Genomic DNA, 144,179 nt, shown 5'->3' with positions numbered 1-144,179 from the left:
TATTCTGGAGAAAAGGAGGCTGAGACTTTATCACTTTATACAACTACCTGAAAGAAGGCTGTAGCAAGGTGCTGATTTGTCTTTTCTTCCAAGTAACAAGTGATAGGATAAGAAGAAATGTGCTCAAATTGCACCAGGGGAAGTTTAAATTAGATATTAAGAAAAATTTCACCACTGAAAGAGTTTTCAGACACTGGAACAAGCTGGCCAGGGATGTGGTGGAGTCACCTTCCCTAAAGGTGTTTAACAGATGTATAGATGTGGTGCTTGGAGACATGGTTTAGTGATAGATTTTACAGTGTTGGATCTGATAGTCTTAAAAGTCTTCAAACCAAAATGATCCTATTATCCTATTTCTATCGTACACTGTCCTGTAACAGAAAGACAGAACAAATTATTCCATTTCAATAGCTTTTTAAACCATATGAATTAGAGGTAGCAGAGCTAAGAACTACTTTAACAGTTCTTGAGGTCTGCTTTAGCTCCCTAAATGTTCAGAAAAGTCCGCTCCTAGCCAGACAGCATACTGAGCCTGCCTTTATCGACTGTGGGTGGCTGTGAGTTCCTTCATTTGTGGAGGCAACCAGATATTAAAAGCAATTTCTAAATGGGCTAAATCCATGGTGGTTAATGAAAAATGTTCGAATAGCAACCGGCTGGGGTACCAAGTGGCTACTTTCTTGTCTTTAGGGCTGGAGGGAATTAAGTGTAACAGTATCTCCTCTGAATGGGCCAGAACATATAGATTGAAAAATAAGTTACACGCATATGTGTGCATACACAAGCATACACACTCACTCAGAAATTCAAACCAAACCTTGATGAGTTTTGATAAGTTCCCTGCTACACTTTGCTTCAGTGTAAATCTGTGCTCCTGTCTGATGCTTCTGGCTCCATTTAGAGCTCTCAAGAAAAAAAAAAACACAAACCCAAAACCTAAAATCTCAAACCCAAAACAAAGGCCGTTTTTGTTGCATTTTTGGCATAAAAGGGAACAGAAATGAATGGAAATCTAACTAAAATGTCTGTTCTCAAGAGGCCCATGTCTGCATTCTTGAGGGTTCAGATCGTTTGGATAAACTCTGTACTAGTATCTGAACTTTTTGGTAGGTTTCCAGATTGAACCTCTGAACCTTCTGAGACTCGGAGGCGGATAGCTGCTTTTGTACTGCTGCAGGCTTGGGCTCAGTTTGCTTGATACTGAAAATATTTACTAGGTAGTTATTTGAATCCAGTGAGAGAAGTCTCTCTGAGGCTCTCTGAGCCTGTCTTTTGGGTTTCATTGGCCACTAGAAGGGAGAAGTTTCTGCTAATGAATTAGTCATCAAGGGATGAAATTGGAGTTGTTTTGTGGTTCAGATACAAGTTCAGGGCTAAGAAGATCTAACTTCTGTTTTGGGTCCTGGTGCTGACTTCTTATGGGATTTAAACAAGCCCCTCTGAACATCAGTGATTTATTTGCTAAAGGGGTTATTACAAGAATAAACTTGTTATTTGTCATATAGTATGGAAATAAGCACATCAGAAAACCTAGAAGCCTACTAAGTAATTCCAGAAGGAAGAGTAGACTAATGTGGTTTTATTTGGCTGGTCCCAGGTACAATCCAAGAAGGAAATTCTTAGGAAGTCTAATGGACTTCAGTTACTAATTTGTTTGGTGCTCAGTAATATTTAAAACAGCTTGGATTTTAAACCACATGAAAAAATATGCCACCCTGCTGTTCCCACAGGCGTGAGCCAACAACTCGAGAAACTACGTCTAATTCCTGTGCCAGTAACACATTTATTATTTATGTTTTCAATTACATTTCCATACCAACCTCCATGTGTAAAACTGAAAAATTTAAGCTTACACCCCCCAAAAAATTATTCATGTTTTTGTTACAGTAGGCACTGAATCTTTGAGAAGGACAAGGTTCTCCTTGACCTAAGTGGCATAATTACCACTGAAATGTGTGGGAGTCCTTATTCCCTCATCCAAATGAGCCTGCTACAGAAAGACCTTATAAATCTGTATGAAGTCAGAGGTGCAGCTGGTGTTGCAGTCATTACTGAGCAGCTTGGGGCAGGTGAGAACAAGAGCATTGGAGCCAGTGTGATACCCTGGAAATGAACTAAATGTAACTGTTTAGATGAGAAAGGAAGAGACTCTTAGATTATAGGCATTTGTGAAAATTTTCCTTGTCTTGGTAGCACCAAGTTAGACAACCAGTTTGTTTGTGAATAAGACACCATCAAAACCATCTAAATCTAAAACCTTCAATTCGCTGTCCTACTTGATCATATGTCAGGTGTTTTCTAAGGAAGCTGGGACAAAGGCACAGTGGAAGAACCTGTCTTTCTATATAAGGCCCTAAAATATTTGTGAAGCATTATGACAAATATCAGAATATTTCAGGCTTCTCATTTGGACCTCAGGATGAGTGAAGCTCCAATACTGTAGTTTTGGAGGTCAGATCTACCTATTATAAATAGGCAGTGTTTTGATGTATTATTTAGATTTCAACCACTGAATGCAGCAAAACCTGTCATTCACCACCTATCCTTTTTCTCTGAAAGTAACATAAATTCCACATATTAAACATAAGAATACATCTGTTGCACATATGCTAAGCTACACGTGGCATTATGCAGATGCATTTAAAACAATGTAAATTTTTTTTTCTGTTGCATTTTAAAGTATTCCATGGCACTGTGTAGAATATAAGACATAAAAATATATCACAATCCTAGTGTTGTGCTGCACATAGTAAGCAGCAGGAACAATGATAACTTTTGTAGTACTTTACGTGTGTACTCCAGCTGATCACAGCTTTTCCATTTGTTGCCTCTCTAGTACCCTACAAAATAGATGAGTCATATATATCTTTCTTTTTATACTACTTACTGATAATCTAATACTATGTTTCTGTGCTATGATACATTAACACTGAAAAATAATTTCAGTATAGAAAATAAAAATATCCTCAAACCCATGTGAGGCTGATAATGCAAAAAGACAGGAGAAAGGAGAAATTCCTTTTCACACTTATCTGGAACATGAATGCATGAAAATTTCTTTTGAAGAATCTGCAATGTTCACAGAGCCCTAGGCATTTGTTACGTGTTTAATTTCTTGCTTAAGCATAGTTCTACAAGCAGAGGCATTGTACAGTCACAGGATTCCAAGCATCAGTTAAATAACTTAAAAATCTGCTAAAATAATTCACAAAGTTTTACTTGATGATATGAATTAGATTGTTTTGGTAATTGCATTACTAAAAAGAGGAGTGTGTAGAAACTGAGATATGGAGAGCTTCTATTACAATTTTGAGACAGATACTTTCAACAGCATGTAGCTACTATGAATGAAACTGGCCCTGTGTTCTTTTAAGTCATCAGCTTGAAATTACTGTCTCTAAAAAAAGATCCACAATATACCTATTAATTATTTGAGCTGAACTGAACTGCCAAGTTCTGGACTAACGTGAAGCATTTGATCAATGGGCCAAATCCAGTGCTCCAGTGCAGCTTCTTGCTGCTTATACATCAACCTATTGTATCTTTCATCTCTCAAGAATGGTCTTCATTGGTTCAGTTGACTAAATATAGTTTTCTGGTGCTATTTAAGATATTCTAGTAAATGCAAGAAATTCACAGATGGCAGAAGCATCACAGGAGCTTTGGGATTTGCATTCCCCCTGAAGATGCACATGGAGGTCAGGTGTGGTAAACTGGGCATCTCAAAGGGCAGAAGAAATAAATCTGTATTTAGACAACTGAATCAAACATGCAAACAGTGTTTAGGTCTCCCAAAGGCGCTGTGTCTCATGCTAAATTTATTGAAAATAAAAATAAAATTTGGCCTTCTGGAAGGCAATTTCTTTTGAAACTTCCTCATGCAATATTAACACTCACCCTAAAGTAGACTTCTATTTTTCATCAGTTGAAAACTTCTCAAGATTTCTTTGCACTTAAACTTGTGTTAAATTTGTCTTGTGCCACCTAAAATGCCTTATAGTAACCGAAACACCTGTGTAAGACTGGCAGAGATGTCAGAGGACTCCCACCCTAATGGAGACCTATACACTACTGGAATTGCAACTGGAGTGTAGATAGACAGGGATACCCTGTGCAAGTTCAAAACAACCATAACAAAGGGAATTTGGTGAGCAATGTATTGAGAATCATTGATTGTACTGATAATCTCATTTGAGTGCAATGTGAATGCACGTATCAACCTAGGGAAGCCTGAATTTAAATACCTGTTTAAATTAGACACAATCCTGAAGCCTGAATTTAAATACCTGTTTAAATCAGACACAATCCTGTGCCAGCTTCCCACAGCTGTCATGGGTTTCTTTCCCGGAACAAGAATTTTCTGGTCTTCATGTTGCTACCAAAGATTTCCCACAAGATTTCCTCCTGAGGCTCTGCTAAGGCAAGCAGATTACAAAGGGGTGATTGGTGACAGCCAACATGGCTTCACTAAGGGCAAGTCTGCCTGACTATTTTGGTGGCCTTTTGCAATGGGATCACAACTGTGGTGGACAAAGGCAGAGCAACAGATGTCATCTGCCTGGACTTGTGCAAAGCATTCAATACTGTCCCACACGACATTCTGATCTCTGAACTGGACTGATATGGATTCAATGGTAAGGACCACTCATTGGATAAGGAACTGGCTGAATGGTCACACCCAAAAAGTTGTTATTGGTGGCTGTGTCCAAATGGAGATGTGTGATGAGTGGTGTTCCTCAAAGTACTTGGACCAGTGCTGTTTAACATCTTTGTTGGTGACATCGGCAGTGGAGTTGAATGCACCCTTAGCAAATTTGCTGACGACACTGAACTGTGGTGAAGTCATCACATTTGAGGGAGGGGATGCCATTCAGACTGACCTTGAGAGGCTTGAGAAGTGGACTCATGCAAACAGCATGAAATTCAACAAGGCCAAGTGCAAGGTTCTGCACCGGGCTCAAGGCAATCCCATACATGAATAGGTTGGGAGGAGAAAGGATTGAGGACAGCCCTGAGGAGAAGGAGGTGGTGGGGGACCAGAAGCTTAACATGAGCTGTCGATGTGTGCTTGCAGCCCAGAAAGCCAACCAGGTCCTGGGCTGCATCAAAAGAAGCACAGCCAGATGTTTGAGGGGAGTGATTCTCCCACTTTACTCTGCTCTTGTGAGACCCCACCCAGAGTCCTGTGTCCAGTTCTGGATTCTCCAACATAAGAAGGACATAGAGCTCCCATATGAAGATAGGCTAAAGAAGTTGGGATTGTTCAGCCTAGAGAAGAGGAGGCTCCAAGGTGACTGTAATAGTGACTTTACGGTATCTGAAGATGACCTACAAGAAAGCTGGAGTAGGGCTTTTCACACGGGTGTGCAGTGAGAGGACAAAGGGAAATGGTTCAAAACTTGAAGAGGGGAGATTTAGGTCAGACATTAGGAAGAAGTTCTTTAATTTGAGAGTGGTGGGACACGGGAACAGGTTGCCTGGGGAAGTTGTGGCTGCTCCTTCCCTGGAAGTGTTCAAGGCCAGGTTGGATGGGGCCCTGAGCTACCTGTCTAGTGGAAGGTGTCCCTGACATGCAGGGGGTTTGGAACTAGATGATCTTTAAATTCCCTCCCAATCCTAGCCATTCTATGATTCTATGAAAAACTTGCTTGTCAAAAATTTAGTAACTGAAGGAGGAGTTTCTAATAGTCTGAGGCAAACCATTACTAAATTTCCTAAATATAACTCCATTGTTCATCTCTTTATACATTAAACTTTCAGTGCTATTTTATGTTTCAATGGTACAGAACAATACTCTTTTGTGTGATGACTTTTTTCCCCTCCCTGCTCATTCAGTAGCAACTGTCCTTCATACAGATTGTTGTATCATATTTATATATGTTTCCATGGACCCATTTACTATTGATTTCACATTCGGACCATATGTAATAACTCATTTATTAGCTCTAGACTCTCCTTATTTGCATGGACTACTTGTATTGATATCATTAACCTTCATCAACCCAGTAGTCCTGTTCAGGACCATATGCTTTTAAGTTATAAGCTCAGCTCTTATCAATGTTCAACTGTCAAGTTTTCAGTTGGTTCTAATAAGTCTCAGGGAAAAAAAAAAAGACAACAACAAAGAAAGCCCAACAATAACGACACATTCTTAGAGGCCGTGTTTTTTAATTTGTCATACACTCAGACGAACATTTTTTTTGTCATCAGTACTTGAGCATTTTGCAATGTCGGAAATGCTTCTAAGCCTGAATTACATATCTGAAAATTATTAATGACATTCTTGGCATTCCAATAATGTTATTTATTATTTATCATGTGTGAGACGGAACTGCCTAGAGGCCTTTGCAAAGGATCAGGGACCCGTTGAGATAATCTCTTGCAAGGCAGATCAGTCCAGATGGATGAGCAAATGCAGGAGCACATGGCAGACAGCAAAGCCTGTTTGTCAGATCAGTTTTCCAACCTGCACAATGCCATGGTAGCACAGAGGAAATGGCGCTGTTCGAACTAACTGGCACCATCACTGTCACAGCTGAAAGTGCACAGACTGAACAAAGTCAAGCTAGTTTTAGACTTACTGACTATGAATTGCCTCATCTGTTCTTTGTCCTGAATCATCATGCTTTCTAAAGCAGGCTTTGAAGGTAGGAGGAAGTATATGGTTCATTTTTGAGCCTGGGGTATGGGGTCGGATTGTGACTGAGGAGCACAAACATACTGGGAATTGGGAATGTAATCCTTTGTACTGTATTATGAACCATCATCCTGCAGATCTCCTAACTCTGGAGAATAAGCAAACTAATCCTAGTGTTGCGTTATGCTTATTTTTTAGTATCAAGTGGACTCTTTCTGAAAGAGGTGGCTTTAAATAAACTCTTCATGTTTCCACCGTCAGAAACTCCTTCCACCTGCCATTAATGATGTGCTTACCAATATTTCTACTCTCTAACCTTCCTCCTCCACTTCCTCCCCAGGAGGAAAAGGACTCAACTGTTCAGGCCTACACTGCGACCAGGAAGAACTGAGGTAAATGATTTGTTCTGTTGCAGGTCTCTGCAATGAGCCTGGATCACCCATATGGCTTTCTCAGCATTTTTTGCTTGTGTATTTTATGGAGGATGATCTTGCCTTCCTGTGGGGCTGTGAAGACTCCTGAATTTGTTACTGATAGTTGGTCTCTGCTTTTCACCCCTTGGTCAACCCCCATATAACTTTTCGAGCTACCTTTGCTTCATGATGTCAAGAGAAAGAAGGATTGGGAGGCTGATGATGAAAGATTCCAGGAATTCAAGGGTGACAGCAGGGCTGCTGCAGGAGGCTCATTCTAACAGCCACAGTCCCTTTTTAACCACCACAGTTTCCTCTTAAAGACTGCTCATGCTCAAAAACCTCTGAAAGCAGACTAGAAAACACAACTGAAATCAGGAAATTTCCAAACAGCAACTGGGCCCAACAGCCAAATAAAATAAATGAGCTGGCCTAGAAAATCCTTGTAACTTGCCACCCAACGACAATAAACCAACCCTACAACACACAAACTAGAAAGGAAACAAAGAAGCCTTTTAATTATTTACAGTAGGCTTATTGTGGCTAAATAAACATTGGCCAAGGACTTATAAAGTTAGCCTCTGTAAAGTAGGCTTATGCAGTTGTATATAGTCTGTACATTTCATGCAGCAGCTTTTTTAACTGGTTCCAGCCTAATGTAAATAAAATCTATCTCCCAGCAGAAGGGCTGTTAACCTGTGTGGTGGTTTTCCACTTAGCGTTTTCATGGACTTCAGCAATTTTATGGTTTTATATATATATATATATATATATATGGTTAAATACACTTATTATAAATTTTAAAAATAATTTTATAAATTATAAATTTTTGTCTTAAAATAGGTAATCATGGAGTTTTTAGAACAGAGGTCTAATCATGGAGTCTAATCATGGAGTTTTTAGACAGAAAAGAGTGTTCTGGCAAAAGAAAGCCTCCTGTTTTGGGGATGAAGTAGTCCCACTGCACCCAGATATTGCTCTTAACTTCCTGGTCTATGCTCCAAGGTGGCTGATCATACCTCCTGGGCACACTTTGAGTCTCTGTTCTGGTATAATGTGTGAAGGTGAGAAAGGCAGGGAACTAGAGCCTGGTGGAACTGGGCAGGAGGGAGACAACAAGCAATCCAGAAGTTCTGACAACAAATCGTATCTAGCGAACAAGCAAGTGAAGAAAATAGGAATTAGAAATGTAAGTACTTATTATAATAAAGAAAATCCTTAACCACAGTGAAACAACTCTCAGACATGGGGGATTTATGTGTGATGGGATTAATGAAATAAGAAATATTTTTCCTGTCGATTTCTTTAGGAAAGCCCAGGCAAACCCTCAGTATCATGTATGGCTTCACAGCATTCCTCCTTTCTTTCCTATTACCTTCCCCTTGGCACCAGCTCCCCCAGTTCCCTCTTGCCTTCCTCATCTCCCGTCCAGCACAGATGTGTCCCCTCACCATCCACACATTGTTCTGTGGCAAAAGCACCACATAACAGATAGTGGCTGAGTTCCCTTTAATGTCTTTCCTTCAGATCTCCTTCCTTTGCACAGTCCCCAGGGTTTTTGCCAGGATTTTGCTACCCCTGAGATCTCCACTTGCTTCTTGAACTTGGTTAAAGTTGGCAGCAAGTTACAAAGGGTGTTAGGAGGAGACCAGCAGAAAGAAAGGCATAAAATTTCAGGAAATCAGGCTGTAACTGGAAGGAAGCTCACAAATAAAATGTATGCACTGTACTGGTAAATGAGATTACAGTCAGGTAAAGTACTTTTAGTCAACTAAGTACTTTTGAAATTAACACATCAGCCAACAAAACCATCAGCAAATCTCACCTCACTTTTAGGCAAAGTCCTTTCCATCAGTACCAGCAGATGATTTTTATGAGAAAGGCTAAGATTTTTTGAGCTATTTTCTTGTCCATGAAGGGCAAGAAATTTCAGAGCAGATGTCAAACAAGTACCAGAAAATGGTTGGCCAAGGTCTGATCCTCTCAGTTCTTGGGCGAAATGAAGCTGTGATTATAATTCCAAATATTTGGATTTGGCTTTGGACAGACTTTTAGCAGGGAGTAAAAGTGTTACCACTCAACAAACTCCTTGTTATTTTAATGCACTAGGCAGAGGAGTGCCCCTGGTTCTGCCTACAAAAAGATTTATTTTTACTTTACATAAAGGAGTATATTTTGATGTTTTCATTAGAAATAGCATATTGTTCTGACCACACTAACCTTTCCCAAGATTGTTTTAATAGAATGAGCCTTGTTTTGCATCAAAATCTTCATTCTTCACTTTAAATCTCTTTTTTTCACGTTCTGTTCTCAGATGCTCATTGGTCTCCCCTTTAGCCTGCCACTTGACCAGGTTGCCTTCTAGTTGCATCTTCAGTGCTCCCTAAACAGCTGCAGGCTCCTCCAGTGACTCCAGGTGAGATGTATAAACAAGTGTTCCCCCAAAGTTTGATCCAGCTATCTTTGACTCACAGAACATCACTTTCTGCAGACATAGTCCTGATTTCTTGTCTCCTAGGTTTAAAGTTATGGTCTGCAATATAACAGGGTGAAACAGCAGTGCATGTTTCCTTCGCTCCCAGCTGAACAGTTAAAAAAGCTATGCAAAAAGGGAGGAAAAAATAAGAAGTGCTGCTTTACCTTGCTACTCATGGCTCTTGTAGGCAGCATCTGGCCTGTTAATCTGACAGAGTTATCACAGGAGACAGGACATCATGCACTGCCAATCAGGAACCAGCTATTATGTAACAGCCTAACAAAATATGCAAGTACAGTGTGAAGGAAATACAACTGCTGAGCTACCAAGCAGATAGGCAGCCAGGAAAGTAATTACAAATACAGATAGAAAAAGAAAAAAAAAAAAAAGCCATGCACTAGGGAAATGTCTTACAATATTTTCTGGTAATCAGTCAGTAGTTTGTTGTCCCTAACATGGGTTAGGAAAAAAAAATCATAGAGGTTAAATTCTGTTGGGCTTTATAATAAAATAATTTATTCAAAGACCCACAGGAAAAAAATCAACAGCATAGTTACCTTTCAAATATTCAAATGATAATTGTTATTTGGAGCATAGGATATGCCAGATTGTATCACTTCAGTAGTTTATCTAGTTTCCAGTAACAGCCTATGTAAGATACTGATCACAGAGAGTTTTTCCAACACCCAGCTGAGAGTTTATCATAAACACTTCTAGCTCTCTTAATAACCTCTCACTAAACTATGGTGTCATTTTCATTTGGTTTATTAAGGATGACTGTGGTTTTGGCAAGAAGGAGAGGAACAATATTTTAAAAAAAGAACAAACAGTCAGAGACAGGGAAGAATTTCAAGTAATTCTTTGCAGAAATAATTGACTTTGTTGCTAGGAAATCTAATGTAGAAATACACTTTTGATCAAATAAATCGTGTTTTGACAGTCTTAATGAAGTCCAAACAAGGCCCAAGATTATTTCAAGAAGAAAATGGTCAAAGTAGAATAATCTTGTTGAGGTAGCATTTTAATTTTAATTTCAATGGAATTTACTAATTTTCTTCTGAAAGTTTATGTTCCTCAAACATAACAAAAAAAGATATTTTTTCCAACCTATTCAAACTACTTTGTTCAGTGTTTTCTCAGTATGGTAGCAAAAGTTGATTATGTGGAAAGGAACTTTAAAGTAATAAACAAGCAAATAAACATTGCATTCATCCATACTCTTATTATTCAGTATGGCACATATTTTGTTTTTCATTAGTTTAATATACGTTTTATGTGACTCGGGACAAAAAAATACGCTAATAATCTTGAAATATTTGAATCTGGCAGTCACAACTGAGCGTTGGCTGTAAAGATGGATCTCCACCTTTAGTCTGACTCTGCATGCTTCCTGTTCCAGACAGAGGCTGGGAATTCAGATCCTCATTTTGCAGAAACAAGAAGTTTGGAGGATAAGGATAAAGTTTGAAGTCAAAACTATTCCTCGTTCCTTGGCATTTCTTGCTGACTGGATTAGTTGTTCCATCTCACTCCTGCTGCCTGTGAGTCTTGCTCACAGGTGCTGAGAGATACCAAGACAGTCTGGGTGGCAGAAGAAGAGGGCGATGTTATGAATTCTGATCTCAGAGAGGGAGCTCGAAAGGGTAGGTCAGTGGTCAGCATTGTTGATCTGGGTTGTGTTGTGCATGTGTGTGGCTATGCTACCATCACTGCCCAAACCAAATGAAGCTTGGAAAAACAGATCTTTTTTCTCGAGAGGTAAGACTCTTCTCTCTTTCCCTCTCTTCATCTTGCCCTTTGTATGCTCTACTCAGAAAGCTCTGTAACCAAATAAAAATTAAACACTAAAAATGGTATATAACTTACCCTATGGACAGATTTTATTTCTGCTACTTTGCAGTAGTGTCTGAGGCATATGGCAATAGACTCTCTTCTAGTGATTTAGAGGTAGCATTGGATCACTCACATATTTTTATTTCCCTCCTTCACTCTGTGCTGGTGTCAATGTGTAAAGTTTTATTTCCTTTTCATGCTTTTGGCAATGGGAGTTAAAAAAGCTGGAGGTTTACATCTTAGGACCAGAATTGTATGGACAACTCTCTTCTCTGTCTTAAGTTCTATTTGTACTACATGAGAAAAAGCAAAAAGCAAAGGGAAGGGAAATATAATTTCACACTGGCCAGTTATTTTAGCTAAGCTTATGCATTTTAAGTGGTAATTCATCCTAAATGTCCAAACACTAGTTGTTGTACTCATGGCTATTTTCATCCTTGCATGCTTTTCATTTAATTTCATCATTATAGAAGAACCATCACAGTCTGAAGTACAGCATGAATTTCTGAAGGCTTCCAGTTGGCTCTGATTGCAGTTCCTTACTGGTATTATTTTAGATAGCTTCTGGATCTTAGGCAAACATTTAAGTTTTGCTTTAGGTTTATGCCAGAAAAAGTATTGGCCCAAATATCAAATTTAAAGACACATCACTTTCCTTCTTCTTCTTTTCTCTTTCTAATACCAAAACCAATAAACTCCTGATAAAATGGGGTGTTATATTAGTTCTTAAAAAAAAAAAAATTCTAGGAGGAAAAACTGTTTGCAGATGGGTATTAAATTTGGTTGTAAAGAAGACCGCTCACTCCTAAATCTGCTACCAGTATCTAAATGAAGAGAGGGCAGATAACACAGAGAAAATGATAGTAATAAAGCCTCATATTCCCATATGATTTAAGAGTTATTTGTTCTCTTGGCAGGATCTTTACTGTTTGTTGAGATTTTCTGAGGTCAGTATTACCACGAATATTACAGCATCTGGAAATCACCAAATATATTTTTCCTGAATACTGACTGCAGTCAAGTCCCACCTTCCATGCTCAGACCAGGCCTTTACTGGATTCAGTAGTCAATTGCTGACATTGCAGTTTTTAAGAGAATTTTCTGCATTATTTATTACAAAAAGCACAATTTTAAAGCTACGATAAAAAAAAAAAACAAAAAACTTGACTTAATATAATGAAAATCAGTGCTCTGTACAGTGGTCAGTATTAAAAGAGAAATTCAACCTCTCATATGTCTTCCATTCTGTGGTGTCTATCTACCATACAATGAAAATTCAACTCAGAAACTGTGTTTGACCAATTCCTAAAGATGAATATTTCTTGTTTTTATTTACACTTTCCCACAGGATCAAATAAATTTTCAGTGGATGACATGTTGAATATCAAAGAGTGCAAAGATATTGTCCTTCTATACAATTATAGATGTTCGTTTTGCAAAAGGGAATATAAAATTGTGAGATCTGGAATAATCCTTTTGTTTTCTTCAGTGACGTTTGCCTGAGCAAGTTCCCCCCTTCCTATTCTGTCTTGAAACACGAATCCCTTCAGCTGTACAGCCAGTAGTGAATATTTAGTATGATCTGGATTTACCTTTGAATATGTTAAATCAATTTCCTTTCCCAGAGATAATTTTAATATTGTAATTGTAATTGTAATGTCTTAGTGCAGTTTCTTCATGACTATATTCACGACTGCCAGCAAAACAAGGTAGGTGACATTGAAAGCTCTTCCTAGGAGGCAACCTTGCCATTTTTCTGTACTTTTTCCTTGATTTCCTGAAAGCTGTGAATATGATTTTACTTTGACAATAATTCTGGGTGCTCTGGCATTAAGGATTCCAGCCACCATTTTGCAGATGTCTGGAAGGTCATAACACTCTATTTGTTATTGTTATGACAGTTATTTCAAGCTCAGTTCCTTATGTGCTGTGACTGCCTTTGGGAATTAGATTAAATAATTATTGTTCTGAACTACTATCAGAATTTTTACTTTTTTTTCTTTTGTGTGTGTATCTTTGGTAATCTTGGATCCTTCATTCTGAAATTACAATAGAATTAAAGTCCAATCAAAAAGTCCAACTGACTTCTTACACCATGAGGACATTTGGATGAAAGGGGTAAACAGTTTTATTGGTCATGCAAAAAATAAAAAACATGCTGCTAAAGTTTCTATTTAAAATTTCTATTAAAGAAATTTGTGATCTTCTGTTAGATCTGCCAAAATTTTCAGTACCAGAAAAAAGGCATTATTGCTATGGTACAAAGCTTTGGAAGATCTCACCTAGAATGCCAGACTACTGCTTATTGTTCAAGAAATATATTCAGCTTGAAGAGGGTTATGATCAGAAAAGGAAGAGCTTAGCAGAAGAGAAACTACAGCTTGCAGAGCTTAGTAGTGAAGAGATGTAAAAAGGACATGGTTAGTCCAAACAATAGAAATGAAAGTGTGCATGTGGAAATACAGCAGAGAAGGAGAAGAATTCTTTAGGACTCATGAATAACACAAAGTAAAAGAAAATCTTGATACCAAAGTGAAGTTCTAATATACCTTTGAAAGGTTATTCCAGTAGAAAGGACAGAATATCCTAATTAGACAACTGGGGAGCAGACTTGATGACCCATAAAATCCCCTTTGGAGCTCCATTCTGATATTTTTTGAAAGCTTTCTCTCTAAAATACAAGCATTTTTTTTTCCCTGTGTATTCAGCTTTACCTAGTATTGACCTACTATGGCCAACATAAGAAAATTGCTTGACACATGATGTTTGACCTTTGTTTCATCCCCATGTAGTAAAACTATGTTTTATTCCAGATCAATAATATTGTCTTCATCACATCAAAGATGAAATAAATCACAGCAAGGGAAAGGTCTATTTTTTTTACATCTTGCTAGAAATCAGTGCCTGTCAATACATATACTGCTTGAGGTTTTACAAAAAGTTTTACATACTTTCATTACTTCCCCCTGAGTTGGATGCTGTTTAAAATTCCTTGAAATATCCACCCAGTGAGTAGGAGATAATTTCCAGCAAGGAGTTTAAGTTTCATTGGTACTGTCCTGCTGTTTTAAAACAGTGAACCAGGAGAATACTCAGCTAAATCTAGGGTCATAATGACAGCTTAATGTTGATAAATTCTGTCTTTCCTTCTTTTCTTTTAATTAGGCAAACTAACATTGTTTCTCACTGTTTTGAAGAGAAAGGTTGTCTATGGTTCTTATCTTGGTTTTGGGTTTGTTTTTTTGTTGTTTTTTTTTTTCTTTCTGATCATACCTGATATTGTGACAGCCTTTACATGTGTTTGAATGTGGACTAGAACTTATTTTTTATTTTGCCCATTTAGGTGTCTAGATCTCCAGGGAAGACTAGTAGGTTTTAGGTACAACACTAATTACAAAAAAATCCTCATAGTTCATTTGAGAGCCACAATGATGTAAACTGTAATACTGCCTGAGATTTATCCCAGAACTTTCACATTACTAAAGTCTTTTCATTAAATGCATAGATGACTTCTTAAATTTTCAGTACAAAAGGAAACACTGAGCTCTCGAACTTTCTCTGCGGCTTAATGCTATCAGTACGTATAAATTTAAACTAAAACCAAATTTTATCTCAATATTTATTTTATCACTAGTTGATGGGTCCATGGGCTGAAGTGCCATTCACAGCACAGGGGTGCTTCATAATAGACTAATTTGCATAAGTACTAAATAATTTACATATATAAATTATATATCAAAATGTTCTCTAGAATCTATTCAATTCAATGATATTGTTGTTTTGTAGCCTTTAATACTGTTGAGTCTTTAATATTTAAATCCAGCACCTCTTCCAAAGCAAACCCACAGGCTTTTTTTTTTTTTTAACTGTACTGACTTTGTTATTAAGAGAATAACTTGAACTTGATTTGCTGCACTGAGACTGATGCCTCCATGTGAATTTTGGACACACAAAATAGCTTTACATGAAGGTTACCCAAATATTCCAAAGGAACCAATTTATCTTCTAGAAAATCGTAGTTGTTCAGAAAAGTAATTAGGTGGGAATGAACTGCCACAGTGATTCGAAGAACCTTCTCTGTTCACCAAACAATGGAAGCTTTACACTTAGAAATGTAAGCAAGGAAAGAAAAGAAGGTAGAGAAAAGATGGCACAGAATATTATCCCATCTAGGTTTGCAAAACTTCTAAACTACCAGAACAAAATCAAGTACAGCTGAACGGATCTCCTAAGAGTTCCCCAGTGGCTCTTGGAGTTAAGCTTGAGTGGGTCTCCATAATACATGGTATGAAGCTTTCACTTGCTAACATAAACTGCCAAATAAGAAGTATTTCTACCAGGTGATTAGGTACATTGCACATTAATGATGTTTTCAACTTATAAAGCAAATCCTGCTTTTAAAGCAATCTGTAAAATTTTTCTACAGATACAGGCAGAACTTTTTTTAGCCTTCACAGTTAATCTGGTGAGACGTTTGACTAGACCTATCACAATGTCATCAGCAAATCTATTTGTTAATATGTAAATCAAGACTAGACTAAAAGAGTTGCATTTTTTTTTAAATGTGAAATTATAGGGATTCATGTAACCATATGTAGCCTTCACTGTCAATGTCCTCGTATCCATTAGTCACTTTCGACTTGTCCTATAGTTAGTGAAGGAAACATGTATGATTTATCTTGATATAATCATAGATTCATAGAATGATTTGAGTTGGAAGAGACCTTTAAAATAATCCCGTTCCAATCCACCTACATGGGCAGGAACACCTCCCACCAGACCAGGTTGCTCCAAACCCCATCCAACCTGGCCTTGAACACTTCCAGGGAGGGAGTAGCCACAGCTTCCTGGGGCAACCTGTGCCAGTGTCTCACCATCCTCACAGGAAAGAATTTCTTCCTAAAATTTACCCTAATATCTACACCTCCCTTCAAGTTTTAAACAATTGCCCCTCATCCTCTCACTACAAAGTGCATGTCTAGTACATCTGATGAACTGAATTGTGAAAATTCTTGCTTTCTTCCACTGAATTTAGGGGAATACAAGGGTGATTAACAGATATACAGTGATTTAGTGCAGTTGACTAAAAATGTTGTCTAATGATTTTTAAGATGACTAAACTACCTAAACTGACTTACAACCATGAACCAATATTAAGTTCTGTGTTGTGCCTTCCAGCCCTTGTGGATGTCTGAGACACAACAGGACATTGAAAATATTACTGGATTCCTGTGAGCTATACCAGCCTTCAGTGCCCTCTTCAGGATCAGCACATAGTTCCCTAGACTCTCTACAATGTTGACTAGACATCTTATGATTGCCTAAACAAAAGTATCTATTCCAGTCAGGGGTGGATTAAAATGTGTGAGATATTGCCCATCAGATGTAATATGGCTCTGCAGAAGATCTGCACCCTTTAGTAGGAAGTGTATTTAGGTATTTCGTGCTAGGTGTAAATTGGCCTGTAGATTCCATTCACTACTCAGAGAGCTTTCCCACCTGTCTCAGATGTGAACAACTACTCACATTTTGTTCTTAGATATCTACAGTTTGGTACTGAAGCCTTTTTCTGAAATTAGGACGAATTAATTCCACTTCGAGCAAACTTGTAAATAAAATCCATCATTTTATCAAGCTTATGTATTTACAGTGGTAGTGGATCAAAGGTTGGACTTGATGATCTCAGAGGTCCTTTCCAACCTGGCTGATTCTATGATTCTATGATTCTATTCTATGACTCTACAGATGAGGGTCTGCTCTGGGTTTAGAAAGCTGAGCTACCATTTTGCTTTATTTTTGACCTACAGAACAGCATAATATTTAATATTTTGCATAAACCAGCACTGGCAAAACATTGCAAAAAACCCCAAACCCTTTGTTTTAGAAATCTGTCTTATTAGGAATACTACTAAATTCAAGTCTGGTAACAAAGGTTCTTTGAAACAGTAGAAGAATCAGACAACAAATCAAAAGGAGCTGTTCAATACAAATTATTCTGGATATCCTTGCAGACTGAGAGGGATTCAGTAGCTTGAACACAAGTGTCTAGTACCATTTGATATGCCCCAGGACACCCAAGACACATGCATGGATCTGACAGGTACATCACGGGGCTTACAAGAGACCTGTGTCCTACTAGACAGGCAGCTTGAGACCAGGTGGGGGCACCTGAGATGTCTCAAGTGGCAACTGATGCTAATGTTTAGGCAATTGAATCCTGTTCTTAGTGTACAATAGAAGCTGGACCACTGTATGGGTTGCCTTGTCAGACAGAATGCAGCTAACATGAAAGCTTTTTCTCTTAGAGGAATCACCATCAATGATTTGTCTTTTAAACCCCGCTTAATAAATTATTAAGAAATAAAGCCACATGCATTAAAGAAGCTTAGGGTTGGGTTCTGAGCTAATATAAATTATTGCAGCTGCACTGACTTCTGTGAACTTACTCCTTTCTTCTGATCAGCTGAGGATCCAAATCCTAATAGAGCTTATGCACGTCTTTTACATTTCATGTGTGATTTCCTGGAGTCAAAAGCATGTGCTACTTGGCCCAGTATGGGGGGACTGCTGCTGGCTTCAGATAGTGTTTCTTTCTTGGGCATCATTAGTGTGACTTGCAGATGTTCTTTCCAGTCACAAAATCAATCAATAAAAAAATTGCTTTTTTTCTTTAACTGTGCCTGAGAGCACAAGTCCTTCAGATATTGCATCTTTTTTTTTGTGGCAATTCGGTCAGATTCCTGGGTACCTGATCCTTCAGAAGGATGCAGGTGTTGGCTATGAGTGACTCCTAGAACACCCAGAGGAAAAGGTGCCTGACTTTGATCCAGGGAACATCCCATCATGCAGCCTTCATTGTGAAAATTAATTTGTTCTCTAGGATATGTGGCTTGTATCCATCTTATCCAGTTTGCAATTTCATATTGGCAAATTTTTGAGTTAAAAATAAACACCTATTACAAAAATATTAATTCTCTTATTTCTAACAGCAAGATGAGTAGGATGTTGAAACTGCAGGGGGTTTTTCCAGCTGCTTGATTTTAGATTTTTGTTAAAATAATGAAGTATTACTTGATTTTATAATTATTAAATAATTCCCCAAACATGGCCTAGATTGCTTGCAAGATCAGAGAAGACCAGTTCAGAGTTCTCCTTCTGGTGCAGCTCTAGAGAGCTTGGACATCAGCAGTGGGCATCAGGACAAACAGTGTGGGCATATTTTAGTTGCTAACTTTAGTTTCAGTCTATTCCACACTAACTTTCTAAAAACTTTAAGCATCTGCTGTATTTCTTGCTAGGAGAAGTTGCCTGTGAGTGACTGGTTTCTTTATTTTTTTCTGTATAAATTGTCAGCAGAGTTTTGTAAAAAACCTCACATTTTGTAATAAGAACCATAAGGAGTATCTTGTTTCTTTTATCTTCTTCTCTGTCAGCAAGGTATTAGTATTTTTCCTCCTGCCCTTTTTAAATATAGGGAACATATCTTCAAGTGGTTTATGCTTTTAATATATGGAAATGGAAAAGGAAATGTATATATTGTAAATTTAAAACATTATTGTTACTCATAGGTGAAAATAATAACCGTGTTTACTGAAATGACTGTCATGCAATGGCAGCTGTCAGACAAAGCATGACAGTAGAGCAGAGATATCACATGAATTTGCCAAAAAACTGTTCACATCAGCACTTAGGATTACAATTTTCTGCAATATTTAGCTGTTGGTGAATTATTTTAGGCTGAATAGAAATTTCAGGTTTGACCTGTTACAGCTACTTTCTTTTCTGCTCCCCAGAAAGGGAGAACTGATTTAGCATAATATTTAGTTACTTCTGTGCAGGGAATTTTGTCTGAGTAGTTGCTTCTTGCTGATGAATGAGGGCTCAGACATGAGCTCCCTGAAATTCTTATGTGAGCTGCAGCTCAAGATGAGCTAAGTGCCACTTGTCCATAGAAAATTTAGGTCTTCTGCTGTCACCAGGTCTCTAATACAAGCTGCAATGACATTCCATGCTGGTGGAATCCCACCTTGTTTCATGCATGTAGAGGGGTGGATCCTGATATGTGGCTCTGATGTTCATCAAAGTTTTTGATATGCCTCATATTGTTGCGATTTTAGACAGCAAGGGAAAAGCAAGGGTTGGCTTGTTGGTTATACTATGGTCTGGTAGCCTGGAGAAGGTACAAATGTGTCTGCATACCCTGTGTAGACTTATGCCAAAACCTCTGGATGCACTGTGTTTCACTCCTTTGGTGTACTACAAAGGACTGGGGCCATCAGATCTCCAAGAGGTATCTCACAGGTAGAAGATGCTTTCCTCACTGCACAGTGTACATATACTTCAGATCACAAAGTAAAAAAGGAAAACAGAGTCATGTCTAGCCAGTATTTCCATTTCTGTGAAGGTAGTAAAACACTGACACAACTACATCTGAAGTACAGCATTCAGAGTCCAGGAATTGTTTTAAAAATTAATCCAATTATTTTGTTCAATTTAAGAACAGGAAAAAAAAAAAAAAAAAAAAATAAAAAAAAGAGAGGGTCAATAGTAGGAAATTAGTCTTGTTGATGTATTAAATTAGTCTTGTTGATGTATTAGTAAAGTTATATACTTTCAGTCTATTAAAACAGTGCCTCATCCTAAAGATTCTAAGTTTGCCATTAACTGTTGAGAGAAAAAGCCCAATCACTAGTTTTCTTGTCATGCAAAAGGACGTTTGGATTTGATTCACCAAAAACCACTCAAAGTTTATTGAGTAAAGTAGTTATTATTTTTGGCATTGTGCTTCTGTGAAAAAATATGGTCTCATGAAAGGGAAGCCAGATGGAAATATCCCTGGTTCTAACAACTTATCCTTCCTTGCTTGACTTCCCACATTGAATTATTTATCATCAAAAAAGGAAGTTATATTGTATTTGGATATGATTAGATTATGATTTACTCAGCCATGGCCTGATTCTACAAGTAAGAATTTTCCTGATTACATCATAAGCTATTCAATGTGATGTAAACATTTCTTTGTCCTGCATGTCAGATATTCTTCATTTCATACTAAAGGATATATAAGAAAGGATAAGTTTACTCAGTGGTAAGTGAAAACGAAAACTTGATGTGAGTTGTTTGTGCATGAATCAGAGAAATAATTTTAACTTTTTTGTCTCTTTTTCTTCAGTACATACTCTAGATTTAATTCTTTTTCTGTTTAAAAGCTCTGTTCCTAGTCTGAAGAGCAATGACTTACATTTACATGCGTTTAGTCTGAGAGAAACAGCTTCATTAAATTCAACTGCAAACTGTGTTTAAATATCTATCATTCATATCAACTGAAAACTGAAAAAATATGAACTAAAAAGAGATTAAAAATACACCAGAGAGTTCTTCAAAAGCTGATTAATACCTAAGAACAGTAAAGAACATGAACTAAATGTCCAAAGATATGATACTAATCTGATTTTAAATTTATCTGATGAATTCCGGAAAAATAAGAAGTTCAAACTTAATTCAGTGTTTACATCCTCAGCTTTATTTTCTAGAGTCTCTGTCATAAGATGACAGTAATGAAACCTAGAAAGACGCTAATGTCTCTCTTAGAATGGTTGACTAAAAAAGAAAATTATTGTATACAAACTCACTTAAAACAGTTTTGAAATGTGTTTGGAATTGTATATACACAACAATACTGATAGAAAATAACTTTAGAAGTTGAATGTGTATTTTCTTTTTGCAGACAAGTGTACTGTCTTCTTTCAAAGCTGGGATTCAATAATCTAAATGAGGTAATTTTTAGAAATATATTTAATTCTGTTGATTTACAGTAGAACTGGAGTTATCATAAGGCTGAACTTGACCTTTTAACACCTTATTGTGGTGACTGATAATTTTGTTCTTCCAGGATAACAATAGTTCTTTCAGTATATTAGAAAAATTATCAGGACTGTATTCATGTCACATTTGGATTTTATTCTCAACTATCAGAAAAAACAAAGAAAATTAAATTATTTTCTTTATAATAATTTGTATAGATCCTTGAATCCTGCAGACCTGTTTTGTTGTACTTTGCATAACTTAGGTACCTCTTTTTTACCCATCAAATTATCAACATCTGCATATTCTGTTATATCAGTTTCAGTGCCAAAAGATAGAATGATAACGCTGAAAACCAACATATAGTATGGTTTGAAATCCTTCCTCTGAAATAGAAATTAAATACATAAATTTTATCCTCACTGGTTTCGACAGAGCTACACAAAGAACTAATTTATCATCAGATACCTAAATGGAGTTATTAGTAGATACATAAAAATTTGTTTATCCATATCAAAGTAAATAAGTCAGTGATAAAAATTTCACACAAAAATTCATGGGCTAAAAGAAGTGATGAAATAAGGGGTTATTTTAGCAGCTTTTTTAACTCATAGAAAACAACATATCAATATAAACAGCTTTTATTTACACAATTTTTTCATGTAATTGAAACGAAAGACTTGAATCTGAAAAGATGAAGAATGTGTGCAGGAAGAAAAGGCAAATACGAAATTAAGTCCACAGTTTTTCAAACTTTCCATCTATAACATTTCCACTGACCTACTTGGTTCTTCAATGCAAGTTTAAATAAGGATAGCTTTTCTGGACAGGCAAGGGTTTTTCCTACAGCACTTGCTGGGTGGTTATTGAAGAGTGTCAAGCAAACCATATTTACAGTAATCCTTCCCTCTGTTTTTTTTTTTCCTGACAATTAGAAATGTAGAGATTTCTGAAGGCAGACATCAGACCATCTCCATGACACTGATAGCCACCAATGAAGATATCTTTCTGCTATCCTACCACGTTTGAACATTATCCATTTGGCCTCACTGGTGTCCTGAGCAAATGCCTTCTCTGTCAGAGTCATGGTGTACATGAAGACAAACTTTGAGCTTCACAGCTCTTCAAACCTGCTGCCAGATCATTGTCAGCCTCCTCAATTGTGCACTGTGGTTCAAATTGCAACACGATGGTGTTTTTAGAGGCAGATCATGGATCCAGTGCAATGTTTACAGGTACCTTATGCAAAGCAGGTAACTGCGTTGTATCAGCTTCTTTCTTACTGAAATGGTCGTATTTACTCACCAAAATACTTTAAGATATATTCAGTAGTAAGCAAGGTGGCACATATTTTTATGCTGCACAAGAACATTTTATAGTTAAATGAAGATTGAATGTATTTCTGCAATTCTGTAATGTCTTTGTTGAAGTGGAAAAGGGCTTAGAATGAATAATAAATAGGATTTTCCAAGATAGCACTGTACAAAATATCAGCAATGAAGTTGAGCAAGTCTCATCAGGAGAAAATAATCTTTAAAACATAAAAAAATGTATGGAATCAGTGCAATGCTGAAAAGCTTTTGTTTCTCATAAATTTTTGCAGTGCTTGTAAATAAAATTTGTTGGCTAAGAGACCAGTTACTGAGCTCTGGCTAGGCATGCATTGAATGTACAAGATGTTGATGTGAGCTCATAAGTGACTTTCATTTACTAAACTGACACATGGTCTTCAGACTTTGGATACTTCTCTGAAATACTGTATAAGATGGATGACTTGCTTTCAGATTCACTTAAGCAAAGATGTTTGGCCACGTTTAATTTGCTAAAGTAATTTCCAGATGAGTAGTTTCCTCCAATTGTCCATTAACATTAAGTGAGATTAAGGGAGCTATTAAATACTCATTCTTTTACTCAGGAGATCTCTATGCCTAGGCAGTTTTCCTGCTGACATTTATGAGAACTCTTCTGATATACTTATACCTCATATGCTAAATATTTTAAATTCCTCCAAAGAAACAAAGCAGGTGGCTTTGTACTCATTACAAGGAAATCTCATTTTGCTGCCCAAATTAGCTGTGGAACAAAACCAACAAAAAATGTATGCACATCTCCCTGATAAATGTTGACAGAACCCTCTTGCCAAAAATACTTCTATTTAAATCCAAAGTATTATAACTAGTTGTGTTCATACAGCTTTACAGTGGGGAATTCTTTGCAATGTTCTCTGACAAGCTATCACACGATGATTACTGATGGGTGAACTTCGAAAATATAGTTCAGGAAGGCAACTAAAACACTGCTTGTTTTTCCAATACTTCACTAAACCTTTTTAGTCAGAACATCTGATCAGATCTGGCATTCTCCTGAGGTGTTCAGTAGTTTCAAATTCTGGCAGAGTATTACATGGAAAATATTAAAGAGGTTTCTCTCATGTAGGCTTGAGTGAAGGAAATTCCAACCAACTTAAGAAACTTGTGCTATATATGATGTGTTTAGATCTTTTCAAAAACCACTGGAAAACAAAATAAACAGTGATAATAATTATTAAGAAAACCAAGAATTAAGAATCTTGACAAAATTATTAAAATATTTTGCAGCTTCTAGGATTTTTTGTAACACCTTTGCACACTGATTTTAGTTAATTACCTCACAATGTTTACTTCTGTCTGTTTTTCACTACATTTCTACCACTATGTGAAAAAATATATTTCCTTTATATTCTTTCTCTGTACCTACCTTTACAATGTATGTGCCTGATATGTAAAGTGCTTAATTTTTCAGCCCAGTGATTCATAGAATTATGGATGATTTGGATTGGAAGGGACCTTAAAGACCATTTAGTTACACAATCCCCCTGGACCATGTTGCTCAAGACCCCATCCAACCTGACCTTGAACACTTCTAAGGAGGGGACAGCCACAACTTCCCTGGGCAACCTGTTCCAGTGTCTCACCATGCTCACAGGCAAATTTTTTTTCCTAATATCTAACCTAAATCTTCCCTCTTCTAGTTTAAATCCACTGGCCCTTGTCTTATCACTAGGGCTACATGACCTTGTAAAAAGTCCTTTCCCAAGCTTTTTGTAGGCCCTCTTTGGTCTTCTTTGGAAAGCTGCTGTAAGGTCTTCTCGGAGCCTTCTGTTCTCCAGGCTGAGCAACCCCAACTCTCTCATTCTTTCACAGAATCATCTGGGTTGGAAGGAATCTTCCAACCCTTGATCCACTATCACTCTGGTTCCCAGACCATGGCACTGAGTGCCACATCCATTCTCTTCTTAAAAACCTCCAGGGATGGAGAATCCACTACTTCCCTGGGCAGCCCATTCCAATGCCTGATCACCCTCGCTGTAAAGAATTTCTTCCTAATATCCAACCTAAACCTCCCCTGGCAGAGCTTAAGTCCATGCCCTCTTGTCTTGCTGACAGCTGTCTGGGAAAAGAGACTGACCCCCCCCTGGCTCCGACCTCCTTTCAGGGAGTTGTAGAGAGTGATGAGGTCTCCCCTGAGCCTCCTCTTCTCCAGGCTGAACACCTCCAGCTCCCTCAGCCCTTCCTCACAGGACTTGTGCTGGATCCCTTTACAGCCTCCTTGCTCTTCTCTGGATCTGCTCGAGCACCTCAATCTCCTTCCTGAACTGAGGGGCCCAGAACTGGACATAACAGGGAGGAGGTACTAGAGAACTCTGGTCATATTCGTGGTTGTGTCATTTTTTGTTTTCTTTTTTTTTTTTTTTGATATTTCAGTCTCACTTGTATCTCAGAACTGGAAGGAAATCTCATTAATTAGACTTTTACTTTCACCTCTTATTTTTTCTTTCACATCTGAGTACTCTGAGTAGTTATTTTATCATACACACTTGTATCTATTACTAATATGTAACAAAAAAACCCCACATCTATTCATAAAATCAAAGAGAAAATGATGTTCTCTTCCCTAAAAATTCCAGAACATTAAGGAATATACTTTTTCCATTCCAAAACTTTTCAAAATGTTTCTATGAGAAATGAGAACAAATCACACCAGAACATCTACACTTTAAGTAGCCCATGTGATTCCTAAGGAGACCTATGGCTGAGTTCTTGCTCCTACTTAACAAGACTTAATCTTTGTGTTAGATTTGCTGTGGTTATCATAAAGCAGAACCTGTAAAACTGTCTTTGAACCCAATTAATCTATATATGTATAGATTAATTAACCCATATGATGGGTGCTTGTTTATTTGGCTTTTGTCTTTATCCGTAGCTTTATCATACTCTATTATTTAATGGATTTCTTCAAGTCCTAATTGCCTCTAGCTTTTCCTATATTCATTGTTCAAGACAATGTGATACCATGACACCATATAGTGAGAAATCTGCTAAACAATAAAAATTTAACAGTAGCTCTAATTAGATGTGCAGAAGATACCAGAAAATGTTGGAGAGCAGAGCGTTGGCATCTGGGGCATAGCTCTGGTCTCTTTTCTGCCAGGGCAAAAGTAATTGCTTTAGGGAGATATACTTGAATATATTGTATCTATATCAGGGTCTTTGTATTTAATTTGTCTTAAGAGAATTCAGCTTTCCTAAGATATAGACTATATCAGATAAATTCAGATTAATTATTACTAACTATTTAAAAGTTTAGGATCAGTAGCTCTTCTGCTCTTCAGACAAAATTTTTAATGTTCCAGAGGATAAGGAGAAACTGAAGGAAAGATAGTCTACAGGATGGTTAATTTGAAAACAAAAGAGCATCAAATGCTAAAGAAAAACTCATTTTGTAGTAGTCATTAGAGCTTTTGAAAGAATTACAGTATCTAAAAGGAAGACCAGATTACTTTTACAATTTATTCAGATAAGCAAACCAAAATTTGGATGGAAATTCAGCTCTAGGGAATGCATAAGAACAGTAAAACTATCAGAGCTATGTTCTCTCATGCTGTGTAGTGAAATGGAGAAGAACAGGCACTCTGAAGTCACTGTTTGTCTGACCTTTTTTGGCCACTGCTTGGGAAAGGATGAGGTGGCTTCTTGCTTCTATTGGATATAACAGGAGACTGGGGTTACTAACTGAGATATAAACATTTATATTATTTTTACTTCGTGATGTAAATCTTCATCATTAAAAATGCTTTAGCTAAGCATTAGTTAACCAGGTTAAAAAATGTTCTTTCACACTTCAGTAGTGTAACAAAATGCAGCAGGTCCATAATTATTCATCTAAAACGATGCTCTGGTTACTATAGAATTTCAGTTATCTTTAAATGTTGTCTTTTCATGTTCAACTTGAACTCATTAAGATTACTTCTGTGAGTTATATTTGTTACTGGTGTGTTAGAAGGGAGCTGTGGAAAGACTTGGATTTTAAAAACCAGCTCTTCTTCAGATGTCTATTGGCCAATCTTCTACTGACTGATGTAAAGCTCCAGGAATCAACAGAATTCCATCCTTGTCAGCTCAGTCAGCAAACACATATCCTGAATCACTATGAAAGTTAACTAAGAAATTTCAACATGGCTGATATGTATTAATAATTTTTTTTCTGGAGAAAATAATGGCTCAAAATTAAATAATTGATCTATTATAGTATTTTTTTAAAAAAAAGGTTGATATTTTCCATTTTGTGATATTAACTACTTTCCCATGTAAAATAATGGTACTAATATTGAGGGAATGAGCTTTCAGAGTGCCTTAGCTCAATCCTGTGAACACTTATGCACATAAACTTGATTGTTCTTGCTGACAGAATTATATAATGAGTAGATGAAAGGAATGCAGCAGAGGTCATATGTTTGGAATTCAACGCAGCATATGTTCTTGTGCCTCATGACATATTACAATGAAAAGTTATTTACAGTTTAGCTATAAAAGAAATTGTCATATGTATGAGTTAGAGACCATTCCTCTAAATAGTCTTTACCCTGCCTCATGAAATTCCCTCTTTCTGTTGTTTTCATTTGTCCATTTGCACGAATTGCCGAGGACTGTTTCTAGAGTTTAGACATCATACTTTGATATATCCCTAATATTATGTTGGGTAGAGAGCAAAGGAACAAAACCTATGTTTTTCTATTGTCTAAGAAGATTTATTAGACTCTCAGGACTCCCAAAACCTAGTCACTTGACAGACTGAAAATGTCAATATTGCCAGGTTTTGTGCAAATACCAAGATGCTGAGGGGAAAGGAATATTTCTGATTTTGCTTTGATTGATCTGCAAGTGCTTCTTTCAGTCTTGGAAATGGCTAGTTTTTTAGAATATGAAAACTCTTTTTAAAATATTCAGTCTGAAAATCTGCTGGTTTCCAACCTATTGGAATTTTTTTTAAAAAAAAAGTTAAAAGAATGTTTATGTTGCCAAATGTACTGTATTTTTTCCTTTCTTGTCTTTAATTTCTTTGGATTTTTTGACAATTTCGTTGAGAAACTAGAGATTTCTTTGAAAATACTATTTCATTACTATTTTTGAGGTTTGACTTTGCTTACAACCTATGATGTCACATGTTTTTCAGTTGTCTGTTGTTGAACACAAGACCACAATTATAAATTCAAACAATCAGATCAAGGTCTACATAGCTGTCCATCCTTATCACTAAGTAGCCTACAACAAATGCCTAGGGATGCATCCGAGAAAAGAAATGATAAATCATTATAGTTTTTCAAAATACCCTCTCATGAAATATATCCTCTCAAGAGATATCTTTCTTCTTAATCTGAGTAAATATTTCTGTTCCCATGTATGGTTATGTCCATGTAATGAAAAGTCTTTCATTGATATGGAAGTGAATATGTGAGCCCTTTATGTAATAAGATGTCACTGCTTTCAAATGTACACCAGCTGACAGTTTGATTTGGTTATTGGTCACCACTCTTTTTGTTTTTAATTACCATATAGATATCTTACTTGGGAATTGTAAGTTTCCCGCATTTTTTTAAATCCTGAGTTACAATAAATACTCAGAAAAAAATTCTCTTACATCAAAAATCAAACAAGTAAATGTAGAATTTGATTAAAACCTCTGTAAGTGTCAGGTAAAATATAAGGGCCTTTCTGATTTTTATTAGACACTGGGCTCTTTTGTCAGCTGGTATAAATCAGTCAGCTTCAATTTATGTTAATAAGAGTAGTCTGACTTGTACCAGTTGAGGAACTGGCTCTTTCAGCTCCAGCATATGAAAGTATCTATGTTAAGTCAATCAAAAATTTTCTATGACAAATGAGGAAAGTATGATAGGAACTAGATGGCAGGGAGTTGTGTTACATAGTGTATTTTAAAATTCAAGATCAAGGGTGTATATCCTGTTCAAATCACTGTGGCTAAGTTCTGAACATCCAGACATTTCCTTTAGAATAGGTAATAAAAAATAGAAAAAAACTGTGATTTTTACTTGTCAAATATTAAAGTAATTTGAAACTGTCTGACCATCTATACACTGCTTGATTGCCTACCCGAACTGTCACATGAATGTGGTATCTCACTGAATTTAAGTGAAAAATTTGTCACATAAAATTGTCTGTCCAATGTCTAGTCCTACCATCACTCCTAATGGAGAGACCAAGGTCTAAATGGTTCACAGAAGCTAAACTGCTTACCTTTGAAACCTATTCTTCCAAGCCAGAGTTAAAATGCATTGGTTACATGAAGGACAGTAGTCTGAAAGATGTTTATTTAAAATAGCTGTTCAGCTACTTGGCATGGGGTTTACTTGACTGTACTCTTCTAACTCCTGGGGTCTTGTACTGAGCATTCAGTAGCATGAACAGGCAATACTTTTTACTACCATTTGTATTTATGATGGGTTTAATCTCCCTCTAGTGGATTTTGTGTTTCTTCTTGAGTAGAGGAAGATTCTAGATGAGTGCCCTCGCTTGCCCACCCACTTCCTGTAGAACTAGTAGTTAAAATCTGGACATAGAGTGGAAGATGAAATTTCTAGGCAGGGCTTATGATGGTAGTGGACAGAAAAACATCTACTTGCCACAAGGGTGTTGTAAACACACAGCCATTTTGGGTAAGAGTCATCACCTTTGCCCTTTTGGACATCAGCCACAGCCCACACGTAAAGGTCAGTGGGCAAAAGGGCACTTGAAACCTCATGGGTAACTTCATATCCAGCCAGGACAAGGACAGTTTGAGGTTTAGGATTGACCTCCTAATCTTGAGAGCACATTCTGTATCAGACTGTGAAAAACAAACCCCTTGGGAAAAACAACACAGCCTCAGATTCTGGCACTGACAGTCCCATGGTTCTACATTTCTGGAAGAGGTTGGAAGAGGATGTGGAACTAGATCCTTTCTGAGCTTCAGGATGCTTCTGGTGCCATTACTTACTGAAGCAAAGGGAACTGGCATATTTCTATTTTACTGGCATAAAAAAAAAAAAGGGAATAAAAAAAAGGAAAAATATTTTTGTAAATATTTTAAAACAGATATCTGTAATTGGAAATAAAAAAGATACAGTGACTGCACTGTGGGAAAAGTGAAGGCGGTTCATTAGCAGCAGTTGTCATGAGGAACATGCAAAAATTTTTTAAATCCTGTTTTCTTCTCCTGGGCAAAAGGATCTACTAGCACCTCCCACGACCTCCCCCTTCTCCATTAGCAGCATTCCAAATGGATTTAATGTTTGTATGGATGGTAATAGTTTATTGCTAGATTCTAAATACGTTACATAAAACATGTGTTCTTATTTTCAGTTGATCATGCTGTACCAGAGGGGAGGAAATGCAATTAAAATAAAAACGACACACTAACTGGTATTTCTGAAGGCAGTTTTTAGAATTTAAATTGTGACCTCAGTGTAGACCATAAATATAAAATTCATATGTGCTCTGCTTCCTGCATATAATTACCTATCAGAAGGTTCATAGTTTAAATGAAATTCTTTATGAAGCAAGAAATAGTATAACAGTGTTTTCTGGCTTAGTGCCCTACAGGATACATCAAGCAAAGATACTTTTTCTAATTTTAAAGAGAAATAAAAACATGTGGAACATATGCACTTTTGATGCTGTAATCCTATCAGAATATGTTTGTTTTTATTAAATTTTCCTCATTGAATGCTTCCTTTTCTCAGTGCATTCAAGGGGTGACAGTACATTCCACATGAGTTTAATAGTCAGAGCAGCCTGAATGATCCTTCAGATTCTTCTCTTTCTCTGTGTTTATAAATACTTGAAGCCTGCAGTGTACCTATTGATATTACTTCCTTTAATCTTGGCACAGAGCCCGAACAAACAGGATTTGGATAGGTGAATTGTGCAAGGATTGAAGGTAGACAGAGAAAAAGGATTAATCCTGCCAGGCTGTAGGCAGGCAACATAATTTGACCTAATGCAACATTTGGCCTCCTTTAGTTTCCCTGTTGCACCACACAGTAGGTTTAAACTGTGCTATGTGTACAGGCATAGATTCATTTCTTCATCCCAAGAGTCATCATCCTTCTGACTGTTCATCTCTGCATTTTTGTGCTTCTGCATCTTTGATAACCATCCTGGGAACATTTTACTGCTTTACTTCTAGTGCAGAATCTCAAAGTTGTCCACATACCAGCTAATAACACCCTTAAGATTCAAAAGGTGTGGCTAAACTCCAGATTTATCTTCCTCTGTCTTTAGTCAAATGAGTTAAGCTCATCAATGTAGTTGATTAGCCACAAGACACTAGATCACTAATGGGCAGGTTGCAAAAATGTCCTTGTTGATCTTGGTCTCTAAGGAAGCTCATTTTTTTTGTTATATTACTTGCTCTTGCTAAATTAGTCCTTGCTTTCAAACTTCCAAAGCTGCTGTCACTTGAGCACAGGGAAGTGCTCTGGTGGCTCCTACAGTCTTCATTCTCAAGGCAGGGGACTTATCTTTAAATTATTTACAAATCATCAGGGGTTCTTCTTTCACATAATTGTTGCATTCTGGCATAGCTTGCTGCTTGAATTGTTCTCACTATATATCTGAACATATAAGAAAAAAATACATGTTACAAAAAAAATTTTCTCTACATCTTTGTGATGAGAGTTTGCCATTCAAATTCTTTAAGTGTGTGTGAAGAAAACTTTAACTAAATTTTGTAAGAATACTGATTTGAATTGATGTGTGCAACTATATGAAAATATTGAAGAATCAGTAAAACAATAGTGTGTTATAATCAACAAAATCCTAGATATATTAAATACGATTTGTGCTCTCATAATGATGATGAAGTTCCACACATATTTTGCTTTAAAATCCCTTCAGTTAATATAGCACCTTGTTCAACATACTCTTATTCATAGGTATTCTAAAGCTATGGTGATCTGTTCTGTGGTGCATGCTCAAGGACATCTGTGGTTATTACATGCACGTGATCACACAAGAAAATGTGGCAGCCAAAGAGAAACGTATGAAACGTGTAGAGATGGAAACCTACAAAGATGGCAGTGACAGATGTTCTTGTTGCAGTAATCTGATCATGGCTTCAGTTAAAAAAAAAAGAAACAAAAAAAAAAGTTTAAGATAGGGTTCAGGGCTCAATTCAGTTGCCTAAATATATTTGTCTAATACCAATGAAGACCACTGCTACTATAGTTCTAGTCAGTAAAGCCAACGGGGTGTGTCCAAAGACGCCTTCAGCTGAGTCTAAAGTAGACACCAGTGGAGGTCAGATACTTAGCTCTCCAGCTTTCCAATAAATCCCCTCCACTGGATCTTCATTGCCTGTCTTCTTTGACGGGAGCTTAGAAATATTCCTTGTATATAGACATCTACATCTGGACACGAATTTCTCAGACTTGTCAGTTTGGACTAGCTTTTTAATTGGGGGTTTTTTTGCTTGTTTCTTTGTTTGGTTGGTTGGTTTAGAAGAAAATAATTAGTTTCTTGTGGTTGTATTGTCTAATATTTGATAAGGTATAGGCCCCTTATCAAATTAAAAATTTCTCCCCGTTTACCACTAATGTGAACATCGTATTATCATCATTCAACTACTATGCAGGGGCATAAGAGTTTTACACTAATGCATGCATGTGTCCATTTGGAAATCTTGTGTGTTTTAGTAACATGTATGATATAATGCTTGATATAATTTAGCAACATGCATGATATAATCCAGAAGCAGATGCAGGCACCATCTTGCTCTTGTATCTAGCATAATGCTTAACAAAAACTGCCAGTCAAAGTTAGAAACACTGTAAATAGATAACTACCAGAAATCAGAACATATTCTGGCCAGAAGAGCAGCATCAGACCACATACTTCTCTCTTTTCATGTTTTTATTGGTAGCCTTTATCATATTTGAACAGAAGAGTTGTGTTTATCTCCTTCAGTGCTGAATGAAATCATGTTGCTTGCTACTTATTGAAGAAGTAAATCTTCCTCTTACCTTTGCTGCTCTGCTTGATGGATTGTTTAAAGAAAAAAGTCTGTTCTCTTCTCTAAAATCATCTTGCCTGAGTCTCAGCTTGTGTTTTCATATATTAGATACGTGTCTTTTTCCTTTCAAATGAGAGAACTAAAGGAGAGCATTGCTTCTGTTATTCTGCTCTAGGGTCCTTTGTAAGTTTTTATTTGGGTTAAGCACATTTGAGATTAATCAGTCCACAGAATATGGGCGGGTATCCTGTCATGTCAAACTGTTGCCATTAGTTTTCATTTCAACCCTTCACATATCTGTATAAACCACCCTGACAAGAAGCAAGCTGAGCTATATAGTGTTGTATTTTTGCTGTGTGCCTCATATTTTTGTCCTGGATCTTTCCATTATTTCCAAGTGTCTGAGTGATGCAAAGTTGCTTACATTTGGGTAACTTCTGTCTGGAGGGGACATTAATAAAGACAAGCATTCTTCATTCAGCAAATGTAATAATGTCTGGAAGTCTCCACGTGTTGTGGAGTGATCCCAGGCTTTCCAGTCATGGAGGTATCAGTTGAAAAATCCCTTATCTCCCCCAGGGAGGAAACCTGGGATCCATTTATGTGTTCTTTGTAGTTGATAAAAAGATTACAAATAGCCAGCTAATATTTCAAGATTATCCTAAATTACTGATTAGCATGGTAAATTTCAAAACATTAAAACAAATGAGGACATGCTTTTTAAATATATTTCTTTTAATACTCAAAGCTTCTAGGGCAGTTAGTTACAGAAGGCCAAAGGTCAACCGATTGATTCCAGTCTGGAAATTTAGACAAGGGAAGTTCTTTAGGGCTCCTGCTTTGGATCAGGAACAATTTGAAAGACCAGCAAGCCTGCACTTTTTTTAATTATTATTTTTTTTAATCCCCTCCCTGGAAATGGATTAATTTCTTACTTGAAGAAGTGATGGTAATAATACCGGAGGTCCTCACTTTCTACCATACGTTAATTTGCATCCACAACTTTTTGATTTGTCTCTTCCTTTTTTTCTCAGAAAAGATGCAATAGCAGGGTGCCATACTGAGATTTGCAATCACCAAGACAGTTCAAAATATACTAAAGCACATTTACAAATATGTGAGGTAATTTCATCATAAGTAATGAAAAACTAAATAACAGCTGTGAAAAATATTTATGTTAATTTAATTTCTTTTAATTATGGGTTTAAAATTTCCAATAACTACAGAGGGATTTATGTGTAATTCTATAACATGGATATGAAATAAATAGTCCTTGTTAACCCCAACAGTAATGTGGAAGTTCTTCCAGTACTGAGCACTCATATCCCAAGTTCACGTATGAATAGATTTCATTCGCATAAGGAATCAAAATTTGTCATGCAACCTGTTGTGGCTTTTCAATTTTGAGTTATTTGTAATTATGCTAAGCAGTTTAGTGTCTATTTAATTCATCAAAATGAGCACTTTAGATGCGAAATGGGATCAAGAAGAAAGACTTTGATCATCCTCCTTAGATGTTCACTTGATGAAGAATTAGCCTATCCTCTGTGCAGCAATTGCTGACCTTTCACCTCCTTTATTCTGCTGCCTCTCCAGCCTTCCAGGACAATATTCCTGCTGACAGGAAAATAACACATCATGTTGCTGAAGCTCCTATTTAATCTCTATCTGTTGACCCTGTTGCCAAGTAATACCACCCGTCTCCACCCTAAATCTAAATTATTTCTAACTAATTGCTCCCTTTGTATCTTCTCTTCATCTCACCAGCTTGCTGGCAAGAGCCTTTGAATGCACTGATCAGCTTGTCTTAGCTGTAGGGTGGAGGGCACGCCACAGGCACTCACTTATTTAACCCCCAGCAACAAGATCACTTAACACCAGGAGGAGACAAGTTCTTCCTCCCCTCTCCTCCTCCTTCCCAAACTCAAACTGAAGTGCAGCAATAGAGATTCTTTGTCTTGATTCTCTACCAATCTCCTGAGCGGCTTTCAAAGGACTTCATTATTGTTACAGTGCTTGTTGTCAGATTCCCTTCTTCTGCCTCTTGAAGTGCCTCCCACGGTCATTGCTGACTCCAGGGCCTCTTCTTGTCAGTTTTTACATTAATGACATTCCCAGTGTACCTGAAATCTAAAATATTTATGTTTGCAGATGACAATGTTCCTCTGTTTGCTGCTAATGTCTCCTTCTCTCCTTTGAAAAGACATATGTGATCAAGAAGCTTAATAATATACAGTACCTCTTTCCTTTCTGCCCCTCTCTCTTGACAGAAATGTGGTTATCCTCTTTTCCTGCTCACAAATTAGTTACCCTCTCATGCTGCACAAACTTTAGAGTTCTAGAAAAGTAGCTTATCTGCTGCCTTAACAAGATACAAATGTTCTGTGTCTACAGGGGTGATCTCTTCAGGTCAGGGCTGAAGGCTATTGGCTCAGCAGTACAGGATAAGATATGTGCTGCTTTGGCTCTCTAGCATGTTTGGCTTTTCAGAATCGGTCTATATATTAGTAGTATGCATGCAAACATATGCAAATCTTTAGGTATGCCTATGTATACACACAGATGTCTTTCTCCCTTCCCCTAGATATCAGTGGAGCAGCCAGCCTCTTCCATGGGTATTGCATTCATTTGGGGAGGTGGGGAGGAAAGGAGAGAAATGTTCTTGTCAAATATTATGACTACTTCAAAGGAATAGAGTCCTAATATATTTCAAATATGAAATACATTTGGATAAGTCATGTAAATTAATGTTAGCTTGGGAAATAGTATGAGTAGACAGCTAGAAGGGCTGAAGATTGTTGAGGAAAATAGAGGATGAAAAGGAAACTGGGAAATTTTTAGGTAGCAACAAATAAGGGAACCATAAACACTAGAATACTTATTTTTTCCTACAAAAATAAGAAAGATGACCAGCCACACTGTTGGACAAAACTGCATCTGTTAAAAATGGGAGTGTAGGATAGCTCGGGGTAATGATAACTCACCTCTTAATCAAATGCAACACAGACAGCAAACATGAGGCACCTTCCCAGCAGTCACTGGAGTTTTGATCAGAGACCTGAAAGGAAGTGAACAGAGTGTTAGTATTTCCAAAGTTCATCTGGTTGCTGCTTCTGGGTAGCTGCAAGGAGACATACACAATAGCCACAAGGTAAACGAGGTCAAAAAGATAAAACAAAGAAATTCATTTTTGATGCTGAGACAAGACTGTTTTTGCTAGCATGTAAATGAAACTTTCCTGAAGACCAACTATGAAATCGGCAGAAGTGAGAAGCCTCACAACACCTTCTTTTTTGTCATTTTGCAACTGCTGGGCTTTTTAGGGTCATGAGAAAAAACTCAGTTAAGTGTTAACCCTATCTGCATGATAGCCTTTTGTTTTCTCTGATATTGTTTCTGTAAAATAATAAGAGCATACATAAAAGCTGTTTGGCTATGTAGAGTGGAAAGAGTTCATAAAGCACCATGGAGGGTCTACCTGGCAGAATTCAATTCTGTGCACAGATACCAAAGATACCTTAAATATCAGCAGCTGTCTCACCACATGAGTGCAGCAGACTCTCAGTGAATACATTCTCCTCCCCTCCTCATCCTGGACAGAGCACTCTGCTGGTGTGAAGATTGTTCCCACTTTGTAGAGGTGCTTGAAGTCAAAGCTGAGGATGCAGCATTAACTCCAGACTAAGAATTCCAGTCCCCAAGCTGACAAGAAATTAAACATTCCTGGAGCAATGGAGAGGTGGTGGATGAACCATCCTTAGAAGCAGGTTGAAAAAGAGTTGGTGTGGCCAATCCTTCTGCCTTTAGAGAATGGTTTCACATATAGAGGCATCTGTCCTCTTCCCAGAGTCTTTTATGGAATTAACTGCCCCCATGCATCGGAGGTCCTCTTGCTGGTTGCTGTGTACAGGAAATCACTAACCAGGCAGACAGAAAATACAGGCTCATGTGCCCAGGCTAGGCAAGTGACTTCTTTATTCATTCTCTTTATGGTGAAAAATTGGTGACAAATTTAGTAAGATAGACCAGATGCAGGAATATATCTACTCTACAATATCCCAGATGACACACGTCTCAGACTTGCAGAGGTGTTTGTTGTTCATGCTGTCCCATAATTTTGGATTCAAATGACTACTAAACAAAAATAAAAAATAAAACATAATAAGATACAATAAAATACAATAAATGAAATACCACAGAATTCCACCTATAGCTCACTAGAAGATTGACCTTCATCCAATTAATCACAGATTGAATCATAGAGGACAATGAGTGCATTTGTGATTTTAAAGAAGGATTGTTGAACTCATCTCAACTTGGATGAGAGAGCCAAACTGCTGAAGTTTAATCCATATTTTTTGGGGGGAGCTGTTGCTCATGGAAACCAGCTCTTCAACCACCTACAGCTTTTGTCTTGGAGAAGCTGGCACATCCCAAAGCAATCAGGGTGCTACCCAAAAAATTAAGTGATTTGAAAGATGAGGATCAGACAACTCTTTCTGAGTAGTTTGATCCTTGGCCCTTTTTTCTTATCAGGATCAGTGCACACAAAGTAATTTTAGTCTTCCATCCTCAACTGACTGAATTATAGAAATTCTGCTGAGTCTGGAACACTAAAGTCATTAGGTTTCTATCAAGCTGAAATAATTCCCATGTCCATTCATGTCTCAGAGGGATTGTTCATATCTAAATATAGGATGAGTCTAATTCAGCTGTGCTATTTTGATGTTTGTAAAGGCAGATTTCCCAAGAATGATGACATGATTTGGGATTGTGATACTGTATAAAGAGGAGAAAAGAAATGGGGAATAAATAATAGAGAGATATTGAATCATTCACAGATTTTTTAAATACTTGCAATCAACAACTTCACATTTCAGCAACAAAGATTCCAAACACTGACTAAAACCAAAAGCTTACCTAAAAATGGTTCATTATTACATATAATATACACTTTCAGACCCTAACTTTGTATAAAGCCTTTGAAATTATGTCGTTCTGTACTGTGCTCATAAAAAGCCCAGTCTGTAACCAGTTTGTCATGACCCTGCATTACAAAAGCTGGATTGTGCCAGCCTTCTGTAAGAACTCATCAGCATTTATTATATAGATATCTAGCTAGATGTAAGCCTAATGAATGACATTCCAGAAGCTTCTGTTTCCATTGAAACTCATACGTAAGTATATACCTGACCATGTAAAGTCAGATGAGATATATTATTTTCTCCATGTATAGATCCATGATACTAATCCATGTGTGTTTCCACAGAAGAGGCATAGACATTGAAAATGTAGGCAGAGTTTGGAGGAACATGTAAAAGCTATCCTCTACCCATTTGTAGATAATTTTGGACACATTGTAGTCTTGAACTTTATTTGGTATTGCTGGCATTTTGGCTAAAAGCCAAATTGCTATAATTGTTAACAGCCTCTGACACACCAGCTAGAGCTTATATAGTTCATCCTCTTTTTTCTTCCTCTCATTTCCTACCCTGTTGAAAAGCATCCTTTTCAATGGTTAAGCAGTGATTGAATTTGAGAAAATGTTTTAGTGGTGGATGTAGGGTATACAGCTTTTTAATCACTTCAAGACAGGCAATATTACTGTGCATCCTCTGTGGAAGAAACTATTAAATAATTTCTAGGCTACCTGCTGCACCTTATCATAATTGTAATTCTTTTTTCCTAAATGTTTGTTTTGAACTAGTTTCAGCCTCTGCTACACAGAATATTTTTAATCTTGGTTCTCACCCATACATATTTACCTGAGGCTGTCAAAGAGTAAGCACATTGGTTTATTAGCTGCTCTGCTAACCCAATCAGGCTGATAAATGTAGTCTTCATACAGCAACCATAAATCAGAAAGCATTTTAGGTAAGATATGACTTTGTCTTGTTCAATGAGGTATGTTTGAAATCATTACATTTGAATATATGCACTGTTGCTGATACAAGAAGCAATGTTTAAAATGAAGCTTTCAAAGACCAAAGGCAGCAGGAGAGGAGAACAGCATATGCTTAGGTCTCGTATTGCTGGAGTTACACTATGGTATAATAAATTAAATGGCAATTTCCCCAAGGAATAAGGAGAAAGGGAAAGCACAACCACCAAATATTCTATATTGTAAGTCTTGAAAGAAAAGAATGAAAAATCTTGAAAACTCCCTTTTCTGTTGAATCTGAGAGAACTGCCTCAAAACACAGAGAATGTTCTACTTTGACCACTGCTTAAACTCATGCTGCAAAGCTTAGTGTCAAAGAGGTATGTGTAATGCATACATCTGGTTTGAATAGGTATTTGCTGTATGGGAGAATATGCTGAAAATGAGCTCTAGAAATGGTGGTGAATTGAACATTACATTCTTAGGATTCCCAACTCAGCTGAAGCATTACCTTATTTACTCAATTAAACAGCTCTAGAACAATGACTATAGGTCTCAGTTTCACCCCCTCCCCCCAGAGTAGAATTTGTATACATCCAGATAAAATCTGGACTGATTATCTTTTTTTATATTAGATTCACAATAAATCTACCTAATCTTTTGCTCACCTTGCTATCTTCTTATGCCCACAGCTGTAGAATAATTACCTCTGAACTGCAGATGGTGTGTGTAAGTTCATATAGTTCACTCACTCAGGAACATTATGTTGTACATGAAAAATATTTAGGACTGTTGAGTTGTCTCTGGTGAACCTGGAGCATGAGAGCAAACTGAATTTATCATGCTGTTGCTCACTTTATACAATAAATAAACATAATTTTGGTTCCAATAGACCTTTATGATCAACAAATCCAACCATCAATGTAGCACTTCCAGATCCATCACTAAACTATATTCCTAAGCACCACATCTACAGGTCTTTTAAATACCTCCAAGGATGGTGACTACACCACTTCCTTGGACAGCCTGTTTCAGTGCCTGACAACCCTTTTAGTAAATAATTTTTTCCTAATAACCAATCTAAGCTTCCCCCTGCACAATTTAAGGCCTTTTTCTCTTGTCCTACTACTTGTTAGTATGGAGAAGAGACTGCCCCTCACCTGGCTGCAACCTCAGGTAGCTGTAGAGTGATAAGGTCTCCCCTCAGCCTCCTCTTCTTCAGACTAAACAACCCAAGTTCCCTCAGCTTCTCCTCATAGGACTTGTTCTCCAGACCCTTCACCACCTTGGTTGCCCTTCTCTGAACTCACTCCAGCAGCTCAATGTCTGTCTTGTAGTGAAGGGCCCAGAACTGAACACAGGAGTCAAGGTGTGGCCTCACAGGTACTGAGTAGAGGGGCACAATCACTTCCCTTCTCCTGCTGGTCACACTTTTCCTAATACAAGGAAGCTAAGGTGTTATTGGCCCTCTTGGCCACCTGGGCACACTGCTGGCTCATATTCAGCCAGCTGTTGACTAACATTCCCTGGTTTCCTCTGGGCAGTTTTCCAGCCACTCTTCCCCAAGCCTGCAGTGTTGCATGGGGTTGTTGTGACCTGAGTGAAGAACCTGACACTTGGCCTTCCTTGTTAAACCTCAAACAATTGGCCTCAACCCACTGATCCAACTCTCAGGCAAATCAGCACTTCTACCCCACTTGGTGTTATCTGAAGACTTATTGAAGGCACACTTAAGCCTTTTGTCCAGATCATTGATAAAAATATTAAAGAGAATTGGCCCCAGTACTGAACCCTAGGAACAACTACTTAACAAAATAGAACTGAGATAAAGAAAAGGAGCAGTGTGGAAGAAGAATGGGAAAGATGCTCAGAGAATGTGTGTGTAGCCAACACAGATAGGTGGCTTGTGAACTTATTTGGTTCAGCTACTGTTTGAACCACTGGGCTGGAAAGAAAAAAGCCTCAGGAAAACAGTGGATCCTGTTAAAGTAAATACAATATTCAATTTAAATTTCTAGACCTGGAAGCATTTAAGATTGTAGGACATATGACATAATTCTTTTAGGCTGGAACACAGTATGAGTTTGTATTTTCCCAAATACCTTCCCACAGAAGGATTTCATATGCACCTCCAATCAAGAAATACACAGTTAGACTTTTTCTGAAAAATGAGATTTCAGGAAACTTGTATTCATAACTTCAAGTAGTGTTAGTTTAACATAAAACATGCTGTTTCCAAGATTAAAACCTTGAGACTTGGCCACAAGAAGATGAAGACTCTAGTGGCATCTGATTAGCTTAGCTAAAGAGGAAAACACAATCCCAAGGAAAGAGCCAGGCAATAAATATACCAAATATTACAGTCTAATCTAACATGGGTTAATCCTTATAACTTTATAATCTTACAAACACATTTATAGATGTACATTTGTGTTGTTTCAAATTATTTCCTGCTTGTTTCTCTGAGAAATGCACAGACACAAATTGTTTCTGAAAGCTCATCTCCAACACCATTTATCTGGTTTCCTTGAGATATCTGATTTGCCAAAACCGAAAGCTTTCTTTACAGTATATGAGATGTTTCCTGACAAAATTCCCATTTAAGGGCTAGAGATGGGGTGTCTCTTGGGCACCAGTAATGAGATACAGATCAGAATTCTGCAGAAGTTCAAAACAAAAGTATCAGCTGTGTGAATCATGCCTGGTTTCATGCCTTGCCGGAGAGAAACATTTCATGTTTCTGTGCAGAAATCAGACAGAGCTTGTCATGTGGTTTGGCTTGGATATAAAATCAGACAAACCCTTGGGTTTAGCAACATTTCCCTTTCAGAATAGAACTGTCCAAAACTCAGACTGTAACGGAAGAGATACCCTATCAATGTGTAAGGAGTATACAATGGGTTGCTGCAGAGCAGATCAATGTATAATAATGTATAAGTGGTTCTACCATGACTTGCAGCATCTCTCAGGTGTAAGAACTAACCCAGGGTACTTCTGCATCTGTAAGGGGAGCAGCATCTCAGGGTCTTCTATGAAAGTCTTGCACTATCTAAAGTAAATTTCATCTCTGATTGACTTGCACAGTTTGAACACACACAGGGGATGCTGTGCAAGGCCTGAATGCATAATCTGAGGACCCAATAGTTCTATACTGGTTCTGACAGGGATTGAGTTAATTTATTTCATAGTGGCTTGTATGGTGTCATGTCACATTTATGTGATTGTGAAAAAAACGAGGTTGATAACACAGGGATGTTTAGCTATTGCTGAGCAGTGCTTGAATGTTATCAAGGCCTTTTCTTCTCACACTGCCTTGCCAACAAGGAGGCTGAGGGTGCACAAAAAACTGGGAGGAGACACAAAGGAGACAGCTAACCTCAATTGTCCAAAGATATATCCCATAGTACATGGTGTTGTGCTCAGCAACAAAAGATGGGGCAAGTAAGAGGAACGAGGCACATCTGGAGCAATGCTATTTGTCTTCCCGATTAGGTGTGATGAAGCCCTGTTTTTGGAAATGGCTAATCATCTACCTGCCAGTGGAAAGTCATGAATGCATTTCTTAATTTGCTTTGCTTACAGACAGAGCTTTTCCTTACTTATTAAAATTACTTTATGTCATTCCATGAGTTTTTGCACTTTCATCCTTCCAATTCTTCCTCCTATCCCATTGGGGAGGAAGAGTGAGCAAAGGTCTCTGTGGTCTCAGCTGCTCACTGAGGTTAAACCACAGGAAAAACAGGAATATAAGAAATGTAGTTTCCAGGATGTATGAGTTGGAGAATGCAATCCTTCTGTAGTAGGACTTCAGGCACCAGTCCTGTCTTCTCCACATTTCCTAGTCTAGTAATCTGGCATTTGTTGTGTTTTGGGCCTCAGACCTTGGTTCACATCCAGCTCAGGTACACCAATACAGAATGCTGGAGGTGACTGTGGACCCTTCAACTGAAATGACTTCACAGTCATGTCCCACTTACTAATCATCACTGTATGGGTTGGTTCTGGCAGCTTTAATAGATGCTTTCGCTGGAAGTGACTCAGATGAGCATCTGAAAGGCGCTGAGAAACATATTTCTTAGGAAAGAAATTAATGAGCGTTCCACAGGTGTTCCTTCATAACCACTCCTCTTCAATGTCATATAGGATACACAACACTTTTCCTGTGCCTTCCTGCAATAAGATATCACAAATGGAAGTCATTTGCTTCCTCAGTTTCACATCCTCAGTTTACTAGATCCTTCTTGCACACCAGAAAATCTAGACAGCCCTCTTTTCATTAGTCTGCTTACAGATTCAATTCAACTTCAACAGAAAAGAAAAAGAGAAAAATTGGGCCTAGGGAAAAGCAAACATATTGAGAATACAGATCTTGTAAGGGAACAACAAAGCAGAAAGTAACATAAAAAAAAATTTCTGCTTCCAAGAGTGAGACAGACTATACAACATATGTAGATAAATGACTAGAAAAAAAAAACCTCACAGCTGGCTTGCTGTCAGACACCTGCTCTAAAATCCATGACTCAGTGGATTGCAGTTCATTAACCTACTCAAACTATTTTCTAATTATTGTCATATTTTATTACTCAAAAACTTGGCCACTCCCAAGAAAAAAAAATCATCCTCAAAAAATGTCCTTGAATTCTACTGAGAGGAAAAGAAAAGAGAACTTGGGGTAAAATCAAATTTAGTTATAGTACTGACAGAAAAATCTTCAAACCTGGACATGTCTATGTTAATTATGAGATTCATCCTGAATATGTAGTTCAGCAGAGATGCTATTGTGACCAGAGAAAAGCAGAAGTCTCCTGACAGTTTTTCTCTCATGTTATTCTTCAAGTATCTTAAGATAATTGAGAAAACTTTTGGTAACCAAAACAAACAGATCAGACTTCTTGCCTTTCTCTAGGAAATTATGGACTTTCTGTAGTCATCCTCATCGTCTGCATTTTTGGCACGAAGCATGATAGATCTAATTGTTAGGATTAGAACACAATAGCTCAAGAATTCCCCCTTCTCTTCCCCTGGTGGAAGAGACCCATTAAATTCCATACAAACTCTAAGATGCAAATGCAATGTCTATGGAGAGAAAAAAACACAAAAATTTCAGACCAGCAGAGACCTATCACTGTCTTTCAATGTTTAAAATGAAATGTCAGAGAAAGCTAAAGCCTTAACCTAGGGGAGTTCTGCTTAGATTTTTCTCTAGAGATATCAAAATTCAGAATGATCCCCTATTTCTAGGCTTTTAACTTCCATATATTGGGCACATTACCTTACCACTAAGTATTTTGACTTGAGTAAGGAAGAATCTCATTGTCTGTAGGGTCTCATCATCTATCAAAACTCTGTAGAAGTCTGAAATTTTGCCCATCTCTGTAGCAGTTTGGTGTGCTCATTGTAGCCCAAGCATCCTGAAGTATTGCCAACAGTGAACCCAGTAAAAAGCATAAGAGAAGGGATTGTTTTTTTCAAAAACACTGCAAAAGGAGGGGCCTCTCTTTTATTCATTGGTCCGTCGTTTTAAACACTCAGCAAGACTTTGGGAGATGTGGGCTCATTTCCTTCTGCTGAAGGTATGAAATGGTTTAGAGGAAGGGAGAAATCACGAGATGAGGAAGGTGAGGAAAAACAAAGCTGATCCTGTAGGTCATGGAAATCAAATGGATAAAACTGGACCCTACTCCATGGGATAGCTATGAATTTTGCTTTATCCAGAAATAACTAATCCAGAGTGTAGGAATCAGATTTGCTCCTGAGCAACTGTCCCTGGGTGGCAAACCTTTTCTCCTTGATCTACTCTTGGACACCCAGTTTTCTCTTTGCATGTTGTGTCATTTGAGGAGGAAGGATGGGAGGCAGGCCGGGTGCTCTATAACTCCATGATAAAGGCTCTATCCAGGGAAAAGAGAAATAGGAGTTTGAAGCCCTGGAGGCGAAGGTAGAAACAAAATTCACATTTCCTGCTTTCTGCATCATGGCTGTAAATGTCAGGTTATTTTTGAGTGGTGCTCAGTGTCCCCAGACTAGTAAGATGCTTGCTCACTGGACATAACCTGTCCTCCCAGACCCTGAGGCAGCAGGAGCACTTTTACTCCAGAGATCAGTAGAAGCTGAGATATGGTAGTGTTCAGCTGTTGGCTTATTCTGAGTAGCCTTGTGCTCACTGTGTGGAACCACAGCAGTGACTGCCTGTGACACTGCTTGATTTAGATGATACAGGTTCCTTGCTGGTGCTAGGAATTCAGTTCTGAGGCAGTGTGATGTCTATATTTGGTGCTCAAAGGAGGTAACTAGGTTCTGGACCTGGCCATTTTCCCATAGGAAAAGAGGTTTTCCTCCAGAGCATGTCCAAGTTTACTAAAATCCATAGCGTGGATTTTACTATCTTTGATCAAACTAAAGAAATACAAGCCCCTTAGAACTAGCACCATCATAAGCTATCTTTCAACACCTTTAAAAATGACCTGATCAGAAACAGTGCATAGTTCACTCATTTTATACTGATAAAGTTAATCTATGCCCAAGTAGCAAAAAATATATTTAACTAGGGCTAAGTCCTCCAGAATAGCTAGTCTTCAGACGCATGAATAATTCCTATGTTAAGAGAAAATATCAGCTTAGTGACAGAAAACTCCTCCCTGCAACTTCTAATTTAAAAAACCAGAGAGCTATGTAATTTTTTGATTGTCTAGTTGTGTCAGCATGCTTCAACAGCTGTTATAATTTCAGACTTTCATGTAGCACAAGGTCTTATTAGTACACCTAAAGGTAACTGTTGAGAATTTCTCAGGATGAAGAAGATAATTGATCAGAAAATTAATTCTTTTTTTTATGGTTTGTTTTTTTTTTAACTACTAGATGTGTTTATATTCTAGGTTAGAATATAATTAATCATTATTGGTCAGAAATAAATCAGTTTGGTAATTTTTCATAGTAGACATAATCTCAAATACAGTTTTTGCTACTCAAAAGGTGAGATACAGTTTATAGGTGTAGGATTGTCTATAAGAGAACAAATAAAGTAGGCTGAATCTCAGTGAGACTTGTATCTGTGAATCCTAGAGGGACGAGAGTGTCTAGCTGTGTGACTAGGCTAGTGTCTAGACTTCTAGAAGAAATCCATTTAGGATTTTCTCCCCTTGTATTTCATGGCAGCTTTCAGCATACTGGCAGACTAACTTTCTTTAATTACCTCCCAGAGAAAATAACACATTCCTCTACTAGTGAAATTAACATCCTTTCTGGAATATCCAGAATCTCCAGCTTTGAGAAAGAAGGATATTTGTAATTATCTTTGTTAAGCCCCAAAAGCAAGGCAGGAAAAAAGTATTCTTACTCCAAGATAAGCGTCCCCTTATATAATATATATAATTTCTCCCCTCAGATATTTTATTCTGTCTCAGAAAGAAAACCCTGGTCTATCAGATTCTGCACAGGAATTCTAGATTTATCAATAAAGGTTTGTAGTGTTTGGAAGGGAAGAACTTAGCAACTGACCTTACTTAGTGTTACTATTTCTGGAGTGTGGTTTACTTTGAGGCAAGACAAATGGAAATGATTAAATTCATATTTTATTGAATTTAGTAGAAGGATGATATGAGGGAAGATAGTATGGAGATGATTAAGTGAAATTCAGTCACGTCATATATCAGAAATGACCGGAATAATAAAAAAATCCACAAAACCTCTCTTACAATATATCTAGAAAGAAAAAAATCTTACCATCAAAGAGCGTTAAGCATTACCTATTAGTAACTTTTACTAGGGCTTTTGGCACAAAAAGATTGTTTCACTGAAGCTGTAGTTGTTGTAGGCTTTTGAAAAAGGACAAAAGAACTCCCAACCAAAATGATCTGAGCCATCAAGGAGACACAAGGTCTCTGGCAAAGCACAACACATTATTACTCATCTTCTCTGATTGTGGATGCAGTGTACAGTTTTTCACCTCTAGAACATCACAGTAAAACTTTTTTATGTCAGTTCTTTGTCCATCCCTGGAGTAGCCAGGCAGGATGGTTCACAAGGGAGGAGGAGGAGGAGTTCACAGAGACTCACAGAAGAACAGGAATAAGCCTTGTGTAGGTTACATAGTGATAATGAAAATAAAACCACAGAGCAATCTCTTTGTGCTAGCAGCACAGGCCAGTTTTCAAACAAAAACAAAGCTGCATCTTGAGACCTAAAAGAAAAAGAGGTTGTTCTCTGAAATGAGTCTAAAAGTCCAACAAACTCCATCTGATTTTTTCAAAGCCACTAACTGTTAATTGTGAATAAATCACTGGATAAGTCATTTCACTGCACCAGATCCTCGTGTTACCTAGCTACTTGTCAAAATTCTAGCTTCTTGGGAAAATATGTATTCAATATGGGTGAGAGTACATAGTCACCTGAAGAATATTTAATTGTAAAGGCAAATGGATGTTGCAAGGAAATCTTTGCATCTTTAGAAAGGTTTTGCTTTTGAAAGTACTAGTACTGTCCCATACTGGATGTATGGTATTTTGCACAAAATCTGCCATTGCACAAAAATATTTTTGATTTTGTAATTTTCAAAGGTTCTGAATTGTGATTCTCCCATTTCAGTGTTTACTTATTCTGTGCAATATGAATTTCTTTGGTCGTTAAAACAAAAAAACTAGCTTTAGGATAAGTCCAGAAAGTGCTGTTTTGGTGTTTTGGTTTTTCTCAGTGATCAAATCCTTTTTATTTTTTTGAGAAGGTAGGCAGAAATACAAGTGATAGTTTCTTTTTTTCCTTTTTTTTATTTGTTGGTTTGATTGTTTTGATTATTTTTTGTTTGTTTAGTTTGGGTTTTTCATTTTTTTGGCTTAATTTTCTTGATTGTGGTTTTGTTGTGTTTCTTTCCTGCTTTGTGGTTGCTTTGTGTGCATGTGTGCACTTTTGTTTCATGTATTTGCTTCTCCTACTCTTTACTTGGAAACTCATACCTTGAAATCACAAGGAATGAAGAGGTTCATTCCTTCAGAGCTCTTACTGGGCACTCATTTTTTATTGAAACTTGCTCAGCTTTACATCAAAACCTGTAAGCAGGACTTCCTGCTGTGAATGCATTAAAATAAACAAATCTAGGAAATTACCATTCCATTCCATTTTGAGCAGGTAAGGTGTAGTCTCTACATTGTTCAGAATACCTTTTGGGAAGAGCTGCAATAGCTAGAAACAATGCAAATACTCAAGATGGGCTTCCATGCCATAGGACACAAAAAGCAACTGATTAATTGTCTCAGTAATTAAAACTTTGCTTTGTTGGTATACCAGGGCTGAGTTGCTCATGTGAACATTTTGCAAAGTTCCTCTCTAGTTTTGTAAGTAGTTTGGGAAATGGGTGGTGGACATGTAGAACAGCTGAAAGAATGTAAGCTTTATGCTTTGGATGATTGATGGATGGCATTGATTCAATTAAATTCTTTTTACATGTGCTGGATGTGAAAATTTTGATTTATTCAACAGATGTGCAGAGCAATTGATAGATGCTTGCCATTGTTGTAAATCAAAGATATAAAATATATAAATAATTATATATTTGAGTTCTAAGAGAGGCTACAATAAAAAAGGAATTTCTTCAAATAAATCGGATCCTGAGGACAATGCATGTCATGAGATCAATAAACAGCATTTGTTAAGCAACTCTACTGCCAAAGAGATTGTTACAGAGTTGCAGCTTCATCAGGCCCTTAGTGGAAGAGCAGGCAAATGGATGAGGTGAAAGAGAATAAATGTTAAACCACTGATGAAGCTAACTGGAAAAATAATGCTAGTGAAGTGTGTCTGCATGAATTATAATTTAATCAAGATGTCATTTGTCCTCAATGACATAAAGATACCTCTAAAAATACTTATGCTATGTCCAGTGCAAGTTTATTACTTTTTAATATGAACCCAATTGGCAGTCACATCCAGTTAAAGGATAAAAAGATGCAAGATGGAAAGTCTTACTGAGAATATTAAGGTGTGCAGATCTGCACTTTTACATTTTTTTACCATTCAAATCACAGTGGAATGCAAGTCTTTGATGCCCACTAGATCCACTTTTTATGAGACAAAATTTTTAATATTAGAAGTTGGATGTAGCAACTACAGCAACTCCTGAAACTAAGTTGGTTAAAAAAAAAAAATTAAAAAAAGAAAAATATTTGAAGAATTTAGTAATGAAAATAATTGGAACATAAATTAAATTCTCATCTCAGCCACAGATGTGTAGACCCATTTCGGAATGTATACATGTGAAGGAAAAATGAATTTGTCTTCAAGGAATGCTCACAGTAGAAGAAAGCTGACAAATGTTTTCCTTATATAAAACTAGTAGCTACGATTGACTGGTGGATATTTCTATGCCATTTTGGCATATCTTTAAAACCAAATTATAAGCATTAGATCTTTTTGTGTGTATTGGCTCCAGGCTGTAAGAGATTCTGTACTGGAAGTTTTGCATTCTTTATTTTGTAATATATGCAAATTGTGAGGAAACTTGAGCTACATGAGTGTCAGAAAAACCACAAGAAGGAATTCAGTTCTGTTACCTAAAGAGACACATCCACACCATTTGCGGGTCCCTGGGATATCAAGGACATTCATGCCTGGCAAGTACAGATATGATATATAGGAGATACCAAGGACATCTCTGGGCATCTGGATGCCATGAAGACACTCTACAGTGTATCCATTTATTATTGTCCAGGCAGCTGAATCTTATACCAAGAACTGAATTTAGATTTTAGATTCAGCAGCCTGAATTTCAGCATCCAAGTCAGTAGCGTGTCTATGCTCCCTCTGGTGTCAATGAAGATTTAATCTCTCTTAAGGGCTATTCAGAGCTGCTAGAAATACACAGTTAGAATTCAATATTTTCAATGACACTCGAGTGTCTGTTGGGTACTTTTTGTAATATCTCATAGCATCCTGACAGGCTTCCAGCTGCCAATTCTAAAAGGCAAGGTTCTGCAATACGTGAAAGAAACCTTGTTGGATCACCCAGAACACTATGACATCTCAAATGATGTTAGATCACCACATGTGGACAGTCAAGTCCTCATATTAAACCAGCTTAATAGCTCTCTGGACTCGTTGCTCTTTTGATCCTCATTGCCTATTTGGGTGTTTAGATACTTGGCTCACATGCTGACACCCTCATATAAATGTTGCATCTGTGATTTGATCCCATTCTAGATTTTTTTTAAACCATCACAGAACTCTGGTGCTCATGGCAGGCTTAGCAGCCAACCAAATAGGGTCTACTTTGCACAATAATATAGTCCAAGTTGTATACATGGGAGTGAATTCCAAACCAGTCATAAAATAGCAGATTTACCATGACCATTTTATCTAACATGTCCTGAGAGCTCAGCTGGATGGGCTTTTTTGCCTAGAACACAGAACAGCATTAAGTGCAGCTATATGGTTTTGAGTTGGAATTAATTTGCATCCACGTAGCCTGAAGTCTAGGAAAAGGAAGTTTGTGTGTGCCAGTAAAAAGTGTATGCAACCTTGGGAGAGCTATATCTGCAGCTCTTCCCTTTGGGATTTTACCAACAGAGTTGAACAAAGCAACAAAAAACTCTTCTTCTGGCAAAATACTGTTTATTCTGCATAATAGCAATGGACTGGAAAATAGTCTATATTGTATTTCTTTACCTCAAGGGTTTCTACCTCCTCTTGAAAAGCTGAAAAGGCCCAATTTTCTCACTAGTCAGGCATCTGTGCCTTCTCGAAGAGTTCCTGAATAACAATTTTTCAGGTGCTTGAAAGAAAGAATTTTTGTCCTGCCTGAATTCTTTATTTTCAGCTCGATGGTTCTGTAGGGTGACCCAATCTCCCCTCGGGGAATGATTCTACCACCTCAGAGAAGACTTCACCTTGACATCATTGTGCTTTCTGCTTCTGCTCTGTCTGTTACCCAGTGATGTGGGCATCTCAAATGAACACCCGCCAAGCCTTCTGCCAACAAAACTGCTCACCTATGTAGTCTTGCTGAAGTTCTACAGAGTAGAAGATATAGACTGTAATTTCCTTCAATGATCACCTTTTTTGTTAGTCCCCACCACACTGATCCTGACTTAAAATTCTGAGCCTTGATGCTAATTACTTGTATTAGTACTATTAAAAGTGTTACTCCTGAGAATTACAACTTCTGCTAAGTGAACTCCATTTTACTGAGCTGAGCTAACTAAAATGTGTTTATGTACAACAAAATCATCTTTATATTGCCAGATATATTAGATAAAAAACTTTTTTTTTTGACTGTATTTTTTTGAAATATGCTCCCCTATTAAGAAAGTCTTTTTCTCTTTTTGAACATTTGAACTGAAATTTTTCATTGGATTTATTATGTATTATCAACAAGAACAGAAGGCATGGTAGATGGTCGCTGCAGAAAACAGAAGTTACTTTTCTCATTCATAGTTCCCAAATAACCTTCTGCATTATCTTTAAGAACTATGTGCACTTCCATGGGTGATGATGAAAAGTATACCTTAGCACACTGAAGCTCACTATAGCTGTACTTAGACTTCGCAATTACTGAGACAAATGCTTAAATATCTAAATAAACTCACATGGAACAAAATGACTACAAAAGGCAGACGCATACAAATGTTCATCTTCATTAACACTGAGGTGAAAATAGGCAACGTGCCAGCTTAGTACATGGGTATTAAGGTCAGATCATAATCTTTTCCAATAATGGCTACAGGTACCTTAATTAATTGTAAAATTACAGTGGGATTCCTACAAGGGTGCATATCACATTTTGATGAATACCACATTAATTTTTGTTGGTTTATCAAAATAATAGCTGCATTAATAAGGACTGGTCATTTGTTTCAAAGTGATCCTGTCATCTAACACATGGAAAATCCTCATTCATTCCTTCCCTCTTCATTGTATTAACATTATTCATGCTGAACCCTGCTGGCATGCATGTGACAGAGTATGGAATTTGAGAATACTTTGGCATTGAGCAGCACCCAATTATCAGGAATTATTAACATTAACAGAAACAGCTCTAATCCTTGCTTTTCCAGCAAATAACACATCACCTCAGCGATAGCTACGCGATCAATCTTTTAGCCTCCCCGTTCCCTTTGTTGATTAAAACCAAAGGACGAGTGGGTGACTTTTTTTTGCATTATTGTTTCTTTTTTTCCTCTCCAGCTCCCACCCCCACCACTGCAGTATCCTGATAGCTGACTAAATTAACACTGCCCTCTCATCACCAGGCGCATGGTCTTTGTGGGACCAAAACACGGGTGATCAAACGGAGCGTCCGCCTGGCTTGACAGGTGTGGAGTTGAGTTGCACGTGTGCCTCTCCCGTGTCTGACATCAGCAGCAGGAGGGGTGGAGCAATCTGGGGAGTTAGTGCATTTACAGTTGTTACCAGGGAAACAAGAAAAATTGCAGACTTTCTGTATTATATTTAGTACGGTCTGAACCTGGCAGGATCACAGAACCATTTGGCTAATATAGCAATAACAGCAAGAATTTCAATAGTTTTATGACTGTAGCAGGGACCCCTTTTGTAAAACATTAGTCATTAGGATTTAAATTAGACTTAAAAGAGAAGATAAATGGAAATACCATGTTCTGCTATATCCTCCGAAAAAAAAAATGTCCTTACACTGAATTTTCATTGCAACTTCACTCATTTTTCCAGCAATGCAGATGGTGTTCTGGTCTCCAACATCTTCTCTTCCACTATAGTTCCACTTTCTACTTACTCTGAAAAGCTTACATTTTTAGTTGGTACACAATTTCTTAGCAATTTAGATTCTCCTCCTTTCTCTAACACAACAGAGAAGAGTAAATAGCATGCAAAAAGAAATTAAAAATATATAAAAATTATGCCATAAAAATATCTGAATGTGAGTTTGAAATTTAATTTAAGACATGGTAGAGTAAAAGCAATGAATTCAAGCTCAGTCCTGCCTTGTGGAGTGTTTCAGTGATACCTGGCATCACGCAGGAAGCAGATAGTAAAGAAGAAAAGGAGCAGATCCTGATGCTAAAGGGCTTAGCTCCATGCTGCTTGAAGTTGGAAAGCTCTAACTTGGACTAAGTCAGTGAACTGACCAGGTCAATCTGGTGAACTGATGTTAACAGACCACATTAGATATGTTCCTGGGCTGTGTCCCTCTGTTTAGTTTTATTTAATGCTCTTTTAGCACTCTGAGGCATTCTATGGTATTAACCAAAGTACAGCAAGTAGACAAACCCTGAAGATTTTTGGTTAAAAGACAAAATCCAGGTCTGATTAAATATGCTAACGCAGATGCACCCAAGGCAGTCCCCAACCTGAGTAATCCAGTGAAAAAGCATAAAAAGATATTCTTCCACTTCTCACATTTATCTGTCCTTTCTGCTGTTCCTTCTCATCAGCAGAAGTGGCATGATGGTCTATTTGCATAGTTCATCTGGTGCTCAGGATAACTAAAGCAACATATTTCTTCTCTCTCCTAACTGCAGAATGTCTCTTCATTTTTAAGCTTTGCTGTACCTTGACTATTTCTTCAATGTTTTGGGTTTGTTTTGTTGGTTTTTTCCTCATCAAATTTCCTTTAGGCTGAAGGAGAAAATTGTTTCCCAGCTGTCTGAATTAGAGATCTGTTTAGATCCATCACATATATCCCTATAGTTTAAAATAAAGCAGTAACTGGTTAAAATAGAAAGCTGTTACTCTTTCTGAGTTATAACTACTTTCTCTGTGCCTTATGCTGAGCCTTTGTTACGTGTCAAAGGAACACAAAATCCCATGAATCTCAGTTTTATTTTTGTAGCCTTCTTCTTGTAGAGAGCAGTCAAGCATGTACACTTATTTGATATGTTCAACCTGAGTGGGATACAGACTCCAAAGTAACTAGCAGGAAAGAGACCCTTGGCAGCTCTGTAGCTGTCCCATTTTGTAGCATATTTTAGGGATGCTCATGGGCTCTGCACTTCATAGGTGAGAAACAACAAAGTGTGTACACTTACCCTTGATCCCTAAGAAAGTAGGGTTGAAGGCAAATCCTACATCCCTTCCCATTTCACTGGTTTTGAAGCAATAAAATGACTGCTCCAGCTATGACCTGTAATTTTTTTTTTTTTTTTTTTTTTTTTTTGAGTGGTTGCTGTGTAGTCAAGTGAAGGCTCAGACACAAGGATTTCAGGCTGGAGCCTGCTCAGTGTGGGTTTAGAGATAAGAAGTCTCTAAAAAGCCCTACTGCAGGTATACAGCTGTAGTATATAAACTGATATAGATCAGCTTTAAAAGCCTATAATCTAATCACATCCAGCTGGTTTTCAAGGTGACAACAGAGGAAAACTTTTTCTACAATATTTATGCTTTCATCTTCCAACCCACACTCTCCAGAAAAAGAAATGGAAAATTATTTTAACACTTACAAAACTATTGGTAATTACTTACCTTTATTCTTATAAATATTTTTCACTTGGTCCTGATGTTCTCAGGTAACTGAACCTTCATGAGATGAAACCATGAAAAGCTGTGACCAGTTACATTTGCAGAATTGTTAGCAAGAGGAAGCAGACAAGAGCTAAAAAGCTGGGATGGGAGCTCCCCACTCCTGACTTCTGTCTCCTTCCCACCAGCCTCCCTTCTGCCTTGATTACAGGCTCAACTCCACTCACAAAGTGCATTAAACATAAACAGCATCCAAATCATCCCCGTTCCCTTTGACTGACAGCAGCACTTTGTCAGCTTCAGCCTCTCCCTATGCTGGCTTCACAGGGAAGGGAGTGATAAAGAGGAAGTGTGGAAAGGTATTTTAATTACAGGCATTTTAACTTGAGGAGAGTAAATAGATGAAAAATGCAGAAGTGTGGCAGATCTACATAATTAATTTGGGCTCCAGAGAGGCTGCCACTAGGTTGCTGGCAGTCACTGGGCTTGGTAGCAATTTGAGGATGAGGAGAAGGGAAAGGAGAAGGCACCCAGAGCATGGAATTTTATGTTGTAATTGAGAGCATATTAAAAACATCTCCACTGTACTTGGTCATCTCACCAAGATGCATGATCAATTAAAAATAAAAATAAAAGTTTAAGAATATTTATTATTTTCTTTCAGAATGAAAGTCATAAAGAACCCCTCTGAAATATTAAATTTTTAATCAGCTTCCAAAAGAAGATTTAGAATAGCTAGCCCCTCCCCTCCCCCTTTTTAAATGGAATTTGTAATCTAACGAGGAAATTATTTATGAAGTATTTGCTCTGCACCTGAAAATACCTTCAGTGAAATTATGTTTGGCAACCTGAAGCACTTTGAAGTCAACAGAGTGGCAATAAAAATTAGGCCTTCATTAAAGAGCAATGCCTTTTCTCCTGAAAACTGGCACCGCCTCAAGAGGTCAAACTCTGGGAAGGCCGCAGATCCCTTCCCAAGCTGTGCCTGAGCACCACACATGGAAACAATTTTGCCCATATTCTCTGCTGCTCTTTATGAATTTCTCCTTCCCCCCCTTCCACACCCTTTTTTCAGGCTTCCTTCTACAGCTTTCATGTTGCATTTAGGAAATTAACAGTAACTGTCAAATTACTCTGCAAATAGGAGAATATAAGTTTGGAAGGAGTAGAACTTGCCTTTTGCCCTAGGGCCAAGTCAGTGAAAAAGCAACAAAGGGATCCTTGAAAAGTGTTTGGATAGACTGTTTTAGTAATCCAGGCTCTTATTTTATCAAGTGCACACAATTTTTCCATTGGCAATTTTTCCCCCCTTCCTGTGAATTATTCTTTCCTCTTGTGTACCCCACTTGCTGCATGGATGGGAAAAGTACTGGGAACGATTATGGCTGCTAAACACTGGCAAGGTGGGAAGAGATGGGGAGAGATGGAAGAGGTTTGGCAGGGGGGGTTCCTTGAGGGATTAGGTACAAAAGGTGCAGTTTGGGTTGGAAAAAAACAACCCACTTCTCACATGTGCCTCTACAAAGATGAGGTAAAGGAGAGAGTACTTACTTTAATTAAATACTGAAATCTTTCAGAAAAAAAGTGAGAGAAGAAAGCTCAGAGGAATTGTAATCTATGGAGATGTAAGCTAATTACTTAATCACTTGCATTTGTAAATCTTATTATTGGAAAAGAAATTACTGTAGTGATTAAATTACAGATATTTATCTGCTAATAGCCCTGATTAACTGGTGATGCTAATCTGTCATTCTGAAAGCCAATATTAACAGCATCAATCTCACAGAACAATAAACAGTTTATATGAAAGAAAACTTTGTCCATGCAGCGTCCAGATGTGCAAAGGGAATGTGGGCTGTGTGCTATTCTGGAACCAGTTTGCTGGACCAAAACAGCCAACACTCAAAATGAGTTGTTTTGGCCCATTAACCCGTTGTCAGGCACAAAGTGCTACTTAGTTATGAACAAGTGCTGTCTTATACTGCAAAAGCAATTTAGTTAGCAGAACTTCTAGAGTAAATAAATAAATCTCGGGCTTAATTTATTGCAAGAAAGTTATTAGGGCTGGGGCAGGTAGGCCAGAGAGAGTTGTTACTAAGTCTTTCTTGCAGGTCCTGCAAAGAAAAGGTAGCTGATAGAAGCCAAAGAGAGGTATAATTTATTTATTTTTAACAGATACCTGACTGATGCTATTGATTTTCACTTTGGCTAAATAAACTTTTTCTTTTTAATCAGTGTTTCTTACCACAAGGGAAAGTGATGAAGAGGAAAAGTGGAAAGACCAGTACCTTAATTTCCTCTCCATGTTGCAGGGCAGGTTTTACAGGGAAATGAAACTCTAGCAAATAAACCCAAGTTAGAGCTTCAGAGGAAATTTGCTGTGAAGCGGACAATGGCAAAATACCCAGAGAAGATCAAGTTTCCTATTTAAGCTGTTCAAGAAGTACTGCAGGGGGAAAAAAAAAAAAAAGAAAAGAAAAAGAAAGAAAGAAATGAAACAATTGCTGTAAGTGCTTGCCTTACAGAGCTCCTATCTCAAATATAACTGGAATCTACCAATGTAATCTTTATGATGACCAGATGTTATTATTTCTGGGAATGTCCTGAGTTTTCAAGGGGTGCTCCAGTTTCCTGGCTGATTATACTGAAACCCATGTATGCCTCAGTTACAATAAAATATGCCAGCTGGCTCATCTCATCCTATCAGTGCCTCCCACTGCAATCTCTTTTATCCCAATGATTTAAAGTAACCTTTCTTTGTGCAGAAACCACTATAAGAGTCTTTAAAACAAGACTTGAGACTTTTTGATTAAATTGGATTGGGGATTATTGGTGAAGGAAAAGAGACTATGGAAGGCAAGAGAGGACTACGGTGTGTTATTGATTGTGCTGGATGCTAAGAGAATGATGTACTGCTATCAGTCCAGAGAAGGTAAGAAAATTCATCCACTTTTGGGAAAACACCCAACCGGTGTTTGGGTTGTTTTTTTGTTTTTTTATTTAAAGGATATCCTTTTTTTCTTTTTCTTTTTTCCTTTTCTTTTTTCTCCCATGTATGACTGAGATTTTGCTGGAATTATCAAGTCAGATGCAATTAAGCATCTACAATAGGTCTGAAAGGCTGCCATTTACCCAGAAGTCTCAGATGAGTCTAGGCCATTCATGCAATATAGTTCTACTGTATGAGCACAGTGAAACCCTTTAGAAAACACCAGAATCATGGCATGTGTTAGGCCTTGCCTATAAACTTCTGTTCCTACCCAAGCTGCCTATACAGCAGTCTCAGATAGCACCCAGCATGCTACCTGCAATGACTCAGTGCCTGTCTCAGATGGTGTTAGCTTTATGGTGGGTGTGATAGGCAACCTGTGGGGTGCATGCACCAGTATTTCTCTGTGGGAAATATTTAGTGGATGCCCAGGTCTTATAGGTTTTGCTCTCAGTAGAAAAAAAGAAAAGAAAAAGAAAAAAAGAAGGAAGAACACAAAAAGATTTGAGACATCTTGCATTCAGAATCAGACTTCTTGAGAAGCAGACCACTGCCAGCTTTCTGATGTGCCCAATAATGGAGAAGGCTTCAGTGGATAAATACAGATTATTGTGTACTTGTTCCTTTTGCACTTTTGAACTAATGTCACATGTGCTAATGTGTTTGGGAACATGGGAGAAGAAAACACACATCTAGCTGCCTGCTTCCATCACTCCAGACACACATGAGGGTGATGTAGTCTTGAGAACTAGAAACTCTAGATGTTACGTAAATTTGTTTGGTTGAATAAGGCATGAATGGGCATTCAGCACCTTTGGGAAGTTCAGGATGTTCTTGATGTCACCAGGAGCCTGAAAGAAGTTCAGAGGTCAAATGGTATGGTCAGAAGACTTCTGTCCTGCAGTGGTAAGGGAAGATCAGATCTGGGGGACCATCCCATTGTCTGACAAACACTTATTCTTGGGACATCACATCAGGGAAGATGAGACCACATTTTCATGCTCTCAATTTCTGACTATGCAGACTGTTAAGTGGAATAGAGGGGGGCCCTCAAATTTCCTGTTAACTTTCTCTTCCAGAAAGGTAGGGTGTGCAGAAAACCCTGTGATTAAGGAGTGATGCTGAGTGGCTATTGAGAAATTTGTGGGAATTTTGTGGGGTCAAATTCTGAGGAGTCACTTCCCTAACAAATGGGGTGTTTTTTATGTAAAGATTCATACTATGAGGAAAAGGATCCCAAAACCAAGATCAACAGACTGGATTCAACAGATAATTATTTATCTTTGGAAGTGGTGCCTTGATTATTTGAAAACATTCAAATGAAAGGGACCTTCTAATTTTGTCCTCTAACTAGAAGGAACAACAAGCCAGTTCAAAAGTACAGGAATGAAATCTCAGTGAAGCTGAGAAAGAAGTATATGAGCTCAGTACATTTTCTTTTAGTTCGGCAAACTATAGGTGAAGCTAAGAAAAAAATTTAAATAATATTGGAATATTTACCCCTTTCTGGTAACCACACTGACTTATTTAGTTCTAGCAGAAGATAAGGGGAGCTGGAGGCTTTCAGTCAGTTTCTGGATGCAGTCACATACTTTAAAACTGAAGACATAATTCACATAACCTCTCTGAAATCTGAAAAGCTCTAAAAGAGAAACAAAAAGTTTTCTCAAAAATAACTACATATATTAAAAAGTTAGAGTAGAAAGCTTTGGGTTTTTTCAGGCTCTTAGTGTTCAATATAAGTTATCAGGGAAGAAAACTCCACACTCCAAACCTGAGTTCTGATAAGAAAGAGCAGGGACCTCCAGTTTCTAATTTTTCAGCCACTTAAACAAATAATTTTAGGTATTTTGAACCAATAGCTCTTGAAGTTCTTGAGTGGTTTTACACTCTGATTTCATTCATGTAAGGGAAAAGAAAGGCACATTCTTTATTTTTTCTGAAATATTTTGAACAAGAAGTCTGTTTTTATAAAGCATTAGTGGTAAACGATTAAAATAAAAAAAAAATAATTATAACCTACTTGGGCCCTTCATTTTCCTTTCCAAGTGTTTAGTCTTCATATTTTCTTTTCTGTGGTTGTACTAATTATGGTACAGCTATGAGTAGTGTTATCCTTCTAGTAATAAAATTGGCAATTATGACAAAGCAAAAAAGCTTTGTCTTGCTTTCAGCTTGTCTTGTCTCTTCTGACTGGAAGCTCTGCAAGGCACTTTCTTTGCCTATGTTTACCGAGTAGGGATACATGATCCTGCTGTCAGTGAGAGCTGCGGGAATTCTGTAATTACCTCTAATGTTCCCATTTTCCTGGTAAGGGAGCAGGAACAATCCGTAAGGGCCAGGCACACATCTTGAGTCTCTTGTGAACACCAGGGAACTGCAACTGCTTCATCCTTCTGCAGCCGTCTTTAAACAAAGTTATATTTTCAAAAAGAGATACACTCTTCAGTTTTCGGGGTGGTAATGCTGCATCACCAGTCGAGACAACAGACAAGTATTGAAGAAAGGAGGAAAGCCTGGTCTTCTAATTGATATGGTGTGTGCAGCAGGAACTCTTATTACAGTTGAAATATTTGGGCATAAAAGAGGAAGATCGGTTTTTATCTGAGCCTAATAATGGCAGTTCCCTGGTTTTGCTTCCTATCTGAAAAAAGTATGTCTTTCTACCAACAGGACACAAATTCCGAGGAGCTTTACAAAACATAATCAATATGTATAATGATGCCTAAATGCAAACCTGCAGTCAATCTGTTTGGACGACAGCTCTGATAATATCCTTCTTTCTGAATGAACATGTGTAATCATATCCTGTTAAATAAATTATTTTCCACAGTCTAGCTACCTAGACTGCAGCTTGAGCAGCCTTGTACACACAAATAGTATAATATGAATTTTAAAATATTGTGAATTCATTTATGAGAATAAATTCATAAAAATGCAAAACAAACAAACAAACAAACCCACACAAAAAAACCCCAAAACCAAAAAAGCCAAGCAAACGGAGGACAAAAATGTATTTCTGTCCATGTAAATCCTAAATCTGATTATAAGAAGAACTTGCAGAAGTTAGAATTTTGGTTGCAAGTAGGCCTGAGATTTCAGGGGCTATACATACAATGTAACAATATTTTCAGGATTAGAGCCCAGGCTGGGGAAATGCAAATCATAGAATGTAAAGTTGTAAATGACCTTGAGGATCATGTGGTTCAACCTTCTAATATTATTATTTATACGAAGTGTCTCAACACCCCATCAAGCTGAGATTTAAAACTTTCCAAAGTGGGGGAATCCATACTTCTCCTTGGAGACCATTCCAATGTCTGACTGTTCTCATAGTGAAAAATTTTCCTTTATGTTCATTCAGAATCTTCCCAGAAGCAACTTGCACCCATTATCCCTTGTCTTGTCCATGTGACTCCTTGTAAACAGGGAGTCTCCATTTTCTTTGTAACCCCCTCTTGAAGTACTGTAACACTGTAATAAGGTCTCCCCTAAGCCTTCTCATCTCAAGACTGAACAGACCCAGTTTTCTCAGCCTCTCCTAGTATGGCAGGTACTCTAGTCCTCTGATTATCCTCATTGCTCTCCTCTGGACCCTCTCCAGCCTGTCCACATGTATTTTGTATAGTGGGGACCAAAACTGGAAGCAATATTCCAGGAATCCTTTGACAAGCACCAAGTAGAGTGAGATGGTGACTTCTTTGTCTCTGCTGGTGATGCCCTTGTTGATGGACCCCAACATCCTGCTGGCTGTCTTTGCAGCTGCAGCACACTGTTCCCTCATGCTGAGCCTGTTGTCCAGCAAGACCTCCAGGCTTCTTTCCACAAGGCTGTTCTTTAGCCAAGTGGAACCCAGTCTGAGCTGGGTTGTGTGTTCCCAGGTGCAAGACCCTGGGTGCAAGACCCAGGTGCTTTTCTACGTTGAACTTCATAAAGCTCCTGTCAGTCCATCTCTTCAGCCTACCTAAGTCATCCTGGAGGATGGCTGTTGCTTCTGGGGTATCAACTTATCTTGGTGTCACTTGCAAACTTCATCAGGGTTCTCTTAAACCCAACATCCAGGTCATTTATGAAGACGTTAAAAAGTATCAGGCCCAGTATTGATCCCTGGGGGACTCCATTTGTGACTCATTGCCAGTTGGAGGATGAACTATTTACTATTAACCTCTGGGTACAGTGGGTCAGCCAGTTCTCCACCCACCATACAGACCACTTGGTCCAGGTCATGATGAGGTAGTTTCTCCAAGTCTGTGGGCTAATGTATCAAAAGCCTCATAAAAATCCAGGTAGAAAATGTCTGCTGCTCATCCTCCATCAAACAAGTGGGTTACTTTTTCATAGAAAGCAATCAAGTTTGTTGGGTAAAATTTGCCCCTGATAAACCCACGCTGTCTTTTCCTAATCATGTTTCAATTGACTTGTGGTTGTCCCCAGGAGGATTCACTCCATGACATTCCCAGAGACTGGAGTGAGGCCTATAATTGCCTGAATCCTCCTTGGACCCTTCTCAAAGATGGGGGTGACATTAGCCTTCCTCCAGTCTTCAGAGAAGTCTCCTGCTCTCCAGAACTTCTCAAAGATTATAGAGAGGAGCTTTGCAATGACATTGGCCACCTCTCTCAACACTCTAAGGGTGGAAACCCTAAAGTCTATCTGGACCCATCCATTTGTATGGGTCAAGCTCCTGTAATAGTTGATACACCAACTCTTCCTCCTCTGATGGTGGGTTGGTGTCTGCATCAACTTGAACTTTTGTTACTAAGTTGATGGTCTGGGAACTAATAGCACTGGTAAAGACAGAGGTAAAGAAGGTGTTGACAGCCTCTGCCTTTCAAGCATTGTTGGTGACTAGTTCATCTCTCCTATTTAATAAAGTCTTTCTACATCTTCTGTATCTGGATGAAGAGCAACAGCCGGTATCAAGGGGAAGCATGAGATGAGACTTGAGTCACAACCATCACTGTTGCCTGAAATTTTGCACTCAAAAATTTTCTGATCATTTGCAAGAGTTACACAACTGGCTCAGAAACAAGACAATCAGTATCCCCACATCACCACTCTGTCACCCTGTTACAAACCCGTCTTTGGTGGTGTCTACTAAATTTGAATACTTTTACTTCTTTGGGTGAGTTGCCCAGTTAAAGATGCAACTCTCAACCTCTCAGATATGAATGCAGTTCCCTTTTCCCAACTAGTTGCTCATTCCTTGCTCCAGAGTTTAATCTATCCCCAGCCACACTGGGGCATTCCTCTCCCATGAGCATGATTGAGCACAGCAAAAGGAGGAAGACAGACCTCGCAGAGCAACCTGATGTCAAAGGTTTGTAAGGAGAAGCTTCTTAAGAAAACAGGGAAGAGTTGGTATTTGGTAGAAAGGCAATAAGGAAAACTTATTCTGGGGGTTAAATGAGAGATAGTCTTCTGCTCAGCCAGAGAGAAGAAAATCTGCACTCAGGAGTGTCATGAAGGGTGTTTTCCCCAGATGTGACTAGAGCCAGAGGCTGTGCAGACAGCCTCTTCCATAAATATTGACAGTCATTCATGTTTCCTGGGAAACCTTGGACCTTGGTCTGTGCTGGAGAGCAGTCAGGTGATTTGGGGAACATGAATTAACCACGTTTACCCACAGACAGTGACTGTTTATATATCATACCTGACTGTGTTCCATTTCTGTGGGTCAGAGCAGATATGTGCCAGTGATTGATAACATCACCTTTCAGCATCTCTGGCAGAACACACACACTTTTTTCCTGATCATTAACATCTGACATCAAGAAAAAGAAGCATATCCTCATTTTAGCCTCTCATTTAAGAGTTTATTCATTCCCATTTCTAGAGAAGATACCACATGATTTGAAGTAATCCCTAACATGTACGAAGCAAGGTGAGTATCTAAACTAAAAGGACATAATTAAAGCAACGTAAATAGTAGGTTTTAGTTGGGAGACTTACAACAGACAAAAAAGTAATGGAACATTTAATGGAACGTTTCATTAATAGTCAGATCTTGTTTATCTCTTAAGGACTAGCAAAATTTCAGAGGCTTATAGACTACTGGTTTAAAAAGTCACATAGACCCAATGTAGGTCAGAGACTTGAAATTCTTATATTTTGAAAGAATGTTGGAATCACTGGGGCAGAGAGAATTCTGGCATGGGGAAGTGCCCTTTTTTGTAATAAACAATAACATTTTCATTTAGCTATTAGGGAATGAATCATGTAAACTGAAAATGTGAATCAAGCCTAGTTCTGAAAAGTCACTGCTGAGAAGTATAAAGACAAAGCACTGAAGTTCCAATACCTTTCATGCCTGATTTGGAGGAGGCTTCAAATCTTTCATATTGCTATCTTACCGGGGCATGTTGGGGCATCCATTTCCTTTATCTTGTGGATAGGTCTGGACATAGGCTATAATCTAAACTTTTCACAGAAAATAAATAAATGAATGAATGAATGAATGAATTAATTAATTCATTAATATACTCCCCGTAGCATGGCTGTATTTACAGCTATATAAAAATGCCCAAATCAATAACGTATTCCTCTCCTTATCAAGAAATATTTCTATTCACCTGAAGTCTCCTATAAATAAATGTGTCTCAGCTAGGAAGTATGAATTACAGTTTTAACCACAACAGTACATCTTTTTTGAGCAATATAACTAGTTACCAATAGTATCTCTTTCCCTGCTGTAGTGGTTCCACCTTCAAAATTGCTGGTCTGAAATAAAATAAGAAATTAACAAACTAGAGATTGACTGCTTTTCACTATTTTCCAAAATTACACTAAATTTCTATAAATTTCAAATACTGATGTTAGGTCAAAATAGATATTTCTACCCTTTTTCACATTTTCTAACTGCTTTTAAAATGGAAGAGAGTGTCATTTTTACTACATTGGATTGCTCATAAGTGAAAAGTAAAACTAACAGAAAGTAATACTGTAAATCAACTTAAATTATAAGAAAACCTGCATTTTCCCATTTTCCCACAACATTTTTAAAAAAACCCAGGAACTAAAAAAAAAATTTAAAAATCCTTGTGAAATAATTTCTCAACTTCATGAAAAAGAATATTTAAAAAGACCCAAGCAAAATCTCCTAATAGACTACAGAAATGCTATTGATTTAACATACAAATTAAGCTCTTAAATAAAATAAATGAAAGGAAATTAAAGACTTAGTAAGGAAAATAAGTAGGATTCATTAAAAAGGCAGAAATACCTACAGTGCTGCTCAGTTTGGCTCATTTTTGTTCTGTTCTTGTCGAAGGGGATAAAGAAACTGCCTATGTATGCTTTCTTAGTATGCTGTCAGATTTTTCTAAGGAAAACCAACAAAACCAAAAGTAATTTTTCATAAAAGCCACGTGTCAGTTTGTGTGGGTATGTGTGCTCCAGCTGGGTTACATTGCAAGGGATCTGTCTGCTGTCCACAAATGCACACAAAGTTTTTAAGTAGGCAAATATATATGTGTATATAGAGTTTACTGGGAAAGCAAAGATGCTGCAGTTGCACAGCTAAAGCAGGCAAAGTTTTCTCATGGCATAATTCATTATTACTGTAAGTTTGGTTAAGTGGGAGGTCTATTTATGCAGTGGTTAAGGTGCCTGTCACTAAGGTGCTTGGCACTGGCTCCTCCTTTGCTCTTTGAAGTTCACTTCCTAGAGTAACATTTTCCACTCCTAACACCTCCTTCTTCACAGCTAAAAGTCCAGGCTGCTAGCCATCCCCCTGTGCTTCAAAATATAGAAACCATAATTCAGCCCTAAGGAAATGAACAAATTACAAGGAACTTGGTTTAACTTCCTGCTGCGGTAGACAAATGGAGACCTACTATGAAAGTGAGCTTATAAGCTGCAGAAATATGTGCAGGTATTAAGCCATTACAGTCCATTGGAACATGCTAAGCAAGAAACCCAGTCCCTTTCTGTAAGGAGTAGTTGCTGTACAAAGCATCTGAAGAGAACGAAACTATTATGGTTGCTGTGCTCTAGGCAGAGAGGCATGTGTGAAATTTCCTGTTCTGATTGTGGATTTTTAGTATTTTCATGGTAGTGGAATAAAGGGTTAGTCTATAAACTGCAAAGAATGTAGGTGAAAAAAATGTTTTAATTTCTGCATATATCCTGCAGAGTTTCATATACCTAAATGGTATGGATATATTCACAATTAAAGGTTTAGTTCAATAAGGAGTAAAGGTCTGCATCAGAAGTTCAGAACACCTTGAAACACTGCTCATTGATTAATGCCTGAGAAGTTAATATGTGCTCTGAAACCTGGGCAACGTAATAAAACCTTAATAACATCAAAAGTTAATTAGCTTCATTACTACATGTTCTAATAGTGTTGGTTAAGGAATAACAGTCCAAGAATACAAAGTAGACAGATGCTGGGGATGCAAGAGGAAGGGCTCATGGCCATGGGCATAGGGGCAGGTTGGACTGTCCCTGGCCTAGGCATGAAGCAGCACTCCATGTGCTTGGACCAGCCTGAAATCAAGCCTGCTATCTCCACTTTGAGTGAAAGCCTGTGTCCCATCCCAGTAATGGCTGTATCCCCTTGCATCTTGGCAAGCTTAAAAATATTAGCACTACCATCCTTGCCAAAGCCTCATCTGTGACTGAAGCTATGCTGGCCAAATTAATTATCTGCTTTGAATAATTTAGGAAATTATTTGTCTATATCAGTCTGTTTGTCTGTTCACCATGCGTTTTCCAGCAAAACTATGAATATCTACTTTTTTTATAACATTTCTGGTGAAAAGCTTTTGTAAACAACCCCTTTTTTGCAACTGCACTATAAGTCAGATTACCATGGGCTGTCCAATTTTCAAAAGAGCTCAAAGTTTAATAACCTCCAGTGAGCACATGCAGTGAAGACTTTCAATATCAGGTACTCGTGACAGAAAAACTTCAACAGAAATACATTTTTAATGTACAAAAAAAAATCATACCCAAACTGAATTTTTAGTCTGCTAAGATGTAAATTTAGGGGACTGTGCTCTTTATCCATTTCATTTGTCAGTCTCCCTAAACAATTTCTCAATGTATTGGGCCATTTTTATTAAATTAAAATAAACTGATTGCAATACAATAAAATAAAATAAATAAAAAGTAGATGTATCAATGCTAATTACTTTCTACAATTTTGGGCATGCAAGTGTCTTGGCAGAGGAAATAGATCCAGAGCAGTATCTCCACTGCTAGGAATGACTCAATAAGCATACAATTTCTGCTCAGCTGAATATCACAGGGTTATCTCCACCCTTGCCATCTCAGAGTTGCCTCTTAACCAGGAAACCCACACAGAAGGTAATGGAGGTTATTGTAATGATCAGGTGTTTGATGACTCAAGGAAAATAAATCTACAGGAAAGGAAGCTGCATTAATTGAGTGGTCATGGACTAACTTTTATTTGGAAGGAAAATACATCAAAAGCTGGCTTTGCTTCAGAAAATGCCAGATGAGAAAATCAAAATTAAATTTGTAAATAGTTTGTTTTTTTTTTTTTCAGGTTGATATTCTCTGTGTTGTTTCTATGTTATTTCATAACCTGCTGTGCCTGTCTAGATCAACATAGGTATCAAAATGTTAAACATTTTTTTGCTCAGTGAGAATACTGAGTGTCTCTTTGTCCTTGTCTCAGTATCTGTTTTGCAGAGAAGAGTGGGACTGGACAGGGAATTGTTGGTTATCATTAAGTTTATGTTATCTTACCTTACGTTATTTCATTTTACTTTTCCACGTGCATATCACAGGAGAAAAAATATCATTTTGAGATATATGTGCTCCTGATTTGCATTCTTCCTGGCAGATCCACAACCTTTGACCTTGCCTCTCACAGTAGACTCCTTACACATCTAGTTGTACAAACCTTCAAAGACCTTTACTTCTACATCCCACCAACTTTTTGACCATAGGAAGCTTCTACCAGCACTGCATCTGGACAAAGCCTCAAGCCAGAACTTGATTTACCCAGTCCCTCACCAAATTAAATCCCTCCTTGCAGCCATGATTTTGTCTTGCAATTCTACTCCCCTGTAGCCCTCCAGGAGACCAGCTTGAACTTCTCCCCCAGCAAGAAAACTCTCTTTGAAGTCCTTCATGGCATCTGTATTTCATGGAGATGAAATGACAATACCAGCAGCAGTTGGGAAAATGTTGGAGTAACATCTGTACAGAGTGGTGAGGCAGCACCCCAAATTTAGCCTGGTCACTCAGGAGCTGTGAGCTCACTATTCTGGGGTGCTGGTCCCTGCACTTACTACTTTCATTTTGATGTTCTCCTTATAGTTAAAGGTTTGGGAATGTAGCAGCAAAGTTATCCATCAGTAAAAAGGGTATTATCAACCATGTCTTGGTTTCACATAACATCTTACTGTACGTTGGAGTCTCATCCTAAGAAAGCAATTTTTGTCCCATGAAGGACGAAGGGACAAATGCCTAAATTTCTACAATGTGTCTGGGAAGATTGTGATAGTAGAGCAATAAGTATTTGTAGGAGTAAACGTGAATGCATCTGGCCAATTATTGCAGTCTGTAAAAACTCTATCAGCATGGTTCCTCACAGACCCTAAATTATTTTAAAGTAGATTTTTTCAATTTTCAGATTCTTTCCAACCAAATTTTGCATGTCCCTCAGCTCCCTTTTAACAATATCCATCTTAGCAGTAACCCTAGACATGTGATGAAAAAAAAGTGGAGAAAAAAAGGGGTCAGAGAAAGGTTGGTTGAATAGGCAATTAGTGGAAAATTTCATAAACAATAAGGGAAATGTGTTAGAGAGCAGTCTATTTTTTCCACACAAGCCTCCATTTAATCTCCAAGAATATTTTTTTCATGAATATTTAGCTTAAGAAAAAATCCACCATACATCTTGCAGGTTATTTTTTCATTCTTCATTTATGATACTAGAAATGTTTAAATAATAATGCTGGTATTGGAAACAAGTCAAATGAGTGCAATTCAAATTAGTGGGCAAGCCAGAGAAGAGTCTTTCATTTACAGTCTCCTTGATCAGACCACATTAAAATCAGCAAGACTTAAGCCTTCTCTGTTTACAGCCCACAGGTTGTTATCTAGTTTCAAACCTTTCTGTTCAGAATTGTTAAGGCAGCACATACTGCATGCAGCTCACCATTAATTGGAAGCTTGGATTCTAATGGCTGTTTTTTGGGGCGGGAGCTGGAAATCCTGAAACCCACATTATGTCCTAATATGTATTCATTTAATTTAAAACCTTTACATAAAATTACCAGTTATTTGAAAGTTAAACACTTATCCATAGTCTTCTTTATCAGATGCTATGAATTTATTCACATCCAGATTTTAAATTACCTCCTTTCTGTTTAAGATGCCAATTTCACTTGGCTACCTGAAACATCATTTACATAGAGCTATTACATCAGGAAAGAAAAAAATCCACTCTTGTGTTCAGTGGCTTGTTTCTCTAATCCTCACAGACAGTGAAGAAGAAAGGTTGGCTTTATACTGTCAATTTCTTTTACTGCACCCATTGGCACTTGTCAATATTCCTTACCAGACAAAATGCACAAATATTCCAGGACATGTAACAGCTTCAGAAGTTTACTGCTGCAGTGGATACACTGTAAATGTCTACACATTAATTAATGTAAAACCAGGAATGTCTTGATGTTGCAAACCCACAAATGGAGCTCTACTAGTTGAGATAATAAATCAGCTCCACGAAATGTTCATACTTCTAAATCACTATGACATTTAATAATATGTGTATATATAGGCAGCAGAGCATCCTCTTGTACTATTTGGTGGGGAAAAGTGCCTGTATAATTAATGGAATTTTGTAAACATACACAGTTCCTTAGGGCTTTTCTCAGAGATGGAATAAGATTTGCTTCCAGTGTTCACTCTCCTGTTACTTTTAAACATGGGCTGAAACTGAAACACACAGAAGGTTTGAGGTCATTTGACACTGGACTTGCAGTTTTCTTGTAGGTCTGTGCTCTAATTTATGTGTATTCTGTAGGCTCTTGGTAATAGTATTCATTCTTAAGCAGTTGTGCAAACATATTCCCTTTCAGTCAGACAGGACTTAGTCACACCTACTTGCAGTCATTCTCATGTCACACTGAGTTAGAGTGACCACTAACAAATAAGAAACAATTGAGAATCATGCCAGTATTTTCTTTTTTCACCTGACAATTTCACCTGAGTAGCCCTAGGAGTTAGACCTGGCTAAATCTAATTTAAGTAACTGAGCTTTACCTACCCAGCTCTCTCCACAGTGATAGTTTGGTGTTGCAAATTTCTCTACTCCTTGTCCTTGACTTGGAGCTGGACTTGTGTATTATTTCTCAAAACAAGCAAAACAATTCAGTTCTATTCTAGGAGGTCACCAAGGTGACTTTCTGCCCCCTCAGCTAACTCAAGCTTTTAATCATGAAAACAAATCTAGAAGATGTATGTTGTGGGGCGTCTTAGAAATTTAGTCCATCAGATGTCTCAGTTAGGTCCTAACCTGGACTGTATCAGGGACCCACCCATCTTAAGCACATGATCTTCCACCTTTGCAGAAAATTCCAAGGCAATAATACTTGACATCAGAAATAAAATAATAATTCTCTCTCCATACTCAGGATCCAGATGAGACATGACAGGTGTGTTCACATGGATACATGCCATCAGAAGTGTTTCCATGTCCCACAATTTAAATTAAGACACAGAGATCAAGTATTTCTCCTTATGCTGAAACTCTGAATGGGGTGATACATCTTTTGAGGGTCTGGTGTATCTGAATTAATCTCAAAACTGAGTTTTTAGTTTACAAGAATGGTGAAATAAAGTAAAGGAAATAAGAATTATTTTATAAAAATAAAGGAAACAGGGACTTCCTGTATTCAATTTGCACACCATTTAATTTCAAGGCATATCATACAATTTGGAACAGCAGATACTGAGGTTAAGCCACATGATAACACCTGACATTTAGGTCATTTGTATAGCAGCTGAACAAGGAAATCTCCTCTCCCCTGACTTTAGATGTCTACATCTGACTGTGAGTGTCTGCATATCACCTAATAATCCTGAACTCCCTTTACAGTAATGAGAGAAACATGCTTTCCAGGGGTGACAGATTTTGCTAAATGGAGAGGTCTTCTTTGGGACAAGAAGACTCACAATCTAGAAATGTCTGTTTCTCCCTGTTAATTGTAAGAAGACCCAAACTGATTAACAGAGATGTAGACATCTATGCGATGGATTATGACATTCAAGCAGTCAAATACCATACAAACACTTAAGAGATGCTTGCAAGTTAAAGAAATATGTCACACAATTATTTGACAATGAATATTGCCACTTATCACATAAATACTTAATATTTTCCTCTGAAATAAATATGAATTCTGTCTTTCTGGATTTTTTTTAAGTACTAGAATATTATCTTAGACTGCTGGATGAATTGGAATATGTTTTAAACAAGCTCTTCCTCCAATACATTTTAAGCCAAGGGAAGAATCAAAACTTCACCAGTTTAAGAAAAAATTAATGATTGGCACATTTTATAATTGCATAATAAGACTATCTAATTCATATCCAATTTTTAAAAGTAAATGTATGGTCTTTAAAAATTTCTTTTCTGCACAGTAGTGATGTATTTGCATAATTCTTATACACTGCACACAAGACAGGAATCCCCCTCTACTACTTCTGTTCCTCTCAATTATATCACAGGACATTGAAATATACCCAGTCATTCAAAATAAAGAAGACATTAAGTGTAAGTGAGAAACTTGAGAGAATCTCTGTATGGTATGTTTGCTAACTTTTTATAATGGTCTTTACCAAAAACTCAGCCAAACTACTGGTAACTCATTTGCTCTTTACAGCATATAAAACTGTCACAAAATATATGTGTGTTGGATGGGGCTGGATTGCAAATGCTGTGTTGATTATGACTGAAATCCTTCTTTGTGACTACCCAGAATTTATTCCTGTAAACATTTATGCTCTTTGATGCTCACTAGCCTAAATTACTGCAGTTTCTCTGACTGTTTCAGTGCTGATGCCCTGGGAATCTGTCTAGCTGGAATAAAAACTTCCCATGGAAAACTTCTAGTTCCAGACAGACTCTAAGACAGGTATGTACAAACCAACAGCACAGCATATGAACTCTTAATGTTTCCTTTTGACCTCCACAATCCTAATCTTAAAATATTCATAGAATAATCTACCATATAACAAAGGGCTGGGGAGCTTTCTTTTAATTTTCAATGTCATGAACAAGGGATAATGTTTTCCCAGAGAAATTTTATTTAGGTATCATGTGTCCCACTAGCTCTCTTTCCCACAGATTACTATAATAAACAATAAATTTACCCATTCTGTCTCATTTTGTGCAGTTCATAATTTAAAATTTTGGATTTTTTCTGTTTTCTTTGGAAAATTGTTTTTACCATTATGCTGCTATCTGATGTTGGTTGAAATGAAGAGTGATATAATATTTTTTTCTGTAGTGAATCTGATGTGAATGTAGCTATTTGCACACAGCATGGGGAATAAACAGCAATCAGAGAATAGTTATAGGGCTACAGTCTTATTGGGATCATGGACTATGTGGTGAGATGGTTCTTACTGGAGGATTACAATGGAGGAATCCAGGATCCACAAGACAGACCAGGAAGGTGATGAGGAAGAGTTGTTCTTCATGTGTGAGAACATACTGGAGTGCATTCAGCCCTTGCTGAGTATGGAGGATGAGTGAACTGAGAGGGTAAAGTGTAAAGACAAGACAGGTAAGGGTGACATTGTAGTGGGTATCTGCTACAGGTTGCCCAAGCAGGAAGAACAAGTGGATGAGGACCTCACCAGAGAGCCAGAAGTAGCTTCAGGTTCACAGCCCCTGACAACTGGAGAAAAAGCCTGCAGCAATGTAAGCTTACCATTCTCTAACCATAAGGCTAGAGAAGATGGTGCAAATTGGGCAAAACTAAGCAAACTGAAGCAAATTGGACACACCTGAGTCCATAGGTTCTGATAAAGCTGTGAGTGCTGAGGGAGTTGACAGGAATCACTGTGAAGCCACTGCTAATAATCTTTGAATGCTCATGGCACTGGGAGAGGTATCTGAGAACTAGAGAAAAACAAGAAAGAGAACTCCCAGAACTGTAGGCTGGTAATCCTCACCTTGATGCCTAGGAAGGTTATAGAACACCTGTTCCTGTGATTTACTTCCAGGTATATGGGTGACATGAAAGCAATAGGGAATAAGCAGCATAGATTTAGAAAGGGAAAGTAATGCTTGACCAACCTGACAACATTCTACAATGAAATGATGGACTAGTAGATGTGGGGAGAGTAGTAGATATTGTTTATCTTTGTTTCAGTTGTGGTCTTCCCTAAGATCCTCACAGAGATTTTGCTGATGTATGGCCTGGGTGAAGTGTGGTAATAAAAAAAATGGCCAAATAGCCAAGCTCAGAGGGTGGTGATCAATGACACAAAGTGTAGTGTGCTACACTTTGCAGATATGCTCATAATTTTTCTCTGAAATTTGAAAAATTTTATTTGCTCTCTATATTGATTCCAATATCTTTTAATAAAAATGTTGAAATAAAATTACTCACCAATTTGTTTTGTAAATACCATAGCAGTCTTGATTGGCATTTTAAGCTTTTATTCAGAAATTATTGTCTTAAATGCATACAACAGAATTTTTAAGAACTAATTCTTGTATTATTAGTATTGTTTTGACCATTATTATAACGGTAAATAGTGTTATTATCATTATTATTTTTATATTGTGTTTTGCTACTACATTTTAGAAGAGTACATTTCACTTTTGTATATTGTGTTTGAAAAAATTTTATCAGATGTACATTATGAAAGTCTAGATGTTATAAGTGCCGTATCATCCCTTGCATCCAACATGCAATGTGTGAGCTCCCAGTGAACATTCATTCCACTTATTTTAGACATTTATTCTAGAATTATAAGAATCATTGTAATTCCCAATAAGTAAAGAAAGATCAGGGAAAAATAGAAGCTGCTATCCATAAAGCACATCCAAAATCAACATGGAAATATTGTAGCCAGACACTTGATCAGAGACAAGGCAAGACAGACTGAACTTGACCAAGTGAAGGACTTAATAAAAATGAAACGCTACCACCAGGAGGAAGCAGAAATAGAACACTGAAGGAGCCACCTTCTTACACTGAAGCCAAAATGAAGTCACTTCCATTCTTCTAATCCTTTAGTGACCTAGTACTGTTTCACAGAGTTCCTTCCTCTCTTCCTCTTTCTCTTCTCTCTTTCCAGTGATATACTCAAAATCCATACCACTTTTATAAACTGAACTTCATTCTTAAGTATCAAGCTGTGTTGACTTCCTAGAAATAATAAGAATTCCATCATGGGATAATATAATGAATGTTACATTTGTCTTTCCCACCTCCAGTTTCTGTTTTACTTTAAGATATAAGACAGATATAATCCTATGCCAGTTTTACTGAATGACCATCTGCAGCTTCCCTTGGCCTTGGATCAGCCCTAGTGTTCTTGTCCAGCTTTAGAATATATTAGCAGTTACACTGAATGCTGTCTCATCAAATCATGAATTGACTCACCAAATGAATGCCAAGGGATTTTTTTATCTTTTGAACTTTTTTTTCCCTCCAAATTGATTTCCATTTGTTAAAAAAAATACTGGCTCTATCATAGACAATAAATCAAAGCAAGCCTGTTGTGTTGTATCCAAGTTGCTTATGTGCTGTTCCAACTAATAATAGAAAGTATCACATTAGGGAAATCTATTGCCTCATCTGTGGAATCTATCCTAAAATTTAAAATGATCTGTTGCTGCTGAATTAAATAAAAAACCCGTTAACTTGGAAATTTTTGTGGTACAGGAGAAATGCATTGAAGGAAGTAATATATGAAACAGAGGAAATAGGTTTAAGTCATCTCCACATGGATTTGCTCATTTTAATTTTGGAGGTAAAATCTTGTGTCTTCCTAATTCCCACAGATGTACTCCATACAATAGATTATGGGGTTTAATATGGATATTATTACATTGCTTAGGAACATGAAAAGAACAAATGGGTATCTGAAATGTATTTGGGTATTTGAAATGTATTTAGATTGCTAGTTAAGCTTGTGAGTCAATGAATGTCACCTGCATAGACTAAAATGGGAGTTTTAGGGTTTTACCCCTATATTGTCTAGTTTTCTTAGCCTGGTCCCAGGAGCAGATTTGGGACAAGACAAGAATAGCAGCCAGAAGGACAATTCAATTCAGCTTTGGTTGCAAAGAAAACACAGTGATGTGCTTGAAGAGATATTAACTGACAAAATTAATCAACAATAAGATGATGGAGAATTATGGGGCAGAAGCAAGGGACAGTAGTAAAATTTACCTTCTCACTGGTTACCAGTTAGTTTTAAATCATAGGGGCACTTGTTAGAGGTCAGCTTTTAAAAATGATGTTGAAAAGTTTTGACATGTAAAAGGTAGAACTACAGAGTTGTTTGATAACTGAAGAGAAGGATCTTGAAAAAAATTTAAATAATTTAAATTAAATTATTTATCTTATCACTTAATTAAATGAGTAAGCTAAGGAAGGTCAGGTATGAACCTACAGAGGAGTCACTAACAAATTTCATACTAGTTTATCTTGCTGGGAATTACTTTGTTGCCCCCACTAAAAAATTATTCCTTTTTGTTTGTGTGTGTATTTTCCATCAAGGATTACCGATGGAATCTTCTGTGGGAAGAAATTTCTGATTGAAATGAGAGACACAAGATGGGTGTCTGGCACTTTAGTCTCAGTTCTATCAGAAGAGCTGGCACTTCTGAAGTGAATTGCCCAGTTGTCCTTTCTTACTCTGCTGTAGTGCACGTTATGGACAGGCCTTGGAGAGTATAAATGTTTCTTCTTTTTGATGACATTGAATCAAAGAAGCTAATGAATGCAAACAAGTTGGAATTAGAGCAGACTGAAATGCATGGATAGTCAATACTTGCTCACTGATAGCTGGTGGAAACAGCATCTTTTGTTCAAGGTTCAGTGAGACATCCAGTTAGATGGTGGATGTGCTGTTGCTGCTGTAGGCCAGATAGATAGATTGCAAATGTGAATTTTTGCATACTTCTTATTTGATGATTCCTGATGTCATTATCCTTCCCCTTCCAGTTTCTTTGCAATTATACCATTGCAGTCTGGTGTTTCATTTTTTTTTTGCTGTGGCTTAGGGAAAAATTTTCTGACAGATCCACAATGTTTCCATTGCCTCAATGGCATCTGTCTTCCTTTCTCTGCAACTCAATGACCACCCAGCTCCACAGTGCACTTGTTCTGTTGCTCATAGCACCAAATGCAGGGTGGGTGGCAATTACTTCTCTGGAACATGACTAGAACCCTCAAGGAGAACTGGAGGACAGCAGTCTGACTATTATGATGACCAAGATTGCATGCCTCACTTCTGCCCAGTTGTCTCGTTGACCTCCTTGAATAGCCTAAGATGTAAAACCATACTCTAAAACATCAACTAGTGAGGCACACAGTTTTTATAGGGTACATGCAGCCTTCCTCCAGAAGTATTATTCATATTTGTTCATTGCTCAGGTTCCAGATTACTTCATAGCCCTGAAGGCTACTAAGATTTGAAAACTGGTCCAAACTGTGTACCAGTAACATTTTCTCACATATTTATTTCCTTAAACCAAAGCGTTTTGGCAGATTACCTTGATGACTACCTATTAACCATGAAATTATGAACCATGAAGCTGCTTGAAATACCTAATTGTACTAGAAATTGGAATTTCAAAATACGAAGTATTTGAGGCTTGTGTCCTACAAAAAAACCCCGTAAGTGCTTAGTGTGAGCATTTTGGCATTGCACAAACTTATAGATCTAAGGAGTAGACTGATCTAGACTGAATACATAGATGTAGTATTATTTCTGTAAGTTGATAAGGTAAATACAATCACTCTAATCAGGTGTCTAATATTTTTTTAATGTTAAAAATTCGCAGTCTTTATCTCTTTGAAGGATTTAATACATGGATGCCACAAACATTTCTCCTGAATAACTGGTGGTGAAATATCTGAGTTGCAGTTATTATGGAATATGTGTCAGTGAATTTGTGAGACTAGAAACAACCTCCAGATAATACCATGTTCTTTCAGAAGAGTAAAGCTCCTTATATTTCCCATTGATTTTCTTTAAATAACAGGAACAAGCTTGAAGATATTAAATGTCCTTAAATTTCTGATTTTTTTAAAATAACAGAATAAAGCTCACAGACATATTTCCTCCTGTTACTTTTAGCAATTATTTTCCCTTGTCGTAATACATGCATCATCACTTAAATGTTATTAAAAGTTTTAAAGAATCAGTAAAGCATCTTTTTTTGTTGTGTTGCTGTTCGAAACATGATCACATTAATAACACTTGCACTACATTTACTTTAAGGAAAATATTATCAGACAGTATTATTGATGTGATTAATAACAGAGAAAAGACACTACAAGAGCTGTAGCAGATTTCTCACGAGAATAATAATTTCCTTACACTTAAAATTACTCTTTTTCTCCCCTTCCTCTTCAAAGCTTTGTACTTTAAAAAACAGATCCGATAGAGCTCATTGATCCATTCATGCTCCTGTTGATATCTGCATGTCATCTGGCTTCTTAATATTCACATAGCTTGTACACTTGCTTTGGGGTAAAATTCCTGTTTAACTACTTCAGGATGTTTAACTTCATGACTGAATCCTTACAGTAATCTATTACCATGTGGGGAAAAAGTAGCATACTTGTCCTACTTACAAATTTAAATTATATGTGGGCTTTTTTCATAAGTGATGCTATTTTACAGTGCTATATGACTTCATGATACACTGTACAGATCAAAGTAGATTTTGCATCAACATATGAGACAAATACAGTAAATAAGATATACAGGGAATTTTATTTAATTTTAACTTAATAAATGCTTCTGCATTGCTTCCTTTCCTACATACTAGATTGGAGCATTTTTCATAAAACTACCATTCTGAAATAGTTTCGTTTCCAGTGGGAGATATCTGAGTCATACTTCTGAAAAATATTTAAGATTTTGTTTAACTGACTCTAAAATGTGAACTGTTCATAAACAGTTTCCTGAGTGCTTTAAATGTCACTGTCCCATACATATGAAGAAATCAACAATAAAGCTGGGAAGCCATCCCAGATAAGAGGAGATTTGGATGCAGAAATCAAGAATGTGAAGTGAATGGTAACAAATAAGTCAAACATTTTAAATATTCAGCAACTTGGCAGATATTTGTTCACCTGATAAAAATAGGTAAAGAATTGTCTGTTTAGCTGTGTCCTGTCTTGAAGATAAATACATCTATCAGGAATAAATTATTGAGGCACAAACAGATAAATTTGAACATGGGAGAGTTGCAAGTCTTTATAAGGTACTTTGTTTCTGTGTTTGGAATGAAGCCTGTGTCAGAGGAAGAATCTAAGGGACATATCCAGAAATATATATTCCTTTGAACCTTCAGGAATTAGATAAGGAGCTCTCTAAACCAAAGAAGGATTCAAAACAGCAATTTGGAGAAGAGAGCTGAATGGCATCTCTTGATCTCTCACACCTTTTAAAATAATGAATCTTAGTGACACCTCTATAAAACACAGTTCAAGTGAAGCTTATAAACTCATGCCTAGAACAAGTGCATTACATAGGCAATAAAAAAGAAGGGACCAGAATTTGAATGACTACTGGCTTAATCTTTTCAAACTCACAAGATTAGCAAATCTTGAAAAAAAAATGTATACTTCACCTTTGCTTGTGGTTTATAAATAACAGTATTTTACTTTTTAATCCACCAGCTTTTCAGTAACAGCAGTAGTAAGTTTGGAGCTATGCCTGCATCCATACACATCCAATTTTAACAGACATTTGGAAGCCAAAGTCCCACATTCTCTTGCAGTTGTCTTAACCAGATCATAATATTTAAAATACTTGACACTTTAATCAGCTGTAAAAATAACATACCAGCACTTACTGACCTACTTCATGACATGCTTCTTAACAAACATGGTTTATAAATCCCATGGAAATACAATAATGGTATCTATTTTGGCAGCCTTGTGAGTCTGGAAGCTCAAGAAGACTAGAATTTAGTTCCAGATTCAAGTGCTGGCATTAGACTTAGTACAGAATAATAAATCTGGCAAGTTATTCAGGTGCTCAAAGCTGCATATCTATCTTAGGCAGAATGAAACATCCCTTCAGGCTCTGTTGGGTAGCTTGATGTTCATTGATAATAATGGGACACTAGATGCTTAGTTAACAGACATGTGCACTTGTGACTTCAGTGTTCAAGTGTGTGAAACTTGAGCTGCTACGGTCCAGTGAGCATCCTGTTGCAGAAGCAATAGGCATCCCAGGGTGCTTGACATGCCTTGAATATCAGAGAAATCTGCTGGGCAGTTATGGTGCAAATCAGGAAGATCTATTCCTTTCTGCAGATACAGGTAGTCCGTAGCACATGTTTAGTTGACTGAATACTTATCCTACTCTTTATATTCATTTACATTCAATAAATTGGTTTAGCTCACACAGTCATCTTGGCTTTTTACAAGAATAAGTTGGATCTTTGTTCTCCATCAGGCTGCCTCTTTCAAGGCCTGTTGGCATGCGTTCATTGCATGATTCATTGCATCTAACTTTAGCCATATGCTCAAAGACATTCTTGTAGCTCTTCAGAAGTCAACTGGATGAGGCTCTGAGGCACCTTGTCTTAAGCTGGTGATGCTTTGAGCAGAAGGTTGGACTATGTGACTCCCAAAGGTCTTTTTCCAACCTGCAGAACTGTGGTTCTTCTTACATCTGAACCAGCTACCCTATGCTGCAAGGGAGGCACCTGATAAATGTAAGGGCCAACTCCAGAGCGATGTGAGTTGCACCCTACATGTCCCTGTTTCTTACTGTTACCCTTAATGAGAATGTACAGTGACAGATACAGATGTAGACATCACCACTGAAGATGTCTACATCTGGTCAGGTAAAACCCTCTGTCAGTAACTGTGAAATCCTTGTCTTCCCAAATACGTTTGCCCTTGTCAAAAAGAAAAAAAAAAATCAATCTGTTTCTAAAATGCGTATTTAAAATGCGTTTTTATTACACCCATCTTAATTTACTTACACAATTAATGGTACCTTTATTATAACTAACACACAGGTATGGTCACACAAAACTTGTTTCCTTCAGAAATTAAGTTTAATGATGCAGTAGAGTATCAAAGCCTAAGAGAATAGTAACAGGAAGCATAATTAATGGTTAGTGAGATAGATTTTTTTTCCCAACTTTTATACCCACTTGCTCTGTGACCATAGGCAAGGCACTGTGCCTCAGTTTATTCAAATTTAAAATGGTTATAATTAATATTCCGCATAATTAATGATTAAGTGCCTTGAGAACGTGATGAAAAAGCTCTAGAAGAACAGAGTATTTTTGCTTCAACCTCTTTAAAACTGTATCCCCTTGCCACACATTTTCAAAAAGTCTACAACTCCTTACTAGAGCTAAATGACTAATTCAAATGAATAATTTATCTGAAGAATTTTGCTTTGTTTTCTCTTTGCAAATTGTTCTCAAATAGACTGCAAAATTCTTGGGCTTATTAGTTATTGCCAAATTATGCACAGTTCTCTTCAGTGACTAATTCTGTGTCAGAAGATCATCAAATTTTTTTTCCTGAAAATGTTAGTAATTTTCTGTTTGCACTTGTGCTGGCAGTCCTTTCCTATTATTGAAAACCATATGTAATTAATCAATGCAGTTGTACCTTTGTGTCATGATATTTTATAAACAAATGCATACATATGAAAAATTCCTGATTCATGTATTTTAAAGGTCAGAGAACACCAGGGGACCACCTACTCAGAACATCTGTAAAGTCAGTTTCCCCTGAGCTGAGCCTTATAATTTGTGCTTGACTCAAAGTGGAAGACTCCTTTTAAGAGGATCTGCAAAAGATTATAGAGAAAAGGAAGCATACTCTATATAGACTTAAATTCACATCATGGGGATTGATTCTTTCTTCTCCCTTCACTAGAGAGAGAAGATAATCAGAAATTATTGGATTAAATTAAGCCTCCATTCATTCTTGATTGGATGATTTCAGAAGGCAGAAACAATATACTGCTATGGGTAGGTTCTTCCAATATTAAATTACTCTAAGTGTTAGAAATATTTCTTAAGCATAATATGAATTTTCAGGTTTAAATTTCCCATTATCAGTTCTTCTTAACAAATTCTTATGCCAGTATGCCCTGTGAGAGTACTTGCATGTCACAACCAAACCACCTCTTGATCTTTTTCATGAGCTAAACAGATCAAGTTTCTTGAGTTGTTTACTGTATTTTTCTAAGCCTTCAAATAATAGTGGCTACCGAACACTGTCTTGAATTTGTTGACATGTTTTAATATTCTACTGCCAGTCTCAGCAGTGTCATTTATACAGTTTAAGTTCATGACATATTGATTAAGAACATCCATTTCCTGGTCAGGGATCAGGAGAAATATAGTTGTGGCTGTTGCCAGACAAGTGATGAATCATACGTGCTTTAAAAAGTTTCAGTTACACACAAACAAATTATTTTTTGGTCAATATTTGACTGAAAGTGACACTTTTTATTTAGTTTATATTTGTGCCTACTTGATCTATTTAAAAATCTTTGTTTAAATTGGCATGCTTTCAAAACAACTACGATAATTTGAAAGACAAATAAAAATATATAATTTGTAAAATAATTATAATGTTTATTTTGTGCAACTCTGAATGAAATGCAGAGTCCAAGTTTTGATCTGAGCTTCCACTGCTCAGTGATATTGAAAATTATCTAAAAAAGTTTTCTTTGGCTTTCTGTGTGATGTAGGCAGTTAACCACATGAATTCTTACTGACAGAATGCAACATACAGTGAGATGTTTTCCCTAAGGTTCAGAATTAAAATTAATTTTTCACAAACAATTTATTTTTGTCTACAGGAAAGCAAGCAGGAAATAAGGTTACTCACCTCAAATTAAACCAAATTTTCCCTAAAATCCCAAACAACAATCCAACCCTAAGAGAAATACATTCTTCATTTATTCCCTAGGAAAAAAGGCTACAATGAAGCCCTACTCTGTGGCCTCCTCCAGACTCCCAATATTCAACAGGAACAATCACACTGGATTTAGTAGAGCTTGGGTCAGGCTCTAAGCACAAGAGTTTTTTGGCATCACATGGGAAGTTATATGAATGGACACTTCCCTTCACTTTGTGCCTTCACCATCTGTTCTGCTCTCTAATTAGAAATGCAAAATGAACATAATTAAATATTTGCATCACACAAAAATAAGCTAGAAGTTATTTCAAAGCATATACATGTTCTTTATTAAATGTAACAAGCATCTGTTTTGTTTTCTTATGTCTTGAGACACAGATAGACGGAAATTACTTTTTCCTGACAGAAAGGATATATTTTATTAGTAAATTGGCATTAAATACAAGAGGTAACACTTTACATGGCTGGTAAGTTGCAGTTTCTGCACACAGAGTTTCAGACCTGGGTTATTTTCTGAGGAAGCACAAAAGGAACAACAAAAAACAGAAAGGAAAGCTACTACTTCTAAACATTATTGTGACTGACTACTGAAATTGAGCTCTTGGTCCAGGTGCCACTAGAGGTCTGTGATTCAGGTAGAAGTAAAAATTTTTGAGTAGGAACCAAGACTTGTGTTCCTTCCCCCTTGAAACCTAAGTTGGTTCCTGGCCCAAGCTGCCGTCTGCCTTCCATAAAGGTGTAGGTCCTCTTAGGATTAATCTTTGTAAGATATTATTCATAAATTAGCTTGGTACTTTATAGCATTTGGGGTGCAATGAAGTACAGCCACCCCTTTTTTTCGCATAAAGAGGGACAGCTCAGGGTCAATATGGTCTGTATGTAACACACATTGCAGGCATAACAAACAGTCCGACCTATACCTGAAAATAAAAAAAAATAAGTTAGGGAGTCACCTTATAACACTCACACTGCAATAATGGTCAAGTCTTTGGTCACCTGAATAATTTGGTGTCCTGGGTTAGGCCTATGGAATAATAAATAAATAAACAATAAATAAATAAATAAACAAACTGCTCTTTTACAGTTAATATCTGAAATCCAGGCTTCACTTTGACTTCACAGATATGAATCCTCTCCAGTAGTATTATGCTGGAACTGTTCCTTCATCACATATTTCACAGTAAGCATTTAATGCATCAGAGAAGTGAAGTATCCCAGTTGCCAATCTGTGCTTCACCACAAAGATAAAAAAAATCTCTTCTATTTTCCCCTGTCTCTCCTTCTACAAAAAAAGGCTCCATGAGTGTGAGTTGACTATAGCATCTTTCTTTGGGAGGCAAGGCCTACAGTCCCCCTCCGGTAGATGTGCATCCTACACTTTGGTTCAATGCTCCAACAATGAAGCAGTTGGTTAACTTTACTACAGTCTATATTTGCTGAAATGCTCTTGCCAGCACTTCATGTTGGAAATACCTACTCCTCCTGGACTGGCATGAAAAACACAGGAAAAGACCACAGCGTTTATGTCCCAGTGGGTCTCTAACATGAATTAGAAAAGATTATTAGTGTGGAACTTTACATTCTGAAGGCAGGGGAGTGCACTCTGCTGATATTTTGATTTAGTTTTGTCTTCACTTCCATGTCCTTTCACATGCAGCAGCAATGTCTTACTGTTGAAGGAACTGAATGACCTCAGAGGGCATGGGGATGGAACACAGTATGTTGCATACCAGATGATACACATTTCAAGAGTGGTGTGTAAACTGCCACCAGCAAATAGGAGCTGAGTCCTGTGTTGTCTCTGAACTCCCACAAGCAGTCATCTTCTGAGACTGGTAACAAGCAGCTCAGCATCGTCAAGACCTCATCAGCGCAGAACTTGTCTAAAATCAGGTTATCAAGGACTCTACGTTGGATTTTCTCTGGCCAATCTTCAACTCTAAAAATTGAGTGTATAGTCCAATTTTGTCATTTGGGCTCCCTCTAGAGCCAACTGAGAAAGACAGATGCTCTGCCACATAATTTCTTCTGTCACAAGATATGTGTCCAAGACAAACAGGGCGACTCACCCAACAAGCACAGAGAGAATCCTGGTCATTAACTCAGTCCAGATACCCAAAATCAGGAGAAAACTGCCCATATGGGTTTTCCTAGTGAAAACTGAGGTGTGTTTAATTTGAGGATTTAAAGTGTCAGCTAGAATACAACCGAGCATCTTCTACTGTTGATGTATTTAATGCTAAAGCAAGCAGTGCTAGATCATTTGTGAATTCTCTGCTGCTATAATGCCAGTGGTAGATTGGGTGTAGAAACCAGTCTTGACAGGCAATTAATCTTTTCCTTGATCACCTGTTGAAAATCAGTAGTGATTATTATACTACTGCAAGTTTCTTGCAGATTGATCAACTTTGTTAATATAAATGCCTAATTTAAGAATCCCACTAAAGACAAACAAATAAAACCTAGCTCCAGGTTGAATATTTGGCTATAAATGAAAGTTATAACAGTGGACAGGTATAAATTCCTCATATATCCCACACAATTTTTTTCTGAGGAAATCTGTGCCCCATCTGCTGACCAGAGCCTAGAGAAGCCCCATACAAAGGCTAAGCAATATTTACTTCAGAAGGTTCGTATGGCTGATGTATATCTGGGAAGGAAAGAGGGAGTGTAATAGAGATATGAAATATGTTTTAGAAGGAGGTGTGAGTTGCAAAATTCATATCCAAGACACTCCACATTGTAATGATGTTCAGAATCATAGTCACCATTTCAATCACTCCAAAACTTTTTCAGTATATGCGCTTCGGTGTTGCTTTTTAAACCTGAAGGTTGTCTTGGGGAGGATAACATCAGCTTGGTACTGTACCTCACACAGTGTGAGGAGGAAAGAGTTTGTTTTTCCTAGAGTCCTGTTGAAGTGTTAATTTAAAGAAGTAATAATGTAAATCTTATTTCAAACATTCTTTCCCCCCTGGCAGACTTCTTTATTAAGACATTTGTGTAATTGACCAATGTTACTGCAGCTCAGCAGGCATTATTTTCTTTTGGTAAAAGGATACCATAGTAAATTTCAATGAGAAAGAATAAAAAAATAAATAAATAGTAAAAACGAACAGAACTAAATAAGACTTGAATATGAAAGGAAAATACAAACCAGATGGGAGACACATTTTCATATCTTTCTTTCCTTTTAAGATTGGTTTTAAAGTTCCCCTTCACTGCATTGGCTTTCTGCCTCTGAGTAACATGAGGCCACGAATTTGTTCAGCAGCAGCAGCTGGGAACTATTCATTGGCAGTGTATGGCCAGCCAGCCACACTGAGCTGGATCCTGTATCCAACCAAGTGCAGTGGGAACATTCCTAGTGCCTTCTGTGGGCATTGGAGCAGGTGCTGGAGGGGAAGCTCTGGTTCTCCTAAAAGTGATGGCAATATTTTTGGTGAGGCAAACACTTCCTTGGGTTATGAAGAACAAACCTGGCAACTCCACTGACAGTCTTTTTGGGGAAGGGAAGGCTTTCTGTTGCTTCTGTGCTATCACATGTGTCTCGGACTGTTAATAAGTTTGGAAGCTGCAAAATCAGAAACTGTGGGGCTGGATGCAACAGCGCTGGACACTTCATCCCTCTTGCACCCACTAACAACAGAGAGGAGTTTTTGCCTCCCTTTCTGCTCCTCCTAATTAAGCCATAGCAGCCACTGAGGCTGTGGGACTCTTTCTTCAAGTCCTTGTTTCTCAGTATGGTTTTACTGACACATGAAAAAAAGCTCAGGGGCAGGAGTCGCATGGTGTTTTCTACTGAAGCGTCAGCTTTAAAGCCAGGACTCAGACTGCTTCACTCTACTGCTGACAATTTAGCAAATGGTCCATGTTATGCTGCTTTGATCTTGTGAAAGTTTTCAAAAATTTCATCCTTGAAGAAAGCTACAGGCCCAACAGATCCCCCAGTTCATTAGCAATCCTTTAGCAGCTCCCAACAATTAGAGCTGTCAGGCAGCCGAACCGCGTTCGGAGGCCGCGCATTCAAAATCCCTGACTAATGACTTGGTAAAAAGACTTGACAGTGTGTTGCAATTTGTTATAATTGAATCTAAGCTGCATCAGCTGTTTGAGGGGCTGAAATGTTTTCAAACATTACATTGATTTAAATTAATGCCACAAAAATATTCAGAAATCGTGTCTGTCAGTTTCAGTGCTAATAATCATGTTCTCTTCAGATATGAGGAAGACATTTCATCACCATTTGAAAGCATTGTCAAGCAGGCAGTTTAAATTCCCCCTCCTCCTCCTTGCTTAAGTGAAAATAAGTTGATAATCATTAGGTTTATGAGAGGAAAGTACATGGTAACCAGAATGGGATAAGATGATAGGATAGGATTAGGATAGATAGGATAGGATAGGATAGGATAGGATAGGATAGGATAGGATAGGGTAGGAGGGAGAGGCCTTCTGAACTATGAAGTTAATAGTAAAATGTGGAAGCAAAATTTAATAAGCCTATTTCAATAATAATTTTCACTGACTAGCCTTCAATATAAAGTTCCCCCCAAATTAAAACAAATTCTGCACCAGCTGTTAAAGAAAGTTCAAAAAGAAGAATCATCTTTTCTAACATGCTCTTTGCCTTTATTTAAACTGTGGCCACATAAACTGAACAGGGGGACATTTGGCAAGCAGACATCTAGAACAAGCTCTCTGGTTAAAACTTGCATCTGCTTTCAGAATATATTTCAGTAAAAAGAGGCAGGATGACATGAGATAGCAAGGCAGCTTTACTTTCCAAATAAACCTCTTGCTCTGTTTTTTTAATCCTCTTAGTATTGGAAATCTTTCCATTTAAACTGAGAGGGGCTCAGACTGTAAGCACTGAACTTGGATTTTCCTACTTTGAACACTCTGGAGTCTAATAATGGAATTTAGACTTCTTATTCCATGTAGGAGGGCTATTTAAAAGCCAGCTATAGACAATTATAAACAATTTGGATACAGTGGTTTTTCTTTCTCTTGAACCACAGAACACTTGGATAGGACAAAATGATGAGCTAAGATTCAATCAATACAGAAAGTTCAGTACTATAATGGTCACTGAAGAAACATTTCTCTCTAATATCTGTATGCAATTCAGACTGAGATGGAACCATACAGATTCTGGATGTCATCACATTACTTTGCTTAATAGACAAGAAAACTGTTGAAAAACCCTAGCATAGAAAAAACTGTTGAACTTTTCTGACCTACAGAAACTGATTGCAATCTGCTGTTAACACCTGTTTTATTCCTGTAAGGTTCTGAAAGTCTGACAAAAGTAATTCACTTGACCAAAGGTAGACATCTGATGCATACATGCCAACTCTGAGCTGGTCAATGAATGGAACTGATGGGAGCAGTTCATCTCTTCATGAAGTCAATAAAATCTCAGCATTCACAATACTAGGGCTTGACCTGTAGAAAGCCTAGATAATCTCAGTTCCTAACTGGAACAGGAATTGGGTTTCTTAGAAAACTGCCTGATTACAAAACCAGGCAAGAACAGCAAGTAGACCCCACCCTAAATCTTTTTTCATGGATAAACAATTTTGAATTCTTGTTTATTTTCCAAGCTCACATTTGTTTTCACATCCGTTGTATTATGAATAACCCTCAACAATAGTAGCTACCTTTTTCTCTATATTTGCCAATAATATTATGGACTAGATTTTTAACAGATTGTAGGGAAGATCTCAGAAAAGTATTTACTGCAAATTCAAAGACCCTCTGATACAAGTATATAGTCATGACTGTGTTACTTTAGAGATAACATAACAGTATTTCTTACTAAATTTTACACATGTAGACCTCTATATTAATTAGATGGTATGTGAGGAACGACGATCATATTAGTTATTCTTTGAGTCTTGCTGATTTCATGAACTAACTTGGCTCATAAAACTCTCCTCATATAAAAAAAACCTCTTATGCAATGTCTGATTATTAAAAAAATGTCAACAATCAGCTTTGAATTCTTTTATTTCAGCATTCCCAGGTTTCAAGAAGATGTGCATTCCAGGGTTCACAGTTATCATTAAATAAATCAAAGTATCCACTAACACATATTTATTTCACATATCCATTTTCTTTAAGTATTATAGACCTGTTTCTATTAGGCAGGTGTGATTTCAGGAGTGCTGATGTATGGCCCACATTGAGCACTTAGGGCTGTTTTTTTTTCAATAACATGATCTATTCAAGCTTGTCCTGTAGGCTCCCTCCATGGTCACAGGAACGTGAGAAGCACCTCCAGATAGTGATTCACAACCTTAGACAACTGTCTCCAGGTGCTGTTCATGCCCAAGGTATGTTGTTCATCCAGATGCCTTGCAAGGTCAGAGAACACTGCAGCTTTTCAGATACCGATACAGAGACAATTCCATAGTTAAAATTGTTGAATTTTCTTTTTCCCTTAAATCTGTATTTTTGTACTTCTAAGCTTGCTAGGAGCTGCCCTCTGATTTCACCAATAGTTCATGACAAAATCTTACTTTATTTTCACAGCAGCCTTTAGTTCCTATAAGGCTACAACACTAACCCCACCCCCAAAGATAATTCTCCAACAGAAAGAAACCAAATTTCTGAAAAGGAAGGACCTACACAAGACACTTGCACTTACATTTTAGCAATTCAATTATGATCTTATTCTCTTATACTTTGAGTACCTAAGAAAATATGCTGGAGTCTGAGGGAACAGCTTCATACTCATTTGTTTACCAGTAAAAGTTCAAATTTAGGTACAACAATGTGGACATTGTGGCTAGAAGCTGTATGCTATTTGAGAAATATAGAAAAGGTGAGATTTCTTCTTTCATTCACAGTAAGGTATAATTAAAGATATGTCTTGCTTATTGTGTGTCATACCAGTTTTTTGCTGCAGTCCTCATGCCATCCTTGAATCCCTGCTGTGAATTTTTACCGTTTAATTATTTCTAATATACTTTCATGTTTCTTGTTTTTCTGTATTCAGTGAGGAGCTTGTCTGCTCAAAAAGATATAAGAATTTTCCACTGCAAATCAAAACATGTAAACTAAAGTAATAGCTGATTTAGAAAGGTGGGAGAGAATGTTAATTACCCAAAGGTGTGATATCTACAAAAAGAGCCAAGTCACAAAAGGGTTATCCATTCAAATTAAATAGCCAAGTTAAACAAGACACAATTGGGGTTAATTTAGCTTTCCAGGCTTTCATAAACTCATACCTGGGAGGTCGAAGGAGGGAAGTCAATTAGCCCCAATTGTGTCTTGTTTAACTTGGCTGGGTGAATCACTAACCCTTTTGTAAGCTGGCTTTTTTTTGTAGCTATCACACCTTTTGTATGACCAAACGGTTTTCTAACTTGCTTTTTATTGATGTTAAATATTTTTTATCAGCTATCCCAGGTTCTTGAGGGTGGGTGGTTTGATAGCAGTATAATTAAATAACAAGAATGCTTTCACCCATTTCGGCACTCAGAGTAAACAATGAGTAGAGATGGAGCTTTGAATGAAATCACACATTCAACAGGCTTTGTACTCATAGATTCCTGAAACAAAGCCAAGTGCATAATCAGCAGGGCTGTACAGAGCAGTGAGTGAAAACTGGCTGGAATGTCCTAATGTTAAATTAGACATCAAGAGAAGCATTAGACCTTCCATGAATGTGACAAAACCAACACAGACAAAAACCTACTTAACTCTCTTTAAAAAGCCATTTACTTGGGTGAGTAATGGATCATATTTATTCCAGAAAGTGCCACAACACTGGCATTCATCCATCATCTACCACACACAGGAAGAATTCCTGTTCCCTACATGTTTCATGATCATGCAAGCTACCAACACTTCAACATAATATTTGTGTCCCAGCAGGGTGCTTAAAATGTTTCAGTGTTAAAACCCATGAATGGAAAGCAGTATCTGAAGAATTAACAGGAATGTAAGACCTGGATCTTGAATGAGTATTTAGCAGTTTTGTTAGATAATACAATATCTCATATAAGGTGTGTTTCCATCAGTTTCCCTTCAGGTGTTACCTAGATATGAGTCTAGCAAGGGCTCTTCCTAAATATTTTAGCCCTAGCATTATCAATCCTCCTTGCAGTGCTACTGAGTCGTGCTGCGTTTCTTTCTCTGCATGTGTGTTATCAGATGTGCTTTGTCTGTGAGCCTAGAAATTACCAATATGTCAGAATTGTTCACATTCTCCTGCTGTGCAGAAGCATTTCAAATAATTATCTTTAATAAGCAAGCATTTTGGTAATTTAAAGAGATTAGAGATGTAGTGAGCCCCTGCCTAGTATTTATTATAAGGTGAATACAGTTGTCTTTTGTTTCTGTATAGTAGGGATAGTTTAATATGAGCTCTTGTACCTAGTATACAATATGATGGACCCATCCAATGGAAAAATTAATTAATTGATTTAAAAGTGTAAAGAAACCAGATAAATTCCATAAGTTTTCCTTCTGATGAAAACTTATGAAAACAGTTGCTGCTTGAGACACTTATTAGGTGTATACACTGTTACACATATGTGCTCATGATCCACGTGAACTGATAGCCTTGTAACACAAAATGCACTATATAATGATATGCTTTGCTCGTGTTGCATCTACACATAGCTGAGGAGTCTTAATTTCCTCACTTCCAAACAAACTTCCCATGAGCATGTGATCTCCCCTTTCTAAACCTGAGCTGTACACTGATTCCAATAATGTCGAATATCATTTTCATATATCTTATCAAGAATTTTGCCTTTACATTTTTGTAGTGTGAGGCTGAAGGGACTAAAGTAAAGAATAAGGTCCTATGGCCTGTATACCATAGGAAAAAGCAGCCATTCCAGGATATGCTCGTTTAAACTGTTAAGAATTTTTTCCTTAAACTTGTCCTGTTTTGATATTTGACTAGGCTCTTAGTGAGTACTTACTGCCATCCATTCTTATTATTTCAGTAGATTCCGTCACCTCTTTGATCTCGTTCCGTATTTTGTGCTGATCCAGAGGCCACTAGCATAAGACCACCGGTGTATTTGTACAACTTAGGGAGACTCAGCACACTTACAGTTAGTGCCAAAATGGCATTTGATCTTGTCTCTGCTCTCAGCAAAGCAGCCACAACAGAGCCAGAGAGGCTTTTTCTCGTTATTGCACTCCAGAGGATCTCTGGCTGCCAATTAGAAAAAAGGTGACTGTGAGTTCATGTGCCTATAATGGCTGTAGTTGTGACTATTTAGCAAGTTCCAAACGTCTGATCTACTTGAAGTCTCTTTCTTTCATTACATTCATGGTCATGTAAGTGTTGAAGAACATAAGTTCCCTGACCAAGTATGACATGTAACAGTAACAGGTTTCCCAGAGAGGTTGCGGAGTCTCTGTCATTACAACTTCTCAAACCTCAGGTGGACAGCATCCTGGGCAACCTGCTCCAGCTGACTCTTCTCCAAAGGGTGGCTCAGACCCAGGAGTTGCTTCTTGCCTCAGTCATTGCCCAAATATCAAGATAGGTGTGACCAGTGCATATTTTAAGTAAAGGAAGAAGCAGGAGACACATATGTTAAAGTAGTGTAAGTAACTGCTTCTTTGAAAGAGCCATTGATAAAAATATCAGATTTTGAGTTAGAAAGGAATTGTTCAGGATATGTGTAACAAGGCTCTCTGTGGCAGTAGCCACACTGCTGCCAATTCATTGAGTCAGCAGAAGGCAATATAGATCATGAATTTAATGTAGGGATCCTAGAGGAACATACAGAGCATTAACTTCTTCACAGAATACAGATACGTAGATAAGGCATGACACAGACAGAAAGTGTCAGGTAGTCCTGCTCAGTTCTACTGAACTGTTCTACTTCCTTTCCAAAAAAATAAGCAGACTCTAAATCCACTAGTTCCTGCTACTACTAAACCTACTATCTTTAGTCTTCCTATGTGTTCTATCTCGTTTAATTTTTTAACTAGCCTTCTTGTTCTTTGAAGCTATCCAGCAGTCAGGGGCTAACTCTACCAGTTACTCAGTTGTCCAAGAAAGTACTTGTGCTCTTCTGTCAGCACTGCTGCTCCTACATTAGAGAAAATGGTTTTGTCTGGTGGGACAGTGTAGTTCCCACTGAAAAGCAGGTTAATTCTGTGTGTGACAACTTTCAAAGAAACGCTTCCCTTTTAATCAATGATTCAATGATTCCTATTAGAGTGGAAGACAATGAATAGGGACAAAAGGGAGTTACAAGAATTCCTTGTCTATATGCATCCTACTTCTGGTGAACATGTGCCAGAGATGTGAATGCCTTAGTCACAGGGGGCTTAATAGGTTTCACCTATACTCACAAGCCAAATTACAAACATGAAAAGGGAGCAAAACATACAATCTCTTTTCTGGTTTTGCAAGTTTCATACCTGGGAAAGCCCCCATTGCCATGTTACTTTGCAGCAGCCATCTGCAGCTACTTGCTACTCTGAAAGATATGAAAAGTCTTGATGAGGATGGAAACTGCTTCTGTGTAGCATTGCCTGACTTTTAATTCAGCAATAGGATTTTACTCATAAATTTCACAGAGCCTGTGAACATGTAAAAATGTCTCTAAGTGTTAAATTCCTAGCACAGTCCCTGACAGGGTTCCCCCCATTCTAAATATCCATTTCCTGAGTTACCCTTAGTGCATACTTAGGGACACAGGGGGCCAATGCAATCTAGAGACTGCTCCCAATAGGCAATATCTCTGAGATCACCCTGTTCTGAAGTAGTATAATTTAGTCATATGTACAAGCAAAAACCTACCTTATTATTATATGGTATATTATGTCAGTGAAGCTATAAGCTTGAGAGCTCTTCCCAAATTGCTCTTGTACTTGCCATGAGGTGAATAAGGGAACAAGAGGTGCCTACAACACCACTGCTGAGGGAGGTGAACAGATTACTCGAAATCAGAGAAACAGTGTAACAGGAATTTACCTCGGTAGCTTTCAGATGTTACCTTTTGAGAAGCATCTACAGACATACAAATCTTTTGTGTCATCTTCATGTCAGGCTATAGAAATGCAAATCAAACAAGTAGACAAGCCAGCCTTTCCTCCACTTAGTATTTATGCTTGTGAATATACAAAAAGCAGTTTAGGTTATTTTTATCAAAACCACAGTTAATTCTTGGTGCATTTTCAAAGGTTTGCTGTAATTGTTCTTGGGCCTACTTCTTCTCATTCTAGTGCACCTGGGATTTGTTGTGGTGGTGATTGCTTCTGCAGTAGACTTAAGAATTTCCAGGAATTGTGTCTTTTTCTCCCCAACAACTGCAATCTGTCATGCTGTGCCCTTGCTCTCTCTATCTGTGCTGTGACTACAGATGTCTTTCAAGCTAGACTATCAAGACGATGCATTTGCATTCTAGTGAGCTCAGCCGGTGCTGAATGATGCTTGGCCCATGGAGTGTCACCTCCTCTCAGCCAATCTGTGTGATTCAAAAGGCACAGCTGTTGAGTAGAGGGGAAAAAACCTCTCTCTGCTGGATGTTCAGACATTAATCAAAAAATATCAGCTACTGAAATGCAATAATCAGATGTTATAGGTACATCTCAGAATGGGCATTTCCTCTTCCATCAGCTGTGCTATCTCGCTGTGGCAGCATGAAGAATGGACAAGTCTTTTTGATATATGAAGTCTTAATCTTTTATTCAGAAAGTATATCCTGATCAGTGTTTAAATGTGATAGGTTACAAAATGAAGAATCTTACTGTTTAAATTGCAGCCTTCAAAGCACAATGAGTCTGTTAATCTCCCTGCATACTCTATGGCAGCTATCATGATGGCATTCCTTCTAATCACAGTAATGTGATCCAAGCAGAAGCTGTTAAAAGGTGTTTCCCTCCCTGTCTTTGATTCCCTTTCATATTCCTGGAATATTCTGGAATGAGAGATGTTCTACTGGCCCTGTTCACACCACTTTATAGACAGCCATTTACATCTGTACTATATTAACTTAAAAGACTTTGAAATTTCCATTGAGCTAGAAAATTTAGAGATTTTCTTCTAAGTAGTTGAGAGAAAAATTAAGGAAACCCAAGGACATGGTTGATTACACTTGTCCACAACTGAATATCAAGAATGCAGAGTCTTCTGCAACTACTGACCTGAAAACTATATTTTTTTTCTTACCAAATGTGTCATTATGACAACTTGGCTAACTAACCTTTCTAACAGAACCATTCAAGCATAAGCTTCTCCTCACACTTCAAGATTTCTGAGCCCATGAAGAGCTTAACCTGTGTTTGAAGAAGAGTATGTTGTCATACAGAGATATCCTTGGACACTTTACAGTGGGAGCTAAAGGCCAAGCAATAGTTTTTTTAATAATCACACACAATTTGAACTATTACTTTCATGTGTTATAGATTGCTCCAAGTTATGATTCGAGAAACCACAAGACTTTATCAGTTATATTCTCATCAAACAGGCAAACATCCATCAAATCACAGAAGTCAAAGGCCTTCAATACTGATTTGGAAATCACATGATTTGATGACAGATTGCAATTCATGATTGCATGCAAAACATCTTTTCATGGAAGGATGTTTTCTTGGCTCTGTTGGACTACTTGTTATGTTGACCTGTAAGTGGGATGGAGCTGCAGTAACAAAGTTAAACTCTAACAGCAGAGGAAGAGCAAGATGCTCAGAGCAGCACTGTCAGCTTGCTGAAGATATAACCAGAATTGTTTGGAAAAGTGATGGGGGTGGTTCAGTCCAAGTTCCTTTCCTTACCTGTGGTTACTGAACTTAAATTCAATAGCTCTGGGCTAGTGTAATGAACAAAAGAAAAGGTTTTTTTACAGATGGAGAATTTTCACTCACTTGATGTTAGCTTAATAGAAATAAGGCAATAAATAAAATAGGATCATGTAGTTTCTCTCACTGGAAAATGACTGGCATCACCAGAGAGCAAATAATTGTAGTAAATTCCTCAGATAGGTAGAATGAATCACCTACTGGAAATGTTTATCTGTTTATAATGTATATAGGGAAGAAACTAACACCACTGGTTTACTCTACATGATCAGCTTTCAAATCACAGAAATCAACATTTTTATGAAGTCATTTCCATTTAAGTTGCAACCTTTTCTGTGGATAAGTTTTCCACTACATTTCTCTGGCAATATGTGCATGTACCTCAGGATAAAGTATGCTATACCTGTTGTAGTTTTGTTATGCATTGCCTCATGACACATTTTGTGTATTATAGTTATCTTCTTCCTCATGTAAATCAGGGAAAAGCTAATACAATAGTATAAATATGACTATGCAGAATTATAAATTTTTTATGACTTCCACGTGAAAGTGATAGCATTTGCAAACACATGAAAAAAGGGATTGCTTCCTTCATGCTCAGTTAGATTTTATCTACATGAATTAGTGAAAACATTCTGCATGCTTGACAATCATGTTTCATTTTAGAACACGGAACATTTCATAGAATCACAGAAAGTTAGGCATTGGAAGGAACCTCAAAAGATCATTAAGTCCAACCCCCCTGTCACATCAGGGTCACCTACAGCAGGTCACACAGGGATGAGTACAGGTGGGTTTTGAATGTCTCCAGGGAAGGAGACTCCACAACCTCCCTGGGCAGCCTGTTCCAGTGCCCTGTCACCCTCACAGTGAAAATACTCTTCTTTATATTTATACAGAGCAGCCTATGCTCTGGATTATAATCATTGCCCCTTGTTCTGTTGTTAGTCACCCCTGAGAAAAGCTTGAGCCCATCCTCCTGGCACTTGATACATATATTTATAAACATTGATGAGATCACCCCTCATTCTCCTCTTCTCCAAGCTGAAGAGACCCAGCTCCCTTAGTCTTTCCTCATAAGGGAGATGTTCCACTCCCTTCATCATCTTGGTCACTCTGCTCCGGACTCTTTCAAGCAGTTCCCGATCCTTCTGGAACTGAGGAGCCCAGAACTGGACACGATATTCCAGATGTGGCCTCACCAGGGCAGAGTAGAGGGGGACAAGAACCTCTCTCAACCTAGTAGCCACCTCCCTTCTAATGCACCCCAGGATGCTATTTGCCTTCTTGGCCACAAAGGCACATTGTTGGCTCATGGTCATCCTTACATCCACCAGCATCTCCCAGGGCCCTTTCCCCTGTGCTTCTCTCCATCAGCCCAGTCCCCAATCTACACTTGTACCTGGGGTTGTTATTTCCTAGATGTAAGACTTTACACTTGCCCTTGTAGTTCATTAAATTTCTCCCTGCCCAACTCTCCAGTCTGTCCAGGTCCCTCTGAATGGCAGCACAGCCTTCTGGGGTGCCAGCCACTCCACCCAGTTTTGTGACATCAGCAGACTTGTTGATAGTACACTCTATTCACTCATCCAGGTAATCAATATCTTGAATAGTACTGGTCCCAGTACTGACCCTTAAGGGACTCCACTAGAAACAGACTTCCAACTGGACTCCATCCCACTGACTACAACTCTCTGGCTTCTACACTACAACCAGCTCCTGATTCACCTCACTACCCAATCATCCAGGCCACACTTCTTCTGTTACGCTCCAAGGATGCTGTGGGAGATAGTGTCAAGTGTCTTACTGAAATCAAGCTTTGTGGCTGCATGTGAATTATTTAAGTCAAATGGCAACACCTTTTGAAAGAGGGTGTTACGCAGTTACAGGGATGTTCCTGGAAAGAACATTGTTCAGTTAGAAAGCCAACGAAATTTTAGTAAGTTCATATAATATTAAAAAAAGAATCTTCCTAGCTTACAATGGATGTATAAACAATTCATAATTAATTATCAAATATGTTCAGTAGCAATTGTGTTCCAAAGTGAGAAACAGAATGTAGAATAAATACACCATTTTCTTGGCTTTCTCTACTATCGTGGGGTCAATTGTATCACAATGAGTATTTGCTCATAAACTCATGAAATTCCCTTGTAAAATTATGTTGCTGACTCTTTACACATCTCTTGGGCACACTGTTCAGATTGTCACTCCTTGGATGTATATAAAACTTCTTTATAATGTGAGCCTGATAATTTTAATGGACAGTTTATACCTATTTGCTCTTATGCAAACAAAATCTTTCAAGGTGAAAAGGTAGTTTTCCCTGTATTTTTAAGCAGTCAGTGAGAGCCAATGTGATTATCTCAGCAAAACAGTTTGAAAGTTAGGTCTTCGTTCACCCAAGGCTTCATCTGTATAGCTAGTGTAAGAGAAGCAGTGAACTGAGAGAGGAGATCTCAGTCTGAGTCAGATGTATGTTAAGGTCCTTATATAACTCCCATCAGTGCTTTACACAGGTAGTATTGTTCTTTACTGCAAATGACTTGTCAGATACATGCACAGGATGACTTCAGTGTGTTTTTTACACAGCAGTATCTCTTTTATTACGTGAAGTTCATCCTGGGTTTGTCAAATGAGCATGATCTATCTCTTCTGTATTACAACAACAACCTTTTGCAAAAGATCTTTTTGCTAGCCCTCACTTTCCTTGGCCTCAGTACTTGTCTGTTTCCTCATGTTTCTAGCACCCTTGATCTCCTGGTTGACTTGTTCTTTCTATACGTTCTTTCAGTGCTCCTCTCTGATAAGAGTAGCAACTACTTCTATGTCATCATCAGTTTGGTGAGCAACCTCCCAATTTTTTGCGAAGGTAACAATGAATACGATAAATGCTATATGATATGCTATATATAAAACCAGTCCTAATATCAGCCCTTCGGGATTTTTAGTGGGAATCATAATTGAAATCAAAAGCTGTTTCTTTCAGCTCAACTAATTGTAATCTTTCCTTTCTTAATTTCTGTAATTTTCCTGCATCTATTCCACCTTCCTCTCATAACTAATATCTTCCCATTTTACCAGATGTTTTATTGCAGTCCTAATAAAAAAAATTAAATCCAGCAATGGTCTAGCAACCTCTTAATCTTTGAATACTGACAGAAAGTTTACCACATTCCTGTTTTTCACATCACATATAATCTAACACATTGATACTATACAAGAAAATTTCCTGTAATACTTGTAGAATTTGCCATATAATCAAAGCACAGTAGTAGGAATTAGGACAGCTGAGTTTAGCTAAAACTGAGCAATGGTCCCTTTCTTAGCAAACAGGGAGTCATACAATGCAGATGTCTAAATCTGAGTGAGTCACTTTAAGTGTCCCTTCATAGTTGATGGAGGGAAACAGATACTTCTAGAGCATCATTCCTTTCCTTATAAATAAATGTATAAAATAGATTAAATGAGTCACACCTTAAAAATTCTCATTTCCTCCCCTGCATATGAAGAAGTGTAATAACTCACTCATATACAGAAATGTAAAAGAAGGTGGAATAAATTGTAGGCTTAATATGTTTGCCCCCATCTGTGACACGAGCAACAGCATAGACACAATGACTGAATATTTCTGAGTCTTTATTCATTAATATTTATGAAGCACTTTAAGATCTTGGGATCAAAGCAGTAAAAAAAGGCAATCAGCAATACATGGCCAATCCACTCAAGAGCCAAAGTCCCATTTTTATAGTGCATTGTATGTGTAGGTAGCCCTTCCCTAAAAAGCTTATGAATTAATTGAGAACAGTTGGACCACAGAGGCTCGGTGCTCCTGTTCTAGCATATGAAACTATTGCAAGGAGCTTTCAAAGTGGCATCTTGCTTCTCCTCATAGTATCATAGAATAGGTAAAGTTGGAAGGGACCTCAAAGACCATCCAGTTCCAACCTCCCTGTATGGGCAGGGACACCTCTCACTAGAACAGGTTGCTCACAACCCCATCCAACCTGGCCTTGAACACTACTAAGGAGGGGGCAGCCACAGCTTCCCTCGGCAACCTGTGCCAGTGTCTCACCACCTTCATACTAAGGAATTTTTTCCTATCATCTAACATAAATCTGCCCTTTTCCAGTTTAAAGCATTTGGTCCTTGTCCTGCCTTTGTAACACATCCCACCCCAGCTTTCTTGTACCCACTTCAGGTACTGGAAAGCTGCTTATAAGGTCACCTTGAATCCTTGTCTTCTCCAGACTGAATCCACTTTTTGTCATAATATCAGAAACATCATCCTCCACACAACCTATACATGGTGCACGTTTTAAGACTTGCCTGCAGGCCTCTTTGCACTGTCCTGCAAAACGGAGCAGCCTAAAAAGGTTGACAGTGGTAGGGCCCCTTCCATCTTCCAGCACACCAGTCCCCTGGTGTGTGCTCCATCCACTTCATTCTACGTGTGAATCCTGGGGCAGACAGTTCAGGGGCACAGGCTGACTCCTTTCAACCAGGTGAAGCTGCTTTTTTTTAAAAAAAAACAACCAACCCACAACCACCAATCCCACAGACCACCCCAAACAGGTCCATTATCAGTCCTAAATTTACTAGCATTATTTCTTTTAAATCACTGAATACACTCAGAGCTTTAAAGGGGTTAATGGTCAAAGATTTCCCCTTTCTGTATTTGGGAGCACTCCAACCACTACCTAATGACTATGGAAAATACTGTTTGCTTTTTTTTCTGAAAGAATTGTACATTTGGCAAATGGGTCTTTCTGACCACACTTCTGGAGAGGTAAAAGGGCTCAAAAAAATTCCACACATCCAGCCAACATGCACAAGTGGGCTTTTAGCTCTGCATCTTTTTCTAATCTGAGCTACTTTTACACACACACACATGCACACACACACACACAGGTTTCCTAGCACATTTTATATAATTTGAGTTATTTTTGTGTTATATGCTCTTTCTGGTGTTCCCATGGATTCGTTAGGATGAATAATTTCTGTCAATAATGAACACAGGAACCCAGTACATGAATACTTGACGAGATGAATATATGCATAGGTTATACATATCAATTTGTGGTGAATGCATAAAACAAATGCATAAGAAACTGATTTAACTAGCACGAAACACAGATGAAATAGATGGCATATAAATGTAATTATATTACTTTCAGGCAAATAAGATAGGGTGGATAGGAAGGTGATGTGTATGTGGACTCTGTAATGAACATCAGGGCCATGGAGAAGCCCTTTGCAAAGACAATGCATCATTTTATGTCTTTTAAAAAGCCAGAGTCATACAACTAAGCAAGCACTGCTATTAGGTGGAAAAATAAATGTATTCTGTAGGTTAAAAAGGTAGAATGGGTATAAAAATGAATGCTTGAGCATGGAAAGAAAGGTGATGAGGAGTATAAGGAGCTATGAAGGACCCATCAGATGCAATAGATTTTGTATTGTCACCTTTGGTGGATTTTGAATCTGTCCCTAACAGATTAACCAACATGCAGCATCAGTATGATAGTGGTATTATTTATTTGTATTTTGGCTCACAGTAAAAATAGCTATCTAAAACCACATATTTTGAAATTTTCTAAACTTCTGAAAATTCCTTTTTAATGACTTGACCATATTTAATTATTTTTTTAAAAGAATCTTAAAAATAGTGTTTTGTGATGCTCAGACCATTTTGATATCTTATGATAAAGCTCACATGCTGGAATCCCTCCAGGGACCTGGTCTCTAGAGATATATCTGTGGAGGACCTAGCCTTCCAGCTGGTTAGTTTTATTGCCTCCTCTATTCTAGTGCTATACAACATCTCAAGTTCACAATAAAACAATGTATAACTACTTGTCTGCTGCCACATAGATCTTTCACTCACCAACATGTTAACTCACAGCCCCTACCAGGCATAACCCTAAGCTTATTTTTCACAAACACCTCTTCCTTGGAGCCTATTCTTTTAGGGTCTTCTCAAGACTTCCTTTAACAAACTTCCAGTATGCATAAAAGGTAAATAATGGTTACCCATCCTGTGATTTTGCCCCTTATTTTTCTTGTGGTCTCTATTCCCTGCCCTCCTGGATGCCAAGGCATAGACCAACATTTTGTTTGTACTTTGCACCAGGGTTCATCACCATCAACCCCCATTAATCTCCCAGAGACTCTCCTGGCCCTTTCTCCTCATTTTGCTCCTTGATTCTTCTTATATGGAAAGCTGTTCACTGGTCCCTGGTGACAGGCAGATGTGACCCCTATTCAGCATGTGACATCCCACATCTCTGCCTATAATGGGTCTATGTTCTTTTGGGAACCCTTTTGTTGCAAAAAAGGTTATGCTCCATGCCATATAGCATAGAAGTGAACACTGAGTAGTCAAGAGTTAAAATTCACCTTGGCTGTTTCAATAAAATGCAATTTCATACAGCAAGGAACACATTTCATATCTAATGTTGACATTGAAGGATCTTGTATTGCTTTTTTACCAATAGAAATGACAGTGATTCATCAGCTTTTATTCCATTTTATATTGCTTTGGTGCTCTATCAGCCAGAGAAATGCTCTAATTTTTGGCAAAGTTTGCCCACTGAGTTCTTTTCCTTGCTGCCTTTCAAATAAAAAAATATTTCTTGTAGATGGTACTCACATTTTTTCTGTATTCCTGTTCTTCCCACCTTATAGCTTCCCTGTTGCCCCCGGAACCCACATCTCACTATTTCCTATAAATTCTTTTTCAAAAGAACATATATAAACATTTGAATTCTTCCAGATTTCTTGAAAATTCTTCGTGTCTTTGCAATCCTCCATTTTATTTTTAGAGATTCAGCATGCATCCCTAACTTTATATGCTGTGCACTTTGAATTGCCCTAGACTCGGAGGATTTTCTGAGATCAAACAGCATCAATATTAATTACTAACTGAATTTCCCTTTTAAAATAAACTTGGCTTTAGAACACTGAGACAGAATTTTATCAATCAACGCGTTGGATTTACTTTTACACATCATTCATATACTTTAAGTATGGGGACAAGTAGTGCTCAGATTCATGGTCTATACTGAAAGAGGTTCAACATCAGCAGCTGAGCCAGTTTGTAGATCTGAGTTTTGGGCCGATACTTCATGGAGTGTAAATCTTAGAGAGGCTGTTGTCACAAAGCTTTTACTCTGTGAGAAAAGGGGAAACTTAGTGATTTCTTTGTGCTGCATTCAAATAGAATATATAAAAAAATACCCAAAGAGAGGAAAAAAAATGGAAGAGTTTATTATAATTCAAACCTAAACCAAAACAGGTTCCTTTGTGTTAGTCACGGTGTGTTTCTTTTTTGCAAATTTCACTCCCCACAGTCTCACATCTGTATTTGGAAGAGTTTGGAATATGCTGGCTTAAACGTGTTCACATTCATCCATGTTGAAGAAGGAAGCAGGCCATAATTATATGAAAAGATATGCAAAAATGTTCCTTTTGGAAACTGGGGTGGAAATCCACATCTAACTGGAAAAAAGACGCAAGTAAAAGTATTTAGAGCACCAGGCAGTGTGAGAAGGGCATCAATAGTAAAAAACTCTGTCCTCCTACCTGACATAGTCTGACTGGCAGGCCTTGGCAGTAAGGAAGAATGGCTTCTCAAGCATAGTAGTAAAAATAGCAAAGCCACAGCTGTCTACTCAAAATAGCAAAGAAGGCATGTATAAAACAATAAAATGGAATCCTACTTTTCAAAGAAGAGTTCATTTTCTTGGAAGATGGATCAGTATTTCTCTGAGCTGCAAGCCAACTGGACCAGCTAAGCAGCAAGATTTCTGAATCATTTCATAGCACCAAAACCTTTTCTTTTCCTATTTTTGTGTCCACTTCTCCTCATCACTATCTTCTCCAGCCCCAAACCAGCAGCACCTTAGAGAAAATTTTCAAAATGTAATTCCTCAACTTCGTAATTGTTCTAATAGTCAACATGTAAAACCATTTTCAAGACAGCATATAATTTCCTGAATATGCTTTACTCTGGAAAAAAAATAGTGTGGAAAGATAGAAATAAAAAGTCCGTTGAGCCAGAAGAGGTATTATTAGAAATGCCAAAACAAGCAGTTTAAAGGCACAGTGAATGGATTAAAGCTAAGAAATACTTTAGGATTACACTGGAAAACAGCATAGCATGTGTATGAGACCTCAGAAAGTCACTTAATCTGAGACCAAAAAAAAAAAAAAAAAAAAAAAGAAAATCTAGCCTCTCTTTTTATGTCTGAGACATCATAGATTCATAAGCTCAGTGTGGATTCTTTATGTTTTGCCAAAGGTTTGGCTGGAAATGATTCTGCTGCCATAAAATCTGTTTATAACAGTATTAAAATAAGTATATCACTCTAAAAATGCTGTCTATTCTACCTGTTCTACCCTAAAGAAAGGCAGCAGGGAGACCAGAAGCTCACCTTAAAATTGGCATGGGGTAGAGACCCCAGCAAGAGCAAGGGGACACTCTCAGCTCTACCAGGACAATGAGTGGCTGCTACCAAGGAGTTGATGGTTAAGTGTCTTTAGAAAAAGAAGCCTCAAGAGCTGCTGGGGAAAATGTAAAGCAAATTTATGGACAATGTCTAAGCTGTATGTGTTTTGGTGCAACAGGAGCAGCAATAGTTTTGGGGCAGCATTTCTGCCGTAGTGTCTGTAGTTTTCGGTGCTGGTAGTAAATGAGAGTTCAGTGAGTTTTGTACAAACCATTTTCCCTTCAGTCCTCATGTGTTTTATGGGTTTGAAAGCTGAGGAGGAAATAGAAATGCTTGTAGGGGAAAGTACTTTTAATACATCATAGTAATTTTTTGCTTGTGACTTTTGTGTTAATGTAATTTGTAGCTCTTTCAAGCTTTCCTTTCATTCTCTCTCCCCTGATTTTTACTGTGCAAACACTGAGATTTCCTGATAGAAGGAGAATTTAAACAGCCCACAAAGGTCGACTGCTTTCATGCTTCCAAATTTTCTCAGGCAGTTAAGCTCAAGAGACTGGTGCAAGAGCATGGATCAAGTAACTTATTGACACAGACGCAGACAGACACTGGGGAAGGAAGGACACAAGCCAGCTGCCCTGACATGAAAGGCCAATATGACTTTACACCACGAGGCCATCACCCCACTTGAACTGTGTGACGGCACTCTCTGAAACCAACCCAGGCAAGCCAGATCCTCCGTGCCAAACACCCATGCTGCCTCACATTCCTAGGCTGCTGCACAACTGTTCTTTTGGGAACAGTTTGCTGCTGAAGAGCAAAGCTGCTCCTAATGGCCAGCCCTCTAGTGTCACTGCTTCTTGATGATACGCATTTATATTAGGTTATATACTCTCCCATAATCCGTGGTAAAGCAAATGGTACTGTAGATTGAAAGTAGAGTGACCTGGGGAAGGCTGAGAATAGCGAAGAGGGAAGCCAAGTCTGTGGCTCATGAAAGGATGAAGGAAGGAAGGAGAAGAAACTGGCAAGCCAGAATGATTCTCACACTTCATCTGAGGAGACATAAAAGTCTGAACTGCCTCAATCTGTCAGGTTGCCTCTGAATACACAATACAGAAGTAAAGAGGATCACAAAAAGAAAAAAGGTTAGATGTGGTCAAGGAGAAAATAGAAGAAAGCTGAGCAAATTATCATAGAACCTAGCAAATGCCAGCAAAGGGATGAGGACTGGAACAGCAGATAACTAGGAATAGTTATAAAAATAGCAGGGAAAAGGTCTGCTTTCTACACAGAGACAGCTCTGAAGCTGCAAAATTCCTTCACAATCTGACCTCAGATCCAAGGGCCTGAGCTCACCCTCCAGGTATTTTTGGCCATTAAGCATATTTCTGCCAGCATAATGTTTTTGCTTGCTTGTTTCCATTCCAATGGTACCACCTTTCTGTCAACTGACAGAAAAAATACAAGCAATTTCCAGCTACAAGATGGATGTATTTATAGTGTAATTTATTGTTGGCATGAGTTGTGCTATAGCAGGGATAGTTACAATCAACAGATATACAGTCATCTTTTTTTTCAGCAATCTCAGCACAAATGGGATTTGAGACAAAGTACCGTGATGAAGACAGACAGGAAATGCTTGGCATGCTCTGGAATTACACATTTTCCTCTCTCCATCCCTGATATTATACAAGAATGCAAGAGAAGATATGCCCAACAGAATAAAACCAGTGTTCCATCCAATGTGCCCGTCTGTCTGCACAGAGACCATTTTCCTCTCATTCTACCAATTTCTGCAGTTGCTGGATGTTACAAGATGTTTTCCTGTCTAGTCCTTCTGGTATCTGTTTATAGACCTGCTGACCATGACTTTGTCTTCTCCTTTCTCAGCCTACTGGTACTGCTTCCTTCATCCCTGACATAGAAACATAGGACAAGAGTCCACTATGTGTTTGGTAAAGGGACAATTGATTTTAAAACAGTCTGGCTCTTTCTTCATTAAGATCAAGGACTTGGTCAATCCCAGCTCTGCATTCAGCTTACCTAGTACCCTCCTGATTCTGTCACACTTATTCTTCCTGTGCAAACAGAAAGGTTTCAAAATTTTGTAGTCTCCTTTGAGATGTTGATTACTTCATCCCCTAGATCCTTTTCATCTCTCTCATATCACCTTGAACTTGACTAAGTCCTTCCTGATACATAGAGTCGGGACTACACACACAGCACTTGAGGAATGGTGCATCCCATCTTAACCCAGGGGCAAAAAGTCTGTCTTGCTCTCAGCTTTGTCCTGATGATACCCAAAATTTTTCCCCTTTCCATCGGCCACTGCATGTTGAGAACAATGATGTTGAAAACAAGCCAGTGATGACTCCAAGGTCCTTTCTGATAGCTGCATCTCAGTTACAAATGGAATTTACAGATCAGGTTTCAGTGTCATACAAATATGTTTAGATTACTGTTCCCTAAATCCATTACCTTGCATTTATTCATACTGGAGTTCATCTGCTCCTTTTTTTCCAACTCACTGTTTTGTGAGGCTGTTCTCTACCTTAAACAGACTTACAGATTTTACTGTGCATTGAGTTTTGAACACAGGACTGGCACAGGTGCTCAGTAGGCAGAACTGGAGGCAGAGTCTGTCACTTCTGGACCCCTCCAGAGCCACTGAGTATACAGGAGTTACCTTGGAATGTGCCCCCTCTACATTTTGGTTGCCACATGGTCCCACAAATCCTCTTGCCTGCTTCCTTCCATGGGGGACTTAGGGGAACTCCTTGTCATACTCTTCACATTCCTTTCAGTCTTTCTCTTTTTATTTACCTCCAGTTTGCTGAGTAAATGGATTTTCCTATTCTCTGTTTCTGGGGGGCCACACTTGCCTTATTTTTAAAATGTTTGTCCATGAATACTTTCCACTTAAGGCCTGAAGGAATTTTCTGGACTGTTTTGTTTTCTTTCTGAATCATGACACACTTTTTACCTGTTTTCTAGCACTAAGCCTCCAAGCTGCTCCTAGGCTTCTTTCATTTTGGACAGATGCTTTTATAAGTTTTTTCTTGTTTATTTTTTCATATTTGACTAGTTACCTCACTTTTACACATTTCCTTTTCTTGAAATTCGGTACTGTAGTCACTATCAGAGAGGCTTTCACTAAAGAAGTCTGCATCACTCCAGATTATATCCAAAATAGCCTCTTTTCTAGTGGTTTCTGAGGCTAGTTGTTCCAGAAGTCAGACATCTATTGCCTTCAGAAAATTTACCACCCAGATCATTTTTTAGTACTGAGTTTGAAAGTACTTACAAAAAAAAAAAAAAGGCCAAAAATCTTTTTCACTGTGAGGGTGAAGAGACACGGGCACAGGTTACCCAGGGAGGTCACTGCTGTCCCATCCCTGGAAGTGTTGAAGGCCAGGTCAGAGGGGCTTGGAGTAACCTGATCTGGTGGAAGGTGTCCCCGCCCATGTAGGGGGGTTGGAACTGGATGATCTTTAAGTTCTCTTCCAATCCAGACCAGTCTTTGATTCTACGATTCTATGATTCCATTATTTTTATTCTGTTGCTTAATGTTGCTCAGGCAAAAGAAATAGTTGTCTAATTTGCCATCATTTTTTATTGCAGTTCTGATTTTATTTTCCTCTTGGTCTTTTCCGAGATGCATTGTATATTATCCATATCCAGCTTATATATGGCATTCCTTGTGTTCTTCCATACTCTATGAGCTTTCTTCTGTTTCTAGTTTAGGAGAGTTCATAGAATCATAGAATCATAGAATTGGCTGGGTTGGAAGGGACCTCAGAGATCATCAAGTCCAACCCTTGAACCACCGTTGCGGTTGCTAGACCATATCTCCAGGGATGGAGAATCCACTACTTCACTGGGCAGCTCATTCCAATGCCTGATCACCCTTTCCATAAAGAAATTTTTTCTAATATCTAACCTAAACTTCCCCTGGCACAACTTAAGACCATGCCCTCTTGTCTTGTTGAAAGTCGTTTGGCAAAAGAGACCAATGTCCACCCGGTTACAACCTCCTTTCAGGTAGTTGTAGACAGCGATGAGGTCTCCCCTGAGCCGCCTCTTCTTTAGGCTGAACAGCCCCAGCTCTCTCAGCCTCTCCTCACAGGGTCTGTGCTCGAGTCCCTTCACCAGCCTGGTTGCCCTCCTTTGGACTTGCTCCAGGACCTCGATATCCTTCCTAAACTGAGGGGCTCAGAACTGTACACAGTGTGGCCTCACCAGCGCTGAGTAGTGTTATAGGTTAATATAGCGTCATAGGTAATATTAGTTTTGGGTGACATCTTGTGAAGTCTTCTCTTTTGGTACCCAAGAGGACAGCTATCACGAGATCACAAGAAGTTACCTGAGTATCTAATAGCTGAGTCTTTACTGTCACCACCTACTTCTTCCTCAGCCCTCTGCCACAGGGGAAAATGTAAGATGACCCTGACATCAGGTGAAGTGAATGTTCTTATCTGTGAATGTAGATTGCTCCAAAGGTATCTAGTCCCAGGCATCCCAGCAGACTTCTACTCATCCCCAACACTGTCACCATCATACAAATGCAAATGAGACAGTTCCTGCACCTTCTGGCCTCTTAGGATCCAACCCCCCTTTTCTTTTTACCTCTTTCTTCCACTGTTCCAGACCAAAACTGTCCCTGCTGCTGTCTCCTTTCCTACTGGAAGCAACATGACATTAAAGCCACTGGCACTTATAGACATTATATATCACTCCAACCTGGTGAGTCTGGCCTTGAAAATAATGCTCTTGGTCCATAAATGATTGCTTATGTGCCTGATGGACCAAAGTCAGAAGATGGAAGATTTTCTGTTGGATTTTTGTGCTGTCCATTGGCTTGTCCATAGAGTTTAAACCATCCTGAGTGTTCGTAACAATCTCTACTTGCTCTTCCAACTGTCTGGTTTGACCTGTTGCACTTACCATTTCTCATCAGATTCTTGTAGCTGGGAGTGATTCAAGCACAAGGGAGTCAAGAATAACTTTCAGGAAGCAGAGAAAAAGAAGTGGGTGCTCCTTCATTTTCCAGGGAAAGGAGGATGCAAGATTCTGCATCTGTGACCATATCACCTAGCAGGTGCCTACCAGGAATACTTCGTCAGTTTATCCTCCAGCTCTATGCCAAAATTATTTCCTATTTCTATCTGCAGAATTTAGGCAGTTCTGTATTTCCATCCACTCTTTAAATAAGCAGATAGTTCATTAAATTCAGTTTCATCTGAGTTGCATGCATTGAACTCCTTATCTCAGAGATGCTTATGTTCCTCTGTACTCTTTTGCTCTACTTTGCACCACCCTGTCTATTCCCAGGATGTTAAACATAAAGTCCTAATTCAGTAACTGTTGAAAATTGATAGGACATGCCAGAATTTTTTTACCCACCACTTACAAGAATTCTGTAGTATTTAATAAGAGGGGTGTCCTTGTTCTCTGTGACCACATGATGAGCGAGAAATTAAAAGATTACATTCTCCAAGCAGCATTAATTGAAATTCCCCTAAATCCATGTCATTGCCAGATGCATTTTCTGTGACTGTTCCTGAAATGTGCATGTAACAGAAAAATTTACTACATGGAAGAAAAATGGTACAATTTTATATATTTAAAAAAATAATCCCCACTGTAAACATTAGGCAATGACAAATACTCTTAGGACATATTTATGTATCCAAACCAATATTAATTATTAAAGCAAAAGCGGAAAGAAACAAAATTTAACCAAAAATAATGCAGAGTGTTTAATAGATTTGTTTAAGAGTCATAAACAAATAACCCATGAATACTTTAAAACAGTTACTGTTTCAGGAAGCAGACACCCAGAAGATTTTATTAAAGATTCAAACATTTATCAAGTATGCTCTAGAGGTTAGAGCAGGGCCTGGACAGTCAAGAGAGCCGATTCCTCTGCTCTGCTGTGCATCTTTCCTGGAGTCAGTGAACCACCATGCAAATGGCTCAACATGTACCACCGTGGGGATGGCTTTGCACTGGCAGACCTTGGTGTCTGAGCTGTGCTGAGGATCAGGTACCAGTCTCAGGCTGAAGAGAGGTTAAGCATCTGCATCCCTGTGGCAGTCTGCATGAAGGCAAGAGTTCACAAGGCATTCCTGGGACATCCCTGAGTCGTCCCTGATGCCATCTCCATTCTTATCACCTCTCTCACTTCTTCCACGAAAGGCATGACTGTATGATTCTGTCAGCTGATGAAAACAAGGCATAAGCTTTGGCCCCTTTTGTCCCTCCAAGGAAACAACCAGGTTTTAACCATCCCAAAATGCATCCCAGAAACTTTGATATGAAAGGTCTAGCAAAGCAGAAGCTGAAGGAGATCAGCTAGAAGGAGGATCTGAGGTCTTTTTAGGACAAGAAATAAGAAACTGTAGGGGGGAAAAAAAGCTAAAGTAAACTGATTTTTTTGTTGTTGTTTTGTTTTGTTTTGTTTTTATAAAGGACCAACAGCGTAAAGTCCTCATAATGTAATTTTTTAGCCATTTCCATAAACTTTCTCCTCAATTATTTTCCTCCTTAAGTCCCTCCAAATGAGCCCACTTATGTGACAGACCTCACAGAACACCCCATTTTAGGCTCATAAGCTACAGGTAGGGAATGAATCCCAGCACGAGGAAGATTGAAATAAGTCAGGAAAGGAGAGAGGAGAGCCATTGGCACCAGGGGTTCAGAATAGCCAGCTGATGCCCCCAATAAACAGAAACAGGTCTGAGAAAATTGTATCAGGCAGTTTCAACCTTCTCTCCTGCATGCTGGGGCATCTGAAAAGAACATGAATAAGAAGCCCACATTATGCTAATGGCAGCATTAAGAGTGGAGAACGGGAGAGACATCAGGATTCTCTTGTATTATGTAAAAGAAGTACCCACTGCTGATCTTCCTGCAGCTCCCCTTCCAATCTAAGCATGTACTTCATGTAGCCTTAAAAACAAACAAAAGGATTTTTATGCTACTGTTATAGCTGAATTAATGTGCCAAAATATAAATAAAGACTCCCTTGAAAGAACAGTGAGGAGAATTCAAATTTTAAGTCTTACTTTTAAGCCCAGGCAGTGTTCAAAACACCCTTAGGCATCTTACTGTCCAAGTTCCTGTCCACAAAATTCCAGAGGAAACAAAAATTCCTGAAGTTGCATGTGCCTGAAGCAGCTTGTATCTGCTCCAGCCAACCTCTAATGATAACGTAGCTTTGCTTTGGGCCTAGCTGGTGCCTCAGGTTATCAGGAGACACTCGTCCTACCACTGCTTGTCTCCACCCTGTGGTGTGACAGCAAAGGCTCTCAGATCACATCTAATCAGCCAAAGCAGAAAAGCTCCTCACTACACTGAGGCCCAAGTGAGGGAGACAAGGATCCATGACACTACAGAAGCAGATCCCCAGTGTCCAGACTTCCCAGGATGCACAGTCACTAAATATTAAGGGAACTACATTCATGAGGTTATGAGTATAGGAGGAAGAGGACAGCTGTGCTATCTGCTCTTGTTTAGTAATTTGGTTTTTGTCAACAATCCTCCCCGGGTGTTACACGGTAGTGCATCAGCACTACCTATGAATGGCACAAATTCCACAGGGTAAAGAGTGGCCTTGGCAATGCTGGGTGCTGCACCCACCCCTTCCGAGCTGCCTGTGCCCTGTGTGATGTGCTCAGGGACAGAGAGAGGACTGCTGAGAGAAGTGAAACACTGCCCTTCATCCAAGAAAAAAACATTATCCTTCTCCTCACTTAGCTCATGTGGTCAGTCAGTTGGTCGTCAGAGGAAGAAGAAAAGATGTAAACACTCTGGAAGATACCCTCAGATCCTGACTTAATTTTCCTCCTTGCAGGTAAGTATGATTGATCTGGACACATTGAAAATCATGGGGATAATACCAAATTTTGACTTGTTAGGAGATGCTGGAGGATCCCGAGCAGGGTGTTGTCTAAGCAGGTGGGTGTTCCCTGAACAGGGATAGCTGTAAAGCTGAGTCAGATGAAGATTCCAGCTTTAGCTACATTTCTAGTGCAACAGACATTTCTTTCTTTGTGACATCTCTGATCCTTGGCAACCCAGCACTATGTGCTCTACAGAAAGATGTGTAACAGTGGCAACAATGCCAGTGGCCTTGAACAATTTATGGCTCAAATAAGGAACCAGCATCAATGGGTAATATTAAGAGGTAAGTCATGGGATGTAGGGATGTCCTTGCAGGGTAGCAATGGTGCAACAGCAAAACCCCTGGTCAGCAACAGTCACAGCATGTATTCTGCTTGGCCATTGTTTCCACTTATTACATGAAAGCATCTGTGAAATGCAATTCCTTTTCCAATTAGACAGAAACTGGTGGGCATAAGATTATGTGGCAGCTCCATAGACACCCACTTGGCTGCATTACGACAGTGCTCGCTCATGAGGCCTCTTGTGAGTTGCACATTCATCTGTAATTACTGGTTCAAAAAAAAAAGGCTGTTCCAGAGCTCATCCTCTGCCCCTTTGGCCCTGGCTTTTTCTTTCTGACTCTTCCCCCGGAGAGGAGATTTTTGTAAGTTTCTTTTGTTTCTTTAGAAAACATCTTAAGGGAGTAGAGGAGGAATGCATTTTTATTTTCAGAAAAAGGTAAAAGTTTTCTTGTTTTCTTGTAATCCAGATTCTAAGTAGATTTAATGGCCCTGTTAGTGCTGGGCAAAATTAAGTCCTTATGAAACATGCTACAAAGTACCTTTGTAGATCTCATTTTTCAATAAAAAAAGGGTTTAGGTCATGTTCAACAATCTGCTACTTATTAGCACTTTGCTTTCAATAGGTCACCTTTCATGGTATAATACTTTGTTTTCATTAAGCACTGAATCAAAAAAGGCTATATTTTTAGAATTCAAACAAAATATATATTATATTGTAAGTACAAAAATAAAGAAACACAAAACATTTAACTAAAAAACTCTTATCTTACACAAATCTGTCAGTTTCAATTCTTTTCTCTAAATCTTGTGACCATTACAGGAGCAGCTTGTATTTTTTCAATGTGAAATGTTAGGTGTAACAGTTGTTGTCCAGCCAGGAAAGCAAAAGGAAAAAAGGAAAAAAAAAATGAACAAAAATAAGCTGAAATTGCAGATTTTGACATGTTCAACCTGGTCTACATCTCAGAACTACGCACACCTCAAACAAAAGAATATAACATAATGTAAAACTCAGTCTACTTCTATTTAACATATAAAAATGTACTAGATACCAGTTATATCATGTTTTAATCTCTTTGTTAGTCTATTTTGTTTCAGGCTTGCCAGAAGACTATTTTTAAGATTTAAAAAATCTCCTTTTATCTTTTGTAACAAAATTACTTTGAAACATAAAAACCTGAGTCTATGCTCACATCTCTTAAAGGTTATTCCAACATATGTATATGCTATTTTTTGCTGACCATTTACATTTGCTTTTTCATAATTTACTTTTAATTTTACAATTTACTTTTGAGTTCGGCCTCTTCTTAGAGACACATTATCTGAAAAAGAAGAGCTCTGTAAGTCATCTCCTGCTTCATCTTCTGCAAAAGTGGGATAATACTTGTAACCCCTCTTCCTTAGAAAGTTGTTGGCTGTTCCTTTAGGAGCACTACATTATTTGCTTTGACCAAAACAATCCTTCCAGCTGATGAGTCATATGCAGGTGGTTGCATTGCATGTGATCCATCGATACACCCTTGTTCACTCTTGTCTACAAGAAGTAACAGCAGATGTCGAGATCAATAGTGTCTGCCAGAAGACAGGAAAGCTGCAATTCTCTACAGTTCTGCTTTATAAATGAAGCCTGGAAGCAGAAATCAGTACTACCTTCAGTCCTCTGCACCATACACAGGAAAGAATTTTTGACTGGCATTTTTTCCTTATTTCAGTGGTATATAGGAGGTAACTTTTTTCTTTTTTTAATGCTGGAATATGATTATTGGAATAGATTATAGAATCATAGAATGGTTTGCATTGAAGGGGATATTAAAATCATTTATATCCAAAGTCTCTGCCATGGGCAGGGACACCTCCCACTAGACAAGGTTGCTCAAGGCCCCATACAACCCAGACTTGAACACTTCCAGGGATGGAGGGATGAGGCCTTCACAACCTCTCTGGGTAACCCATGCCAGTGTTTCACCACCCTCACACCAAAGAATTTCCTCCTAATGTCTAACCTAAATCTACCCTCCTCTAGTTTTAGGTCATTACCCCTTGCTCTATCACTACATCTTCATAGGAGAGGTGCTCCAGACCTTAGATCATCTTCATGACTCTCCTCTGGGCTTGCTCCGACAGCTCCATGTCCTTCTTGTGCTGTGAGTTCCAGAACTGGACACAGTACTCCAGCTGGGATCTCATGAGAGCAGAGCAGAGGGGGAGAATCACCTCCCTCGAACTGCTGGCCACTCCTCTTTTGATGCAGCCCAGAATACAGTTGTCCTACTGGGTTGCAAGGGCACATTGCTGGCTCATGTTGAGCTTCTCATCAACCAATATCCCCAGGTTCTTCTCCTCAGATATATTTTCAATCAAATTTCCACTGAACTTGGATGCTTGGGACTGCTCCACCCCAGGCACAGAATCTGGCACTTGGTATAGTTGTACTTCATCCAGTTTGCACAAAGCCAACTTCTCAAGCCTGTCAAGGTCCCTCTGGATGGCATCCCTTCCCTCCAGCATGTCAGCCTCACTGCACAGTTTCCTACAGATACATATCCAGTGTATCTTCCCAGTTAGTGCACCAATCCTGACACAAAAGCCATGCTCCTTCTTTATTTGTTTCATGTTATTTCAAACACTTTCCCAAATAGGATTCATGGGAAGTACTGTCATCCTGTAGAACTTTAAGAGGTACCTAAATCTGACCAGAAGACCAGCAGTCCCCTCTTTCCAAAAGAACAAATACAGAAGACATCCTCAGTTCACCACCACCCATGGGTGGGCAACAGGCAGTGGCAGTATTCCTAAACCACAATGAGGGGGGAGATCTCAATGACAGCTTTCGATGGTGCCTAGTGATCAGAGTAGGCTGAAGACTAGAGACAGGTCCTCTTTCAGACCACTGATGGTGTTGATCTGAGACCTTCTTTATTCATCATCCTCAGAGCCTCTCCTGCACCTGCTCCTGTGTGAGTCCGTGTGTTTGAATGTGAGTGGGAAGTACACATCACCTCAAATTAGGCTATTTCCAAAGTCACATGAAAAGGTGTCAGTTCCCACCACTGGAAACAAGTCTTTCCACACCCTGGCAGTATCTTTGTCTCTCTCATTCTTACATCATTTCATGTCTCACATCCTGATTATCCTGTGATTAAAAAAAAAAAAAATGCATAAACCACCTACAAAATCATTATATGCCCTGGAGTTTGAAGTGAGCAGTTTAAGGCAGCTCATGTGGAAATTGGTTTTAGTGCTCAGACCAGAAAAAGTCCTGCACTTCACATTGTCCCTTCCTTTTTCTTCTTCATTTTCTGAATGTTAGCTTTCTGTTGCTTGGTTTTGCTAACCATTTGCATATGCTTTGTCAAATGAGTTATGAAGGTTCTGATTAAACAGGGCTATCAAATTTCTCTTGCTTGTGAAGCCAGTGCTCTTAGAAGAGGGAGATACCTGCTTGATTTGGAGTGATCAGCCATTCTTAATTTTATCTCATTTTTTATTTACCCCCTTGGTTTGAGCCTTTCTGTTCATGATGCGTTAACGCAACCATCCATTAAGGGAGAGTAGTTCATTTATTAAAGTTTGATTAATTTTTTAAAAAGCAGAACAGGAACTGGAAGTAATTTAAAATGTTAAATCTTCTATTTAAAATAATGTAATTTCCACAGTCAGTATTGATATAGTAAACCAGGTAATGTTTGCATAGAAATAGCATGCAGAATGTAAAGATTTGAACACCACGTTAATGTCTGAGTGACAAACAGGTAGATGATTTATATGAGAGATTTCTTTGTGGGGAAGCAGAATTTTAATTCCCTGTTTCCATTCTCAGCAGATTGGAAATGATTTCTCATCATACTGTGGATTTTAACTGGTGTATATATCCTTGCAAGTGATAATCATACACATTTGGGAAATTACTCCTATAAATGTTATTCCATTCGAGAATCCTATGTTTAAATATCATGTTCAGCACATATTGGAAAGAAGCTTGCAGTTAATATATGGAAACATCATTTGTATTTAATCACACAGTTGGGAGTAGTTACAGTAACTAAGTAGATGCAGACAGTTTAAAATGCACAGATTGTTACTGCAACCTAGCTTGCCACGGGCACTTTTTCCCTTTGATAGCTCAAGTGCCGAATAAATAAAGTACAATCAATGCTTAGAATTGGTGGAAAAAGCTGTGCCATGTAGGTTATGCTGTCAAGTCTATTAAATAAGGCCACACAGCTTAGCTATGACAGTGTGAAAACAAAGGGCACATGGACACCTATCTTACTGCCTTTGGCACATTGTCTCTGGCATCCGAAGGGCACAGCAGCAATATCACCAGACTTGACTGAGCTCCCCGTTATTCCTGGGTATTTTTTTATAGCATATGGAAGCTGGGCTTGGACATTTGCTGTGTTTCCAAGCATCTGTGTGATGCCAGCTGAGTGCACAGGGTCAGAGGTGTGAAAGGGTGCCTCCTGTACCAGGGGCTCACCAGGCAACTTCTGTTCAGCACCTTTCTGTTGAAGCAGTGTTTAAGCAGGCATTTGACAAATACTGGAAAACAAATGTGATTTTCCAGTAATCATTCAGGGACCAAGTGTAAAGAACAAATTAAATTAATTTAGGTCCTGGATCGATTGTCCTAAATGTGTCAATCTACACAGTCAGATACTTAAGTGGTCAAAATATATATAGACTTTTTTGTCTTGTTCAATTTACATTAAAATTGCCAGCTTAAGGATGCTGTGGCATAAAATCTTAATAACCTTTTTTGTTAAAAATTATAAAAATGTTATGCAGTTGTATGCATTGTGTGTATGTTCTGATATGTGTGTACACACATGCACATTCAAGAAAGCCCTGCAGAGGAGGAAGCAAATGATTCTGTGTTTGTCTTAATACAATCTAATGTGTTGTCAAACATTTAAATATGAAATGGCCCTGAGAGAAAGCTGAAGCTAGAAAAACAGATCTATACCTGTACAGTAGCATACCTAGTTTTTAAAGATTTACTTATGCAAGTTTCCTATACAACATTAAAACACATCTCTGCCCATATACCATGTCAGAATTGTTGATAAAAAAATTGCTGCCTCCTACATTAACATTACACATGATATTTGTTTTTCCTTCCCTTCTTTTCCAAGGTATAAATGAACTGCTTATGTGGAGGTGAGTAACATAACTGTACAAAATTAGTTACAAAGAGAAATGTCAGAGATGATATTCCTGACACAGCCTTTTTAACTCTTGTTATGTCTGAGGCTTGCATAGTGGTGATGGAATAATGCAGCAGTCCAAGATCCCAGGAGGCTCCTGATACTATTGTCTGTTAGGTTTTTAGCCTGTGGCCTTCATTGAAAGGAGAGCTTCAGTTCGAAGTACTCATTCCTTATTACTAAAAAATGGGCATTCTGGCATGCCTTTGTGTGAAGAAAAAAAAAAAAAAGGAAGAAAAAAAAAGGGGGAGTTTAAAATATTTGCTCTCTGTTCCTGTGTAAAAACTTCTTAGATGGAGTTTGGCAATTGATGTTGAAGTAGAGTTAGACAGCCTTTGAAACACTTACCTAGTTCACTAACATTAGGGAGGATCTAGTTCACTGCAGTTTAGATTCATAGACAGCATTTTGCTTTTCTGTGATCAAAATGCCTGTGCAGTTTGAAGGGCTTATCATCAGAGTTGAATCCACAGAGTCTAACCTGAGAACAGCCAAGAAAAGCATACATTTGAAGGGCTTTGATGCTCCATCACATAGCCATTCCGTGGCTATAATAGAAGAGGAATACATGACAGACTTTGGTCGTGCCTGTCATTCATAAATCTCAGTTACATATACCAAGTGTTCCAGATTTCACAGTGAAATTGCATCAGTGCCTCACTCGGCTGCAGAATGAACTCTTACTGCTTTAATCATGTACATTACTTTTCTTTACTTATACTCATATATGATAAAACTAGATTACTCTATTTTCAAGAAGGTCTCTTTAATATATTTACATATTTTAGTAGATGGTGTAATCTACCAGATCACAGGAAGCAATCTTATTGATGTGTTTTATACCTTTGGAAAAGGAATAAATGTATGCAGGCACTTAAAGATGATAAGTAAGCAAAAAAATGACAGATTTCAAATCTTAATATTACATTCAAGATAATTTTTTCTTACTTGTTCAGTCAGAATGAAGTCCCTTTTAAAGCAGCTTGGCAAAGGATTAGGACATGTAGTATATGTCTGGATGAGGCAGTAAACAGATTAGCCAGAAGCTAGGATATTCTTGTCACTGGCTTCAGCAGAGCCAGGATTTTGGTCCAAAATTTAATTTCACAATCTTTCATCAAGTAAAATTTCTATCAAATATACACAAATATCAAATATACACAGAGGTGTTCTCACACAGGCTATCAGCATGACTGTGAAACACAGTAAATAAAACAGAGAAAAGGGAGAATTTTTTTTTTCATTAATATAGTCCTTCAGATGAGCGGCCATTCCCAAATGCTGTATTGTTTCATGACTTTCTCACCATCTTCAGATGTATTTCTAGTAACAAAGCTCTCTATTTTTATATATATATACTATCTTTTCTTAATTAAAAAGCAGAGATGATTTCTGTATTGCTCTCGCTATTTTTCTAAGATGAACACTACCAACTGCATCACTTCTTCCTTGATTCATGGTTCTGTGGTCAGTTTTACAAGTTATTACACATCTTCGTTCTCGTGTACACATGCTCTTTTATTTTTTATCCTCAATAAGAATCTTTTATCTCTTGTAAGAATATATACTTCAACCCTGTATATTTCCCTCCTTGTTTTCTTCCAGTTATTTGGTCTACTATTCTTATCAAAACAATTTGCATGCATGCATTTATTTTTATTGTTTCAGTAAAAACCACATTATTTTAGCAGAAGAAAAATCCTGTCAAGTAATGGCTTACTTGATTGCTTAATGAAATAAATTTTCAGATGCTCAGTAGCTATAATTACTAGGGATGTACAAGTTATGTCCGTACATTCCTTTATTTTAAAGTTCCATAGCCTTCTCTTGGTTTCAGAAAAACTTGTGCATCCAAATACATGTACTGCACACCTCTGAAAAGCACCACAGGTGAGAGGACCCTCAGAGTCTTCAGAGAGATGGAAGTGGGGATGCAGGAGCATCCTTCCCCCATGCTCCCCGACTCTCTGTGCCCCCTCACTCCCTGGCTGCCAGTGCCTGATCACATCTCTCCTCCCCAGCACTCCTCTGCAAGGCCCCTCAGGGGCTGCCTCTTTTACCCAGTGGGGTAATTTAGCAGACCTACTAGTTTTATCCTTGGAAGATGCCTGTTACCCTGCTACCTATCCTGCTTTTTGGAAGCAGGACACTTGTAAAAGTCTTGGGGGAAAAAAAAAAAGTATATATATTTTCAGGGTAGCAGAAGTGGTCATTGGAGTCACGATCTCACTCTGCTTTGTTCTTGTGCATCGATGCAAAAGTGTGTGATCCATGTCACTTTGGCAAGGGATGCTAACATGACTAACAGCACTTTAGTAACCCATCATTAGATCCTGAACTTTGACATACTTCCTGGACAATAATTTCCTTTGAAACATTTCCCTTTCTCTCTTGGCCAGACTGACACCCCTCTGCATCCAAGGCTGTGCCCCAGATGTGGAGCTGAGCTGGTTGCAAGTGTTTGTGGGCCACAGCAGGGAAAGCACTTTAGGGAAACACCAGACCCTGAACAGAGCCCAGTGAACACTCAGCAGCACACTGGGCTCCCATAGAAATGTCTGAGGCTCACGGATCACCTGTCTTCATTGACACAGACACTGTAGCCAAATCTTAGTTTTCCATTCATACTGGCTAGCTTTCAGTTTGGTTGATTTATTTGTCTAACCCACATCCATCCATCCATCCATCCATCCATCTCATCCAGCTATCCATCCATCCAAGCAATCCTTTTGGCTTTACCAGTGCAGTGGGTAAATAAGATTGCTAAGTCCCTATTTTTACTGAGATACGAGCAGTGCTAATTGCCTGCTCTTTGCCAGACCAAGCAATATGTTTTCCAGATTCCCTGAAAGAAAGTGACTTGTTGGCTCAAAACTTCTTGTCTTCCCTCATCACTTCTAGTATTTATTGTCTTCTAATTCTACAGTAATACCTTAAGTCTAAAATAGGTCGATGACTCAGTAATTGGCAGTTTTCTCTGTAACATTGCCACTGAAATAGTGCCTGGATTTCCCAGTCATTTTTCTATGACCTCACCTGTAAAGAAGTCAGGTGAGGAATTTTTCCTCTTGAAGACTAACCTTCAAGTTCCAGTCTCTGCTGAATCCTGGGCAAGAGTTTTCCCCTGGAACTCAATGACTGCTCGCTCTAGATCTAATACAGGTCTAGATTGTCACATGGTGTGTTTTTGGTTGGTTGTTAATATTATAACATAATAATGATTATCTCAAAAAGTTACTAGGTGTACATCCTTTGAACAAGAATATATGATTATCATCATTACTAACAGCAGTTCTGGATGAGGCCCCTGCAGACCCTGGTGCTGGCCTTTGGCAGAGACAGGGAGAACCCCAGGATCAACCTGTTCATGAGATTTGTAACACACCTATCCACTTCTTTGAGCAGCTGTTATTGTTTCAAAGTGCTTCAAAACTCAGGGAATAGTCAAACAAATGCCTCAAGGCTGTCATCACCAGAAGGACATTAAACAGACAGGAATTTTTTCCCTCAGGATCTATTACCTCTTTCAAAATAAAAATATTAAGGCTTTGGTGAGATTTATTTGCCTTTGAAGTTTTGCCCTGTACTGTGGAAAGTTGGTTCAGAAGATCTGTAAGCAGGGATACAACATGGATTTGTTGAAAGATTTCAATAATGATGTGGCATATTAATCAGTGGCAGACAAAAACAAGAAGGTTTTTTGGCTCTGTTTTGCTGAAAGTTGCATAACTCTAATGTGACATTTCCTACAGACCTGCTTGCCTTCTACTGAAAAGACAGAGAAACTCCCATTGCCTCTGGGAAGCTTTCTGGATCATTTTGCCAAAGGAAAGTATTACAGTGGATGGGTGTGTGCAATAGATGCAATCAGTGACTAGTGCAGCTTTATCGTATTTTTGTTAAATAAGGCAGTGCTGATTTCCTTTGGAAATCATAGAGGATTATCTGGATTTTAAATCAATATCAATAAGTCTGGGGCAATTTGCTTGGAACATCTAATTACTTTTCCCCTCCCACTAGATTTTCAGGCCAGCTGGTTACCTCAGGGCTTCAAATACCTTGGGATCCATCTTTCTATTAGAATTGTTCTCAATTAACTTTGCATGCTTGCTTTGAGATCTTGGAGTTAGCAATACTAGGTGGCAAAATCTTCTCTTAATTTATGGGCAGAGATATTCTAATAATACAGCATATGCTTTTCTACGTATTGGGGTTGTTCACATCTTGCCAGTATTGCATTTCAGATGTTATGGGAAGGAACTGAGAAAGGTACATTACAATTTTTTTGGTGGAAAAAAAAACCAAAAAAACAGCCAAACAAGAAAAACCCGCACCAAAAACTGTGGATCAAGTTATTAAGACTATAATATCCAAAAATAGTATAAGTATTCATCTAAATAGCTATGAAAAGTTCTGAAAATAATGTATATAAAAGACATTGGCTTTGTATATACAAAGACACTGTGATGGAAATTAAACAATTGACAGAGCCTCATTTGATCATATAGTCTTAATTTCTTCTAATGATACTCTCTAGTAATGTGAGGCAACTAATAGTAGGAAGTCATCAGCAGGATTGCAGCACTGCTTCTACTTTATCTTTTTATTCTGTATAGGAGCTCCACAGGATGAGCTCTGCCAGAACTCACAGGCGTTCCACCTAGGATGTGTGGGGAAGCCTCACCTTCATTGAAAGGTCTCCTTGTACCAGATAAAGCACATGGAAAACCACAGGGATATCCTTTGTTGGCAAGGAAAGTGACTAGATATTATGTACTCAAACAATAGATCTGGAAAATAAACAAGTGAAGGGATGATGGAAAAATTCTGAAAGGAAAGTAAATTTGGAGCAGTTGTTCACTGTTTCCACCAGTACATCAATATGCTGCTGAGCAGTTCAAAAGAAATAAATGGGTAGTTTTCTTAATGTGTAGTTTGTTGCCACAGGTAATGTGGAAAATACTGTGAAAGCATACATGAGTTCCAAGTAGCTGCAGAAAAAAAGATATTTATGCAAGGTTTTACAGTCCAAAAATACCAGGTTTTCTTTAGGAAGTTCAGTCAGCTGTTTTTTGGAAATCTGTACTGGGGAGGAAGCATCATTACATAGAGGTTGAGTTTCATTATCTTCCCCAGATAGCCAATATTGTTCACTGCCAGAGACAGTAAATATAACTGGATGGTCTGACCTAGTCCAGACATTGTTATACATTTTATGTGAAATATTGTAGCTGACTGTGAACTGAAATGCCTTCCCTGAAATATTCCCTTTTGATTTTAAACTCAAGGGTTTGAATGAGTCTCATCACTATAGGCAAGGAACTTTTTTGTTTGCAGGAGTTACAGGACAGTCAGTTAGGTTTCTGAGAACCTAAAGGAGAACCTAATACACTATTCCACCAGGATTTTTTCATATGTTGTGTAGGATGGGGGTTGGCGGTGGGCAGAAGAGAAGGAAATTTAGGAAGAAAAAGATGCACTAGTCAGCATTTGTTTGGGTTGTCCAATGGTTAATCACACTCTTAAAAGAATTTAAAAATGTGCTGTATTTGTTTTAAGACCTGTAAGACTGTTGAGTCTGATAGGAGCTGCTATATTTAAGGTTCTTTTACTTTGTAATCAAACTTTCAGACTTATTTTTTTAAAATGACTCGTCTTTCTCTTTGCTTCATACAGTGAACTTTTTAGGAAAGTCCTTAAATATTTCTGTGGCTCTTAGGTGAGAATGTTGCAAATTCCTATTATTCCCAACCTGTGGACTCCAGAATTGGGTAGATCATCCCACTTACAGGCTCACCAGAAGTGTTAAGCAGCCTCCCTACCTTTAGAGAGTGGGATGGGAACACTCTTTGTTACTGCAACACTGAACAGAGAGCTTGTCCTTTGTTATTTGCTTACTCTGATCTCTAGGTCCCAAAAACTGATCTCAGTTCATTGACAACAATGGATCAAAGATACAATTACAGATATATAATCCAAATAAAATGTTGATTATTTGTGAAACTTAGAAGGTGTTACTTGCCTAAGGCTTGCAAGTCCCTTGTTGCACAGTTGGGTGTGTTCGCTGACATAGCAGTAGTTTATAGATTCCATCTCAAAAACCATCCATAAAGCAAGTATTTTTTAATCCATAAATCAGAATCCAGCATGGTCTTGATATGCATAAGAGCTACAGGAAAGTTACAGTGCAGTCTTAGAGGTCTAAATGATTACTTTAGACTTCTAGCTTGCAGATGCATTTTACCACGTGCTCACCCCAGTGAGTACACCTGAAGGAAGGGCAGCAAGGTTCTTCTGAAGGTCTCTAGAGGGTAGCAGTCCTGCTGAAGTACATACATTATTTGAACTTGAATCTCTCATAAGCTTTACAGACTCTTATGTTGTGACACTGACATGATGGGAAGCCTTAGAAGGCCTGTTTTTAACAAACACTCAAAATAAATGTGCTAGTTAGATACCTCATTATACCACCTAGCGTTGCACACAAGCCATCTATCAACACGTGCACAACACAATAACTATTTAATGTCTGCAGGCAGATGTGTTCGCCCCAGCTTAAAAGTATTCTGGCATAGTTTAATTTATCAAGAAGGGGATAATACAGTGGTACTTCTGGGACTTGAAGAGGAACAACCACCCGGGTCTGTTGGGATCTGAGTGAAAGGACTTTAACAGTAAATATAATTTCCAACCAGGTTTCTTGGAACCTGTGGAAGAATAAGGGGAATAAGGGGAACATCCCTGCCCATGGCATGGTGGGGGAAAGGCATGCTTGTCCTTGTGTGTTATTGGTGAAGCAAAAGCTGTTTCACAATGCATTGTTCAACTCTTGTTAAAGCAGCACCAGTGAAGGAGGCAAGGGCTGAACTCTGTGGCTCTGAGTTAAACTTCAACTTCTCTTGCAGTTATTGGTAGCTATTGACAGAAAGTCAAGCAGTAAACCCAACACCTTGGTGGTACCTGTAGAGTTTGTGGATTTCTTCAGAAATAAATTTTTGAGTATAGCCTAGTGGGAAATATGGACAATACACATGCATTGTGGTTTATTTTTGCTCAACCAAGAATGTCTTAAAAGCAAAACAAAACAAAAAGTCATTCCACTACAGCAGCATATAAAATTTTTACTATTTTAACTGTCATTTTTGAGTATCACACTGATTGCTACAAGAGAAATAAGCAGTGAAAAAAACTAGCTGTCTCTTCCTACAGTAGGAGGAAAATATGATCCTGGCAAATGGGGCATGCTGGGAATATGGAAGTTGTCAAGAAATTCTTATTTTAAGGTTACCAAGACTTTAACCCACGGCTCCAGTGCTCACCAGCTCTAGCCCTCTTCCAACATACTGGTCAATTCCTAACTGCACGTTGGGATCCAACATGCACTTTTGACTCCAGAGTCTAATTTAATGAAAAGGACTGCCATCTCTATGGCTAGAGAATGTCAGAGGTGCTCTTTGCCCAGACACTGTTTTTTTTCAACTGGTTTACTAACATCATTTTGCTATTCATACCTAGGGGATTTAGGAAAATAACAGTTCCTGACACAGTTACTGCGAGGGCCTAATGTTCATAAATGCCAGGTTGTCAGTCTCATCAGGTCTAAGCAACTGAAATAGAAGGTGCTTTTTAATGCTACCCCAGAGTCAATTAAAATACAGTAATGCTGACATCTGCAGAATACAGAATGATCAAAGTAAAGAATGCCCATACAGCTTCTGACATAAAAACAGTGTGTTTGGCGGCAGAGTGACACAGTGTAACAGGTCAGGTAATTATGAGAAAATCTATGATGTATCTGTTGCAATTGCTTAGCTTCTTTCCATTATCAGAGCCATCAAACAGAACAGCGCTCTCACTTCTCCTGATGGATCGTAAAGCTAGTGACACCCTCGCTCTCCTGATACAGATGGCATCTCAGGAGCAGCTGAATTAATTTGACAGTAAATAGGTGATAGCAATTGCTGCTTTCTCCTTTTTTTTTTTCCTTTTTTTTTTTTTTTAATTTTATTATTTTTTACTCTTTTTTTTTTTTTTTTTTTTTTTTAATTACACCAGGACAGATTTTAGCACTTCTGGGAACAGCTCAGAAAGCCTGTGCCATGATTAGCGCTGTACCCTCCTCTCCTGTAAACCCTTCCATTGCTTTTGCTGCTGTTTTATTTACATGATAATTGCTCAATGGCAACAAAATTTTATTCTCCCCCATCTCCCCACCCGAACTCTCAGCCGGAACTATGTGCATTAATTATCATGATTAAGGAATTTCTCACTTTTTTGCCTTGATGTGTTTATTAAATTAATGAAGGAATCTGACACATGGGCTTGTATGCTTAGGGTGCAGTTATGCTCAAGTCATGGGTATATTTTAGATGGCTGCATATTTTCTGCCTCAGTAACATTATAATTGGCTTAATGGATTTTCAGTTATGTGCATTGGCTTTCTCCCCTCTCCAAAGCAGACTAATTACAGCTTTTTACACTAAATACTAATAGATTTCAATTTATCTCCTCCAAATTATCACAATAATTACAGTAATAAATTAGGCATGCAGCTGTCATTAATCTAAACAATTTGAATTGGGTATCATAGCAGCATGACACAGACTATGTTTCCTAAATGTGTATTCAAATATATTCCTAACTGTATAACCATTGTGTGGGAGGGGCTGATTTCCCAACAAGCTGCAAAACCCAGAAAGCAGAATGGAAGGAGAGGAAGAGAAGGGGGTGGGGGAGCATGGAAAAAGGATGAGAGAATGGAGTAAAAGTCAAACCAGACCAAATTCAAGGGACCACTGCATACAATTAACAATGTCTGAAGAACTGTCTTGGGTAGGAACATACCTGAAGCATCCTGGCAGACGTAAGACTCCATCATTAATCCATGACTGTGTTTTTCCCTCTTATACAAAAATGTGTTGCAAATGTTTCTTTACTCAAAAACACCTACTTGAAACTGCAGCTGTTTGGAATATGAAATTTTACCTTTCACAGGATATTTTGGCAGGGACAACTTTGGTTTTGTTTCTCATTTAGTGCTATTTCCAATTATTCAGAATGCATCACAAAATGGAAATTCTTAAAAAAATAAATAATGGAGGAAACTCATGTGACTACTGCTTTTTAAATTAAGAGCATTCCTTGCTTCTACCTTCCCCTCCACTGAGGGGTACTGAGATAAACACTGGCTTGACTCTGGTCAGCTTCAGAACTATTCCTCAGCGGAAGACTGTGAGGTACTGACATGCTCATGCCACTTTCCTTGGCAGCTGTCAAGCTTGTAGGATTTAGGCTTGGGACGATTCCCTTCACATCCTTCTTTTTCCTCCATTCCTCCTTAGGCATCTGGGCTTCCAAAACATCTGTCTAAGTGCCTGAAACCCAGAGCAGCTGGATCCTTCACTCTTCAGCGTAGTCACAACCAAGTCTGCCTCAATAGCAATTCAGGCAGGATTGCAGCAAACTATGACCAGGACAAATCATTCCTTGGTTGTGATGTGTATTGGCTTCTGGGCTCCCACAGGTAATATTGCTGCAACCTCCCCAAGAGTTTAAAAACACTTTGGCTATGCCTACACTAATGCCCAGCACTGCTGATCTGCTACGAAATGGGGCCACTGTGCAGCAGGGTGGCATGCTTAGGGTGCAGAGACTCTTCTGGGGAGAGACAGCCAGTTGGACTTCTTGAAAGTGAAATTTGTGTTCAGGGAGCCTGCAGCCCCTTCAGAACCACAGATCTATGAGGATGAGTGGGGCCACAGGAGTTCACTGCCCTGACAAACACGTGGACACAAACACATTCCCACAGGTGGACATGAACCTTGCACTGTTACCAGCCTCTTCCACAAATGCAAAACACTGATGGTTCAGGGAAATGCCATTTTCTTACGGCGCATGTTCTGCTTGGATAGTTTCCAGTTAGCTCCACTTACAGCACATTTTAGTAACAGAACAGTGGGATGCTTTTATCCTGCAAAGAGGAGAAATGTTTAGATCTGTGCTGTAAGCTGCAGTGCTTTATCATCCCAAAATTTAAATGCAGGGGCAAAAATTTATGGAACACCTGGAGCCAAATTTGTCTGAACTCAGTAATTCTCTAATTCTCAAAATAGTAATCTATAAAGACCCCTATTTGGCATATATTTTAGGCAAGTGCAAAGGAATATGTGTAAGCAAAAAAAGGATTAGAGAGAGGAACTTTGTAAAAAAACCCAAACCTTCAAATTCCTGTACTGCAATTAAATAATTCAGCTACTACTAATAATTTCAGAACCCTGAAACCATGTATATATGTATACACACACACTGTAATGTTTAAAGCTTTCCTGAGCACCGAAAGTGAATACCTAATGTGCAGTATCAATTGAGATTCCATATATAAAGGCACTTATTACATTTCTATTATACATCCTCCAGATGAAAAAAAGTCACCAATGTTTTTCCTAGTGACTAAATAATTTTGCAAATTCAGGCTGTTCTGTGAATTTGTAGAGGTTGAAATGGGTAACACTTAAAACAATGGCACGTTGATTTGTGCAGCTCTGCAATGGAATTCCTCTGGAAGGATGTATGACCTCTTCATTAATATGAAATGAGCTCCTTGTGATTCCTTAATGAATATGCAGCATCCCCTTAGTGACATGAGTAACACCTGAAACCTTTATGCATTTTCAATGGGCATTCACCTCAGCTAATCCTCAGAGCAGGTTCATTCATAGTCATATTTCCTGTTATCTGCTTACAAAGTTAAGATGTTCTAACTGTTTGAAATTTTTCACTTATTCCAGAAGAAGAAAAAGAAAAAGAAAAAGAAAAAGAAAGCGATGGCTTTAATGGGAAATGTGCCAAGATAAACATTCCCTGCTGTGCATGTAAGGTTTGATGCAAGTGTTCTTTGTGTAAATACTACTTCCTGTACAGAATATTGCAGCCTTATGGCAACCTTTATCCTTTGTCTTGTTGATTGCATGAAATATTAATCTCTGAAAGACTAATGCTAAAAAGAAGCATTCTGCAGTGTATCTGGTGGCTACAGGTGTGGACAGGGATTCAGATGTCAGATCCTATTCCTGTCTGCACCATAGTCTCAATGGGTACGTTTTTTTCTGTGTCTCAGCTCCTTCACTTGTCAAGGAGGAAACATTATTGTTAACTAAGTCTTAGGGGGCTTTCTGCACCTTACCAAGATAAGTTGGCAAAAAAACACTGAGACTCTCATATGGGACTGGATGGTAAGGTCTTCTGATTATAATAACTACAATAGTTATTATATTTTAGTTATTATATCTCTATGTATTCTAGTTATTATATATATATGTATATAAAATCTATATATAACTAGAATTCATACTGGACACAGAGCACCATTTTGTTGGCTGACCATAACGACCTTTAAACATCCCGACTTATGAAGTTACTGCAGTTATTGCTCAGGATAATTGATTTGGTTTCCCTTTGAAGTCATGTCCTTAAGTATGTATTTGGAAGGCTTTGGAAGGCTGACAGTCTCACAATTAATTTTCATATTTTGGCCAGTGACAAATATAAAAAAAATGGGCACATCTTTTGCTTAGGTTTTTTTGTTTGTTTGTTTTTTAAAGCCTTTGTAGACTGATATCCTTCCTATCTATACATGCCTAGAAATAAACACACCAAAACAGGCATGTTCTGTACCTACCTATCCATTTGCTGCATTTGTATTATTTTCTTTTCCCACTTGATAGTCCTTGCTTCCACCAAGGCTGACTTACAGTTATCTGTAGTGATCTGGTAATCCACAGTTACTTCTTTCTTTGTTTTGTTTTTTGGGTTTTTTTTTTTTTTAATAATTTATTGCTCAACTGATTGGTGGTATTTATGTCTTACACAAAGCCTAGGAAAATCTGCTATAGAAAGTAGAACAAAAAAAGGAGAAGGGGAAAATAGAGATATGTTTGGTTTTTACTCTTTTCTCAGTAGTTCAAAGCTTACAACATCCATCTCTGCTTACATGGCTGTATTTCCACATTGTTTATAGCCAATGGACACAAGGATGAAAGGCATAAGGAAAGGGAGAGGAAAAAATTGCATAATTAACTTTTTAAATTAATTCATGACCCAGTTAAAAGGACAAGGAGGGGGTTATTAATTAATTAAGGTGGGAAACCCTCTGGGCATGTGAGATTTAGAGAGTTTTAACATACTAGCCAGGTTAAAAGGCTTTCTAAGGGTGTACTCAGCATTCAGTGAATATGGAATGCAGTTAATGTAAAAAGAAAAGGTGAAAATATATTGTAAAGGTTTTTTCAAGGGAAATATAGAGTCTAAAATGACTGGGAACTAATTAGAAGGAATTCTGACAAATGTTTCATCAGAATCTGAGAAGCCTAGCCTGATTCTCACCTTTTAAAAGCCTCCTTAGCTCTACTGAGTACAATGGATGCTTGATGCTATAGAGATTTGGTGATGAAAAGTATTTTTTAAATCTTCTCAGGTCCTAAGAATTTCAGCAGAACTGATGGATTAACAGCTGTAACAGCAGTAGCAACATTAACTGATATTATTCTGAACTTTTTTGACTCTCTGGAAACATTATAGACTCTCTTTGCAGATCTGGCACTTCTCAGTCACAACATGTTTTGAACTGGTTGTCATGGGTTTCCTCTTCTCTCAGGCATCTGTGACTGCAAATACCCCGTTAGAGTATATTTGTCTTTATCTCCTTGAGGGCTCAGATCACCCCTGGAAGCACCAGGACTCATTCAGGTACCTCAGGGTAAAACTTAGAATCTAGGTGATGTTACGAAGTCCTTACACCTTGTATTTTCTTCCTATTATCTTTATTTATATATCTTGGTCTCTTCAGGTTTTGCAGTATTTAAGTCAGGGATAAGGCTTCCATGAACAACCTGAAAAACCAAAAGAAATACACCAGTCCAAGAGTTATTTTATGAAGTTTTGAAAAAAAAAGTGTTTTCTCGCTGGAAGTATTTGAAGCAGATTGCACAGTTTGCTGTTTGTTTATCCAGCCAGTCATACATTTCAATCATCTAATGATAGATACCAAGACTAATGTCTTTCAGCTGACTTTAAATGCCACCTTTAAATGCCAGTGTTTGTTAGCTGATACTGGCTACATGTCTCTGTCTCATCAGTGTTTGGAAAAATCTCAGTCACCATTCAGATGTTGTCACAAAAGCTAATTATGCAGAAAATCTTTACATTTTCCCAGTTGCCACCCAGAATATGAAAAATTTTTGAAAAAATTCCCAAACTAATAAACAAAAGATGTCAGACAAGGTCATATGAAACTGTTACTACAAACCATTTTAAAATTAGGGGGTAAATAAAATTATGATCCGTTAAGATGGAATTTCGGTCTCTTTATACAGAAAAAATGTCGTAGTATCTGTGGTGTATTACTGTTCCCTAGGCAAGTAACAATCTTCATTGTTTTATGATTCTTTTTTTTTTTTTTTTTCTTATCATACTGCAGCATTTTGTGTGAGAATTTTAAAATTAAATCTCCTTATTGTGCAGGCAGGATGTCCAGTTTTATTCTATCAAATGCCACAGAAACAAAGGGAACAATCCATTTTTCCTGATAGAAGCCAACAGTTCGTAAGAGGTTTGAGATGAGTGTAAGGATACAATTTGCCTAGAGAGTGCCTGAGGATCAAGACAACCTGACTTTCCACGGAATGAGTCTGTCAGCTGGCATCTTGCAGTAATTGCTTCCCATGGCAGGACCTTACCAGCCGAGGGAGGACTGCTCTCGTCAACCCACGAATCAATTTCTACAGTAGCTGAATGATAATTGTTTGCTAAGGCTCGGGGAACTTGTTGCCAAGCCTGAAAAAGGGGCTGAAGCTATGATTGGCACTCATTAACCCGGGATTTGGATTTGATCATTTACCTTAGTAGAAGAATGTGCAAGGGTAAAGGAGGGAGAGGACTGCAAAATGTTCTTTTGTTTGGAAGAAACAAATGAGATCGACTGCAGTATGAGCACCTGAATGTCAAGCCTGAAACCATATCTGTCTTCACTCAAAGGGACAAAATAGCATGCACTGTGAGGTGATTTGAATGCTTTCCTTCAAGTAGAAATACCTCTTTGAGGTTTCTGGGTTTGGTTGTTTTTATTATTATTCTTGATAGATACCTCTGTTTGTGTTTTGTTCATTATGATAAGTACATCTTGGTGTCTGACATCCTGAAGTTAAGACTGCTGAGTTACAGAGCAAAGAGTGGGAGAAGGCAGAGGTCCAGAAGACCAACTTCTGACTTCCACAGCCAAGTTTTTGCTTTTGAGAGAGGCAATGGCCTACCCTCTGCTGCAGATACTTATGCCCAGCTGAAGCTGTGTCTAGCAATGCTGGCTGGACAGCTGTGTGTGTGTTGTGTTCTGACCCTCACTGAAATATGCCTAATGCCAGGTGTGATGATTGCCAAAATCCCTGTCACACCACATTTTAGGAAGTAGACCAGACACCTGGAGTGTGATTTAGGGTGTCAGCCTCTGATATTGCCTCCACAGTTGTCTTTCCTAGTGCCTGTTGATTATTTATGTGACCTTTCGAAGTCTGTTGGCTAACATATAAACATTTTTATTTCTGCTGCACCACAGCCATTATATTCATATGTCTGACAGTGCTGGTTCAGGTAGAAGCAGAGGGAAGTGACTAAGTGGATAGTATGGTATTTAGAAGAGCGCTTCAGAGCCATGCTCCATCAGGGCAACATTATCTTTAGTACCTCTCTGGTTTTGGAAGTTCCAGACCGACCCCTTTACTTCAACCCTGTCTTTTAGTCTCCGTCTATATGTTTATTACCAGAAAAAAACAGTCTCTGTTTTATGAGTTGTCTCATCAAGTCTGTCCCTTTACAATCCTTGTGCCAGGCTCTTTGGAATGGCAAAAAATGTGGCTTTTGCATCCTGAAATGGTCCAAGGGGGTATGTGGTGGCTGTAATGAGTTTTTTCTCACAGAGATGTCAACACAAAGTCCTGTAGAAGGCGTTTCAGCATCTTCATATGCGTATAGAGCAATGGATATTAAAAAGAACAATACCGAGCAAAATAAGAACAGTACATTTTGATCATTACTGAGACAGTACTAACAAGACAAGTGTTAGTGTAAGAAAAAACCCAAACAACAACCAACAAAAACCAATGAACTACCATCGTAACTTTCTACTATTCAAACTTATTAGTGAATAATAACTAATAATTAGTTTATATCTCAAGTTGCCTCATGAAAAGTGTCCCCTGTGGCTCAGCAAAAGGAGATGGTGAATGGATCCTCTTAGAGACAGAGGAAGGATGTCCTCTCTGAGCCCTGGAAATTCAGCAAATCTGTAACTCTTCTGTGCAGGCTTGGTGTGCAGCTCTTCCCATGCCTGGTTTGTGTGCACGCTAAAGCTTGCTTGCCCATCCACATCTTAATAGAAAGAACAAAACAATATTCAGATCAGGGGAACTGCTTCATACAATCATAGAGTCATAGAATTGGCTGGGTTGGAAGGGACCTCAGAGATCATCGAGTCCAACCTTTGAACCACCGTTGCAGTTGCTAGACTATGGCACTGAGTGCCACATCCAGTCTCTTTTTAAATATCTCCAGGGATGGAGAATCCAATACTTCCCTGGGCAGCCCATTCCAATGCCTGATCATTGACTGAAAAGTATCTGTAATCAGTTATGGTCTTATTTCCACCTACAAGCCACAACGAGGTCTTTAATTTTTGTCCTGTCCATAGGTAGTTTGAAGTATTTTTTCACAGCTTTCCATTTTCAGGGAATTTCAGTTCTGAACTTTATCAGGTTGCTGCTTCCAGTGCATTCCGAATGCAAACCTAGTTATTCAATTTTCATTGTATAGTGCAGACAGTGTCACATCACCTGTAGTTCCTTAGCAGATCAGTTGTGTCCTCAGTGGCAGCAGTAATGGGATATTTGGGTGTGAATTAGGCAGTTAGAGTCTAACTAATCACTGGACATGCAAGTTTGAAGACAAACATCCTGAAATGAACTGACCTGTGGAAACCTCCATCTTAAAAATAAGTCCCCTGTTTTGTGTCTTTCTAATTTGGGCAGCTTCATCTAAAATGACTTGAGAGGAACTGTAAAGCTTCAGTGGCTTAGTAAATCAGAATTCCTCAGATACCGCAGACTGATGCTTTAGCTCATGTGACAATTATACCTCAGTTTGATCACAGGGGAATACTTTTCCTCTTTTCTAAGAGTTTGGACATTACATGCTATACCTTCAGTGTAGGTCTACCAGCAAATCAATTTGAACAGATGTCAAGTTGCAGAATGCCAGCCTGGCGATGGGTTTGCATTCAGATTCAGCTGGGGGAAAGCAGCTTTGTAAAAATGCCAACTTTTTCTAAGATTCACAGCCAAGAAAGTTATATTAAATGACTCCTGCACACACAAAAATCCACAGTCCCTTATTAAAGAAATTCCAAAAGAGTCAATGTCCTTTAACTAGAAGAATGTATTAGCTAAGGAATATGATTTTCAATCCAAAGCTAGAGAGTTATATGTGCAATATATGCACAAACAATGAGAACTGTGATTTTATGTCTGGCATATTTCCTTATGTATTTCCCAACTCATTATAATCTATTCCTTCATAGTTACCAGATATGGTACGTCACAAGGGATTTGGAGTTATGAATGACTGATGTTCTTTTGACTGCAAGAAATACTATACAGCGAAGTTCTTCTGATCATGCACCCAATGTTTTGTATAAAACAACTAGTGTTACATGCCCCTGTGATGTGTCAGATAGATTTTGTCTGTAGGCCCAGTATTTTCACTGAATAAGGCCTTTAATTTAATATCTTCAAAGGAACTGTGTGCCGCCAGCTGTTCTGGAGGGATGCTGCCTAGCCAGAATGCAAAAGGCTAGAAGAAGCAACACCAGTTTAAAGTCCAGGTAATTTGTCTGAAACTGTGGATTTAAGGCATATGAAAAGACAGAAGAAACCACAGTCCTCGAAGTTATATCAGAGTATTGCCATGGATGTATTTTCTGACATTGCTCCATTTTAATGGCTGGTTTGGAAAAGGCAATGGCCTCTTACTTACACTACGATTCTTGTTGGCGCTACTTCTGTAGACCCACCAGGTAGGTCTGCCACTCAGGAGAAGCTTTATTTTAAGGGCTATATAATGCAAACAAATGTAGAAGCCAACGTCTGTGTTTCTTATGTCCCTCCCCTCTAGTCTAGGAAAGCAATGTGGCACCGATTACCTCTGATGTACATTTTACAGTCAATAAACATTTGCATTCCATACCTTTATTTTCCACATTCCTGCAGAATTACAGGAACGGTAAACATTAGGTTTGTACCTGCGCTTTCATATAACTTACACAGAGGTTGAGTTATGCAGCTTGCTAGGATGAGTATAAATCCCTGCACACAACCTTGAAAATACGAGGCTTAAAGTGAACATTATGGTATCTAACTATGGCACAACCAAGAGTCTTTGAAGGTTAAATTGATGAAATATGATGAAATTAACAAAGTGAAATCTTATATCCAAAGATGTTTTCTTTGTTCTTGTGTAGAACATCTTACATCAAGATCTATATTTGAATACCCTTACAAAATATCAAAATAATAATATTAGGAAACAGCCTCATCAGGTTATATATTTTGCAGTTAACTGCTGTGTTTCATTTCAGAAAGCAGTTCAAGAAATGCTCCCTAGATTATGACCTCCTTGGGATATATCCTAATCCCAAATTGGTATTAATTTTTTTCCAGTGTCTAAATCACTCTGGGTACAGAGGCCCACATTTCTATAACTGGAAATCACTGCAATTATTGCCTCTATTCTTCCTTCTGATGCACCCATAACCCATTGCACCTTTTCTGTGCTCGTTTGTCACCACTCTCTCCTGGCATGAGATGCATTGGAGCACGTATGATACTATTTTACTCATAAGGGCTACTTAAAGAGTATACAAAGTCAGCTAAGACATGGCTAAAGGGATATTTTCCATCAGGTGTCTTCTAGAATTGTTACAGGTGTCTTCTAGAAGAATCTAATATGGCCATGATGAAGCATGGATGAGATATAATCAGCAAAAATTATAACTATTGCGCTGGAGCTGATACTGTTGTGCAACCCCAGTAAGCAGTTATGACAGTATGAAGTTCTAGGTGTGAACACTACTGATATTTTGGCCTTTTTTTAGTCAAATTTACCTCAGCAATCATAACATTACCTCAGCAATCCTACTCTCTTTGAGAAAACAATAAGCATTTTGAACAACATTGATTTAGAATATCGATAGATATCCCATGAGGGGTTTTTTGGTTTTTTTCTGTGAGAAACTCTGAAGTTTTCCACATTTTGTGTGGGCACATCTGTTAATCTCCCATCCATGTGGAAGACTCTGAGTCAGCAGGACTTAAACTGTTCCCTGCCAAAAAACACATATCTGCATGAATGGAGTGCTAAACCTGACCTTTTAAGACCAGCTGGCTTGTGGGCTCCTTGGAGGATATTTTTATCCTAACTGTGATATTTGTTTTCTTTCAGGGTATTAATCACTCCATGCACAGTCCTCCACCTACACTGGTGGTCGTTACTCCATTATTATGTGTAGTGTTATTAGCTTGGCCACTTCACTCTCCTTACACAGTCTTACAGCTTTTGAGTTGAAGATGGCTCTTCTTTTGGCTTGGCACACAAGGGCATGAATGCACCTCTCTCCATGGACAGCTGTGCAGGTCATACCTAAGGCAAACTAGGCTAGTGGTATTACCAGTTTTAGTTCACTTCTGTTTTGCTCACCCTCTTTGATTTCTGCCCTTATGGCTGTCACCCACCAGGCAGCCATCCAACCCACACCATTTTTTATGGTGATGTTGCAAACATGCTGTGCCTGTTTATTCATCAATAGTTAATAGTTCTGTGTTTCAGAAAGCCCAAATCCACTGTTCCCAAGTCATTTACTATGAGCAAAGTTAATTTCTCTTTATTATGTGGTATATTTTCTTACCTCTCCCATAATTCAACAAGTAAAGCTCTCTGGAACTGGGCCATAGGGGCATTAATCACATCCCTGTTGGAAGAGGTGGTGGAAGTTACCCTGGTAGTGGGGGAGTTGCCCTGCCTGTGGTGCCTGCCCTGTGCCAGCAAGACCACAGCACCAGCAATGCCAAGGCAGCCTGGAGGCTCCCTTGCATCAGCACTCTGGTAACACACTGCTCCCTAAGGACCCAAAGACTGGCATCTGCCTCCTGTGTGTTCCTACAGGCTGTGAAAAAGAAAATAAATGCCTCGCTTGTTTTTTTTTTTTTTTTGGTTAGAAACCCCAGTGAGCTGAACTCTTTGAATACACACTATGTGAGGAAGATTTCAATGTGTGGGAAAAGTTGTATTCCAGAGTATATCACTGGAAAGCTGCCAGAGGTAGCCTGGAGCCAGTGAGGAGAAAAGTGTTTATTGTGGTCAGCATGGCAATATCAAGGGCAGGCGGGACAGACCAGGAGACTGAAACCAGAGCAGCTGAATGTGGAAAGTACACAGAAATTACAGGGTATTAATGAGTCTCTGAGAAGGCAGGCGTGAGATGGAGATGCCTGATCTGTGAAAAGGCTCAGGTAGTGTCAGAAGCCCAGCAGAGGCAGAATGGCTGCTGTGGCAGGGGCAGTGACTTGACCTTCGTACTAGCAACAAAAGAGGGGGCAAAGGCCTCTACCCTTACACCTCTGGAGCTCTTTAAAAACTCTGACCTCTGTCCGATACAGCTTTTGGATGTATCTGTATAAATTTGTATATATTTAATAATTTTTTTTCATCACCATTGTTTCATTAAAACTGTGTAGTTTAGTTTTCACTTCATAAGTCTCTCTCCCTTCTTTCCTCTCCTTTCCCCATAGGGCAAAAGATGGGGGTTAGTAATGAGCATTTGTCATTCGTTTAATTACCAGCCCAGTGTTAAACTGTGACAAATATATGGAGCCCAACGTGGACTGAGCTCATTAGCTTGCGTTCAAGTTCAGACTAATTGGCTGATGGTTTGAATTCCAACTCTGGTGGGAGGATACCTGCATAGCACCTTTGAGAGAGTTTTCTTCTGAAGTCTCAAAGTGTTGGAAATTGAAGAGACTATGTTGTACCTGCGGTATGCAACATATGCGATATGTTGTTTTGTAGCTGTGATTAGTGTTTCTTTGTGGTTTATCAATGGTAAATGCTACTTAAGAGTTGTAGTTGTGATATGGTTTTTAATATGGATATACAGTGAGGTACTTTGTGCAGTCATGCTTTTTGTAGACATTGAAAACTTTGTTGGTGACCGCAGTTTCAATTTTAACTTGGCAAGTTATATCAATCTGTTTTCTCTTGAGCTGAGCCCACCAGATTTCAGTCAAAACAGCATAATGTTATTAGAGATGTTTCTGAATCTTCTACTGGGTATTATTAACGCTTTTCTTATACTGGGGGGGCATGAGAAAATTATCCCAACTTTTATCACATCTGCTTGTAGGGTGAGAGCTGCTGCTCAGAGAAAAGGAGCTGAAAGTTGTGCAGGGAGGTGGGCACCTGCCACCGCCATCTGAGAAGCGTCAATGCTGAGGTGCTTCTGTGGAGACTTGTACTTTCCCTTTTCCAGTCCCCTGCCCAGTCCAGGTTGGAAGTATAAAAGGTGACTCCCTGAAATCTCAGCTACATGAATATGACAGGCAGAGGAACTATGTGAAAGCGAAGAAGCTTCTGAAAAAAAGGTGGTTTTGTGGATGCTGTAAAATTTCATAGATTCTTCACTGCTGCGCTTCTAGGTCTTGGTTGAATAGTGGATATGATGTTGGATTATGGTCAGATGTTAATTATTACTATTACAATGTGTCTTGGGTTAGTGCAGTGGTGTTCTGGAAGAAGGAGGGGTCACAGGGGTGGCTCCTGTGAGAAGCTGCTGGAAGCTCCCATGGCTCTAATTCTGGCCTGACTGCCCTACCCACCTCAGGCCAAGGCCAAGCAGATAAGGGATGCTGGATGCACCTCTGTGAACAACATGTTCAAGAAAGGGAGAATGAAACTGTAAAAACAGAAAGACTTTCAGAGCAGAGAAGAGGAGGAGGTGAAAGCAATGCCAGAGCAGAGACATCAAGGTCGGTGAGGAAGGAGGGAGAGGAGTTGCCCAAGCAGAGACTTCCCCACAGCCCGTGGTGAGATGGCAGCTGTCCACCCCTAGCCCATGGAGGAGGATGGTGGAGCAGTCCCTGAAGGATCATGGTGGGGCAGACATGGATTTGCAGCCTGTGATGGACCATGGAGGGGCAGATGTGGATCTGCAGCCATGGAGGACCCTATGGCAAGGGAGGTGACTGCTCCCGCAGCATCTGTGACTCTGTGTGCAGCCCAGGCGGGAGCAGTCTGTGCCTGAGGGACTGCACCTGTGGGAGGGACTTGTCTCAGAAAGGTTCCTGAAGGACTCTCCGGTGAGACAAGCCTCGTGTAAAGTGAGGGAAGAGTGTGAAGAATCATCCCCCTGAGGAGGAAGGAGCGGCAGAAACACCATGTGGTGAACTAACCCTAAGCCCCTGCTCCCCATCCCCCTGTGCCACTGAGGGGGAGGCAGCAGTGAAACAATTTGGGCCCAGGAAGAAGGGAGAGATGGTGTGAAGGTATTAAGATCTGGTCGTGTGTTCTCTTTTTTCTTTTTTTTTTTTTTTTTTTTTTTTTTTTTTTTTTTTTTTTTTTCCTTTCTTTTTTTCTTTCTTTTTTTTTTTCTTTTTTTTTTTTCTTTTTTTTTTTTTCTTTTTCTTTTTCTTTTTTCTTCCCGAGTCTGTCTGGTTTTGCCTGTTACCATAACTGGGGAGTGAAAACCTCCCTATCCTTGTCTTGAATAATAAGCCTTTAGGTGGATTTACTCCTTTTTATCCCATAGTGGAAGGGGCAGGGGGCGACAGAGTGGAGATTACTGGATGGGCCTGAACTGTAACATGGGCCAAACTCCATGGGCCAAATTTCTCTTTTCACCGCTGCACTACTAGGTCTTGGTAGAATAGCAGATGTGTTGTTGGATTATGGCTCAGACACTGATCATCGCTGTTAGGATAGAAACACCCCAGTGTTTCATGCAGCTGTATTCTCAAAAATTCAGTGGATTTTTAGCAGGTTACTGGATGAAGGATCTGGAAGTACACAATAAAGACAGAAAAAGTCCCAGACTGCGCTCCTGGAGTCAGCAGCAGAAAGGAGCTGGTTGCAGAAACACACAGATTCAGTGATGCATGGATCAGGATCATAGGCAGACCAACTGATGGAATCCTCCCAGGATGCTGGCCATGGACAAAGAGAGCATTGTGATCCTTCGAGATTATGCTGAACACGATGTGTATGGGATGGAATACTTCATTTGCTCAATTTTGGTCACCTGTCTGCTCTGCTCCTCCCTAAAGGAGGGGGTTATGTGTGACCCCTTTACCCCCTTTTTCTTTCTGGACCATAAGAAGTTTCTCAGAACCAAGCAGCAGTCTTGGTTCTGCATACCATTCTCTAGCTGGAACTAAAAACATTGAACCTTATCAGTCTTAGAAGCACACACCAATTCAGAAACATGCCTTTAATTTTAGCAAGTATAGCTACTTAGAAGCGATGTAACTGGAAGTAAAATTACAAGAAAGAAAATTGATTCTATCCTGGCTCAAACCAGGACACCCGTTCATAATGGAGGGAAAAAAGGTTAGATTAGAAAACTTCAATTAAGCCTTTAAAAAGACCATCTGCTGAATGCTGACTGGGGTTTCATGTAAACAAAATGCCTTTGCTGGTTACAAACAAATGATCTTATCTATTGTATTGTGTTACAAATTAAAATTAGATTAAGCCACCTACATGGTACCGCCGCTGAATCTTAAATTTCTTATGGAAACTGAATGTTTGCTGCAAGTATTCATTCGGCCTGATGAGAGCCTCATTATTTTTGTACCAGCAGTACACACTGGGTATAGCATAATCAAAGCCTGGGGGTACGTATTAATTATCCTTTTGAATAGTGATGAAATTTTAAAAAGATCTCCTTTAGGCTCACATCATCAGCAGATGAAACAAAGCTTTGCACAGCTTGTGAGCAGTGGCTCACATGTGTTTTTACATCTGTTCAGGATATTTCAATTTGAAGCGCAACAAGCCAAGTCTGGGATTAAAGACCCGAAGAAAGAGAGGGGAAAAATCTGCAACAATAACCAGACCCCTCCCCTTCCAGGCTGCAGCAGAGAGGGAGTGTGCCTCTCGATATTAAAACATGGCTCCATTTTGCATTTCCTTTTGGTGGTGGCAGCGATGGTGTTATTTAGAAGAGGGGTGTAATGCTCTGAGCTGGTGCACTGCCGGTAGGTGACAGGATTAACTATTTGGTCAGCTGCGCTTGCCTGCATCAGGTTTGCAGCATCCAGTGAGGTTCTAGTTTAGGCTGTCAGTATTAGGAGCTCTTGTGAATTTGCAGTTTCCCTCTGTAGTAGGAATTACAGTCAGGTTAAAGGGAATAAATGTTTATGCCCTCCTGTATTCCTGCAGATCCATGTTGATCAGCTTGTGAAAAAACGGGGATGCCCTTTGTCAGGAGGGTTATGTCATCCTCTTAGAACAGTATCAGGTGCACACTGGAATTGCTTTGCTGGAATGTAGAAGGATCAGTTAGAAATACTTTCTAAGGAAATGTCAAAACTGCAAGCCATAAATTGCACAGGTTAAGTCCTACTGCTGTGATGAGTAATAGCAAAAGTGGTCAGTCAGAATGGAGCTGTATTAGTTTTCAGTGGAAAGGGTTGCTGCGGTTTCGTGCTCGATCAAAGCACCAGATTCTCAGGCTGGAACCCCTCTGAAGTCTGAGTGAGCTCTGACTTGATAGACGCTCAAAGATGAAGCTGCTCGTGTTTACAAGTCCATACACATATTGCTATTTGGTGGGTCTTTGTTTCATTTATTTCTTTTTCACTGTGTCTCTTGAGATGGAGACAATAGGCATTCAGCCAAATTGAAATAAGAACAGCGAGGGCAGGACATGAATAGAATCAGTGCTGCTGACCAGACATGAGCTTAGATAATTTTATTTGGTTTTACTCAGCAGAGCAGGCCAAATTCTGCACTCATATCTCATATATTATGACATATTATGATTTTAGCCTGGAATGTCATCCAGATCTTACTTTTATCAATCAAAACAATCTGCTAGGAAATAATCTATGTTCTGCAGATTAGAATACATCCTCCAGTTTTTAGGACAGATGAGAAATAATTTAACTAATAATTGTTTTAAAAGTACACAAAGACACCACTAAAGGTAAACCATAAAGTTATTTACGATTCTTACTTCCTTGGTCATGTATGGTGTTGTCAGGTGTTTTGGAAGCAGAATAATCTTGTCAAAGGATATGATTTATAATTCAGAGTGGTTTGATACTGGAAGAGTCATGGAAACATAGAATGACAGAATCTGCCTCTATGGGCCATTCTGAGTTACTGTAAGCATCTCCCTGTTGGTCTGTGCTGTAAGACAAGCAGGGCACAAGGGGGGGATCCCAGACATGAGAGAACCACTGTTCCCTGTGGGTCAGTTGTATAGGGCACCACTACACGAGTGGGGAGAGAGCAGAGATTTATGCACAATTCATGAGTGAAGGATGCGAGCCCCTTTCCACTGATAGGATAAAATTGACTTAGACAAAGCAAGCTCTGTCTAAATAGGGACTGGTGGGAGAAGGCCCTACAGTCTACTTTTCAGGCAACAAATGTGTCCTGTCATTATTAAAAAATAATTATGCTAATGAGCTGAAGACAACACTCCAAGTTGTGTGGTAGTTGCAAGCTAACAGCTGCTGTGGTTCTTTCTCTGTACTCAGGCCTGCATGGCTTGTCATTAACTATTCCTTACAGAGTCCGAAGCATGGATCATAATATAAATATGGATATATGCTTAAAAACAAGATTAAAAATAGTTACTGCTCATGGACAGTAGCCAATTTGCCAACATGAATAAAAGCAATGCTATTTTTAAAAATGCAGCATGACATATAATGGACAAGCCAGTAAAATTCAAATAATGAAACTTTCAAATGACTGTTAAGACCTGCTTTCCTATTAAAAAAAAAAAAAAAAAAAAAAAAAAGTGACCAAAAGTATTTTTTCATATTTATGGAAAATAAAAAATAAAGTGCTTGCAGGCTGAGGCTATGCATACCAAATTTCACCCTAAAGGGAAATTTAACAGCTAACTTATAAAACCCCCAAAATAGGGTTTTGTAATGGAAATGCTGACACAACTTTATCTATCACAGTAAGAATGGCACAGATATAATTAAAAGTACATGCTGTACTTTGACTAACATAAATAGCTGTCAGGATGGCCTCCAATGCAGTTCTACATGTTACTTTGACTCAAACATAATGGAAGCAATTCCTTATTTCTTCATGTTGACATAAATTATCTCAAATTATAGGGTCAATGGATTTCTCTACAAATAGCACCCAAACACCCTCACAAGCTGATGATGTCAAGTGGCACTAATAGCTCCATTTATTGTAAGGAACAAGAATCTTATCCCGATGCTGCTCTATGAGACCAAATTACTTGTCTTGCTGCTCCACTTCATTATATGGATGATCAGTGCGCTTTCACTAAATCACCAAGGTAATGTCCATCAGCTAGATCAAGCCTTCAGCTCGGGTGCCTTTTAATTGTTAGGTATCACTGTGGCTTCTTGTTTTTAATGATACTTCATTGAAGAGGTGATATGTAAATAAACTTTTCCAACAGGGCTTCTTTTTTTCGTGGCATTTCCCAACCCTTCCCTTGCATTTCTAAGAAAAAAAACAAAACATTATTTATATAGTTAATGACACTTTATTGCCCAGTAAGTCACCTTGTGGGTCCCACTGCTTTTTCCAGTGGGAGTGTCATTCTTAGGGTTTTTTTGCACATCCAACTCAATGAAAATAGTGGGTATTCTGGGTACTAAGTGTCAGACTCATAACTGTTGTCCCTTCGTTCTGAAAGCACTTGAGTTTAAACCTAATAGTTGAAAAAATGCAAAAGCCAAGCACCTTATTTTGCAAACACTTCTACACATGTGTAACTTTGTGTGAGTTGAGTCTGTTATGGCTTGAGTCTGAGAGACTGGGATTGGAGGCACAGCTTTGAAAAATACTTATGATTATCCCTTTTTTTAATTTTTGCTAAGAGTGTAACAATCCCTTGTGTAACCTGCGCAGCATGCTGCCATCTTCAAGGGCGGGTTTTAAAAGTGAGTTATTTCTAAAAAGGTGATTCTTTCCTTGGAGTGTGTTTGCAGCACAGGGAAGCTCTCCACACCTCTGCTGATGCAGAGGTTTTTCTTTAGTTTTTCTTCTAGGACATTTAACTGATTTCACTGTTGCTGCAGCAATTTAACCAGGAAGAATGTTTCAGAGACAAATGTGGCATACACCAGGTGACACAAGATAGAAAGCAGACAATAATAAATATAATAAAATAGCTGACAGAAATATGAAACAACATCATTTCTTAAGTAAAATATTCTGTAAAGTCTTTTTAAAACTACATTTTTTTCAGTGAAAAACAAAACAAAAAAACACCCAGAATTTTAGTTAGATGAAGTTGAAATCTATGATTTAAACTACCTCCACTCTGGTTTAGATAGGTTTAGTTTAGATATTTGGGGAGGTTTTATGAAATTGTATTTAAAAAATTGTGAAATTAGGATGTTGGAGAGTTAACTAATTTTTGATTAATTTATAATGCTTATTTTTTCACTTTGAGGCCAGTAGTGGGAAAAATCAAATGAAGATTAAAGAAGATATTTGCTTTTACTGCTTGTGTTTTAATGAAAAGGCAGGTATTTCTCTTTTTGCATTTCTTCCTTAATTCTACTGAGCCTACTCATACAGGTTTACTCCATGATGCTAAAACCTGCCCCAGGACAGCCCCTTTTCAGGTGGCTTCAGCTCTCGATTTTCGGCCTCCTGCCTAACACAACTCACCCGAGGCACGGTGATATCCCAGCATAACACAAACCTTGTCATACCTTATTGCTTAAATAACACAATAAGGAAATTAAAAGGCTCTCTAGTTATGATTTTCATTGTTACGGCTTATGAAATCTTGAAGAATTTCAGGAAATTGATTACTTGGGGGGAGGGGAGAAGTAAAGGGAGTGGGGCTGGTACTTATGTTTGAAAGAAAACCCAAACAAACCCAAGAACGAGAAGGAAGCTCTAAAAAGACTAAAAAGTCTTTTGATGTTAATACAAATACATGCCCTTGTTCACGCAGGCAGATCAGCGATCAGGCAGCGATAAAATCGCTCGGCACCGAGGAGGAGGAGGAGGAGAGCAGCCTGGCCCGGTCCGGGCTGGATCGACGGGGGCTGAATGCCCTCTACCGGGGAGCCTGCGGTTCGTCGCCCGCCCTGCGCTCCTTCCCTGCCCGGGCTAGAAAGCTCAAGCCTTTCTCACCTTCTTCACCCACACCAAAATGTAATGGGGGAGAAGAAAGGGCACGGTTAATTAATGCCAAAGCGGTTTCACGGGGCAGCAGCCTGGAAGGGAATCACCTGTGCGGCTGAGCGGCGTCAGTGAGGGAGGCAGGGGACGCCATGTCAGGCTCCTCTTCCCCCACCCTCGCTATTGCCCTGGTACTGCCCCTACCAGGCGTCTGACCCGATGCTGAGGTGCAGGAGTTTCGCCTCCAGCTTCAGGCAACACACACTGCTTGGGCGAGTGAGCGCTAAACACCTGTACCCTGTCCGGAGATGTACAACACCTTTGTGGCTGACCAAAACTCAAAGCAGGGCGGGTGGTTCCGCACAGCCAGAGGGCAGAAAGATGGAGCTGGGAGGGCAGCCCGTTGGGCGCTGCAGCCCGCTCAGCCCAGCTGCTCAGGGCCTGGCCGGTGTCTGCACAGGGCACTTCTCTTTCCCTTGCTCCTGTCCCAGTTTGGCGTTTGGGGGCGGTGGTGATGGTGTTTCTGGACCAAAAAAGAGCCCAGGGTTGGGGAGGCTGGTATTAGGGTGTCTGTGGGGAGCAGGGTGTGTGGTTGTCTCTTTCTCTCATGGTAGTGGGGACCCAAGGGGTGCTGCCTAGCGGAACTGGGAGCTCGCAGCTGTGAAAAAAAAGGTATGAAAAATTGGGAAAAAGTGTGTGCTTTCAGCAGGGAAGCCCCGGCGAGGGTGCCCACTTGTTTTTTCGCTGGCCCCTAGAGGGACAGCCCAGAGTGCAGCAGTGCCTGAGAGGTCTCTGTGGCTGTGGCCTCCCTGACTCCCAACATGGTGGTGGTGGGGGGGTGGTGGTCGTGGTAGTGGTGGTGATGGAGGAGACCCAACCACCACTGTCAAGTGTCACCAGCTGGTTGGGAGGTCTGGTTTTATCTACATAGGCAAGAAAATTTGGTCTTTGTGCAGAAACTCTGTCCCGAAGTCAGCCGCTGGTGCAGTGCACGCTACCAGCGCACAACTGGGGGGGGATGAGGCTGTTTCAGCCTTATCCCGGGATCTGATCACTGACAAAGGCTTCAATTAGATCCATCATGTTATGTGAATGGTTATTTTGTGACTTAATTCCCCTTGCTTTTTCGCAGTGGTAATTAAATAAGAGAGGGAAAAAAAAAAAAAAAAAAAAAAAAAAGAGAGAGACAGATTAATTGATTGAACTGACTCCAGGAGAAACCATTCC

This window comes from Calypte anna, chromosome 1, assembly GCF_003957555.1.
Source record: "Calypte anna isolate BGI_N300 chromosome 1, bCalAnn1_v1.p, whole genome shotgun sequence".
NCBI classification, from domain to species: domain Eukaryota; kingdom Metazoa; phylum Chordata; class Aves; order Apodiformes; family Trochilidae; genus Calypte; species Calypte anna.
This window is presented reverse-complemented; position numbering follows the sequence as displayed.